Source organism: Amblyraja radiata, chromosome 38, assembly GCF_010909765.2.
Source record: "Amblyraja radiata isolate CabotCenter1 chromosome 38, sAmbRad1.1.pri, whole genome shotgun sequence".
NCBI lineage: Eukaryota > Metazoa > Chordata > Chondrichthyes > Rajiformes > Rajidae > Amblyraja > Amblyraja radiata.
The window spans coordinates 13172298-13287527 of record NC_045993.1 but is presented as its reverse complement, the minus strand read 5'-3'; the positions used below and the strand labels follow the sequence as shown (position 1 = coordinate 13287527).

General features: G+C 47.3%; 1 protein-coding gene across 3 annotated transcripts; it reads right to left on the bottom strand.

Moving 5' to 3' along the window:
- Positions 1–13351: 13351 nt before the first annotated feature.
- sun2 (Sad1 and UNC84 domain containing 2) lies at positions 13352–83646 on the bottom strand. 3 transcript variants are annotated; one of them, XM_033013548.1, is made up of 18 exons: positions 83415–83646; positions 71929–72115; positions 60189–60355; positions 58466–58615; positions 56155–56223; positions 54748–54841; positions 50642–50694; positions 43154–43239; positions 37686–37904; positions 34469–34546; positions 33492–33535; positions 32443–32599; positions 29611–29823; positions 27101–27185; positions 23198–23313; positions 21002–21169; positions 17546–17638; positions 13352–15587 (listed from the first exon to the last, which is right to left on the bottom strand). In XM_033013548.1, exons 2-18 carry the CDS (start codon positions 72048–72050, stop codon positions 15474–15476), a joined length of 2028 nt encoding a protein of 675 aa, XP_032869439.1. In that variant the 5' UTR covers positions 72051–72115; positions 83415–83646; the 3' UTR covers positions 13352–15473. The 3 variants fall into 3 exon arrangements, with proteins under 3 accessions (XP_032869439.1, XP_032869441.1, XP_032869440.1); XM_033013550.1 differs by having other exon boundaries at positions 43166–43239; XM_033013549.1 differs by having other exon boundaries at positions 58466–58612.
- Between the last annotated feature and the right edge of the window lie 31584 nt (positions 83647–115230).

Here is a 115230-nt window from a genome sequence, read left to right as displayed (position 1 = left end):
GAAAGTAGAAGAGAGAGAAAAATAAACATGCTGGAACCTTGAAGTGAAAATACAGTGGCTTCTGTAAATGCAAAAATAAATGAAGATCCTGCAAATACTCAGGTCAGGTAGCATCCATGAATTCAGAAAAAAAGTTGTTAATATTACAGGTGGATGACCTTACAGAATGTGACTCTGATACAACAGGGCAGGCTGATTATCTCAGTTGGTGGAACCTGAAAGCTGTAAAGATCCTAAACAAAAGATGAGACACTGTTCCTTCAGCCTACATTGAACTAAGGATCACAATTTTTGAATTGAAGAAATAACAATGGTTTGCACGTTCTCCCCGTGACTTGCATGGGTCTTCTCCAAGATCTCTGGATTCCTCCCACACTCCAAAGACGTACAGGTTTGTAGGTTAATTGGCTTTGGTATAATTGTAATTGTCCCTAATTTGCAAAGGTTAGTGTGCGGGGATCGCTAGTCCATGCGGACTAGGTGGGCCTAAGGGCCTGTTTCCCCGCTGTATCTCTAAACACTCTTTGGAGATTAAAGCTCGTATCAAGTCAGGACATATCATAGCGAAATGTGTATGGCACATCCAGCACCAGCCCGTGCTCTCCAATAGATGGGGAACAAGATGCTAATTTCCGAGTATGAAATTGGCCATAACTTTTTTAATACTGAAGATATGAAAGTGAATTAGGTGACAAATTAAACTTCTTTTTATGCTTTATCTGATGGGATAAATTACAGACTTAATTTTTAAAATCTCAAAATTTTGTAGCATTGCTGCTTCAGAGCGACGGGCCAACTGTATGAGGGGTTAGAACTCGGTAAGTGTACTTCCTCCAGCTTGTTGTAAACCATCTCTTCTGCAGTTCCTTCCTACACAAATATGTCACCATCCACTTTGGTACATGAAACATATTTCCCACTACCTGCTCCTTTCCCCAACCGCTGTTTTTCCCTGCTCTCCCGCTTCCTCCACACAACCCCCATCATTTCGCTCACACTCCCCTCCCTCCTCTGCTCACATTTTCCCATATTCTCCCCTTCCCGCAATATTCCTACTATCCCCCGCCTTATCATTCCGCTATCTCCTGCCTCTCCTTCTTAATCCCCCTCCTCCTTCCCCCTCCCTTTTCCCTTTCCTTCCCTCCACTCTTTTCCTTCCCCTTCCTCCATTCCCCTCATCGTCTTCCACTCCCTCCCTCCATTCCCTCCCCTTCCCCTCAGGTGCCTCCCTCCCTCCCTCTCACCTACACAATGGCGCCGAGTCCCGGAGCCGCAGCGAACGGCAGCCAGGTCGAGTCAGGTCACGTGACGGCGGCGGGCGCTCGGACAGCGGTTGCTTTTGGCGGGAGCGGCCGTCGACGGCTGAGGCGCCGGTTGTCATCCGTCATCCGTCATCCATCATCCATCCCGATTGACACCAACATCCATCATGTATTCACCTCGCTCCCAACGCTCATGCATTTTATCCTGAACCTATCCTTCACGGCAATGATTTACAGGTGAGTTTCGATGTTGATTTTCAAGTCCTGCTTTATTTTGCCCAAATTACTGGCACCTCATACCGAGAGAAATGATTGCAGAACCGGAGAAATGGGGCACGGTTCCTGGGCATTATCCTAGCGGATTGAGACGGCCCGATGAATGGAAAACCTGCCGTGTACAACCCTACTCCAGCGTCAGTTGAAGCTAAAGTAGTCTGAAGAGGGGTCCCGAACCGAAACGTCGCCTATTCCTTTTCTCCAGAGATGCTACCGGACCTGCTGAGTTACTTTAGTGTGCATTTACTCCATTTTACTAAATCATTGAAATTAGGTGCGGAATAGGCAATTCGGCCCCTCGAGCCAGCATGGCCATTCAATATGATCGTGGCTGATCATCCAAAATCAGTACCCCGTTCCTGCTTTCTCCCCATATCCCTTGACTGAGTTAGCCCTACGATCTATATTTAACACTCTTGAAAACATCCAGTGAATTGGCCTCACTGGCTTCTGTGGCAGAGAATTCCACAGATTCACAACTCTTGATGAAAAAGTTTTTCCTCATCTCAGTCCTAAATGGCCTCCCCCTTATTCTTAAGGGCCTGTTCCACTTTCACGAGGTAATTCACGAATTCTCCCGAGTTTTCCCCTGATTCAAACTCGCAGAATGTTCGTAACGAGTCCGTAGGAGTTCGTAGATATATCGTAGCTGCTCGTTATGCTAGCCGTAGGCACTCGTGGCATCAGGTAAGTCGGGACGTTTTTTCCAGCCCGATAAAAAATGTCCACAAGTAAAAAAATGGTCGGGATGAAAGAATTAAGTCGTGAAAGTGGGACAGGCCCTTTAAACTGACGTGAGGAAAGAACTGCAGATGCTGGTTTAAATCGAAGGTAGACACAAAATGCTGGAGTAACTCAGCGGGACAGGCAGCATCTCTGGAGAGAAGGAATGGGTGATGTTTTGGGTCAAGACCCTTCTTCAGACTGTGACCTCTTTAAGACGTAAGTCTTCAGAAGGGTTTCGACCCGAAACATCACCCATTCCTTCTCTCCAGAGATGCTGTCTGTCCAGCTGAGTTACACGTGACAATAAACTACACTGACCAGGTATGTTCACAACTGACCTTAGCAGGGCTGCCAACATTGGGTGAGAGTTGGGAGTGAGAAATTGCGAGAGACCAAGCCCGAGAGAGCATAGCGACCGAGGGGGTGGGGGGAGGGTGTTGGAGGGGGGGAGGGGGGAATGTGGGAGGGAGTGTCCCTCCTATTAGTATGGAGCTTTTGCATTTTTCAGCTTGAAATTGTGCAAACTGGTGCATAGTGTAGCGAGTCTTTTAACTTACACTTGAATGGAATATTTATGCTTTAAATTGGATTAGCTATGAATAAGGTTAGGCTAAATTACATTCCTAATTACATTCCACAGTAGAGCCAGGCTCTGATCAACAGGTGCAGCACATAAATGATCTTAGTGTATTCATGTATGGAAATCAGATTATAATCAAGCACTTGGCCCATGTTGACCAACCCGAGTCTCACTGCACACCTGGTACTACTGACCTTGACTCCAGTTGCATACCTTCTCATTCCTGACCCTGAGTCCAGCCTTAAACCTGGCCCCCTATTCTACGCTGATCATAGCTGCTTACCTGCTTAGGTTCCCAGTGCTGAACACTCCCATTGTCACAGCTTTGACTCCTAGTACTATTCCAGACATTGACTCTGGATGCACACTTGGCCTTGCTCCTTGCCCTCTGCACTGACAATATGTCTGGCCCACACATAAAGCCCCATATCTGACCCCCTGGACTTAACCTATTACGTTCAAGTCCACAGGTGCTTATCTAATGCAGTAATCTTTTATGGGGCACTTCACGGACCAAATTTTGTATAACAAAATTTGCTACATCCGTTGGCTTCCTTGTTATCTAACATCCTAGTTACTTTGTCAAAGTCATCAATTGGTTGAACACAATTTCTCATCCATAAAATTATACTCACTCAGCTGTATAAGTATTCTGTTGCCATTTCCTTTATTTTCCTAACAAACTGTCCTGAAGTCATTTTCACCCCCAATATTTTCAGCATTTTGCTATCTCAGCTGTGACTTTTCCGAAATGCAAAGTACAATAACTATATATTTAAGCAATAATATTCTATTTAATGTGATCTTGAGAGTACATCATATTTTCTGTGATATTCATAACACAACAATGATAAAAAGATATTTGTTTTGATTGCACCTACCAACATGCATACATTAATATATTACAATTAATATGTACAAAGGGCAAATTTTTGTTCCAATGCTCCCCATTCCCAATTACTTTTACATTGAAGTGATTGAAATCCAAGTGAAGTTTAAATGGCATCAGAAAAATAAAACCTCCGGAATGGATGATATTCATTGCATGGTTGGTTGGAGTCAGTATCAGCACAATTATTATATTAAACTTTGAATCTTCAGATGTTCTGGTTCAAGCTAAAACTAAAGACAAATAATAACCTCCTCACACATTCCCCTGCAAGTAGCTCAGTCACTCCTTTAAAATATGCCCCTTCTTTGAACAAGCTCTTAAACATCACCTCTGAATCAGTTTCCATCTGATTACACTTCTTGAGGATTTTCATCTACGTGTTTAATTAATAAAACAAGGAGATTGGGGACATTTCTATTCAAACCTGTCAAAGGAATGTGGGGGGGGGGGGGGGGGGGGTTAGAAATAGTCAGTTAGATAAACAAACATAATATTTGAGTGGTAAATAACAATAGTGATACCTTCCCAATATCTGAAGGAAATAGTGGGTTAACAGGACTGTATGTTGTGACGGACAGCCTGACACCTTGTTTGTCATTTTAATATTACACTTATCCCATCCCCCTGGATATTCCGGATTAATAAATTAAGGTTTTGTCAACTAATTACAAATCAGTCTAATTACAAATTAATAACATTAGCCAACTCCGAAACACGAAGCACTGAGCATTGGGATCCAGACATCACGGACAACTGGCCTCAGTTCCCCGCTCACATCTGATAGTGCTCTCCGTCTGAACCAGGGGCCGCGGAGCATTTTTAAAGTGGGGAGGGCTGAACAATCACTGGCCTTGGGGGCGCCCAGCGAGGGAGTGGAGCAACCGTGTGGTGGGAGGGGGGTGCCCCTCCCACGGTAGGGACTTTTTGAAATTTGATGTATTAAAATTGTGTTTTAGTGCATTGTAGAAGTACGATTTCAATGTTTTTTGTTTGAAGTATTTTTAAGGTAACTTTTTAAGAGGAAACTTTTTCCACACAAAGGGTGGTGGGTGTATGGAACAAGCTGCCAGAGGAGGTAGTTGAGGCATGGATTATCCCAACATTTAAGAAACAGTTAGACTGATACATGGATAGGACAGGTTTGGAGAGATATTGACAAAAAGCAGGTATTATAGCTGGGACATGTTGGCGGGTGTGGGCAAGTTGGGCCGAAGGGTCTGTTTTCATAGTGTATCACTATGACTACATTATACCTCCACCATGCATGAATGCTTCAAAATCAAGTGGTCGGGTTTTATTACCATATACTCAAGCATAGAAACATAGAAAATAGGTGCAGGAATAGGCCATTTGGCCCTTCGAGCCAACACTGCCATTCAATATGATCATGGGTGTTCATCTAAAATCAGTACCTATTTCCTGTTTTTTTCCCCATATCCCTTGATTTCGCTAGCCCCAAGAACTCTCTTGAAAACATCCAGTGCATTGGCCTCCACCGCCTTCTGTGGCAAAGAATTCCACAGATTCACAACTCTGGGTGAAGAAAGTGTGTCCTCATCTCAGTCCTAACTGGCCTATCCCTTATTCTTAAACTGTGACCCATAGTTCTGAAATCCCCCAACATCGGGAACATTTTTCCTGTAGTTACAGTAAGTGAAAATCTAGCAGGCAAGCAGGATGCTTTCTCCAACCACCCCCATTTGAAGGCCACTATCTTCCACCGCTTCAACCCAGTGCTTGGTACTTACTTCCAGCAGCCACTGGTTGTCCTCCAGGATGCACCAAGCCGCAGCCTGGTCCATGCCGGTCACCAGGGCAAATTCGGCACAGACTCTCACGGCAGCGACACGACGCATCCGACGGCCCAAGACTCTTGCATTGAGGCTGCTCCATGGCCGGAGCTGCAGCGAGCGACTCGCCAGCCCGGCAAACTCTTGCCAGCCACAACTCCCCGTCCGCATCTGCCCCCCCACCGCTGCTTCTGCTTCCATCCCTCCCTCCGCCCCCGGCTCTCCAACACCCATGGCCTACGCAGTTGATATTAGTTTTGAAATTCTCGTTGATCACAGAATTTCTCAAGACAGAGCGTGAGAAATTCTGTGATCAGCGCGAGAGCGTGAGAATTGGCCGAAATGCATGTGTCTCACGCTCAATGCGTGAGAGTTGGCAGCTCTGCAAGTTGACAACTAAATACATAATGTTCACTAGGCTCCCAAAGGTCATGTGTTTTTACATTAACCTACCCTTCACGGTGGCAATGATCAACAGGTGAGCCAAGATGCTGATTTTCAAGTCCAAAAGCCCTTCGTCTCCTCAGGGAGCTGTTAATGCTATTTTGGCGTTAAATGTGTGATTGTGATTATCTTCATCATTTATGGAATTCCCCTGGCATTCCGGATGAAATATTCCTCTGTCACCATTTTAAATCTTGGCAGAGATTTAAGCTGCTCCAGAGCAAAACACAAAGTGCTTGAGGAACTCAGTGGGTTAATTTTTATCCCCTTTGCCAAGAATATAGAAAAAGGGAATTTAAAAAGGGGGGGGTCTGATGGCAGTATTAGTTAAATAAACAATCACAGCTCTGAGAAGGTATGCGTTAGATGGATTGTCAAAATGAGGCAAAATAAGTCATAGACTACGTGGGACCCGTTGGGTCCCAACCGCATGGGAGGCCTGGACCCCCAACGCAACCCATTCCCCAACGCAATATTCCACCACTCACCCATTCCCCAAACGCAACCCATTCCCCAACGCAATATTCCACCACTCATCCATGGCCCCTAACTGCGCAGGCGCGACTGACGGGTTCCCGTTGTGACTCCCCCGATCTGCCCTCCTCCCCTCACCCCCCCTACCCAGCAGCCTCTTGCCCTCCCCCCCCGGCACTCACTCGATTCCCCCCTCAACCCCCCCCCCCCACTCTTAGCGGCTGCTAACATAACCTCACATTTATCCACATTAAACTGTATCTGCCATGCATCTGCCCACTCACCCAACCTGTCCAAGTCACCCTGCATTCTCATAGCATCCTCCTTACAGTTCACACTGCCACCCAGCTTTGTGTCATCTGCAAATTTGCTAATGTTACTTTGAATCCCTTCTTCTAAATCATTGATGTATATTGTAAATAGCTGCGGTCCCAGCACCGATCCTTGCGACGCCGCACTAGTCACTGTCTGCCATTCTGAAAGGGACCCATTAATCCCTACTCTTTGTTTCCTGTCTGCCAACCAATTTTCTATCCATGTAAGCACTCTACCCCCAATACCATGTGCCCTAATTTTGCCCACTAATCTCCTATGTGGGACCTTATCAAATGCGTTCTGAAAGCCCAGGTACACTACATCTGCTGGCTCTCCCTTGTCCATTTTCCTAGTTAGATCCTCAAAAAATTCCAGAAGATTAGTCAAGCATGATTTCCCCTTCATAAATCCATGCTGACTCGGACCGATCCGGTTACTGCTATACAAATGTGCCGATATTTCATGTTTAATAATTGACTCCAGCATCTTCCCCACCACCGATGTCAGGCTAACTGGTCTATAATTCCCTGTCTTCTGTCTCCCGCATTTCTTAAAAAGTGGGATAACATTAGCTACCCTCCAATCCACAGGAACTGATCCTGAATCTATAGAACATTGGAAAATTATCACCAATGTGTCCACGATTTCTAGAGCCACTTCCTTAAGTACCCTGGGATGCAGACCATCAGGCCCTGGGGATTTATCAGCCTTCAATATTTGGCAAATAAAATTCAAAGATGTTTTATATACAGAATAACTCAGTGCCACTGTGATCCTAAAAGGTTGTGTGAAAGCAAGAGGATATGGATACAGTTAATTTTGTGACACTCTACAACAGATGATGTGGTTGCTAAGAGGGAAATAAGAAGTGCGATAAACATTAAAATCTTTAATTTATAATGTACTGTTTAATCTGACACAATCGGCCTGGCTGATTGTTACAATTGTGAGACAGTGTTGTGCTAGGCTTTTGACCATTAGACACGTAGTTCATGCTAATGAGGCATGGGTCACGAAAGATCACTATTTTATAGCAGAGGCTACACGCTGGCAGTTGTCTACAGCTTCTGTCCCACTTACGTGTCCTTGGCACGCTAATTACGCGACCTCGTGGTCGCGTTGAGGCGCGACGGTCCCGCGCGACTTTATGCATCCGCACAGCCGTCTGGAGTGCGTGACCTCATTTGAAGATGGACACAAAATGCAGGAGTAACTCAGCGGGACCGGCGGCATCTCTGGAGAGAAGCAATGGGTGATGTTTCGGGTCGAGACCCTTCTTCAGTCTGAAAGAAGGGTCTTGACCCGAAACGTCATCCATTCCTTCTCTCCAGAGATGCTGCCGGTCCCGCTGAGTTACTCCAGCATTGTGTGTCTATTTTCAATTTACTTGGCCCCGCTCTGGGTGTAGTAGTGGGGGCGGATCCGGACCGCAACGGCCGTGAGCCCCAGGCCGAGCTCGGCAATCGTTTGCCTGCTTCTGCTGCTGTTGAAGGAGACGTTGCGTCGCGCCAGGGTCTTGGGCCTGTCCCACTTTGGCCGTCGGTTACGCGACAGGCCAGTGGTGGGCAAAGATTTTGTTTGCTACAAAATTTCAGAGCGCCGCGTGAGAAACCGCGCACAATACCATACACCTCCGCGCTTCTCAGTGGGACCGGCCCCGCGCGGCCACACGATGCCTGTGCGTCTCAACGCAACGACGAGGTCGCATAATTTGCGTGCCAAGGACACGTAAGTGGGACAGGGCCTTACCTAACCACCCGCAGAAATCTACCTCTCAATGTACGTAGTCAGCCTTTGGAAAAACTAAGAGTTGAAACTGACTTTTTGCCTTCAAAATATTTAAAATAACTTGGACAAGCTTATTTGGATACACTGACATCCTGCTATTGATGTTTATTCATTCTTAAATATTTAAAAAATACATCAGACCATTTCAATGCATTTGAAGCTTTAATTTTCGGCAGTGCAAACAAAACATTAAGTTAAGAGAGAAGCATAAAAAAATAAAAATTCCAGAATTCTTGTAAGTATAGAAAAAACTTGCATTGATCAAGTAGTTAAGTCGTGGTAGAACTGATAATGTAAATACATACAAACTATATTTAATTTTGATGGTAAACAATAAGCAGTAAAGGGCCGAACTAATTTTTTCCAGAATAAACAAATACCGTTACTTCTGCTTTTCAGTTTCAAGCTTTACAGTAAAATATCCTTACACATCATCAGGAATCAAACCATTGTTTTATCACAACAAAACACTAATATATCAAACACTGCATGGAATCAGTGTTGGAATGAAGTAAAACAGTAATATTAGAGATATTAGCGGCAAAATACAATGTGCAGCTCATGTATTAAGTGGTTTTGCATTTATATTCTGGTTAAAACCTACTGCCTTGTACAGCAAGGATGACTCACCAGCTTCAACAATCGCAATATTTTTTTAAATCAGGAAATAAAACACCCTTTTTAATCGTGTCCGTATATTTTTATAGATGATAGCCCTGTCAATAAATACTTTCATACAATAGTTATGTAAAAACGTTAGTTGGCAATAGTTTACATTCTTTTGCTGGTTCTCTATGAATCACTGTGACAAATCCTTTAACAAATTTTAAAAGGTGCTTGTGAGCAGTGCAACAGCATGGTAGTGCAAATATTGCCTCATGACACAGAGCAGGTTCAGTTAATACTGCAGGTCATTAAGCTAAAGTACTTGGCGACCAGCGCTTGTCTTCTGACATTTTTCCATATTAGTTAAATATGTTTTAAACACCAACTGCAGGAAATAAAAAACGTATGGGGAAGGAGAACAAAATTAAAATTCTAACCACAAACAAGCTGATACTGGATTTTATAGATTAAGACTAGACCAAGGGTTCCCAACCTGGGGTAAATTTCACCAACCGGGCGGGTAAATTTGTTGATTCTGGATTAACCAGAATCTGAGTGAATAACATGTAAAATACACCATCAATCTGAACGAAACTTGCCACAGCACATCACAGGACAATGGTGAGTAAGGGCCAAAAACTTGTGTACCGTTTTGGTGTAGTTTCGGGATCACACATTCAAACAAACAAGATTAAAGTTTTAGCTATATATATGTATATGTATATATACACATATATATATATACACACAGATGATTGTAAAATGAAATCATGGCAGCATCTATCTATATCTAAATCACAAACTCTCATCTTGTTTGCTTGCGTGTGAGCGAGTCCTGGAAACGCTGCCAAAACGGTACACGATAGTGCTACAATTTTTGGCCCACCTTACTCACCATTGTCCTGGAGTGTGCAATAGCCAAGTTTCATTCAGATTGTTGTTATATTTTACACGGTATTGACATTTTAAACTTTACAAAAATCACTTTTCCACTTGCCCTGCCCATCAACCGCATTACAATAACGTCACAATGGGATCTCGAATCACATTTACATTAAAGAATTGCCGTAACTCGCAGCATGACGGAGATCTCTGGCGTCACAACGGGAACCCCTCAGCAGTTGTGGGCAATGGGTGAGGGGTGGAATATTGCCTGGGGGGGGATGGGCCCATGGGTCCGACCTGGTCTAGTTGAAAATAAGTGTGATAAATTTGACTTTTTGAATAAAAGCAAAGTGATGGATGTTAAATCAGAAAATGAAATACTGCTTAATTTCAGGCCCGTAGATCAATAATTTCTAGATCAGCTACAGTCCAATATTGGATGCAAATCAAAGCTGGCCTATGCAGCCCCCAAAGAGCATATATCCAACTCTCGAAAGTCTTCCCCATTTCATTGCTTCCATTTCCCACTTTAATCAATGGAAACTCCTTTTGATCAGATTTCCAATTAATACGACGGCCTGAAATTGCTTCTCAGATTGTGCATGGCAGAATTCCTGTTCATGTCTTGTTTAAAACACAGTCCATGATGCTAAAAGATAGCTTCCAAAGCTGTTTTACCATCTTGTACTGTATATAGATACATTTAAGGTTGATTTCTTATGGCCAAGTTCTTAATAACCACTGAAAAGTTATTTTGGTAATTTGGAAGAGATTTGCGTACCATATAATATAACGGTTGAATATGCTTTTGATGAACAATTAATGGTGCGGGGAATGAAGAGAAGCACAATTGAAATGGAACTGGAAAGGTTAAACTGCGTTGGCAGAGGGCAAGGTCTCATCACAATCATAGGTTTCTCTGATAGTGGTAGGCCAGTGTTGTTGAGGAAGGTAATCAGATAATAGTGGAAAGGCCTAAGTGAAATGTAAAGCAGGTGGAAAGTAAATCAGAAATGCCATGTCTAGGTGCGGTATGACAGATTTTCACGAGAATGTAGTTCAGTCTGGGAACATTGTTGTAGACAGTACTAACTCCTTAAATCAACAGTATGAGGGTAGCTGGTTAGCAATGTATTTCTTACATATTCCATACATGACACTTGAGAATGAAGCATTTCCCATCTATGCACAAAATCACATGGCCAAACACAAGAAAGATTTGAAAATAATAAGTTCAACAAAATGAACAAATGGATGAAAAAATAAATTGCAACTAGCTCCTGACATACTGTTAGCCAGAATTCCTGTACCTCCAACTGTTTAGTCAAATAGCTACTTAGTTATTTAGTTAAAACTTCCATGAGGGAATTTCTGATTTCATTTTCATTCTTAACCAAATTTTGCACTGTAACTGTATAGCAGAAGGGGCCAAACTACAACTGTAACCCTGCTCTGCTCAGTGTAATGAGAAGATGCATACCACAGTCGTGTAGATGGTTTGATGATCTTGTATTCTTACTCAATGTCATACTTAATACATGCTAGAGGTAGCAATGTTACAAAATTTTAAGATTTTAAAAATCAAGTCTTTAATTTATCCCATCAGATAAAGCATAAAAAGTTTAATTTGACACCTAATTCACTTTCATATCTTCAGTATTAAAAATGTTATGGCCATTTTCATACTCGGAAATTAGCATCTTGTTCCCTATTGCTTTTTCATTGACTTAATACAAAAGCTGTGATCGAGAACAGTCAAAAGCCCATAACTTTCTTAAAAATTAAGAGAAGTGAAATAAATTTTCAGTTATTATAGATTGAAGCATTCTGAAACAAATATGAAACAATCTTACTTAGATGACTTGAAATTAAAGCATATAATTAGTTAGTTACCTAATTGTAGCTAATTACAAAATTCAATTACTAGATCTAAACATTTATCCATTTCTTAAGAATAGATGAACATTTTTAAATAGCCTAAGTGTCCAAATAACATTCACACAAGAATTCACAATATAACATAATTTTTAAATCTCATTGTCATGGGTTTATAGGCCAAATGGAAGGAATTTAATGTTTAATACCTGTAAATTAATGGTCATTTAAATCAACTTGCGAGTGGGTTTTTCTGGAACGCGACCATTTGGAACGTTGCGGTGATTTTAGTCCCCCATATCTGCAGCAAAAACACTGCCGGTTCTTCGGGGGGGAAAATCACCGTTTCGCACCTTAAAATGTGAATTAAATGCATCTTAAGAAACACTTTTATACATAAAAATAAACTACTTTCTTTTACCTGTCCCCTACATAAAATCCGTCCCTGTTGTCGGCGTTGACGGCTTCAGAAGCTGATTTTAAAATCACTCCAGCGATAACTTGTCGGGCGAATTTTAAAAAAAAACAAACAGAACAGCCGTCGGAACGATTCTTTAGCAAAATCTTGCACTCCAACAAAATATAATCCAGGACCAGGTCGGAAAAAAACCGCGTTTTAACCCCGCCCCCCCCCCCTCAAACACGCCAAAATCGCACACACGGCCAGTGGCAGAATTGCAGCGCCGCTGAAGGCAAGTATTGTAACATACCTACTAGAGGGAGCCTTTAACATTTTCAACATGTTACTTCTGCTCAATAATAAAAAATGTACTCATAAGAATTTTAAACTCCAGTGGAACTTAACATTGGAAGAGCATTTTGGGTCAATTGTATAAAGTGAACGGGTACAAAGCTGATCAAATGGTAAAAGGGGCCATGATGAAATAAGTTTATCAGAGAATATTTTTCTGAGGCTTGCTCTCATCTGGCCCGCGGCAGCCTGAAGTCGCGGTCTGCAGAGCTCCAGCTGGCGCAGCGTCCGGAGCCTGGGATCCCTCGTTGGGGACCCGGGAGAAGAGCTCCGACCGCCGGCCCGTGACCAGCTTCTACCGCGGATGCGGCGGGGATTTACCATCCGGAGCAGGATCCCTCGCCAGGGATCCCTGGAGAGGAGCTCTCACTGCTGGCCCTGTGGCCCTGCACTCTGCGGTGCTTCTGACTGAGGCGCGGCGGGGACTTTAAATCTTCGACCGCCGGCCTGCGGCCTACACCATCTTGAAGCCGCGGTCTCCGGTGGGGAGGCACTGATTCAGGACTTACTTGGACTCACCTTGTCTGAACATCTGGACGCCCGCAGTGGCGACTGCGGAGAGTGGAGGTCCCGACCACGGGGGAAAATGTAGGAGAACTGGCCAAATTTTGTGCCTTCCACCACAGTGGTGAATGTCTGTGTAAACTTTTATTGTGTATTGTGTGTTCTTTTTTTTATTGTACCGCTGCTGGCAAATTCATTTCACTTGCACTTATGTGTAAGTGACGAATAAAACTTGATTGATTGATTGAATGATGTTGTGCAACTTCAGTGCAGCAAGAATAATTCACTTCAATTAAATATATCAATCCACATGTGGGAGTCTTGACATTGTTCGCATTTATAGCCTAAAGCCATTTGTCATTGAGATGGTGATGAGCTATATTTTTGGATCACTTTCACAATTTGATACAAGTGTGTAGGCAATATCAAACAGCTAAACTGTATGCAACATTGCCATGGACCTGGAGTCACATAGAGGCCAAACAATGGTTGGAGAGATCTCTTTTCAGAATCTGTTATATTTTTAATTAATATAAACCCAGTAGCTTCACCATTGCTTGGATTTTGTCTTAGTTTCAAAATAATAGACATTGACCCTTAATTAAAAAATGTCAGAAAATTCTTTGAAATTTTGTTTATCCTTTGAAACTGTGCTTTTTTTTCTAACACCCGTACATTCAACACTCGACTAGATAATTGAGGAAATTCATTAGTTGCCAAAGATATGGACTGACTATTAATCTTGAGTGGGTGAGCCGAGCATCAATAAACCTTTTACAAATGCATAGGAATATGAATTTGGGGATTAATGCATATTCACAAATTCAAACTGCAGCAGAGGGCTTGTCATTCTGGCTTGTTTAGTGACTGAACTATCGATAAGTTTAACAGAAACTTAACACTGCTGATGCTAAGAAATGAATGCAGATTTTGCAGAAAACTTGCTGCTCATTACACTGAGCAGAGCAGGGTTACAGTTGTAGTATGGGACCAGGAACCTACAAACACAGATAGCAGCAGTGCTACACTTAAGCAACTGAATAAGCAATTAGAAATTGGCAGTACACGCAAAGCTTGCAACATCCTATTAAACACATAAATCAAAAAGATTGGACAACTTAAAATAAAATTCAATAAATATTTGTAATTTGTCACAGCCTCCTCTTGGAAAGCAACCATAAATGCAGGTGACTCAGGAAGACACCCATCCAGTCAAGATACTGTCAAAGCATGTAGCAATTGGTAATAACATATCAGCTTTGTTCTCTACCCATGTACATAAGAGACAAAAAAGTAACGTGGATTTCCAGACAGTAAGTGATCTGGACTTACCCAGGCCATCTGACTGGTGGGAATTATTATTCTTACAAAGATACCTGAATTTTCTGGAATTCTTCTATATTCCACAGCAGGCCAACAGGCCTTTGTGTGCTGTACTGCCACACTTGCATAATATTCTTGCTGGGGATCTGAGGTGGGAGCAATTCATGTCAAAGACTAGGTGCAGGAAAATTAATACTTTTAGTTAAAATAGAACCCATTTAACAACAGTCCAAATGGATAGTTGAGCAGCACAACAGTTAATTCTTGATAGATGCAATGCCTGCATTGATCTGTCTTGTATTGAAATGTGGTTGGGTGGTATTGGAATTTCAGTCGGGTGTATGATAACCATTACAAATGTTCGACCATTTGCAAACTCTATACCAAGCTGGAATTAATGGTTATGTACAAGAGGAAAAGCCCAGATGCACCTTAAAAAAAGGTGACATTGTTTGCTAGTGTGTTCTTGTATTTCATTGTTGCGGTCGACATTGTTGCGGGAGATCAACTTTCAACCAATATAATGGAATTTTGAATGTCCAGTACAAATTGTTTAAAATCAATGTGTCATGAGATCCATCATGAAAACGAGAGCTTATTTTTTTCCCACAGGGATGAACAGGTGGACACTGAATCTGAAGGGTGTACTTTGATAAGAAACAAAACTATCCAATTCCTATTATTCTTGTCCAAATTACTTATGGCTGATGATGTATGCAGTCTTGAAACTGAGAGTTTCTCTTCAATACTTTCCAGTTCTAAATACCTTTGAATTTGTTTCCTGACAAATGGTCTTCTTTTGTTTGCAACAAGGAGCACAGCAGAGCAGAGTTTGGGCGGTAGAGCTAGTTAGAACTGTTGCCGGCTCTGAAGCTTCGGATGTAGAGAAAGTAAAAACTTGGCAAAGTTTGTAAGGTAGGGCTGTAGAGCGCGGGGTAGAGGTTGGTCGGGTTGTAGAGCACGGGGTAGCCGACTTCCAGAATCACATCGCTGGTTCTCCGTGGACACGGAACCGGTAGATGCAAGTGTATTCAGGATGACCCCAATTGCTATTCACCCGCAGTTCAATTACTTTGTATGCTGCAGCATCTTTATTCTACAAAGTAAAAAAACAGATCAGGGAATCTGCTTCAGTATGAAAGTACTGCAGGCAGGAGAGAAGATGGATTAGCTACAAACCAGACTTAAAACATCCTGCTGATCATGGATTTCAGGACATTCTATTCAATTACATACAGCATTGATAACAAGCATTTTATCATGGGAAAGGTAGATGTTTTACAGAGGTATAAGAAGAACATGGAACTCAAATTACAGCAGGAAATACTAGGAGCAACAGCTTTACTCCATGTAGCATCGTGGATGGGGAGAGAACATGCTTACTTACACAGGCTTGCTTTGCGGCAACTGACAAACTGAATAAAGTGGCCATGAAAGATAAACTTCTATTCTGGAGTAACTCAGTGGGTCAGGCAGCATTCCTGGACCTGCCTGACCCGATTAGTTACTCCAGCATTTTGCATCTTTCCTTGGTAAACCAGTATCTGCAGGTTCTTGTTTCTACAATCTGTAATCTGGATTGGTTTAACAAGTTTGAAACTTGTAGATGCTTCAAGTAGATCAGTCACTGATCCAGCACTCCTTGGTTTCCCTATCTTTGCACCAGAAAACATGTTTATCCTTGACCAGATTGCATGAAAGGTCAACAAAAAAAAGTATCTCTGCACACCTGCTGTCTGACCCGAGTATTTCTAGCATTGTGTTTCAGTCCTCCATCACCTGCAGATTTGCAATTTTTAATTTTCAACTTGTCATATTTGTTCCAGTGGATAATACGAGTCTAAAGAAGGGTCTCGACCCGAAACACCTCCCATTCCTTCTCTCCAAAGATGCTGCCTGTCCCACTGAGTTACTCCTGCATTTTATGTTCAACTTCGGTATAAAGCATCTGCAGCATCAGCTTTTCCTTCTTACACATTGTGCTATTTGCAAATCACAAACTCCTGACATACTATCCAAACATATTTAATCTTCAGGGAAAGACACATGTGAGAGAACTTACTGACAGTCCATCTGATCCTTTGGGTCAGATCTTACAGCCAAGACCCATGAGCATTACTGAAGGGGGCTGCAAATCTGTTCAGTTGAGAAGGGATCAGCTACAAGCAAGATTGGGGAAAGGGGGTTGGACATGAATCTACAATAGGGCCTCCATTAGGGCCTGTCTTAGCTGATCAGTGGCACAGGAACAAGAATGATTGGGGTTTGATCTTGGGGATCAAGAGGCCAGTACAGGGCCTACCTTAGGTTCCAACCAGTGTTGCATTGTGAAGGTAGAAATAAATTGTGGAGAACAATACATCCAGAATGAAGGAGCTCGGGGAAATTAGCATTAGTAAAACAAAAAAGTAACTAAAGATGATAAATCCCCATGGCTGGACCAACTGGCTGGTTTCCCCATGGCTGGTTTCCAAATACAGGTTTGTAGGTTAATTGGCTTGGTATAAATGTAAATTGTCCCTCTTTTGTGTTTTGTGAGGCTGTGGAATTCTCTGCCTCAGAGGCCGGTTCTCTGGAAACTTTCAAGAGAGAGCTAGATAGGGCTCTTGAAGATAGCGGAGTCAGGGGATATGGGGAGAAGGCAGGAACGGGGTAATGATTGTGGATGATCAGCCATGATCACATTGAATGGCGGTGCTGGCTTGAAGGGCCGTATGGCGTACTCCTGCACCTATTGTCTATTGATAGTGTGAGTGAGCGGGGATCGCTGGTTGGTGCGGACTAAGGGCCTGTTTCAGCACTGTATCTCTGAGCTAAGCTAAAACATGGGTGAAGTCAGCACCAAAACTCAGAATCACAGTTCAAACACCAGTGAGCTAACTGTCAAATATTGGCACATGCCAGATTTTGGTTAACAGTTACTACAACAAAGCATATTTTTGTAAAAAGATAGATAAATATTTGAGGCAAAGGAAAATAAAAGTTGGAAGGAAAAGGCCAAGGTTATCGGATTGTTCCAGCAAAGAATCAATGATCCTTTATGTACTTCCATACCTGCACTTCAAACATCTGGATTGAATCCCCTTCCACGTTATACGTGTACTGTCCCAAAAGGACCCCTTCGGCTTGATTTTCATCATCCAAGCCCTGTGAACAAGTAGAAATTAGCAAGCTTTGCACACAGAAAATTACTCTCCAGTCACCCCAACAATTATACAAGCTGGTGATAGCAGGACTTTCATCCTTGCCTGGAAGAAAGCTTGGTTGAATATATAAAGTCATTTCATTTCAAACAGAACTAGTATTTCCCTAAAAGTCAATTGGGAAAATGTCATCACCTCATCTGTACACAATCAAACAGAATTAAACAATGTCCTGCATGCTTATGGTTATATGCGTAGCATCAACTCTCATCTGTGGTAGAATCACCACAGGGTCCCACCACAGGGGCCTCATCAGGCACCTCTATACCCACAGAACTATAGTGGAAGCAAGTCATCCTCAATCCTTAGAGAATACCAGTGAAGAATTGTTCACCCCCACTCAGGAAAGCACGGCATAAAAATTGTTCCTAGTATTGATAATATTGGCCAAATAAAATGTCACAAAATGGAGAATCTATGTATTTGCAAAGCCTGCTTGTCCTCTTTATATGAAAGTTGCATAGCTAAGAGTCACGGCTCCACGATGTCTGGACCCTGGGAGGAAGTTGAGGATAAGGTGAGATCCAGATGTCCTTCGTATTGTATGAGGGTTTTGCAGAAGAGCTGAGCAGGTTTGCAAATGCATGATTAGGATTGGTCATAGGATGGGGTGTTGTAAAGTATTGTTAATTTATGTTGCTGAGTGTTTGTGCTGTTATCTTGTGATTGGTTAAAGTGTGAAGCCTTGTTCAAATTATTTATACTACAGGTGCACAACCTTTTATCCGAAATTCCGGAAACCGAAAAGCTCCGAAAATCGGACATTTTCGGTCCTGGAAAAAAGGGAGGGTATATTGCCCGGGAGAGTAGGAATCCCTAGACCTAGTACAGTGAGCGTCCACCGAGGGTCGCCCGGAGAGGTTCCGCGGTCACCTCTCCGGGTGACCCTCGGTGGAAGCTCACTGAACTAGGTCTAGGGATTCACAAAAATGCTGGAGAAACTCCGCGGGTGCAGCAGCATCTATGGAGCGAAGGAAATAGGTAACGCTTCAGGCCGAAACCCTTCCTCAGACTGCGCTATCAGTCCCCCCTTTCAGTCTGAGGAAGGGTTTCGGCAAAGGGAGGGGAGAGAAGGGAAAAGAGCGAGGAAGGATCTGCCGGACATGCTGTGTGTGTGTGTGTGTTTGTTTGGGTCCGGGCGCGAGCTGAGTCCGAGGTTTGTAAACGTTGCTGCAACCCCCGGCCCGGCCCTCCGTGTATTGTTCACCGCGTCTTCCTGGAGAGAGGGGGGAGGGCGGGAGCCGGGGCTGTGTGCGTGAAGCACGGCAACTAGAGGGACGGGAGAGTTGCCCCGGGAGCGTGAGGGCACCTCCATCTTCTCCATTCCCCCTCACACCCCACTCCCCATCTACCTCTTTCTTCCCCCTCTACCTCTCTACTCTCTCTCGGCCCGCAGCGATCTGCCGGACATGCTGTGTGTGTGTGTGTGTGTGTTTGTTTGGCGGAGTCTGAGGGGAGAAACGCCGGCACTAAGAGCGAGCGAACGCGCGGACAGAACGGACAATAGCAACGATCATAGGTCGGAATAGATCAAAGATCTTTGTAGGTGACATTTCGGGTCGAGACCCCTCTCTTGACTGACTCAGGGGAAAGAGGAGCAAGAGCTATGGACGGTACTAAGGACAAGTGAATGGAAGATATGCCGATATCTCCCGTTTCCCTTTTTCTTGACTATCAGTCTGAAGAAGGGTCTCGACCCGAAATGTCTACCAACGCCGCTCTATGAACGTTGCTTTCGTCCGTCTGTCCACGCTTTAGCTCGCTCTTGGTGCCGGCGCTTCTCCCCTCATGGCAGCTATTGAAAAAGTCGACCCGAAATATCACCTATTTCCTCCTATTATCACGTATTCCTCATCAGAGATGCAGCCTGATCCGCTGATTTACTCCAGTCTTTTATGTCTGTCTTCGGTTTAATCAGCATCTGCAGTATGTGCCGTTTAAAAAGTACAAGGCATGTGCCGTTTAAAAAGGAAGTGATAAAAAACATTTAAAACATTTAACAACACCTAAACTGTTCCCCCGCAACGCTGCGAGAGGCATAACTGAAGTCGGGTCGGGGTTACTGAAATGACGGAGGGTACGCTCCGGTGCGGACTACGCATCAGTTCATTGTATTTCGCAGGAGTGGACCATCTTGCGCGCTATAAGATCTTTGCTCCAATTGATTTGATTACTCTAGCGCGGGGCCCCATTAGGCGCAGGGCCCAATTGGGAGAAATAGGTCCTATCGGCTAAAGCCGGCCCTGACCGGGTAACTGCCGGGATCGAGGCGCAAACTCACGGCCACGAGCCGAGCACTCTACCACTGAGTCACATGTTAAAATCTACGCTATAAACCTTCCGTTCGGAAAACCGAAAAATCCCGAAATCCGAGAAGTGTCTGGTCCCAAGGCTTTCGGATAAAAGGTTGTGCACCTGTACCTGGAGAAATGTTTCTATACTTTGATTAACTGTCTTCCAACTAGAAGCTTCTGTGGAAACACTGTAATAGGGTACCTTGTGATTGGGTTAGGGATCTGTCAATAATTGTATAATATGATCGATATTTGTGATTGGCTTGTAGGGGCTGACTCTCCCTCCCAATATAATTTCGCGCCACGGGTCCGATGCCCTATAAAAGAGGGGGACACCACATGGATTAGAGCCGATCTTCTGGGAGAGCACTTGGAACCGTGCTGACTTGCTGGAGGTGTCTGCTCGCACGAGGCTGGAGGGCTTGGACAAGTAAAGACAAGGATCGGACCCGCGGTGTGGTTAGGTATTGTATAGGAAGTTTGTTTGTGTGGGTGAGAATAGAATTAGTTGACCCAGTGCTTGACTCAGTGTTTTTATTGAACTAGACTAAGGAGGTAAACTGTAGAGAGCATAATTACAGTAGGTGTAGGGTAGTGTTAACTTTAATCTCATCCATTGGTTGTAAAGTTGCTTAATCACTGTATGATGCTTTTGTGGTTCGCAGTGTTGAGGATTGTGCAATAAAGTGACAAAACCCAGTGAAGACAGTGAAAACCCAGAATCACAGTTCAAACACCAGTATGAGCAACTTGTGCAGCATGAAAGATTGAAGATTAATATAATCTTCCTAATATAGGGCCTTCTATTTGAGGGATTATTGTTCTGGACTGTGAAATGGAATTTGCTCATTTTTAACAGAACTTATTAATGCTATTGACGTGGATTGTGAGACCACTCGGGACCCTGAACACGGAATCCACTGTCCAAGAAAGCCTTGCCATGTTCAGCAGCATGCTCCAGACAAGCACCATGGTTCCCAAACATACACTCATATTCTATACGTTTCACTCACATAAACAGAGAAGTCTTGAGGGGCACTTCTAATTGATTCATGCAGAGAAATTGATCTTGGAATGTGCTCTAGGGTAAAGGTAGTAGGCCTGATCTGGACAGCAAGCTCGATGACAACAAAGCCTTGGGAGCCTTTAAATGCCCAACAGTTCCCAGGATGAACCTCCGGCTGCAAGAGAGAACAAGAACAAAAAAAATTAGGAAAGATTCTCAGTTTAGTTTAGAGATACAGCGGAGAAAAAGGCCCTTCAGCCCACGCATGCCCGCATATTAACATTATCTTACACACACTCGGGACAATTTTTTAAAATATTTACCAAGCCAATTAACCTACAAATCTGTACATCTTTAGAGAGTGGGAGGAAACCGAAGATCTAGGAGAAAACTCACACAGGTCACAGGGAGAACGTACAAACTCCGTACAGACAGCACCCATAGTTGGGATCGAACCGGGGTCTCTGGCGCTACAAGCGCTGTAATGCAACAACTCTACCACTGTGCCGCCCACAATTCTCTACCCACAATTATCCCCCTTCCTTTCAACAAAACACTAATTCTTCCTAAAGGGACAGCAAAGATTTGGATTTTTAGACACGATCCACGTGAGGATACTTACAGAATAATGAAAGGCATAGAGTGGATGTGGAAAGGATGTTTCCACTGGTGGGAGAGTCTAGGACCAGTGGTCATAGCCTCAGATTTAAAGGGTGCGCTTTTAGAAAGGAGGTGAGGAGGAACTTCATTGCCACAGAGGGTTGTGGAGGCCAAGTCAGTGGATATTTTTAAGGCAGAGACACACAAATTCTTGTTTAGAACGGGTGTCAAGGGTTATTTTGAGAACAGGGATGGGTTGTTGGGATGGGGGTTACTATGGCAGGAATCTGCACTCGACCCCTCAATGTTTTCTGTCAATTTACCTCAACCCTGCACGATGAGAAATTTACCTCAACCCTGCTACAATTTTCCAGCTGAGCCCATTGCTGCTTTTGGTTCATGGTGTAACAATTATTAAGTTAATGCAGAAAACAGGAGTTACTGAGACATTTTTGACACACTGCCCCCAAGACAGATACTCTCACACCATTTACAAAGTATCAGGACAAGTACCTGAACCAGCAGGACTTTCTTTGCTTTAAAACCTCAACCCTCTGGACTTAGGCACCTCTGTAAGCTACAGGCAAATGCTGGCAAATGGGATTAGTTGATGGTTGACGTGGACGTGTTGGGCACAAAGGGCCTGTTTCTGTGCTATATGACTCCATAAGTGGATTTTAAAAATCTGAACTCAATTGAAGATTTGACAAACACACTGGCAATCTACATCCAGGTGAGAGGAATGGGAAGCATAAAGCCTTGTAGTTTGGTTAAAGCAGATGGAAGGAGCCCACTTTTCCTTAAGGAAGGATATTTTTGATGTGGAGGGAACACATCAAAAGTGTAACAGATTAACTGTAGGGATGACAGGGCTGACATATGAAGAGCAATCTGGTCAATATTCACTGGAGTTTGGAAGGAATTATAATGTTATAGAAACCTACAACATTTTGAAGTTCTACAGGACTGGAAAGATTCGAGGTAAGATGTTCCTGATGCTGGGGAGTTTCAGGACCAGGATCACAGTGCGAGGATCAGGTGAGGTCATGTAGAACTCAGAGGGGGAGAAATCGCTTCATCCAGAGTGGTGAACCAGAGGAATTCTCTATCATGAAATGCAATTGAAATCAGATCGTTGAATATACTCATGAATTAAATATTGTTCTTGTAGCTCGAGGGACCAAGAGGTATGGGGAGTCCCCCAACTGGGGACTCAATTTGGATGATCAGCCATGATCATACTGAGGGGTTGAGTGGGCTTGAAGGCCCACATTGCTTACTCCTGTTCATAATTTCCATGTTTCTATTCCATATCCCACAACTGTGGTACTGAACAAGCACGCATGGTGGGCCAATGCATGATTTTTTTTGACATATATATCAATACCTTACATTCTTCTGACAGGGAAGAACTGTTATGCAGACAGAGTATGTTTCACATAAACCTGGGGAACGCAGAAGACACACACTAGTTGTGGTGCCCCCAACAGCAAATCTTGAAGTTGTGGACCTATAGCGTCCCTGTACCTTGCTGCCTCTAGGAGAGTATTCGAAGGTCACTGCTTTCAAGACCAAAGGGAGCAGCAGTACAAGGATTATATACCTGAATGACAGCTCTGGGTGAGTGAGATTGGTACCACAGTGGAAAGCCAAACAGACTAAGAAGAGCAGTCTTGGTCTCTAACGTCTCTGAGCAGCGCGTGTGGATCACACTGCCACCTAACAAGAGAAAAAATCATCATTATCATATCACTGAATGGACAAAGTTAATCATGAATCCTTCAAGAAATATGCAGGTTTGCAGAGAACTGCAAAACTCTGGCAGAGGGATTGGAAAGTTTTTGCTTGAGTGCTGACCACTAAGAAGAACTTTCCAATTTGTCCAAGAACTCAACACATCCAGCACAAATGCAGAAATAATTTAATGTTACAATCGCAATTGTTTAAGTAAACTTAAAAGCTAATTTTCATACAATGTCCAACAGGTTGGAGCACAGAATCCAGCTGAAACTTTAAATACAGCTGAATGGCCACCAGGTGGCAGTGGTTGGATAAGTACCCTCCCAAATCTCAACCATTTACTTGCTCTCATCATTTTTCCATTCAATACAACTATAATAAACAAGGAGCTATTTTTGCAAAAAAAGTACAATGAGAAAGTTTTCTGTAACATAAAATGGAAGCAAAACTTCGACCAGCTGACCAAGGTATATAAATATTGTTATTTGTGGGCAGTTAGCTGGGAACATGTGCAACAAATGACTGCTGTCTGGATAGGTTCTTTTTCTCAATAATATAAAGCCATATAGCATTACATCTGACCTAGTTTAGAGACTAACCAGAAAGGACAATTTATATTGTAGAACATATATTTCTCATATATTGTGGAACATCTATTTACATCGCATGAAGAGGCCCTTTTGTCCCACTGTGTCTGCACCGACCATGATGTCAGCCTAACTCATCCATCTGACTGGACATAGTCTGCATCCCTCTACTCCCTGTCTGTACATGTATCTGTCCAAATGCCTTTTAAATATTACTATTGTATCTGCTTCCACCACCTCCGCTGACAACACACCTACAGCTGTGCAAGAAAAACTTGCCTCACACATCTCCTTTAAACATCCCCCCCTCTCACCTTAACTCTATGCCCTCGCGTATTTGACATTTCCACCCTGGGGAAAAGACTGCCTACTCCATCTATATATCTCTCATAATTTTATATACTTCTATCAGGTCTCGTCTCAGCCTCTGACGCTCCAGCAAAAACATTCCGTTTGTCCAACCTCCCCTTATAGCTAATATTCTATTCTAGCATTCTGTCTAATCCAGGCAACATCCTGGTGATTCTGCAGATGGCTGAAACCTAAAGTAGATCTTCAGCTTTCTACACAATTCCAATTAAGTCCAATGTTAGATTGAGAAGAACCAAGCTTCTATCCACCTTTCAAACCATGAGCTTGTCTTCTTTTCTTGCACTTCTACAGGTGTTTAAGATTTCATTCGTCTGCCACTAGTTGCATCTCCACCGATCCAGCTAGTATCGACATTCATCTCAAATGTCTCCTGGTCTCCAGTCTATCTATTTTGTTCTCACTTTCTCTGCAACTTAAACTTTGCTTCAAGGAATAAAACTGGCTAACCAACAGAAGAGGGGAGCAATTAAATCAGGGCAGCAGTGACGGATCGGTAGACCTCCTGCCTGACAGCACCAGAGACTTGGGTTTGATCCTGACTACGGGTGCTGTCTGTACATTCTCCGGGTGCTCTGGTTTCCTCCCACACGCGAAAGATGTACAGGTTTGTAGGTTAATTGCAAGTTGTAAAATTGGCCAGAGAGTTAATTATTTATCATGTACATAAATTATATTTGTAATGTGTCCAATGTCTTGAGGCTGGTTTTGTTTGCAGATGATACAAATATTTTTTGTTCTGGGGAAAATTTAAAACAGCTATTGGATAAAATAATAAAAGAAATGGGTAAATTGAAAATATGGTTTGACAGGAATAAAATGTCATTAAATCTGAGTAAAACTAAAATAATGTTATTTGGTAATTGTAGAATAAATACACTAGTAAGTATAAAGATAAATGGGGTGGAAGTTGAAAGAGTGCATGAAAATAAATTTCTTGGGGTTATAATTGACGATAAAATAAGCTGGAAATCACATATTAAACATGTAAAATTAAAATTGTCAAAAGGTATCTCTGTATTATACAAAGCCAAGCAAGCTCTGGATTACAAATCACTCCGTATTCTTTATTGTTCATTGATTTTACCCTACTTAAATTATTGTGCAGAAGTCTGGGGTAATAACTATAAAAATTCGATACACTCATTAACCATGATGCAAAAAAGAGCAATCCGTATTATCCATAATGCTAAGTATCTGGGTCATACGAATCCATTATTTTTAGAGTCAAAATTATTAAAATTAGAAGATTTGGTTACATTCAAAACAGCTCAGATAATGTTTAGGGCCAAAAATAAAAATTTACCTGGAAACATTCAAAAATTATTTAACGAGCGTGTGGGGGGTTACAATTTAAGAGGAATATTTAACTTTAAGAAACAAAAAGTCCGTACGACTAGAAAAACCTTTTGTATTTCGGTTTGTGGAGTAGGAGTGTGGAATAAATTGAAGCAATGCACAAACATGAATCATTTTAAAATGATATATAAAAAAATAATTCTCAAGGGGTACAGGGATGGAGGGGATGGTTGACAAGTGGGGGTTAGTGTTTATCTATTGCTTTACTATTGTTTACTTATGTTTGGGTACTTCAGTTATGAAGTTTGTATGTACATAATAGTTGTATGTATATATATGTCTGTAGGTATTATGGGAAATTGCCTAGGGTAGTATTATTATTAGTAATGAATTGATTTTTAAATATGGTAGAAGTGTTGGGGAAAAGGGGTGAGATTTAATAAGTTATTCTTCTCACTCCTTTTCGAGCTTGTACAGACACAGAGTTGGACATTGGAACTTTGATTTTGTTCTTCTCATTGCTTTGTAAATATTGATTGTAATGTCCAATTGTTTGATAATTTCGATTTTGTTAATATTAATGTCGTTAATGTCTTTACTTGTTCGGAATAAATAAATAAATCAATTAATTAATTAATTAATTGTGAGTTGTAAAATAAGACCCATCTTTTCTTCATACGCATTAAATGACTTGGAGTTCCAGATTTGCAGATGATACTGTGAACTGGGGATATTAATAGAATTGGAGGCAAATACAGAATAGGGTTTGAACAGGCTGGTTACATCTGTAATTCAAATGTGAAATATTTCATTTTGGGAGACAATGTAAACTAGAGGGCACAATTCTAAAAGGAGTGAAGAAACAACAGTGTCTCTGGAATGGGTGACGTTTCGGGTCGAGACCCTTCATCAAACCTTCACATCCTTCTTACACACGTGGGTGATATATGTGCCTAGTTTACTGAAAGAAGGAAGTTTAGGATGTTTAAAAACTCCTGTACTTTATAAATACTTCAGGGTACAAGAGCAAAGAAGTGATGGGGGGAAACTGTGTTTTACAAACACAGGCTTGGCCACAGCTAGAGTAGTGCATCCAGTCCTGGCTGCCTTGCCCTCAGAAAGGCATGAAGCTTCGGAGAGAGTGCACAAGAGATTAACCAATGTGTTTGCAAGGATGATGGAGCGATGAACAGAATGAAGATAGCCGATGGTACCCCAGGGCAAGGCCATCCCACCAATGGCTCGGCCTTTAAATGAGTTGTGGCTGGCGCAACTTCAAGCAGTTACAAGTTAAATTAACATTCAGCAGTGTGAACCTCAGCAGCTCTGGGGAAACCTGTACTGTGAACATAGATCTGTACTTGCCTATTCAGGACATATTGCCCAGTGTGAAAGAGCACCCCATTCCACAGGAGCAAGTCAAACATGACTAAAGTGCCAGCCCACACAACACCCTTTCAGTCTGTTACATTCAGAGTTTTACTTGGCCCGGGCTTTTGTCTGATACTTACCAGCAGATTCCAGTGCATAATCCACCAATCCAACCCTGTCAGCGCTGTACAGTTTCAAGGCTTGCTCCACAATGCTTTTCACTTCCTACCAAAGGAAAAAATAACAATAATCTGGGATAAGAAGGGGGCAGTAGAGTGCAGAGCCCACACACATACAGAAACCAGACAGCAATGCCCCCTTCAACAGTTCCCACAAAATGTACCCTCTTATCCATTCCCATAATCTGGAATTAGCAAGGTGTAATAAAAGTGAGCAATGGAGAGCCTAAGTATACTGCATAGAAGGCAGCAGGATTATGTGATCAGGTAAATAATTATTAAAGTACATTGACATGGATAGGAGAGGTTTGGAGGGATATGGGGCAAACGCAGGCAGGTGGGACGTGTGTAGCTGGGACATGTTGGCTGGTGTAGATTTATGCAATGTTCTATTCAGTTTAACATTGCCTTACTACCTGTCCTTCACAGAAAGGTTCCTGAAGAAAACTACCTTTGACCACAAGTGATCAACGTGGAACGAGCTACAGGCACTGTGGGAGAAGAACTCGATGGATCCCATCAGATGGTTCCCCAAGCAGACAGAGGAACTCGCCAACAGTAGTGTGAGGAGCCCTCCCAGTCAGACCCTGCCTGCTCGGTCAGAAAAGCACCCCACTGCATGCTGCCATTGAGATGGTTGTGGTGTGGACAACATTCACCTCCTTATAGACATAGACATAAAAACATAGAAAATAGGTGCACGAGTAGGCCATTCGGCCCTTCAAGCCTGCACCGCCATTCAATATGATCATGGCTGATCATCCAACTCAGTATCCTGTACCTGCCTTCTCCATACCCCCTGATCCCTTTAGCCACAAGGGCCACATCTAACTCCCTCTTAAATATAGCCAACGAACTGGCCTCAACCACCCTCTGTGGCAGAGAATTCCACAGATTCACCACTCTCTGTGTGAATTTTTTTCCCTCTCATCTCGGTCCTAAAAGACTTTCCCCTTATCCTCAAACTGTGACCCCTTGTTCTGGACTTCCCCAACATCGGGAACAATCTTCCTGCATCTAGCCTGTCCAACCCCTTAAGAATTTTGTAAGTTTCTATAATCTTCTAAATTCTAGTGAGTACAAGCCGAGTCTATCCAGTCTTTCTTCATATGAAAGTCCTGCAATCCCAGGAATCAGTCTGGTGAACCTTCTCTGTACTCCCTCTATGGCAAGAATGTCTTTCCTCAGATTAGGAGACCAAAACTGTACGCAATACTCCAGGTGTGGTCTCACCAAGGCCCTGTATAACTGCAGTAGAACCTCCCTGCTCCTATACTAAAATCCATTTGCTATGAATGCTAACATACCATTCGCTTTCTTCACTGGCTGCTGCACCTGCATGCCTACTTTCAATGACTGGTGAACCATGACACCCAGGTCTCGTTGCATCTCCCCTTTTCCTAATCGGCCACCATTCAGATAATAGGCTACTTTCCTGTTCTTGCCACCAAAGTGGATAACCTCACATTTATCCACATTATACTGCATCTGCCATGCATTTGCCCACTCACCCAACCTATCCAAGTCACCTTGTAGCCTCCTAGCATCCTCCTCACAGCTAACACTGCCCCCCAGCTTCATGTCATCCGCAAACTTGGAGATGTTGCATTCAATTCCCTCGTCCAAATCATTAATATATATTGTAAATAGCTGGGGTCCCAGCACTGAGCCTTGCGGTACCCCACTAGTCACTGCCTGCCATTCTGAAAAGGACCTATTTACTCCTACTCTTTGCTTCCTGTCTGCCAGCCAGTTCTCTTTCCACATCAATACTGAACCCCCAATGCCGTGTGCTTTAAGTTTGCATACTAATCTCTTATGTGGGACCTTGTCGAAAGCCTTCTGAAAGTCCAGATATAACACATCCACTGGTTCTCCCTTATCCACTCTACTTGTTACATCCGCGAAAAATTCTATAAGAATGCACTGGGTGTTTTTGACAGGAAGGTCAGAAGAAGAATACAGGAGCTCGTCATGGTTCAACCTGAGCAGTTGTGCATCAGTGATCTATGAGCTGTTCACAGGGACGCACAACAAGATAAATGTTAACTGCTGCTGGAAGATCATTATCTCAGTGGAAGACTCACTGATCTGCCAGTGGTCTGCCCAAAAGGTCTTCCTGCATAAGATGTTGGTAAATTAATTGCTGCCGACTGGCACATTCCAGGGTGCGAGTGTATGTGGTGTGAGGGACACACTGAAGCTCAGTGCAGTCACCGCAGATGCTGTGGGGGAGTGGTCTTGGTCGAAGGTCTGGCCACCACTAGACACTGAGGGACTCAGACACTTCATGGGAGCACTGTTAAGGATGTGGTGTTCATTGACACATTGCAAGCGAAAGTACTGAATTGATGGAACGTAGAGCAAGACATGCCCCAATTTCATTAACTATATATTATGAATACATTACTTTTCTGAACTACAATAGTCTGCTCCAGAGTTAGAGGCACTGGATGCTTGCATGCTTGTACCTTAATAATCCCTGCTCTGACAGCTGCCGTGTGTGCCTCCATTGTCAGACCAGGATAAAGTGAAGCATCTGAAAGGATCTTCTTCTCCAAGCCAGCAAGGAGGGCCTCGAGTTCCTTGCGCTTTACCAGCTGTGCTGTCAGTGGTTCCCCTGTGCTGTCTTCTGATGAACCAAAGAGCAGCTTGTGGACAAGTGGGAGCAACGCCGTCTCCTTCTAAACAAACAAGAGCTGGATAGTCAGTGCTCCCCCTTGTAAACATTGAAATCAATGCAAAGCAGTATCTTTGTCATCTTAAAAAACACATTATTTTACAATTGTTGATACTTTGGCGAGGGAGACAAAGCAAGTGAATACATTATAGCTGAAAGGATACTGAACCGTGGTGGGGAATAGAAAGATCTTGGAGAGCTTGTTGTATAGGAAGGAAATGAAGATGTTGGTTTACACTGAAGATAGACACAAAATGCGGGAGTTACTCAGCAGACCAGGCAGTATCTAATGCTCCAGAGATGTTGTCCGTCCCGCTGAGTTACTCCAGCATTTTGTGTCTATCTTTGGAGAGCTTGTTCATGGATCTTTGAAGGTAGTGGAACAGTCATCTTGGAAGTGGAAAATGTTAGCACAGCCATACCTGTAACATTGTGTGGATTCTGATTGCCTCCCTACAGGATTGATGGGGCATAAGAAAGGTTTACAACATTGGCAGGACTGGAGAAGAAAGGTTGCAAAGAGAGAGTCGCCAGGAACTGCAGCAGGTAGATTGTTTGAGTGGTTATAATATTATAGAAAAAAAGACAAAATGCTGGAGTAACTCAGCGGGACAGGCAGCATCTCTGGAGAGAAGGAATGGATCATGTTTCGGATTGAGACCCTTTTTCAGACGTCTCGACCTGAAATGTCATCCATTCCTCCCCCCCAGAGATGCTGCCTGTCTCGCTGATGTCTATCTGTGCAGCATCTGCAGTTTCTCCCTATGCATAAGATGATGATATTCTTACTGGCCCATTCAGAGTAAACAAGGTAACCATCTTTCCGACACAAAGTTGGGAATGTAATTCAATTGGCACAAGGGTTTGATGCAATTAGTACAGTGGGCCAAGGGTTCACTGCCTGAATGGCTGTTGGAAGCAGAACTCACATTTACTGGGCACCTGAACCAGCAGAAGAGGCTGTGAGCGAGATTCACCTGGCCTCCCAGCACGTAAAACAGAAGGTGGGAACTATAGGTCAATTGACAGGTACATGGAGAGGACAGGTTTGGAGGAATATGGACCAAACGCAGGCAGGTGGGACTAGTGTAGCTGGGACATGTTGGCGGCTGTGGGTGAGTTGGGCCGAAGGGTCTGTTTCCACACTGTATCACTATGATTCTAATTCATCCAGCAAAAGGAAATAACTAATCATTTGGTAGCCGACATGGTTTAATAAAAATCACGTGTGACAAAACTTGACAGGATGTGATAGGGAGTTGATAAGGGAAACCTGTAAATGTAGTAGGAAGGAACTGCAAATGCTGGTTTAAACCAAAGATAGACACAATAAGCTGGAGTAATTTAGCGGCTCAGATAGCATATCTGGAGAAAAGGAATTTTCTATTTGTTTTCTCCGGAGATGCTGTCTGACCCGCTGAGTTACTCCAGTTTTTTTGTGTCTATCTCTTGTAAATGTAGTCTGTATTTAGATCTCCAAAAGGCATTTGCCACATATGAGGCTGCTGCTGCAAAAAAATATAGAGCACAAGATATTGGAGGAAGTGTACTAACATGGACTGAAAGGTGGCAGTCATATAGGAAAAAAAGTTAGAATAAATGGGTGAAAACTGCAGATGGAATAAATCTGAAAAACAAAATGCTGGGAGCACTCGGGTCAGGCTGCATCTGTAGCCAGAGAAACAGAATTCATGTTTCAAGTCAAAGACCCTTTGTCAGAACTGGGGAGAAGACAAAAGCAACTTGTAAAGCTGCACAGGTGGGTGGATGACTCTGATAGTGTAAAACCAGTTGACCATGGGGATAAGCTGCACACAAAGCTATCTGGTCATGGAGTGAATAGGAGCGGTTAGGTGATAAGAAAAATAGACAAAAGATCGTAGCTGTTGCAAAATGCAAAGAAGACATGTCTAGGAAGGAACGGCAGATGCTGGTTTAAACCGAAGATAGACAACGGGACAGGCTGCATCTCTGGAGAGAAGGAATGGGTGACGTTTCAGGTGGAGACGCTTTTCAGACAAGACATAACTGGCAGGTCAGCATGGACATGCCCTCCACTTTTGGATAGAGATTTTAAAAAACAAGCCAACCCAATTATCACAAATGTGCAACTGATACCAACAGAGGAATCAAGGTACCCAAAATTATCGAATTCAGTTCAAGCCCAGAGGACTGCCATGAGCCCAAATGGAAGGTGAGATGCCATTCCTCAAGATTGCTTTGAGCCTCATTGCAACAGTGCAGGAAGTCGCAGACTGTTCAGTCACTCCCACATCCAAGAGTCAGATTGAGATAACATGAAGCTCAGGAGTGCCCCATGGAGCGAACACAGGTTCTCCACAAAGTAGAAACCCAACGGCAGTTTGGTTTCTCCGTGTAGAGGAGACCACGTCGTGAACACAGGGAAAGGAGCAGATGGGGGAAAGGAGAGACAGTGAGAGAAAGGAAAAAACGCAGTAGAGAGGGAGGGAGTGAGTGGGAGTTGAGTGTGAAAGAAGGGGAGGGAAGAGGGCAAGATACTTTCCGCACTTTCCTCTTCATCTCAATCTCTTGATCATCTTCAAGGCAGAAGAAGTGCTAAGTTTTGGCACAGTTAAATAAAAAGCTATTTTGGTAAACTTACATCAGTCATACTTTTAACTCTGCTTTCCAGAGCTTGCATGCTAGAGTCCATGTCCTTCTGTGCCGCATGTGCAGCCTGCAGCTCCAGCCGTGTCTGGCTGAGCTGCTCCTCCAGCAGCGCCAGTGCAGTCAGTAGCTGCTTCTGTTCATCTGTCAACCTGTAATAATAATAATAAATAAAATGTTATTAGCCAAGTATGTATACATACAAGGAACTTGCCTTGGTGCTTTGCTTGCAAAAACATGATATACAGTGGACAATTAAAAATAAAACATTTAAACATGTGAAAATAAAGCACCAGAGTTAAAACGAGGCTACAGACTTTTGGCCGTTGAGTAGAGCTACTGCTCGTGGAAAAATAAAGTTTTTATGTCTGGCTGTGGCCCGGACAAAGCAAGCCAGCAGAGCGCAGGAGCAGAGGCGGCATGGTGGTGCAGCATTAGACCTACGGGCTTACAGCACCAGAGTCAGGGTTCAATCCTGACTACCGGTGTAAGGGCGATCGTTGGTCTGCACGGACTCTGTGGGCTGAAGGGCCTGTTTCCACGCTGTACCTCTAAACTAAAAACGACGTTGATCCGTTTCACGCAGCCTCCCAAGGGTATGCTGCTACTCCACTCCTGGCTGGAAACACACAGCATCAGCGTTATACTGCTCACAGCTCAGCCACAGGCAAACCTGCTGCCGTGCCACACCCCAGGGGCATCTTGATGCATCTGCAGATAATGTGGCCTACAACATCAACACCCAACACCTAAAGGGCCTGTCCCACTTGACGAGTTTTTCAGCGACTGCCGGCATCATTGACGGACGTATCAGGTCACCGAAAAATTTGCAGCATGATGACGTATGACGCGCGGTGTTTTTTCAAATGTTACAACATTTTGTTTGTCGCCGCTGGATTTCGAAATGTTTTGGCGACACTGATATGACGCTGGCAATCGCCGAAAAAAAATCGCCAAGTGGGACAGGCCCTTAAATTAATTATTTATCTCTATCGTTGTGAGCAGTTGGTGCAGTCTAGAAACTGCCACAGCACAGCTCTGTACCTTTCCACAGCAGATTCCATTTCCTTCACCTTCTGCAACAGCATCTAGGAATAGAAATTTAAAAAAAAGTTTATTTTCAAGTTTGGAGACTTTAATTCTACTTGAAGCTACTTATTTCACAACATACTCGTCAAATTTACAAATATGTAATGCAGAAAAGTCACTTTTCCATACTTCATATTTCCTTATGACAGAGGCCATCAAATCAATGCCAGCTCTCAGAAAATCCCAGTCCTTCACAAATTTTCCTTGAAACTAGTTTCTCACAAATTCCCATCAATTGCCCGCAGAATCCACCATTCAATGTAAAGCAAACTTCACTGAACTGTAGCAGCTTAACACCCAGAGGATGGGAAATGCAGGGAATTCTCTGCCCAAGTGGCTACGGAGACCAGTCCTTGAGGCCAGTTCAACACCGAGGTGACTGGTCTTAATATCACGGAATCGAGAGTACGGCGTTAAATGATGCCGAGATATATGGTCTGACTGAGAGGTAGAGCAGCTGAGTGGGAGCATGGTGGTGCAGCGGTAGAGTTGCTGCCTCACAGCACCAGAGGCCCAGGTTCGATCCCGGGTTCTATCTGTACGGAGTTTGTACGTTCTCCCCGTGAATTTTCTCCAGGTGTTCTGGCTTCCACCCACACTCCAAGACGTATAGGTTTGTCGGCTAAATAGCTTAGTAAAATTGTAAATTGTCCATAGTGTGTGCAGGATAGTGGTAGTGTGTGTGGATTGCTGGTTGGCGCAGACTTTCCACGCTGTATCTCTAAAACAAAACAAAAAAAGACTAAAAGCAGCCATTTCAGGCAGAATGTGAAGGAAAGCTTGCCATGCTAGGACCAGAGGCCTTAGCCTCTGAATAAAGACATTCCTTTGAGAAGGAGATGAGGAAGAATTTCTTTAATCAGAGGGTGGTGAATCTGGAATTTACTGCCACCGTAGGCTGCGGAGCACCAGATCCCTCTCCCCGCACCCACCTTGTTATTGTAATCAACTGCCCGCAGCGCCGGCTCCGTCCGCTCCTCATGCATCTGCTGGATGGCGGCGATGTCAGCCTGGAAGCAAACACACGCAGCGTTACAGTCTCACCAGGGGCACGCACCCTCCCCACCTCTGCCCAACACAGAGCCAGTGCCTTTGCAGAGAGAGATTACCAAATGTGTGTAGATTCGTAGGTCGCAGTAAATTGCCTCTTCCATGTCGGCAAGTGGAGAATCGGGGGGGGGGGGGGGGGGGGGGGGGAGATTGAAGACAATATGGAAAGAATAAAGTTCAGTTTAGTTTATTGTCACCTGTACAGTGAAAAGCTTCTGTGGCATGCTATCCAGTCAGCAGAAAGACAATACATAGAAACATAGAAATTGGGTGCAGGAGTAGGCCATTCGGCCCTTCGAGCCTGCACCGCCATTCAATATGATCATGGCTGATCATCCAACTCAGTATCCCGTACCTGCCTTCTCTCCATACCTTCTGATCCCCTTAGCCACAAGGGCCACATCTAACTCCCTCTTAAATATAGCCAATGAACTGGCCTCAACTACCCTCTGTGGCAGAGAGTTCCAGAGATTCACCACTCTCTGTGTGAAAAAAGTTTTTCTCATCTCGGTTTTAAAGGATTTCCCCCTTATCCTTAAGCTGTGACCCCTTGTCCTGGACTTCCCCAACATCGGGAACAATCTTCCTGCATCTAGCCTGTCCAACCACTTAAGAATTTTGTAAGTTTCTATAAGATCCCCTCTCAATCTCCTAAATTCTAGAGAGTATAAACCAAGTCTGGGTCTGCGGGTCTGCGGAGCCGATTTCAACATCGGGAGCCTGGGAGCTCCAAACCGGCGCGGCCTTGTCGGCTTCGGAAGCCGCGGTCCCGTCAGGAAGCCGCCATTTCAGGTGGCGCAGCCGCTGAGTAGACTCTCCCGACGCCGGGGCAACACCACCCGGTGAGAACGGCCAGGAACATCGGGCCTCCGTAGAGGCAACTGCGGTGGCCTCAATAGCCTGACTTTGGGTGAACTTCGGGTTGGGAACTGGACATTGTGCCTTCCCCCACAGTGGTATCCATTGTGGGGAGATGATTTATTTTCTGTACGTAATCCTGTTAGTCTTTGTCCAAGATGGCGCGCTTTAGCTGCCGCTGCTCTCTCTTCACATTGTGTTTTTGATTTTTTGATTTTTGGACTGAATTCTGTTTTTAATTTGCGTTTCTGTGATGACTTTATTATTTATTTTATTCTGATTATATGTTTTTTATTCCTGTTAATCTTTGTAAGGTGTCCTTGAGATGTCTGAAAGGCGCCCAAAAATAAAATGTATTATTATTATTATTATTAAGTCTATCCAGTCTTTCTTCATAAGACAGTCCTGACATCCCAGGAATCAGTCTGGTGAACCTTCTCTGCACTCCCTCTATGGCAATAATGTCCTTCCTCAGATTTGGAGACCAAAACTGTACGCAATACTCCAGGTGTGGTCTCACCAAGACCCTGTACAACTGCAGTAGAACCTCCCTGCTCCTATACTCAAATCCTTTTGCTATGAAAGCTAACATACCATTCGCTTTCTTCACTGCCTGCTGCACCTGCATGCCTACTTTCAATGACTGGTGTACCATGACACCCAGGTCTCGCTGCATCTCCCTTTTCCTAATCGGCCACCATTTAGATAATAGTCTGCTTTCCTGTTTTTGCCACCAAAATGGATAACCTCACATTTATCCACATTATACTGCATCTGCCAAACATTTGCCCACTCACCCAGCCTATCCAAGTCACCTTGCAGTCTCCTAGCATCCTCCTCACAGCTAACACTGCCCTCCAGCTTTGTGTCATCCGCAAACTTGGAGATATTGCCTTCAATTCCCTCATCCAGATCATTAATATATATTGTAAATAGCTGGGGTCCCAGCACTGAGCCTTGCGGTACCCCACTAGTCACTGCCCGCCATTGTGAAAAGGACCCGTTTACTCCTACTCTTTGCTTCCTGTTTGCCAGCCAGTTCTCTATCCACATCAATACTGAACCCCCAATGCCGTGTGCTTTAAGTTTGTATACTAATCTCTTATGTGGGACCTTGTCGAAAGCCTTCTGGAAGTCTAGATACACCACATCCACTGGTTCTCCCCTATCCACGCTACTAGTTACATCCTAGAAAAATTCTATAAGATTCGTCAGACATGATTTACCTTTCGTAAATCCATGCTGACTTTGTCCAATGATTTCACCACTTTCCAAATATGCTGCTATCCCATCTTTAATAACTGACTCTAGCAGTTTCCCCACTACCGATGTTAGACTAACTGGTCTGTAATTCCCCGTTTTCTCTCTCCCTCCCTTCTTAAAAAGTGGGGTTACGTTTGCTACCCGCCAATCCTCAGGAACTACTCCAGAATCTAAAGAGTTTTGAAAGATTATTACTAATGCATCCACTATTTCTGGAGCTACTTCCTTAAGTACTCTGGGATGCAGCCTATCTGGCCCTGGGGATTTATCGGCCTTTAATCCATTCAATTTACCCAACACCATTTCCCGACTAACCTGGATTTCACTCAATTCCTCCAACTCCTTTGACCCGCGGTCCCCTGCTATCTCCGGCAGATTATTTATGTCTTCCTTAGTGAAGATGGAACCAAAGTAGTTATTCAATTGGTCCGCCATATCCTTGTTCCCCATGATCAACTCACCTGTTTCTGACTGCAAGGGACCTACATTTGTTTTAACTAATCTCTTTCTTCTTTCTTTTCACATATCTAACTAATCTCTTTCTTTTCACATATCGGGGTATTTACAGTATTAGAATCGGGGTATTTATAGTGTATAGATACATATGAGTAAAACATTTAGTGCAAGGTAAAGGTAGTAAAGTGCAATTAAAGATAGTCCGAGGGTTACCAATGAGGTATATAGTAGTTCAGGACTGCTCTCTAGTTGTGGTAAACTCATTCAGTTGCCAGATAACAAATGGATTTGATTAGTGCAAATGGGTGATCGATGGTCAGCGTGGACTCAGTGGGTCAAAGGGCCTGTTTCCATGTCATCTCTCTCAATGACTACCAGGCAGGTTAAGCAACAGGTTAACTAATAGATGGATTTCCTTCTGCATCAATCAAGGCTCTGCTCACCCCCCTATGGACAGACTCTACACATCACTGCCAGGCAGGGGTGGGGGAAGAGGCCAAGCTGCCAGCATTTGACACTCACCTGCACCCTCTCCAGTGACTCGAAGGGCAGCATGTTCTGAAGCTCCTCCAGTCTCTGAAGGGTTACCTTGCCCAGCTGCTCGATGTGGGCTGGTGTCAGCGGGGGAGGGAGGCGTATGGTTTCAGACGGCTCACCGCCCAGGTCCCGCCAAGCCCGGAAGTCAGCGGTCAGCAGCTCCAGCTCCTTCTCCATTCTGTGCACTCGCACCTGCAGGCCAGCCTAGGAACAGAGCAAGACGGTCAGCTTGGGCAGTATGGTGACACAGTGGTAGAGTTGCTGCCTTACAGCACCAGAGACCCATGCTTGACCCTGACTATAGGTGCTGCTTGTACGAAGTTTGTACGTTCTCCCCGTGACCTCCATGGGTTTTCTCCGAGATCTTCGGTTTCCTCCCACACTCCAATGATGTACTGGCTTGTAGATTAATAGGCTTAGTATTAATGTAAAATTGTCCCTAGTGTGTATGGGATGGTGTTAGTGTGCGGGGATCACTGGTCGGTCTGGACCTGGTGGACCAAAAGGCTTGTTCCCGCGCTGTATCTCTAAACTAAAGTCCATATCAACCCGACCCAAAATATAGCCATCGCCGCCCTTCAATGAGACCGTGCACCACACATTTATTGTCAAGGCCACGTTCCACAGCATGGAGGGGGACACCTCCAACCTAATGCAGGCCAACTGCAGCCAACACAGGCAAACTCTCCATCCTGCAACCCCATCTCAACCCCCAACTCTCCACCCCATTCACTCTGCCCCCAACCCACCCAGCAGCCCACCCCTTCTCCTACACTTATCTCACATCTCTCCTCTATTTTCCCCTCAACTACTTTCTCCCCAGGGTGGAAATGTCAAAGACCAGAGGGTACAGCTTACGATGAGAGAGATAAAGTATAAAAGGTGATAGGTTTTTTATACCAGGTGGATGCTTGGAACACGCTCTGCCAGGAGACGCGGTGGAGGCAGATACGATAGAGGCATTTGATAGTCGTATGGAGATGCAGGGAATGGCGGGATATGGATCGTGTGCAGGCAAGCAAGATTAGTCATCTTTGCATTATGTTCCACATTGACATTGTGGGCTGAAATGCTATTCCCCTGCTGCTATCTCCTCCCACCCACATTTCCAGCACTCCTCTGCCTTTCATCTCGGCTCACCCATTCCCCCACTGGCCATGGGAAAGCTTTGATCAACATTTCTCCAGTGACAGCCCCGGTGCTTGGGTTCAAGTCGTTCCAGCAACAACACTTACGGGCTGCAGGAAGGTCAAATCCTACCTCGGGCGTGTGTCTGTGTCTGTGTGTGTGTGTGTGTGTGTGTGTCTGTGTCTGTGTCTGTGTCTGTGTCTGTGTCTGTGTGTGTGTGTGTGTGTGTGTGTGTGTGTGTGTGCGCGCGACACCTCTCGGGTGTGAAATTAAACGCTGCCTTGTCCCTGGGTGGCAGCTGTGGCCAACACCTCCCAACTACAGCCACAAAGCTGCAAGTCTCACTGCACTTTCTGCCTGGGGATTGTGTGCATTTTATTTTAGTGATACAGCAAGGAAACAGGTCCTTTGGCCCACCGTGTCCGCACCGACCAGCGATCCCCATGCACTAACACTATCCCACACGGTACCCGGACGTGGTGCCGACAGACAAGAAGCCAAAGCAAAGAAGTCGAGGCCAAAGAACTGAATGGAAACGAGGCCGAAACGCCAATAAACCGAAAGAGTCCGAAGACGAAATGCCTAATAAACGAAAGGATGGGACGCCTAAATGCAAACCAACCAAAAGGGCGGGACGCCTAAAAGCCAACGAACCGAAAAGCTGCGTCGCCTAAAAGCAAACTTACCGAATGGCTGCTCTGTCGAAACGCCACCTATCCGAAAGGCGGTGTCGCCTACAGGCCAAAGGACCGACTACCAAACAGAAACGTCCAATAGCGGACATGACGTTGCCGGGCGGCAAGACTTGTCAGCGATTGGTCCAGACCCCCGCGTCCATCACATCACTGTGAAGGCATGAACATTGTCCCAAACCTCCGCTCCACCCAGCGGGTGGCCGTGGGAGTGTGGGGGCTGTCCCGAGGGATGCACACATTCGGCCGCTTTCAACTTGGTGCTTGGGTTCAGATTGCCCAGTCACCTATGGCTTGTGTGGGAAAATGAACCCCACGTCTGGGAGTGTGGGAGGAAACCGAAGATCTCAGAGAAAACCCTTGCAGTCACAGAGAGAAAGTACAAACTTCATACAGACAGAACCCGTAATCAGGATTGAACCCGGGTCTCCGGTGCTGCAAGCACTGTAAGGCAGTAACTCTACCGCTATGCCACCGTGCCGCCCTTGTTTCCACATCTACTGACCGGAGCAGACATCCATACCATGTGCGGTAACCGTCAAATGACAAAGATTACCCCGAGAATGCTTTGGATCTAAATAAGTACGAGTTGTCCCATGGACTTTTCTCACGAGGGAGGTAAGCTGGCCACACAGAAGCGTGCAGCTAATGAAGGGTGTGCAAACCACACACACGGGTGGTTAGCTCAAAGCTGCACAACACGGCTAGTGTCGAGAAACCAGCTAGCAAGCTGTCAGAATGCATAGGAGGGAACTGCAGATGTTGGTTTAAACTGAAGATAGACGCAAAAACTGGAGTAACTCAGCGGGTCAAGTAGCATCTCCAGAGAGAAAGAATGGATGACGTTTCGGGTCGAGAACTTCCAGAAATGTCACCTATTCCTTTTCTCCGGTGAATCTGCCTGACCTGCTGAGTTACTCCAGCATTTAATGTTTCGCAAGTCTGTGCAGTTGTGCACAGTGGTCGGTTCAGTGGTGTTGGGAGCGTGGACGACAGCAGTCTGGGTCCTTGTTGCTGATCTGGAAGCATAGGGCTCAGGTCTGCAGAATCATACAACACGGAGACAGGCTATTCAGCCCAACATTGAAGCTGACCAAGTTACCTCGCAGTGCCAGAGATCTGGGTTTGACCCAGACCCCGGGTGCTCTCTTGCGTACATTCTCCCTATGACCACGGGAGTTTCCTCAAGGTGCTTCGGTTTCCTCCCACATCCGAGGGGCGACACGGTGGCTCTCATCATTTTATATACGTCTATAAGGTTCAGCCTCCTACAGCGCCAGAGACCTGGGTTCGATCCTGACTACGGATGCTGTCTGTATGGAGTTTGTACGTTCTCCCCGCGACCACGTGGGTATTCCCCAGGTCCCTAGCTTTCAAGAGAGAGCTAGATACGGCTTTTAAAAATAGCGGAGTCAGGGGATATGGGGAAAAGGCAGGAACGGGGTACTGATTGGGGATGATCAGCCATGATCACGTTGAATGCTCGAAGGGCTGAATGGCCTACTCCTGCACCTATTGTCTATTGTGCTCCGGTTTCCTCCCACATTCCAAAGACGCACAGGTTTGTAGGTTAATTGGCTTCAGTAAAGATTGTAAGTTGGCCCTAGTGTGTAGACTAGTGCTAGTGTACGGGGATCGCTGGTCGGCGCAGACTCGGTGGGCCCAAGTGTCTGTTTCTACGCAGTATCTCTAAACTAATCCTAAAGATGGGTGGGTTTATAGGTCGTTTGTCCTCTATAAATTGCTCCTTGGTGTGAGGATGAGAAAGTGGGATAACATGGAACTAGTGTGAATGGGTGATCGATGGTTAGCAAGAACTTGGTGGACCGAAGCTCCTGTTACCATGCTGTATTCCTAAACATAGCAAGTCATATTTGCTAGTGTCTGGTTCATACCCCTCCAAACCTTTCCTGTCCATGCACCTGACCAAGTGTCTTTTAAATGCTGCCGTTATAATAGAGGTGGATACCTCTATTATAACTTCCTTTGACAGCTCGCTCCATTTACACACTGCCCTTTGTGCAAAAAAAGTTACACCTCAGGTCCCTTTTAAATCTTGCCCCTCTAATCTTAAACCTACACCCTCTAGTTTACCAGGGCAAAAGACTGATTTTCGTGCTCCTCATCATTTTATATACATCTATAAGGTTCAGCCTCCTACACTACATGGTAAAGACCCAGCCTCTTTGGCCTCTCTTTCTAACTCAAACCCTCCACACCCAGTAACATTACAACATTTTTTTTTTTTAATGCAGGGAAATGATACTGAGGAACTATGGGCGGCACAGTGGCGCAGCGGTAGTTGCTGCCTTACAGCGCCAGAGACCCGGGTTTGATTCTCACTACGGGTGCTGTCTGTACAGAGTTTGTGCGTTCTCCCCGTGATCTGCATAAGTTTTCTCCAAGATCTTTGGCTTCCTCCCACACTCCAAAGACGTGCAGGTTTGTTGGTTAATTGGCTTGGTATAAATGTAAACTTGTCCCTAGTGTGTGTAGTACTGTTAATGTGCGAGCATCGCTGGTCGGTGTGGACTCGGTGGGCCGAAAGGCCAGTTTCCATGCTCTATCTCTAAACTAAACTGATCCTGCAGCTTTGTCCTTGATTCAGTATTCAGTTACGGCAGGCTGGAGTGGGATTCAGAGGGTGAATTCAAGGAGGTGCACTGCCCCTGCTGTCATTCTTGGGTACTCTGTCTCTCCCACCCTTCCCTTTCAGATCTGCGAAGCACATGCCACTAGCTGCACTAGTGCTGCGGCCAATTCACATGCCATTCCCACTGCAAGCATCAGCTGCATCAGGAGGACAGGCCTCCAGTGTAAGTGAACGGGCAACCAGACAAAGGCACAGTGAGAATCCGGGAGGGATGGATGATTGAAGCCAATGCACAATAGACAAGGAGGGAGAGTCGGCCAAATGTATTCGGTATTGTGATTGGCAAGAGGGACAGTCTATTGAAGTGTATTGGCAGGGAGGACAGCCTATTCTGATCAACAGGATGGCCGATTAGGTCAGACTTGGCCACAGAAGGACGGAGAACAACTTCCAACCCACTAAAACCCACGCATGGAATTTTAAATATGCATTTTAAGCTCCTACTGCTGTGGAAGAATTTCAGTGAATGCCGAGATCCATCAGGTACTCACTGGTTTCTGACACTCTGAACAGACATTTGGACAGAAATATTGACAAAGGGTTTAGAGGACTGTGGGCCAAATGTGCCCAGTTCTCCAACTTGCTTGGCAAGGCCAACTAACAACATGTTGCATGACTACAACACCATGACCATCCTGGAGTCCCAGGGATGGACATGATTGTGTCGAGGACCTCCTGTGATTGTGCAAGTTACTGGGTCGCTGGTGGCTGTACCAGAATGTGGGAAAGGGGTGAATGGACTGCGAGGGATCCTGCAGCCAGGACAGCTCCAGGGTAATAAGGTAATAAGTGATAGGAGCAGAATTAGGCCATTCAGCCCATCTACGCCATTCAATCATGGCTGATCTATCTCTCCCTCCTAACCCCATTCTCCTGCCTTCTCCCCATAACCCGACACCTAGACTGCTCACGGGCAGCCGTGACCTGCGGAGGCGGAGGGGCCAGGAGGAAGAGCGAGAGTGCACAAGGATGGGACTCACCTGAGGGCTCACCTGAGTGCTTTCCAGCACGCCCGGCTTCTCGGCACGAGACCAGATACTTCTGGATAACATCAAGAGGCCAACACCTGCAGAGGCAGAAAGGTTGCACTGAAGCAAGAAACATAGAAATTAGGTGCAGGACTAGGCCATTCGGCCCTTCGAGCCTGCACCGCCATTCAATATGATCATGGCTGATCATCCAACTCAGTATCCCGTACCTGCCTTCTCTCCATACCCTCTGATCCCCTTAGCCACAAGGGCCACATCTAACTCCCTCTTAAATATAGCCAATGAACTGGCCTCGACTACCCTCTGTGGCAGAGAGTTCCAGAGATTCACCACTCTCTGTGTGAAAAAAGTTCTTCTCATCTCGGTTTTAAAGGATTTCCCCCTTATCCTTAAGCTGTGACCCCTTGTCCTGGACTTCCCCAACATCGGGAGCAATCTTCCTGCATCTAGCCTGTCCAACCCCTTAAGAATTTTGTAAGTTTCTATAAGATCCCCTCTCAATCTCCTAAATTCTAGAGAGTATAAACCAAGTCTATCCAGTCTTTCTTCATAAGACAGTCCTGACATCCCAGGAATCAGTCTGGTGAACCTTCTCTGCACTCCCTCTATGGCAATAATGTCCTTCCTCAGATTTGGAGACCAAAACTGTACTGCAATACTCCAGGTGTGGTCTCACCAAGACCCTGTACAACTGCAGTAGAACCTCCCTGCTCCTATACTCAAATCCTTTTGCTATGAAAGCTAACATACCATTCGCTTTCTTCACTGCCTGCTGCACCTGCATGCCTACTTTCAATGACTGGTGTACCATGACACCCAGGTCTCGCTGCATCTCCCCTTTTCCTAATCGGCCACCATTTAGATAATAGTCTGCTTTCCTGTTTTTGCCACCAAAATGGATAACCTCACATTTATCCACATTATACTGCATCAGCCAAACATTTGCCCACTCACCCAGCCTATCCAAGTCACCTTGCAGTCTCCTAGCATCCTCCTCACAGCTAACCCTGCCCCCCAGCTTAGTGTCATCCGCAAACTTGGAGATATTGCCTTCAATTCCCTCATCCAGATCATTAATATATATTGTAAATAGCTGGGGTCCCAGCACTGAGCCTTGCGGATACCCCACTAGTCACTGCCTGCCATTGTGAAAAGGACCCGTTTACTCCTACTCTTTGCTTCCTGTTTGCCAGCCAGTTCTCTATCCACATCAATACTGAACCCTCAATGCCGTGTGCTTTAAGTTTGTATACTAATCTCTTATGTGGGACCTTGTCGAAAGCCTTCTGGAAGTCCAGATACACCACATCCACTGGTTCTCCCCTATCCACGCTACTAGTTACATCCTCGAAGAATTCTATAAGATTCGTCAGACATGATTTACCTTTTGTAAATCCATGCTGACTTTGTCCAATGATTTCACCACTTTCCAAATGTGCTGCTATCCCATCTTTAATAACTGACTCTAGCAGTTTCCCCACTACCGATGTTAGACTAACTGGTCTGTAATTCCCCGTTTTCTCTCTCCCTCCCTTCTTAAAAAGTGGGGTTACGTTTGCTACCCGCCAATCCTCAGGAACTACTCCAGAATCTAAAGAGTTTTGAAAGATTATTACTAATGCATCCACTATTTCTGGAGCTACTTCCTTAAGTACTCTGGGATGCAGCCTATCTGGCCCTGGGGATTTATCGGCCTTTAATCCATTCAATTTACCCAACACCACTTCCCGGCTAACCTGGATTTCACTCAATTCCTCCAACTCCTTTGACCCACGGTCCCCTGCTATTTCCGGCAGATTATTTATGTCTTCCTTAGTGAAGACGGAACCAAAGTAGTTATTCAATTGGTCCGCCATATCCTTGTTCCCCATGATCAACTCACTTGTTTCTGACTGCAAGGGACCTACATTTGTTTTAACTAATCTCTTTCTTTTCACATATCTATAAAAACTTTTGCAGTCAGTTTTTATGTTCCCTGCCAGTTTTCTTTCATAATCTATTTTTCCTTTCCTAATTAAGCCCTTTGTCCTCCTCTGCTGGTCTCTGAATTTCTCCCAGTCCTCCGGTATGCTGCTTTTTCTGGCTAATTTGTACGCATCATCCTTCGCTTTGATACTATCCCTGATTTCCCTTGTTATCCACGGATGCACTACCTTCCCTGATTTATTCTTTTGCCAAACTGGGATGAACAATTTTTGTAGTTCATCCATGCAGTCTTTAAATGTCTTCCATTGCATATCCACCGTCAACCCTTTTAGAATTAATTGCCAGTCAATCTTGGCCAATTCACGTCTCATACCCTCAAAGTTACCTTTCTTTAAGTTCAGAACCATTGTTTCTGAATTAACAATGTCACTCTCCATCCTAATGAAGAACTCAACCATATTATGGTCACTCTTGCCCAAGGGGGCACGTACAACAAGACTGCTAACTAACCCTTCCTCATTACTCAATACCCAGTCTAAAATAGCCTGCTCTCTCGTTGGTTCCTCTACATGTTGATTTAGATAACTATCCCGCATACATTCCAAGAAATCCTCTTCCTCAGCACCCCTGCCAATTTGATTCACCCAATCTATATGTAGATTGAAGTCACCCATTATAACTGTTTTGCCTTTGTCGCACGCATTCTAATTTCCTGTTTGATACCATCTCCAACTTCACTACTACTGTTAGGTGGCCTGTACACAACACCCACCAGCGTTTTCTGCCCCTTAGTGTTTCGCAGCTCTACCCATACCGATTCCATATCCTCCAAACTAATGTCCTTCCTTTCCATTGCGTTAATCTCCTCTCTAATCAGCAATGCTACCCCACCTCCTTTTCCTTTCTCTCTATCCTTCCCTGGATGTTCAGCTCCCAGCCTTGGTCACCCTGGAGCCATGTCTCCGTGATCCCAACCATATCATAGTCATTAATAGCTATCTGCACATTCAACTCATCCACCTTATTACGAATGCTCCTTGCATTGAGACACAAAGCCTTCAGGCTTGTTTTTACAACACTCTCACCCCTTATACAATTATGTTGAAAAGTGGCCCTTTCTGATTTTTGTCCTGGTTTTGTCTGCCTGCCACCCATTGCTTCTACCCTCATTTTACACCCCTCTGTCTCTACGCTCACACATTTAAGAAACCCTTTCCCTTTAACTCCATCCGCCACTATCCCATTCGACGCCCCACCCCCCTTATTCAGTTTAAAACCACCCGTGTAGCAGTGGCAAACCTGCCTGCCAACATTCAAGGTATGCAGTCGCCTCTGTCCGCTCACTGCACTCAGTCTGCCTGGACCTACCAGATCTCCCAGTTGCCAAACACTTTAATTACCCTTCCCATTCCCACACTTAACCTTTCTGTCCTGGGCCTCCTCCACTGTCAAACACAAATTGGAGGAACAACATCTCATATTTTACTTAGGCAGCTTAAAATTCAGCAGTGTGAATATTGATTTCTATAAGTTCAAGTAAACCTTGCATTCCCTCTCTCTCCATCCCTCCCCCACCCAAGTTGTACCAGCTTCAAAGTCGTCTTGATGAGTTTCATTGTCTATAGACTTTCTCACCCAACAAACAGCTAACAACGGCCTGTTTCTTTTGTCAGTTACTTTTTTGCATATCTTTCATTCATTTGTTCTATATCTCTCTACATCACCGTCTATATCTCTCATTTCCCTTTCCCTCGACCCTCAGTCTGAAGAAGGGTCTCCACCCAAAACGTCACCTATTTCTTTTCTCCAAAGATTCTGTCTGACCTGCTGAGTTACTCCAGCATTTTGTGTTTATCTTCGGTGTAAACCAGCACCTGCAGTTCCTTCCCACACATTAACCTTTGCTTTTTACCACAAATCTAATTTTGGTTCCAATGTACCACTCACCTTTTACCTTTTGACCAGCCTGCCATGTGGGACCTTGCCAAAAACCTTAATGAAAACCATAGTCTCCATGAAACATGCTGCCCTTATCAATTCTTTGTCACCAACTCAAACATTTAAAAATCAGTCAAACAGAGCTTTCCTGCATGAACTCCATCCTGATGACCTCTCCTTAACTCAACTTTTAGACAATAGACAATAGGTGCAGGAGTAGGCCATTCGACCCAGCACCGCCATTTCATATGACCATTGCTGATCATCCACAATCAGTACCCCGTTCCTGCCTTCTCACCATATACATTGACTCCGCTATCTTTAAGAGCTCTATCTCACTCTCTTGAAAGCATCCAGAGAATTGACATGCACTAGCAAGAATGTCCTTCCTCAAATTTGGAGACCAAAACTCAGATTAGATTCAGATTCAACTTTAATTGTCATTGTCAGTGTACAATACAGAGACAATGAAATGCAGTTAGCATCTCCCTGGAAGAGCGACATAGAATATGATTTCAATAAATAAATCTATTTACATGACTGCATGTAAAACTGCACACAATACTCCAGGTGTGGTCTCACTAGGGCTCCGTACAACGGCAGAAGGAACTCAACTCCTCTTGTTATGAAAGGCCAACATGCCATTAGCTTTCTCCACTGCCTGCTTTACCTGCATGCTTACTCTCAGTTCTAAAAATCATTCATTTCTAAATTAATTTTATACCAGTTAAAATCTATTGCAATCATTTGTCCTCCACAGGTTAAGCTAACTGGCCTGTAATTTCTTGGGCTCTCCCATGCTCCCATTTTAAACAACCGTATGTTAGTAATCTAATCCTCCAGTATTACTCCTGCAGTGAGGAAGAATTAAAATGTCACGGTTGGAGCATCTATAATTTCTTCCCCTGGCTCCGTTCAACATCCTGGGATACATTTCATCCGAGCCTGGTGAGTTACCCATTGACTAAAATGACAGGACTCTTGATGCCTCCCCTTATTCTCTGCACGTCCCATACAATATTTCACATTTGTTTACTGTAACAATATTATCCCCCTCGTATGAATAGTTACAACTAATCAAGGTTCACCTCCGGGGAATTGAAATCCAACAACATTGTCCTTGCACATTTAAGTTAGACAAAAGTGCTGGAGAAACTCAGCAGGGTGCAGCAGCATCTAAGGAGCAAAGGAAATAGGCAACGTTTCGGGCCGAAACCCTTCTTCAGACTGATGTAGGGTGGGGTGGGGGGGGGGGGGATGGGGAGAAGAAAGGAAAAAGGAAGAGGAGGAACCCGAGGGCTGAGAAGGGGAGGAGACAGCAAGGGCTACCGGAAATTGGTGAATTCAATGTTTATGCCACTAGGGTGCAGACTGCCCAAGCGGAATATGAGGTGCTGTTCCTCCAATTTCTGGTGGTGCTCACTCTGGCCATGGAGGATGCCCAGGATAGAGAGGTCGGGTTCGGAATGGGAGGGGGAGTTGAAGTGCTGAGCCACCGGGAGATCAGGTTGGTTAATGCGGATCGAGCGGAGGTATTCGGCGAAACGATCGCCAAGCCTACGCTTGGTCTCACCGATGTAGATCAGCTGACATCTAGAGCAGCCTTGCACATTTACACTTGTTGGAAATATCCTTATGAACTCTCTATTTATGAATCATCACACCCTATTTGGGGTCAACAGTGCACTCACAAGCCAGCAATTGCCCATTTTGATCTTACATTCGACATTGATGACTTTCTAACATATCATTCCTTCTGAAGATAGTCGCAAATGCTGAAATAAGATCAGCAGGACAGGCAGCATCTCTGGAGAAAAGGAATGGGTGACGTTTTGGAGCAAGACCCTTCTTCGATTCAAACTAGCAGCTGCAGTTCCTGCCTACACATATCATCCCTTTCACAGTTTACAGCGTTTCATTAACTAGTACTGTCATCCCTCAGTCTCCCTTCTCCATAATGAGCTGCCCAGAACAAAATCAGAGTGAAAGCAAGTCATCCTGCAACATAGACCAGTACAGCACAGGAACAGGATCTTCGGCCCAATGTCTGTGCCGAACATGATGCCAAGTTAAACTAAGTTCAACCTGCATGTGATCCATTTCCCACCATTCCCTGTATATCCATGTGCCTATCTAAAATCTAAAATATTCTTAAACATCAACTATCGTATCTGCTTCCACCATTATCCCGGGAAGCACGTTCCAGATACCCACCACTCTTAAATAACAATTTTGGGGCCATATCTCCTTTAAACATCGTCACTCTAACCTGAAAGCTACGCCCTCTAGCCGTTGACATTTTCCCCTCGATGGAATCCTTGCATCAAGTGGGGCCACACTCCTCCATTGGATTTTTCCGCCTTTCTTTCCTCTTCCTCCCAAACACTCACTAACTTCATGCCCTTGTTCCCTGTTCTGCCCATCTTCCCCCCAAATATTGGCTCAAATTTCCTTCCATACCAAAGCATATCAACCCATCCAAACGGCGTTAGCAAACCCATCGAGGAGATTGGTCCCAGCCTCGAGGTGCCACCTGCCCTCAGAACCAGTGTCAATGCCCGAGGAATATTCAGCCCTCTCTCCTGCACCATCACTCCCCTACTCATCGCCCATCCCACACCTACACTCACTGTACCAGCTACTGGGAGTAATCTGGAGATTAGCATCTTTGCACGCGTTAGAACACCGAGATTATCAAATACAAGCACCCTGATGATAGAATATGAAGACAGGGATGTAACGCTGAGGCTTTATAAGGCACAGGCAAGACCACATTTGGAGTATTGTGAGCGGTTTTGGGCTCCACCTCTGAAGAAGGAAATGCTGGCGTTGGAGAGGGTCCAGAGGAGGTTTACGAGAATGATCCCAGGATTGAGTGGGTTGACGTGTGATGAGCATTTGTAGGCACTGGGCCTGTACTCACTGGACCTGTACTCGCTGTAGGATGAGGAGGGACTTCATTGAAACTTGCGAATAGTGAAAAGCCTGGATAGAGTGGACGTGGAGAGGATGTTCTCACTAGTGAGAGAGTATAGGACCCGAGGCCATAGCCTCAGAACAAAATCACGTACCTTTAGAAAGGAGACAAGATGGAATTTATTTAGTTAGGGGGTGGTGAATCTCTGGAGGCAAAGTCAATGGGTATTTTTAAGGTGGAGATTGATAAGATTCTTGATTAGTACGGGTGTAGAGGTTATGGGGAACAGGCAGGAGAATGGGGTTGAGAGGGAAAGATAGATAAGCCATGATTGAATAGTGGAGTAGACTTGATGGGCCAAATGGCCTAATTCTGCTCCTATAATTTATGAACAATATAACACAACCACAATTCAGCTGCTTGGACCTCACTCTCTAATTCCAATAAGAACTTTGGGCTCCGGATACTCAGTTGACACTATAAATTCACCAGTGTTGTTCTGTCAAACAGACTGCTAAATACAGCCCAGGACCCACCCCAATCCTTCCCTCCACCTTTAATCCTTTACTCTCAACATGACTGTTTCTCCTCATGCTTTGCCACAACTGCTCGAACCCTCAGTGAAGATTTTCTCTTCATATTGTCCTGCAGTCATCAATGATCGATGAAGTGAGATGTGAAATGGAGCAGGTCCTTACCCAGTAATGCCAGCAACACCAGCAGCATCCACTTCTTCACGTGAGGGACAAACCTGGAGGGGAAACACACACGTCAGCCGGCTATTGAACCCAACCCCGTCTCAAGCGAGATGGACACAAAAAACTGCCGTAACTCTGTGGGTCAGGCAGCATCTCTGGAGTCTGAAGAAGGGCGTTGTCCTGAAACGTCACCCATTCCTTCTCTCCAGAGATGCTGCCCGACCCGCTGAGTTACTCTAGCTTTTTGCGTCTATCTTCGGTTTAAAACACCATCTCCAGTTCCTTCCCACACACACGTTTCAAGCAAATCGAATCCTCCCATCAAACAGACAGAATCAGGTCAATGATTATGGTCAAGAGATGGACAGACCCCTCCATGGACCCACGCTGCTGACAGACCTTCACTCCACACACCCAAAGCTCAGAGCCACAGTGACACTGGTGCAAAGATTAGTCAACCTAGGGTACAGGATCAGAGGGCTGTTCTTTGCTGGATGTATCTGGGGTAGAGTGTGGGCAGGTTATCTTATAGTCTGTGGCTCAAAGGGTCGAATGGCCTATTCCTGCAACTATTTTTCTATGTTTCTAGTGGGTTTATCTGGGGTAGTACAAGTGGGTTGGCCTGTGGTGGGTTTATCTGGGGTACAATAAATGGGTTATCATTTTTTAAGTTTAGTTTAAAGACACAGCACAGAAACAGGCCCTTCGGCCCACCGAGTCAGCACCGAGGAACGATTCCCGCCCACTAACACTACCCTACACAGACTAGTCATAGAGTGATACAGTTTGGAAACAGGCCCTTTGGCCCAACTTGCCCATACTGACCAACAATATCCCAGCTACACTTATCCCACTTGTCGGTGCTTAGTCCATATTCCTCCAAACCTGTCCTATCCATGTACCTATCTAACTGTTTTTTCTAAATGATGGGATAGTCTCAGCCTCAACTACCTCCACTGGCAACTTGTTCGATACACCCACCACACTCTGTGTGGAAAAAGTTACCCTTTGGATTCCTATTAAATCGTTTCCCCTTCACCTTGTACATATGTCCTCTGGTCCTCGATTCCCCTACTCTGGGCAAGAAACTGTGCATCTATTGCTCTCATGATTTTGTATACCTCTATAAGATCTGCCCTCATCCTGCTGCACTCCATGGAATAGAAATCCAGCCTTCTCAACCTCTCCCTACAGCTCACACCCTCTAGTCCTGGCAACATCCTCGTAAATCTTCTCCGAACCTTTCAAGCTTGACAATATCTTTCCTATAACATGGTGCCCAGAACTGAACACAATATTCTAAATGCGGTCTCACCAACGTCTTATACAACTGCAACATGACCTCCCAACTTCTATACTCAATGCTCTGACTGATGAAGGCCAAAGTGCCAAACTGACCACCTTATCTACCTGCGACTTGACTGTCATGGAACTATTCGCTAGATCCCTCTGCTCTACAACACTACCCAGAGGCCTACCATTTACTGTGTAGGTCCTGCACTTGTTCAATGTCCCAAAACGCAACACCTCACACTTTGTTCCATCAATCATTCCTCTGCCCACCTGACCAATCGATCCAGATCCTGCTGCAATCGTTCACAACCATCTTCACTATCTGCAAAACCACTAACTTTTGTATCATCTGCAAACTTGCTAATCTTGCCCAGTATGTTCTCATCCAAATAGATGACAAACAGTAACAGGCCAAGCACCGAACCCAGAGGCACACCACTAGTCACAGGCCTCCAGTCCGAGAAGCAACCTTCCACCATCACGCTCTGCTTCCTTCTACGGAACCAAGTTCCTATCAATTCAGCTATCTCTCCTTGCATCCCATGAGATCCAACCTTCCAGAGCAGCCTACCATGCAGAACCTTGTCAAACAGCTCTGCCCTCATCGACCTTTTTGGTCACATCTTCAAAAAAATCAATCTTATTTGTGAGACACGACCTCCCACATACAAAACCATGCTGACTATCCCCATTCAGCCCTTGCCCATCCAAATGCCTGTATAACCTATCCCTCAGAATACTCTCCAGTAACTTTCCAGCTACAGATGTTAAGCGCACCGGCCTATAGTTCCCAGCATTTTCCCTGCAGCCCTTCTTGAAAAGAGGCACAACATTTGCCACCCTCCAGTCTTCCAGCACCTCTCCTGTATTTAAGGACGACTCGTAAATTTCAACCAGGGCTCCAACAATTTCCTCTTTAGTTTCCCGCAATGTCCTCGGATATATCTGATCAGGTCCCGGAGATTTGTCTACCTTCAAACACGACAGTACCTTCAGTACTTCCTCGATGGTAACACTGACAACTCTCAGGACACTTCCATTGACTGCTCCAAATTCCTCCATCCTACTGTCTCCTTGGTAAATACAGAGGAGAAATACTCATTGAGGACCTTGCCCATCTCCTGTTGCTCCACACAGATGTGACTGCTAGGATTCCTGAGAGGTCCCATTCTCTCTCTAGTTACCATTTTCCCCCCTTATGTATTTATAAAATCTTTTGGGATTGTTGCTACCCACCAGAGCTCTCTCCTGGCCCCTTTTTGCCCTTCTGATCTCCTTTTTCAGTTTACTCCTTAGTTCTCAAAACTCCTCCAGGGATGCACTTGATCCCAGCTGCCTATACCTGTCCCATGCATCCTTCTTGTTTTTGACCAATGCCTCAATTTCCCTCATCAGCCAAGCTTCCTTACATTTGCCTGCTTTGCTCAAACGGGGACGTACATATGCTGAGCTTTCGTCAGCACACTTAAAAACATCCCACTCTGCCCATGTTCCTTTCCCCTCTAATAAACCTGCTCCAGTCAACTTGAGCGAGACTTTCTCTCATGTACTCAAAGTTGGCCTTACCCCAGTTGTGCATTTTAACAAGTGGACCCCCTCCGTCCCTACCCATAACTATATTAAACCTAATCGTCCTGTAGTCACTGGACCCAAAAGGCTCCTCCACACACACTTCATTAACTTGCCTTTCCCAATTTCCCAATACTAGATCCAGCGTTGCCCTCTCACGTGTGGGGGCCTCCACATACTGTTTAAGAAAGCTCTCCTGAACACTTTTGAGGAATTGCACCACATTTAAATCCTTCACGCTATGATTTTCCCAGTCTATATTGGGAAAGTTAAAATCCCCTACTACAACAACCTTATTTGACCTGCAGCTGACTGCAATCTCCTGGTACATTTGTTCTTCTAATTCCCGTTGACTATTCGGGGGTCTGTAGTACACCCGCAACGAGGCGATCATCCCTTTCTTGTTCCTCAGCTCCACCCATATAGCTTCACTAGACGAACCGTCCGTAATGTCACCTCTGAACACAGCCGTGACATCCACCTTAACCAACAATGCAACCCCCCCCCTCCTCTTTTTCCCCTCACCCCTGTCTGTCCTGAAGCTCCTGTACCCCGGGAACATTGATCTGCCAGTCCTGCCCTTCCCTTAACCAGGTTTCAGTCATGGCTACAACGTCCCAGTCGCTCGTACCTATCCATGCCCTCAGCTCATCTGCCTTACCCGTCAGGCCCCTTTACGTGCAGTTTAAACCAACCCTCCTTCCTCGTTCTCTGCCTTTCACCTGCCTATTCTGTCCACTAACCTTCCCCACATCACCCTCCACACCAACTTCTAGCCTCTCACGTGTCTGTCCTGTATGAGATCCCCCCCCCCCCCCGCCCCCCGCCCTAGGGACAATTTACAATTAAACTAAACCAATCAACCTACAAACCTGTACGTCTTTGGAGTGTGGGAGGAAACCGGAGGTACCGGGAAAAACCCACTCAGGCCATGGGGAAACATACAAACTCTGAACAGACAGCACTCGTAGTCAGGATGGAATCTGGGTCTCTGCCGCTGTAAGCGTTGTAAGGCATTGTCGGCTACAGTGAGAATGGGCTGTTCTATGGTGAGTGTACCTGTAACAGTGAGAGTGGGCTGTTCTGTGGTGGGTTTATCGGGGGTTCAGTGTGACTGGGTGTCCTGTGGGAGGGTGTGTTCAGTACAGAGGTGGGGAGGAGATGGAGGAGGCAGCGGGGATGGGTGTATTTGCTTCAGTTGACCAGGTGGAGGAAGGGAGTCTGTGGATCCCAGGAGCACGTACCTGGACAGAGTAAAGACATCGATCAAGGAGATAGCCGTTGTTAACTGGTACCAGGCTGTGCCCAACCACCAGTACACCAGGGGCAGAGCTTTTCCTGCAAGAGACAGGAACACAACATTAGACAACGTTGGGCCCTGATGCTTCCCATCAGTGGAAGCGGAGAGAGTTCCGTCTCTGACCAGAGAGTATCAGACCCACTGATACTGTGGAACCATGTCAGGCTGAGAGACCTTCTCCCCTGCAGGGACCACCACAGAAAGTCCACCGCAAGGTGGTGGCAGGAGAACCCAGGGGAGCTATAGGGCACCCGAGAAAAAAAAATAGGTCGCAGGGATATCGATGGGACAACAGCACTCCAGAGGCCACATAGGGCCGAATGGCCTCCTTTTGTGTCCAGACTAAATAAACGGGAGATTGTCAATGACACTTCCACCGAGCAGGGATTATCACCTTTCAACACAGAGAGATTGCCTGGGTTGTGGGTGGATAGCAGCCCCCTCTGTCCCAGTCAATCTTATCCCACAACCAACATGGGCAAAGATAGACACATAAAGCTGGAGTAACTCAGCGGGAAAGGCAGCATCTCTGGAGAAAAGGAATAGGTGACGTTTCGGGTCGAGACCCTTCTTCAGACAGAGTCAGGGGAAAGGGAAACAAGCGATATAGACGGTGATGTAGAGAGATATGGAGCAAATGAATGAACGATATGCAAAAAAGTAACAAGGATGAAGGAAACAGGTCCATTGTTGGTTGGCTGTGGGCTCGGTGTTAACGAATGATACAGACAATGAAACTCACCAGGACGACAGTGATAACTAGTACAACGACTAAGGAGGGGGAGGGACGGAGAGAGGGTAGTGAAGTTAGAGAAATCTAGATTTATTGAACATGGGCGTCTGCTCATCACCACAATGCTGTGTGCGAGCTTGGCCACGGTCCACCACTGTTACACTACATTTCAAAAGCATCCTCGGTGCCACACAGCTGGGGAAATCTAAAGGAGATCCTATTCTTTCATCACCCCAGTGACCCTGGAGCACAAACCAGGCCTCCCTTAGGTGTTACAACATGACTTCAGTCGGGATCGAGTAACCGAGCATTGACAGTCAGTCGTCTCTTGACTCTATGGTCCTCTCAGCAACTCACCACTCATCTCAGTGAGTGACCCAGTCAGGCTGAGGGAACACACTGGAGGACCAAGCTGGAACCCTCCGCACTGACTGTGGTCCTAGGCTGCATGAACAACACAGCACTGGGGACCAGGCCTTCTGCAAACCCTGGTTGTTTAAGGAGGGAGCAGCGGGCTCTACCTCACCACTGGGTCCAGTATCAGCAGGGCACTGGTTGACTGGAGCAGAGTTTTGGGGACATGGACCACAGAAGAGGGAAGATTAGTAATGCAGGTACCTGGAGACAGCAGCGAGATCCAGCCCCACAGCTTGGCAAGGGGAGAGAACGATTCAGAGTAGGCCAAACCTGGGGGGTGGGAAAGAACAGCAAGATGTCAACAACGCAAACTTCTCTCTCAAGGTTTACAATGTTCAAAGGGCCACGTAGCCCAATGTTTGTACTGCTGTTCACAAAGGCACCATGAAACTGATTGGCCCACGGCTCAACTGTTAGTGTCCAGGGATCGCTGATCGGTGCCGACTCGGTGGGCCGAAGGGCCTGTTTCCATGCTGTATCTCTAAACTAAACTAAAGGAAGGAAGTCAAAAGCCTAAGATAGACACAAAGTTCTAGAGTAACTCAGCGGGTCAGGCAGCATCTCTGTCTGAAAAAGGATGGGTGACGTTTCGGGTCGGGACCCTTCTTCAGACTTCAAGCCTAAGAATTGATTTAGACAGAATTGCAGTAAAGAGTAATTTGGAAAAGTTAGGACTCCTCTCAGAACAGAGAAGGTAAAAGAGATGACCTATCAAACGTTGAAGATTGTAGCAGGGTTCTACACGAGAAAGGTTTTGCTATTGAGGGATCAATAAACAGAGGTCACAGACTCAATACTGACAGGATGCAGAATATTCTCTCCAAAACGCTGCAGGAAGTGGATTCATTCATGAATTTAAGTGGATGGATACACAGGGTGTTGCTGCTGATACCACCTGGAGATTGCAATGGAACGATGCTCTTTAGCAGAAGCTGCATCACTTTCCACACCTTGGTGAACAGGCGCTAAGCAGGGGGAGTTTGTGTCGTCAAATGGCAGCACACTATTTTTTGTGTTTGTTTTTTTGTGTGTACATATGTGTGTGTGAATGAATGGCGATTAGCTGCCCCAAACAACAGCTCTGTCCCCCTGATGTAACCCAGCATCTGGGAAATCTACAATCCTGTACAACAGGTTCAGCTCCTGCCCAGTGTCAATACAATACAATACAATACGGTTTATTTGTCACATTGCACATAAAGTGCAAGTGAAATGAATATGTCAGCAGCGGTACAATGATAAAGAACACACACAAAAACACAATAAAACTTTAACATAAACATCCACCACAGCATTCATCACTGTGGTGGAAGGCACACAATTTGGCCAGTCCTCCTCCATTTTCCCCCGTGGTCGGGACCTCAACCCTCCGCAGCCGTTGCTGCGGGCGTCCAGATGGTAAAAGGACAAGGTACAAGTCCAGGTAAGTCCAGGATCGGCTCTTCCCCACCGGAGACCGCGGCTTTAAGTTGGTGTAGGCCGCAGGCCAGCAGTCGAGATTTAAAGTTCCAGCCAGAAGCACCGCAGACCGCAGGGCCGGCGGTCGAAGCTCCCCTCCAGGGGTGATGGTAAGTCGCCACCGCACCCGCGGTAGAAGTTGGCCGCGGTAGAAGTTGGTAGAAGTCAGTCCACGGCCCACTCACCCACCCACAGCCCACCTCACTAACAGCCCCTCACCTGCCCCAGTAACGGACCCTCACACCCCCCCCCCCCCCCACCGTCAGCCCGCTTACATGTCCCTCTCCACCTTCCCAGTAACAGCACATGCACCCACCCCATGTCCCGACACCCGCGCCTTGTAATAGCCCACTCAACCTCACCCTGCCCCAGCAATGGGGTGTTCACCCCCCCCCCCTCCACACACCCCCCCCCACAACCCCCAACATCCTCCACTCACCCACCCCACCCCCCAACATCCTCCACGCACCCACCCTGTCAGAGGCGGACTGGGTCTAAAAATATTGGTTGCCAGGAGACAAAAGGGGCCCACTTCATCAGAGGCCCACTTGATATAGGGGCCCACTTGCCATCGGGCAAGCTGACATCCTGGCCAATCCGCCACTGCACCCTGTCCACATCTTAGCAACATCCCCAATTCACCCAGTGCCCACGCCCAACATCTACCACCCACCCACCTTGTCCCCACCCAGGTTACATCCTCCACTCACCAACCCACCTTGTCCATGCCCTAGTAACTGCCCCCATCCATCTGCCCCACCCTAGTAACATCTCCCACCCACCCTGTCCCCACACTTTTCATTTCATTTCACTGCACATCTCGTATGTGCATGTGACAAATAAACTTGACTTGACCTCCCACCCTCTCATCCACCAACCACAATAAGTGCCCGCTCAGCTGCCCCACTGCCCAGCTTCAATATGAAATCCCTAAAGCCTCTGTTCCAGCCCCAGCCAGTGTGTCCTCTCTGCCGACAGTGCAACGTGCCGCGCATTAGCTGTTCAGGATGAGGGACGTGGGGGGGGGGGGTGAGATGATGAACGTTCCACTTACCCTGCCGCTCATCCTCGGAGGAGTAGCCAGATGTGGACGACAAGTGGATGTCGGAGGAAGTGGAAGGCTCTGTCATAATCCCCATCCTGCCATTCGCTCTGTTGAATTTCTCTTCATACCTGTCCTCAAAGCTGGACGGCCCTGTGACTGCTGGATGCCAGATACAGATTACCGAGGCAAGTCATCACAGGAAAATATTACAGCACCCCATATTTCACTTGGACACCTTGCAACCCAACGATATGATGTTGACCTCTCTAACCAAGTAACCCTTGTTTTCCCCCTCTCTCTCTCTCCATCCCTCCACCATCCTAGCTCTCTGGCCAGTTTAACTGTCCTCCTGATTACATTTTATCTTTGTATGCTTCGTTGTCAACTTCCCCTAGCTAACAATGTTCTATTCTACATTTTCCTTCATCTTCGTCCGCTTTGATCTCTCGTTTTCGCACCTTACCCTTCCAGATCTCCCTCTCCCCTGACTAAGTCTGAAGAAGGGTCTCGATCGAAACGTCACCCATTCTTTCTCTCCAGAAATGCGTTTGACGGCACTGGGCCTGTACTCGCTGTAGTTTAGAAGAATGAAGGGGGACCTCATTGAAACTTACTGAAAAGTTTGGATAGAGTGGATGTGGAGAGGATGTTTCAACTTGTGGGAGAGTCAAGGACTAGAGTTCATAGCCTCAAAATTAAACCATGCTCCTTTAGGAAGGAGATAAGGAGGAATGTATTTAGTCAGAGGGTGGTGAATCTGTGGCATTCTTTACCACAGAAGGCTGTGGAGGCCAAGTCTGGATATTTTTAATGCAGAGATAGATTCTTAATTAGTATGGGTGTCAGGGGTTATGGGGAATAGGCAGGAGAATGGGGTTAGGAGGGAAAGATAGATCAGCCATGATTGAATGGCGGAGTAGACTTGATGGGACGTATGGACTAATTCTGCTCCTATCATTTATGACCTCATGCTGCCTGTCCCGCTGAGTTACTCCAGCATTTTGTGTTTATCTTCAGTGTAAACCAGCATCTGCAGTTCCTTCCTATAAAGGAAGGTATAATCCCTCGCCTGTCAGTAACTGCAGCTCGGTGTCGGTCACCTCCTACCACCAGGGGGCATCAGACCCCGACCCAGCGCTCCCCACAGTAACTGAACCGTGTGTGTTACCACACACAGGCCCCACAGCAGAGCGGCAGTGCGCCCCTCTCCTGTCCGCCCGCCCGCCTCCCAGCACCCGGCGGGATGGGCAAAGTCTCACAGCAGCTGTGCGATGATCGCTGGTCAGTGCGGACTCGGTGGGGCAAAGGGCTCGTTTCCAACTAAAACTGAGATACTGCAGCACGAGTCTCCGACGTGCACCAGTGATCGCGGTACTTTAAACCAAGGAGAAGCCCTTAACCAGTCTGTTGGAGGGAAGGGTTAAGGCTTTAAGAACACTGCCGTCAAAAGGTCATAAGTTATAGGAGCAGAATTAGGCCATTCGGCCCATCAAGTCTACTCCGACATTCCATCATGGCTGATCTATCTCTCCCTCCTAACCCCATTCTCCTGCCTTCTCCCCGTAACCCATGTACTAATCAAGAATCTATCTATCTCTGCCTTAAAAATATCCACTGACTTGGCCACCACAGCCTTCCGTGGCAATGAATTCCACTGATTCACCACCCTCTGACTAAAGAAATGTGCCGGTGCCCTGCTTCCACCCCCGCGCTGCCCTCCCCGGACACGTACCGACGGGCTCCTGCCAGCCGCTGCTGCTGCTGCCGCCGAGGTGCAGAGAGCGCTTGGAGGCGTTGCTGACGTTGCTACTCAGACTGTTGACCGAACTGTTGGACGCCGAACGTTTGACGCCAGGCGCAGGCCCCGGCCGCTTGCTGTTTGACCTTTTCTTGTGCAACCTGAAACGATAAAGGGCAACGATTTAGGGTGGAGGCAGACCAGGACTGCGAAAGAGAAGCAGCAACTTCTGTGAAATTGGCACAGCAATCCAAAACACATTGTGGGTATGGGTTATAAAAATAGAAAATAGATGCAGGCGTAGGCCATTCAGCCCATGGAGCCAGCCTCATTCAATATGATCATGGCTGATCATCCACAATCGGTACCCCGTTCCTGTTTTCTCCCCATATCCCTTGATTCCGCTAGCCCTAAAAGCTCCATCTAACTCTCTTTTGAATGCATCCAGTGAATCGGCCTCCACTGCCTTCTGTGGCATAGAATAGTAACGAGACCTTACCAGTTTGAAGTTTGATCTTTATTTTATGAGGAGTAACGTTGAGGGATTACGTGAAGAACCCGCCAGGACGCATGCGTGTCATTCTTCAAAGCATCGGTGTGAAATGACAGATAACAGTAATGAACTGAACATAGTAAGATTAGAGAACAGGATACCAGTTGAACTTTATGATTGAGGGTGGGAGCGGAGGGCACGTAATCCCTCAACGTTACTCCTCATAAAATAAAGATCAAACTTCAAACTGGTAAGTTCTCGTTTAATCTTACTATTTTACTTCGGAGTCACGTGAGTGACTACGTGAAGATTTCAAAGCTCTGTGATTTCATGCCGTGGAAACGAGTCCATGCCTCACATCTGCCTTAATTGACTAAGGGAGGAAATTGTGTTAACATATTCAAACATGAATCTGACATTGAAAAACCATGATGAATTTATTAACAACAAAATTATAGCCCCTGTCTTATGGGGTAAATCATGATACAGAACTTAAAATTGATTCTGCAAATGTCACAGGTTTAACCACTGGTTTATTGTAGTATTGTTGAAACGTTTTTTCCTTTGACCATCCTGCTGTCCCCAGGATTTGGTCCATAGGTACGTTCAATTCCATTGCTGCCGATGTAGCTGCAGCCCTGGTGGAATGAGATTTGAATATGTTAGTATCCACCCCAGCGGTTGTTAAAACCTGTTTCAGCCATCTGGAAATTGTTTGAACCGATACCCTATTATGGGGCTGTTTGTGGCTGATCAGTAATGCCATCTCATTGCCTCTGAGCTGTTTGGTGTTCTCTATGTATAATAATAAATGTCTCATAATGCATAGACGATCATCTATTGGGTATGCTCTAAATTCTATTTTGAGGCCTGACGATCCCGGTCTGTTCTGTTTAAATCGTGGATGTAAAAAGTTATATTTCTCGTTGAAGAGGTCATATTATCCAGCCTTAATTTATGTAATGACTGAACTCTTTGTGCTGAGACCAAAGCCATCAGCATGACTATTTTGTGTGTTAGTCTTTGCAGGGACAGAGCTGTTGCTGGAGACCAATTCCTCAGTAACGCGAGGACAACACTCCCATCCCATATATGGGAGTACCTTGTCCTTGGGGGATTAATATAAAAAATTCCCCTCATAAGTTTGGTTACCAGGGGGTGAGTCCCGACAGAATGACGCTCTGATCCTTGCCACAGATATGCTGAAAGGGCACTTCTGGCGCAGTTAATGGCACTATAACTGAGCCCCTCATCATAATGGAGGCTAGCCAGGAATTCCAGAACAGAAGTTATGTTCGTCGTACTGTAAGTGATGTTGTTTCTAGAACAATATATTTCCCACTTCCTGATGTAGACCAGATATTGTTTCTTGGTGGACTGCCTGTGAGCCGCTGAGATTATGTTCAATGTTCGGTCCGTCAGTCCCAGGTCCAGAAGTGGTTTCTTTAGATTCTACAAATCAATAAATTTGTCCTATTATGGCATGGATGGCTTTCCCCCGTTACGGGATGAACCAACAAGTCTGGTCGTTTCGGAACGGTGATGCATGGTTCTAAAACCATATTGTGAATCACGGGGAACCATGGTTGAGTAGGCCAATCGGGCACTACCAAAATACCAGACGTCGAGTCTTGTTGTATTTTGCGTAATACCCGACTGATGAGGCAGAAAGGAGGGAATGCATAGAAAAACAATTTCCCCCATTGCAGCGAAAAGGCATCCATCGCTGATGCCCCAGGGTCTGGTTCCCAAGAAACATAGTTTGGCAACTGGTGATTAAGCCGAGATGCAAATAGATCGATATCTGGTGTTCCGTACCGTGCTACAATATCAGCAAACACTTTGTGGTCCAACATCCATTCGATGTTGTCATTGAATTTGCGTGACCTGGTGTCTGCCACTGAATTGAGGTTACCTGGTAGGTAACTAGCTGATATCCAAATATTTTTCCGAATACACCATTGCCAAATTGTGTTAGCCAGATTATCACATGATACCGATTTGATTCCACCCATATAGTTAATATATGCCACCACGGTGGTGTTATCAATCTGTAGTCTAACATGCTGGTGATGCATTCCTGAACAGTATGATTTTAGACCATAGAACGCACCCAACATTTCCAAGTAGTTTATGCCAAGTGTCTGAAGTAATGATGCCTCCTGTGCATTCCATCTACCTCCACAGCTGGAGATGGAATTAGTAGCACCCCAACCATGAGCACTGGCATCAGTTTGTAGCACCACTGAAGGGTTGCTGACAATGATAGGGCTGGAACAATGCCGAATGTTATCCCTCCACCATTGTAATTCCGTAATTGCTTTGATTGGTAGCTTCATTGGCCTATCGAAATGACCAGTATTGATTTTGAGTGCTTGTACCTTTGCCCTTTGTAAATTTTGGTAATACAAAGGTCCAAACTGTGTGGCTGGAAAAGCAGCCACAATTTTGCCAATTACCCTTGCTACCAATCTAATAGATGGTTCACTGATGTCAATGAGGTTGTTGCAGGCCTCAGTTAAGACTGTAGCCTTGTCCTTTGGTAAAGTCACCGACATGTGAACTGAGTCAATTGTGAACCCCAAGTAATCCATAGTGGTGGAAGGCGTTAGCTGGATGGATAATAAACCCCAGTTTCTCAAACAATTGTTTGGTGGCTGATACAGCTAGTTTGGCTAATTCCAAAGTTTTGCCCACAATTAATATGTCATCTAGGTAAGCCATGACCATACGTTTTTGTTTCCGAAGAAACGCTAGGGCTGGTTTCAAGATTTTGGTAAATAGTCTGGGGGCGGATGTTAAACCATTGGGTAGAGCTCTATACTGCCAGACCTGCCCCATCCAGTTAAATTTTAAATAACGTCTGTGATCCGTTCGTATAGGCACCGAATAGTAAGCATCTTTTAAATCGATGCAAGCCATGAAGTAGCCTTTGGAAATCAATTGTTTGGCAGTAACAAAGGTTTCCATTTTGAAATGAATATACTGCACAAATGTATTCAATTTGGTCAAATCTATGATGATGCGGCAACCACCATCTTTTTTGTTTTTTGTAAAGATATTTGACACGAATTCCAGAGAATCGTGTTGGGTTTTTCAATAACCCCCTTAGTATAAAGTCTCACCAGTTCAGCATGCGCTTCCAGTTTTTCTTGTCGTGAAAGCACGAACGTTCGGTTCGGTACATGCTGAACTGGGGGATAGTTTTTGTGCACAAATTCAATTGTATATCCCTGAATACTATTTAGGATATAAGTGTCAGTAGTTATTGCACTCCATGCCTCCCAAAAAAAATGTAATCTACCACCAATTTGTGTATTATTTACACTTTCTGTTTTTTGGAAGGAACCAGACCCACCTACCTCCATGGTTACCAGTGGAAGGTTTGTTTCTTCCTGTGCAGTCGCCGTACAGGTTGAGGCGCCGGAGTCTGGGTTTGGGGTTAGCGCATCTTCCACGAAGGCCGGTCTGGGCTAAAAAAGACCGCTGTCGTGTATGCCCGGCCTTTGAGCTTTCACCAGCTTCTGTATGTCTTGCTCTGCTGGTGGGTGCATAAGGGTGCTGTCTTTGTATGTAGGAGGTCCTTCCTGTTGCCGCCTTTATGAGCCCCAGGGTTTTAGCCTCCTCATCGAGCTCTTTTACCTGTTTTGACAGGTTTCCCCCAAATAGTAGTATTGGTGGCTTAGTATCTCCAGGTTTGCACAGCCCTGCAAACTTTGGGTTTAAGGCTGGGCGGATGGCGTTCTTCCTGAGACTATTGATCTCATACTGCGTATTGCAGAATAATGCCAGTGCGTCTTGCTGTTGTTCTGACATCTCTTTCCCATCCACTGTGCGAGCAAATGCTGTGATCCCCGCTGTCAACAATTTTAGGATTTTCTGAAGCTTTACATCCTGGCTTCTGACTCCCGCTCCAATGTGTTTCCAGATACAACTGTTCACCACGGGAACATTGAGGGATACACAATTTGCCATTACAGCCTGTTCCTGTAGTTGTTTGAATGATAGGAAGTCAATGCTGGATGCTAGTTCTAATTGTTGTCCAGTCTGGTCTGGCTGTACAAACTTGGACACCATTTCCAGGAGATTTTCTTCTTCTTGCACCCCCTGCACACTGGTTGTCTGTTCAGCAAACCCCCCTTCAGAGCCAGCCCAGAATTGGCTCCCAGTACTCCCCTCTGTCGAGGGAGATGCACTGTGCAGCCCTGGGTAAGGTGCTGCCATGGGTGTTTTATATGACCCATGGTGACTAGCCTTCATCTCCCGGAGTCTGTCACGGTGGAGCATCTGCTCCATAAGCCGCTCCATTCGGCTCCAGCGATCACGGTCGCTGGCCGCCCGCGGCATTTCCTCAAAGTCGGACTCGTCTGAGTCAACGGCTCTGTTAGTCTTCCGTTTTGCCTTCCCGCCCGGCCGTGGTGTTGATCTGGCCGGTGCGGGGGCCAAGTCGGGCACAGCTGATCCCACTACCGGTGATTCTGGTGCCGTCAGCCGCTGCTGGCTGCCCGCAACTCCGCGGTCCTCCCCAGCCAGCTTAGATGCAGCCCTTGTAGACTTCTTTGGTTTGTCCATAGTTTCCCCTTCCTGTGAAACAGTACGGGAAACAAACAACGACCGCAGAGTAATTCACTTACCTGCAGGTCTCGGTTTTAAACTTACCGCTGCGGGGGAACGCTCCACCCCGCCTGTCGTTTCGCAATGCGTGAAGCGATATGACACGCATGCGTCCTGGCGGGTTCTTCACGTAGTCACTCACGTGACTCCGAAGTAAAATTCCACACATTCACAACTCTAACGTTTCACCCAGAGAGTTGTGACATTATTGCTATGGAGGGAGTGCAGCGCAAGTTCACCAATTTAATTCCCGGGATGGCGGGACTGACATATGATGAAAGAACAGGTCGACTGGAATTGTATTCGTTGGTATTTAGAAGGATGAGAGGGTAATATATTGAAACATAACAATTTTTGGAGGATTGGACAAGGTAGTTGCAGGAAAAATGTTCCCGATGTTGGGGGAGTCCAGAACCCGGGGTCACATGTTAAGGCAATTTAGGACTGAGATGAGGAAAAACTTTTTCACCCAAAGATTTGTGATTCTGTGGAATTCTCTGCCACAGAAGGCACTGGAGGCCAATTCACTGGATTTTCAAGAGAAGTTAGATTTAGCTCTTAGTGCTAAGGGAATCAAGTGATATGGGGATAAAGCCAGAACGGGATACTGATTTTGGATGATCAGCCATGATCCTATTGAATGACGGTGCTAGCTCGAAGGACCGAATGGCCTACTCCTGCACTGATTTTCTATGTTTCAGACTGAGAGTAGGAAGAAGGGTCTCGCCCTGAAATGTCACCCATTGCTTCTATCAGAGATGCCGCCTGACCCGCTGAGTTCCTCCAGCATTTTGTGTCTACCTGCGGTATAAACCAGCATCCACAGTTACTCCCTACACTTTAAATCAGACTAGCTGGGTCAGGGTAGAGGTTACCGGCACTGTGGTTGAGCAGTGCTCAGGTTTCCAGATACCAGGGTGTAAGACGACTTTAATCATCGATGATGCAGGAGGCCATTCAGCCCATCTGTGCCAGTCAAGCAAAAACAACCCTGTCCGACCGCCTGCCACCCTGCAGGTCACGCACTGCAATACACGGCCAAGCGTGTTGAAGTTTCGCAGCAGCATCCCCTCTGTCCATTGTGACCACATCACTAAATATTCATTCATCGTACACATAGCCACTCACAGACAACCTTTTGGGTCGGCACAGTGGCACAGCGGGAGAGTTGCTGCCTCACAGCACCAGAGACCTGGGTTCAATCCTGACTACGGGTGCTGTCTCTACGGAGTTTGTACCTTCTCCCTGTGACTGCATGGGTTTTCTCCGAGTGCTCCAGTTTCCTCACACACTCCAAAGATGTACAGGTTTGTAGGATAATTGGCTACTGATAATTATAAATTGTCACTAGTGTGTGTAGCATAATGCTAGGTAATGCTAGCATATCTGTAGCCTCCTTTTGCTCCGGTATTTTATTTAATTCACATGTTTAATCAATAATGTTTTATTATTAATGTTTAATGTGTCATTCCTAACTGTCACTGTATGTCGTTGTATGTGAATACTTGGCCAATAAAATTATTGTTATGGGGTGACGACAGGTTGGTGCGGACTTGGTGGGCCAAAGGGCTTGTTTCCGCGCTGTATCTCTAAGGTTTAGGGGTCCCCCAATGGCCCTATTCGTTTCTTGATCATTCTGTTGCTCTTCGCGTACATTAAATATCTTTTGATTTTATTTGCCAAATATTTTCAAACCCTCCTTGCTTTCTGTAATTGTCACCTTTAATTTCTCTCCTACACTTCCTAAACTCTGCTGGCGTTTCTGCCCCATTAATCCCTCAGCGCCTGTCATAAGCAAAACACTGCTGTTGTGTGGGATTGGCCCTGCTCCAGCTTATTGCCCAGTGAAGCACTACACATAACAGGTCACAGGAAAGTACATGCGGAACATGATTTAGGATTATCCGACCTGCTTCCAAGCAAGATTAAAGCACTGAACAGCTTCAGCTTTTGCATTCAGCCAATCTTACACGGGTTGTAACTCTTCGTTATGTCCAGCAACAGTGCCACGTAATTGTCTCGACCTTTGGCTGTGCACCCCAGTGTTGGCACTGTTCCCGCTGGCCACGTGGTTGGCATCATATTCCAACTAACTGCAGGCTTCCTCTATCCCTCTCCTTCCTTTCCAGCCAACCTCCTGCCAACTGCACGGCTGCCTCTCCAGCTGCACCGCTCTGCTGCAACATTCCATCTCTTTCTATAATTTGGTCCTCACCCTAAAATGTCTTCTATGCTGTCTAACTGTTTAATCTCATAGGTGATAGGAGCAGAATTAGACCATGCAGGGAAATGTGAGTTGTTGCATTTTGGGAAGACTAACAAGGGCAGGACCTGCACAGTGAATGGTGCGGCTCTGGGGAACGTTGTAGAGCAGAGGGATCGAGGTGCATGGTTCCCTGAAGGTGGACTCACAGGTAGATCGTTGTCAAAAGGCTTTTGGCACATTGGCCTTCATCAGCCACAGTATTGAGTATAGAAGTTGGGAGGTCAAGTTGCAGTTGTATAAGACATTGGTGAGACCGCATTTAGAATATTGTGTTCAGTTCTGGGCACCATGTTATAGGAAAGATATTGTCAAGCTGGAACGGGTACAGAGAAGATTTACGAGGATGTTGCCAGGACTAGAGGGTGTGAGCTACAGGGAGATGTTTAGTAGGCTGGGACTCTATTTCTTGGAGCGCAGGAGGATGAGGGGTGATCGTATAGAGGTGCATAAGATCATCAGATTAGGCAGATGCACAGAGGCCTAATTTACACGCGGGTATTTTCAGAATAAAGCGTTCAAATTTATTGTTGACGGCACAGTCGCCGATCAGTTTAATTTACGTATTTTTGAATGATGTGCTGCTTTTCAAGCACGTAACTCTCCGTAAATCGTGAGGTGCCTGTACTCGTGCATTGTATGATTTGAGTGGATATTACGCAAGCTAAGCTCGGCATGGTGGCACAGCGGTAGAGTTGCTGCCTTAAGGGCCTGTCCCACTTACACAATTTATTTCGGGGACTGCCGGCACCCGTCACGGTCACAGCAGGTCGTCGAAAATTTTCAAACGTGTTGAAAATCCAGAGGCGACCAGAAAAGGATACGACTCTTTGGGTGACTACTCACGACCATGCAGGCGTCACGTGTCGACATGTCGCGGGGTGACGCCTGTATGGTCGAAAGTAGTCGCCCAAAGAGTCGTACCTTTTTCTGGTCGCCGCTGGATTTTCAACATGTTGAAAATTTTTGGCGACCTGCTGCGACTATGACGGGTGTCGGCAGTCGCTGCAAAAATGACGTAAGTGGGACAGGCCCTTTACAGCGCCAGGGACACAGGTTCCATTCTGACTATGGATGCTTGCCTGTACACAGTTTGTAAATTCTCACCGTGACCTGCATAGGGTTTCCCTGGGTGCTCAGGTTTCCTCCCACAGTCCAAAGATTTGTAGGTTAATTGGCTTGGCATAATTGTAAATTGTCCCTAGTGTGTCTGTGTGCGGGGATCGCTGATCGGCGCGGACTCTGTTTCCACGCTGTATCACTAAACTCCAAACTAAACGGTCCCAATCAGATTCTCAAAGATAGACACAAAGTGCGGGAGTAACTCAGCGGCAAGCCATGCGTAGACTGTCCGATTGTTTCGCTAAACACTTGCGCTCAGTCCGTCTTGGCCTATGCGATCTTTTGGTTGCCAAATACTTCAACTCCCTTTCCCATTCCCACACTGACCTTTCTGTCCTCGGCCTCCTCCAGTGTCAGAGTGAGGCCACACACATATTGGAGGATCAGCACCCCACATTTCGCTTGTGCAGCTCACCTCCCCAGTGGCATGAACATTGATTTCTCCAATTTCAAGTAGCTCCTGCATTCACTCCCTCCCCCACGCTGGTCATCCTACTAGTTCCACTGTTCGCATCCTTGTATCCCTGTCATTATCACCTCTTCCCCAGCCAACAATGGGCCATTGTGGGCTCCACCCTTCCTTGGTCATCTGTTGCAAGCCCCAGTTTGTTCTGTTTTTTTCCTACCTCTCGTTCCATCCCCCCTACTCTCAGTCTGAAGACAGGTTCCATCCTTATTCCCCAGAGATGCTGCCTGACCCACTGAGTTACTCCAGCACTTTGTATCTCAGTATAGATCAGCATCTACAGTTTATTTCTACCCAACCAGGGTCTCACTCTGTCCGACAGTTATTAGGGAGTTACAATTTGCTTCCAGTTTACCTTTGACCTTTTGTATCGCTAAGCTGAACAAAATGTTGACACCACCACTAAACACCTTTCCCTCCTGACAATCTGCTACCTTCCTAAATCCATTCCCCAAACTAAAGTCAAAAATGACTTATTCCAGGGATCAAGCTAGGAGATGATCCAGTCTGAGACAACGGTGTCAAGGCTATGGAGGAAGATGGAATCAGGGCACAATGCACTTGCCCACCATTAGCATAATGCTGCACCATGAACCTCCGAGAGCAGGCATCTTAAAACTGACAACAGCGTGCCTGGGCCCCAATAACAAACACAAGTTGCCACTCGTCATTGATTATGGTGGTGGCACCACATTATGGTGTTGCCGAGGCAACGCTACACCCCACGCTGCCTTGGCAAGGCCACCAGCACATTCAAGGACCAGTCACACACTCTGGCCACTCCTCCTTCTCCCCTTACCCATCGGGCATTATGCAATTATACAATTTATTTATTGTCATTTGAATCTCAAGTATGAAGTTCAAACTAAATTTGGTTTCTGCAGTCATACAACAAGAAAAGAACCAAGACACACAACCAACACAATTTACACAGACATCCATCACAGTGAATCTCCTCCTCACTGTGATGGAAGGCAAAGTCTTGCCTCTCCCCTGTGTTCCAGTCTTCTCCCGATGTTAAAGCCCCCGGAGGGCGATGGCAAGTCCCGCGGCCGTTAAGACCGTGCTGGGCGATGTAAGGCTCGGCTCCGGGTCTTAATGGTGTAGAAATGTGAAAACGCACACCTCCAGATTCAGAGACAGTTTCTTCCCAGCTGTTATCAGGCAACTGACCCATCCTACTAATATCCAGAGAGCAGTCCTGAACTACTATCTACCTCATTGGAGACCATCGGACTATCTTTAATCGGGCTTTACTGGCTTTATCTGGCACTAAACGCTATGCACCTTATCATGTATACTGTGAGTGGTTTGATTATATTCACATATAGTCTTTCCGCAGACTGGTTAGCACACAACAAAAGCTTTTTACTGTACCTCGATACATGTGACCAACAAACTAAACTAAAAGATGGCAGCAGAAATCTCACATGTAGGTGTATTAAGGAACTGCGGATACAGGTTTGACACAAAAAGCAGCAGTAACTCAGCGGGGCAGGCAGCATCTCTGGAGGGAATGAACAGTGATGTTTCGGGTCGAGACCCTACTTCAGACCGAGAGTCGGGAGAAAGGGAAACGAGAGATAGACGGTGATGTAGTGAAATATTGAACAAATGAATGAAAGCTTTGCAAACAAGTAAGAATGATAAAGGAAACAGGCTATTGTTAGCCGTTTACAAAGTGAGAATGTGAAGTTGGTGAGACTTGGGTGAGGGAGGGATGGAGATAGTTACTTGTCAGAGCTGGGAAGGGGAAGAAATTTGCTTCACATGGGGAAGAAATATCATGACTCTCTCTCTCTTCCTCCCCCTCCGCAAGGAAATGCAGATGCTGGTTTATTAAAAAAATCACAAAGTGCTGGAGTAACTCAGCGGGTCAGGCAACCCCTGCTCACGTTCCCTCCAACATCCCTCATGAGCTCATCAACCGAATGGCTTCATCAACAACGTATTGGCCTGGCAACCCTGTCCTTGGCCTATGGAAGATATACACATTCTATCATCCTCCACCTGAGATTCCAAGCAGGAACGAAGAGGCTGTTGGTTCTTTCCTTGAGTTTTTGTCAATAGCTTTTTCCTGTAGTTGGGGGGGGGGGGGGGGGAGGGGTGGAGGGGGGGGGGGGGGAGTTGGAGTTGTGATACACGGCTCCCCAAGTGAGGAACTAGGGTGGAGGCTGCATCTTTACTGTTAGAAAGGAGCATAGCTTAGAGAGGAAAGAAGCCGTTTGGTCGAATCCAGTGGAGTGGGGTTGCTATTTACTTACAGGCAGTCGAAGGCAATCTCCTTCGCTGACCGGCCATTTTGACTGGCTCGGAGTTTTCAGCAAAGATCCTGTAGGATATTGGTTTTCAGGACCTAGAAGATCCGCCGGAAGGTAAAATGCCCGCTAACTTCATTAAACTTCTTAAAACTGTCTCCACTTCTTCTCCTCCCCCTTCTCCCCCCCCCCCCCCCCCTCTCTCCCCTGCTCTCTAAAGGACTTACCGTGCTTTGTGGCAGCCGATTATCTTTCTCTTCATCGCGCAGACAGCACTCCTCCGCAGACCCTGGCCCCCCACTGTGTGTGTGTGTGTGTGTGTGTGTGTGTGTGTGTGTGTGTGTGTGTGTGTGTGTGTGTGTGTGTGTGTGTGTGTGCGCGTGCGCAGCTCACGCTGCGGTCGAGACTTTCCAGGCAAGTGACCAAAACCTCTGGCCACTCATGGAAACCTTGGGTGGGGCGCAAGGTCACCAGAGGTTTACGTTCAGCTTTCCCAAGTGGGCATAAGAGAGACGTACCTGACAGGACTCTCCTTGTAAGAGGGAGCGCCGTTGATGGAGGAGCCGCCGCTGCTGCTGGAGGCATCGTCGTCGTCCTGGTAGTAGCCGGTGGTGACCAGGCGGAGACTGCGGCGGGACATCCTCACCGTAGCACCACCACCCCGAGCCTCAGCCCGAGCACGGCACTGCGAGTCTTCCGCACTAACTGTGAGCAAAGAGAAATACAGTGTGAGGGGTACTGGCACCCTGCCCGCTGGCCCAGAGAGGGGGAGGGGGGGAGAAAACACATTGCTGTCATTCTACAAACTCTCTCTGCACATGGCAGGGCACATGGTATTGTGGGTAGAGTGCTGACATGGATAGAAAGTTGGTTGACAGGTAGGAAACAAAGAGTAGGGATTAACGGGTCCATTTCAAAATTGCAGGCAGTGACTACTGAGGTACCGCAAGGCTCAGTGCTGGGACCGCAACTATTTACAATCTATACTATTACTAAAACTCTCATCTTGTCCTCTTCGAGTATGCGTTTTTTTTTTTTTTTAATTTGCGCAAAAGCGTTACCCTATATCGCTATGATTTTTTTGCCACCTTACTCACCGTTCTGCTCTGCTCCAAGCGCACCAGGTTTTCTACCGATCGGTAAAAAAATCATGAGATCAGCAGATTGGTCTTCTCGCCTGGCAGTCACCAGGAAGGGAACGCCCCTTCTAGCACGCGATGTGTTAATCACCAGGCTGGGCGAGGAGAATAAAGACCCGGAGGAAGGGCTGAGTCCACAAGCCGTGCTGATTAAGTGAGTGAGTCCGTGAGCCGTGCGAAGGAGAACGACCAGCGAAGTGGCCAGTGACCGCTGTGAGTCCCCAATACACCCGCAAACCCTTACAATACAATACTCAATACAATTCAATTTATTGTCATTTGGACCCCTTGAGGTCCAAACGAAATGTCGTTTCTGCAGCCATACATTACAAAACAAAAAGACCCGAGACACAACACAGTTTACACAAACATCGTTGTGATGGACGGCAAAAAAAACTTATCTCTCCACTGCACTCTCCCCCCCGATGTCAGAGTCAGAGTCAAAGTCAAAGACCCCGGCTGGCGATGGCGATTGTCCCGCGGCCATTAAAGCCACGCCGGGTGATACAAGGTCGCGCACCGGGTCTTGGTGTTAGAGCCCCCGGCGTGCGCTCGCAAAGTCCCGCGGCCACTCCAAGCCGCGCGGGGCGATGGTGTAAGGCCCCGCTCAGGTAATCTTCAACCCCGCAACTCGGGCGGGAGAAGTCGCCGTTGCGGAAGCCCCGAAAAGCGGTCACCCAGCAGGGACCCGCGGGCTCCCGGTGCCGCCGTCCGCCAAACCCGCAGTTGCAGCCTCCGGAACTCCGGAGGTCGGGTGGCAGCAGCGCTCCACCACCGCTCCACCCGCTGCGGACTCGGCCATCCCCGTGACGGTGAGTAGTCGGCAGCTCCGCAGCTGGAACCCCAGGTCGTTCCTGTTGGAGGCCGCTCCACGTTGCAGCCCCAACGACAACGGAGACCCGACAAAGAAAGGGTCGGGTCTCCCGTGCAGGGGAAAGATTTTAAAGTTACCCACACCACCCCCACCCCCCACACACATACCCCAACAAAAAAAATAACAAAAACTACATAAAAACGAGACAAAAAATAAATAAAACACAGACAGACTGCAGAGGCCGCTGCTGACGAGAGTCGCGCCGCCCACCGACTTCCCCTCTGGTCCCCTCGCAGGCTCCTGCCCCCCTCCCCCGTAATACCACACAATCTCCCATGGCTCTTCCCCCATCTTTTCTCTGAGCTCTCTCCCCCCCCCGCCCCCACACACCTCCTCCCCCACACACACCCCTCCCTTCCACACACCCCTCACAACCCTCCGCCTGCCCACACACACCCCGAGCTCCCCTCCCCCCCCCCCCCCGTGTCTTTACCGCAGCTGCAGGAGGCTCTGGATGGCCCGACCCGACCGAGCCCAGCCAGCGCGGAGTCGGAGATGGCGCCAATGTCGCCAAATGGAAAGCAGAGACTCCCGGCGGAGGAGAACCACCAGCGAAGTGGCCAGCGCCCGCTGTGAGTCCCCATCGCACCCCAACCCCTTCTCCTCTGGTCTCCCTCGCTGGCTCCTGCCCCCCTCCCCCGTAATACCTCATTCTCCCCATGGCTCTTCCCCGTCTTTTCTCCGAGCTCTCGCCCCCTGCCTCCACACACCCCTCCCTCGTCCACTCCCCTCCCCCACACCACTCCCCCATACACACCCCTCTCCCCACACCTCCATCCTCCCCACCCCCACCCCTCTTCCCCACCCCCCCTCCCCACACACACCCACCCCTCACAACCCTTCGCCTGCCCACACACACCCTGCCCACACCCCTCTCCCCCAAAACCCCCCTTGCCCACATACCCCACACACACCCCTCCCCCCACTCACCACTCCCCCACCCACAAACCCCTCCTCCACAATACCTCCTCCCCCCCCCCCGTGGTGACTGAGACCCAACGGGTCCCATTTAGTCGAGTATATGCAATGATTTAGATGAAAATATTACAAGTAACATTAGCAAATTTGCAGATGACACAAAGCTGGGTGGCAGTGTGAACTGTGAGGAGGATGCTACGAGGATGCATGGTGACTTGGACAGGTTGGGGGAGTGGGCAGATGCATGGCAGATGCAGTTTAATGTGGATAAATGTGAGGTTATCCACTTTGGTGGCAAAAACAGGAAGGCAGGTTACTATCTAAATGTGTTCAAGTTGGGAAAAGGGGAAGTACAACGGGATCTGGGGGTCCTTGTTCATCAGTCAATGAAAGTAAGCATGCAGGTACAGCAGGCAGTGAAGAAAGCGAATGGCATGTTGGCCTTCATAATAAGAGGAGTTGAGTATAGGAGCAAGGAGGTCGATCTGCAGTTGTACAGGGCCCTAGTGAGACCACACCTGGATTATTATGTGCAGTCTTGGTCCCCTAATTTGGGGAAGGACATTCTTGCTATTGAGGGAGTGCCCATGATCACATTGAATGGCGGTGCTGGTTTGAAGGGCCGAATGGCCTACTCATGCACCTATTGTCGGGGAATCTCCAACTTGGGGTCAGAGGCGTAGGTGACAGGAGAATGATGTTACGGGCAACCTGAGGGGCAACCTTTCCAACAGAGAGTGGAGGGGACATGGAACGAACTGCCAGAGGAAGTGATCTACAGGTTTAAAAGACGTTTGATGAGGGATGCGGATTGGAAAGGTTTAGAGGGATATGGGCCAAACACAGGCAAATGGAAGCAGCCCAGGAAGGCTCCCATGGACAAGGAGTGAGGCTGAAGGGCCTGTTTCTCTGTTTTATGACTCTTTCAATGGAGGGTCGGTGACCTGACACATTAATGGGGTCAGAGCTGCAAAGCCGACAACACGTCTCCCGTTTTCATTTCGGACTTCCAGCAACTGCTCGTTTTTGTTTTTCAACCGGCTGTCACCAGCCAGCACCAGCTGCAGGGCCAACACTGCTTCCACTCAACATGCGAGGCTGTGCCCAAACAGCAGATAACATCTCAGACAACACAAGCCACAGGCCACGTGACAACTGGCAAAGCTTCCCACAACACTGCACCTCAGTTTAGCTCAGTTTATTTCAGAGATACAGCGCAGAAACTAGGCCCTTCGGCTCACTAAGTCCATGCCGACCAGCGATCCACGCACATTAACACTACCCCACACAGGCTAGGGTCAATTTACATGCACGCTTTGACAGGGAGAATACTGATGTGCCTTCCCGATCCCCCATTCGCTGTGATGGCATTTCAGTCTCAGTCACAGAGGCCGATGTCAGGAAATCCTTCAGAGGGGTGAACCCCCGAAAAGCACCTGGACCTGATGGTATACCCGGCCGTGTTCTAAAAACCTGTGCGGACCAACTGGCGGGAGTTTTTACGGACATTTTCAACCTCTCACTTCTGAGGTCTGAGGTCCCCACCTGCTTTAAAAGGGCATCAATTATACCGGTGCCCAAGAAGAGTAAGGTGACCTGCCTCAATGACTATCGACCAGTGGCACTAACGCCGGTGGTGATGAAGTGCTTTGAGAGGTTGATCATGGAGCAAATCAACTCCTACATCGACAAAAACCTGGACCGACTGCAGTTCGCGTACCGCCACAACAGATCAACGGTGGATGCGATCTCGCTGGCCCTCCACTCCGCACTGGACCACTTGGACAACAAAAACTCATATGTCAGGCTGTTATTCATTGATTACAGCTCGGCATTTAACACAATCATCCCCTCCAAACTGGTTACCAAACTCGCAGAACTGGGTCTCTGCGCATCCCTCTGCAACTGGATCCTCGACTTCCTCGTCCACAGACCACAGTCTGTTCGTATTGGTGGAAATGTGTCAGCCTCAATAACAATCAGCACGGGAGCACCCCAAGGCTGCGTGCTCAGCCCCCTGCTGTACTCACTCTATACCCATGACTGCGTAGCGAACCACAGTGCGAACTCCATCATCAAGTTCGCTGACGACACCACTATTGTGGGGCGTATCACTGATGGGGATGAGTCAGAGTACAGAAGAGAGATCGAGCAACTGTCCATATGGTGCCAGCGCAATAACCTGTCCCTGAACACCAGCAAAACCAAGGAACTGATTGTGGACTTTGGAAGGAGTAGGAGGGGGACCCACAGCCCCATTTATATCAACGGGTCGATGGTTGAAAGGGTCAAGAACTTCAAATTCCTGGGGGTGCACATCTCTGAAGATCTTTCCTGGTCCGAGAACACTAACGCAATTATCAAAAAAGCTCATCAGCGCCTCTACTTCCTGAGAAGATTACGGAGAGTCGGATTGTCAAGGAGGACTCTCTCTAACTTCTACAGGTGCACAGTCGAGAGCATGCTGACCGGTTGCATCGTGGCTTGGTTCGGAAATTTGAGCGCCCTGGAGAGGAAAAGACTACAAAAAGTAGTAAACACTGCCCAGTCCATCATCGGCTCTGACCTTCCTTCCATCGAGGGGATTTATCGCAGTCGCTGCCTCAAAAAGGCTGGCAGTATCATCAAAGACCCACACCATCCTGGCCACACACTCATCTCCCTGCTACCTTCAGGTAGAAGGTACAGGAGCCTGAAGACTGCAACAACCAGGTTCAGGAATAGCTACTTCCCCTCAGCCATCAGGCTATTAAACCTGGCTCGGACAAAACTCTGATTATTAGCAACCACTTTCTGTTATTTGCACTACCAGTTTATTTATTCATGTGTGTATATATTTATATCATGGTATATGGACACATTTATCTGTTTTGTAGTAAATGCCTACTATTTTCTGTGTGCTTAAGCAAAGCAAGAATTTCATTGTCCTATACAGGGACACGACAATAAACTCACTTGAACTTGAACTTGAACTACCAAGCCAATTAACCTACAAATCTGTACGTCTTTGGAGTGTGGGAGGAAACCAAAGATCTCGGAGAAAATCCACGCGGTCACGGGGAGAACGTACAAACTCCATACAGACAGCGCCCGTAGTCGGGATGGAACCCGGGTCTCTGGCACTGTAAGGCAGCAACTCTACCGCTGTGCCACCGTTCACAGAAATATACACGGCAAAGCTTGGTTTCAGAGCACTGTTCCCTCCAGCTCACCATTCCCTGGCTTCCTGGCATCTGATGATGGGGCAGAGCATTTTGTGGGCGGCAATCATCAAAAATGGGCATCATCAGTAGGGATGGGAGAGTAACCACACACACAGCAAGTCTCTGGATACAACACGTGGCAGGCCAATTGTCTGATTAATAGAACGATGATAAACTGATGTGGAGACGATGTTTCCACTAGTGGGAGAGTCTAGGACCCGAGGTCACAGCCTCGGAATTAAAAGACGTTCCTTTAGGAAGGAGATAAGGAGGTATTTCTTCAGTCAGAGGGGGATGAATTTGTGGAATTCATTGCCACAGAAGGTTGTGGAGGCCGTCAATGGATATTTTTAAGGCAGAGAAAGGTAGATTATTGATTGGTACGGGTGTCAGGAGTTATGGGGAGGAGATGGGGTTAGGAGAAAGGGATAGATCAGCCATGATTGAATGGCGAAGTAGACTTGATGGGCCGAATGGCCCAATAATTCTCCTATCACTTATGAACTAATGAAACTAGGGTACTGTCCGATTCACCTCCACCCCATTGCACACATTGGACAGTCTCTGGAACTTATACGCTACAATGCTGAACTATATTCTGCACTCTGTATCTTCCCCTTTGCTCTACCTATTGAACTTGATTTGCCTTGATTGTATTTATGAATATATTTTATCTGATTTGATTGGATAGCTTACAAAACAAAGCTTTTCACTGTGCGCCAGCACATGTAACAAGAATAAAGCTAAACCTGAGGTACAGAAAGGATCCAGGTGCCTTGGCCCATCGAATCCATACTGACCATCAATCTCCCTTTCATACTAGTTCTATGTTCACATGCTCGAGGAGCAGAATTGCCATTCGGTCCATCATTTACTACACCATTCAATCATTGCTGATCTATCTTTCCCCATCATCTCCATTCTCCCACCTTTCCCCATAACCCCAAAGGTACCTCATTTTCACATCCACTCCCTTACACACTAGGGAAAATTTACAGAGGCATATAAACCTACAAATCCGCACGTCTTTGGGACTAGTTATAACTAGCTGTATCAAGTGTCTATAACACATGGCTGCCTGCGCCCGCTGCCTGAACGGAAGATAGTCACAAGTGCTTGAACAATCACCAATCCTCCTGCCCCTCGCTCTTCCCCCACTGGCCTGCAAACCCATTCCATTTCCATAATTTCTCCAGTTTCTTTGAGAAGTTTCACCGGATCTGCTTCCTTCTCTGTTTCAGAGCAAATCTGACCGAAAACCAGGAAACCCAGAGGCAGCGCTGGTTGTTTCCAATCACTGTAGAGTTTAGGTACAGCATGGAAACAAGCCTTCGACCCACCGAGTCCACACCGACCAACAATCCCCGCACATTAACTCTACCCTACACACACTAGGGACAATTTTACATTTATACAAAGCCAATTAACCAACAAACCTATATGTCTTTGGAGCTTGGGAGGAAACGGAAGATCTCGGAGAACCCCACGCGGTCTCGAGGAGCACGTACAAACTCTGTAAATACAGCACCTGTGGTGGGGATTGAACCCTGGTCTCTGACGCTGCAAGCGCTGTAAGGCAGCAACTCTACACTGCGCCACCGTGCCACCCTTTTAAACCTGCACTGTCAACACAATGACCTTGTCGTCCTTACTCACGACTTCTCCTCACTCACTATCCTTTGTGATTTTACACGTCAACCCCTCCTACTCACCCCCACCGGCCTGTCCACATGGCTTGTGTAGGAAGGAACTGCAGATGCTGGTTTACACCAAAGATGGACACAAAATGCTGGAGAAACTCAGCGGGACAGGCAGCATCTCTGGAGCGAAGGAATAGGTGACGTTTCCGGTCGAGATCTTTCTTCTGACTGATGTCAGGGGAGTGGGAGATATCCTTATCTATACACTTATAGATTTCCTTGTCTATACACTTCCTTACCTCCCACTCCCCTGATATCTGTCTGGAGAAGTGTCTAAACCAGAAACGTCACCCAGAGATGCTGCCTGTCCTGTTGAGTTATGCCCCTGTCCCACTTAGGAAACCTGAACGGAAACCTCTGGAGACTTTGCCTTTTTTCACCCAGTTTTATTCCACCGGGGAGGTCTTACCTTCCACTACCTGCAACCACCTTCAACTAGCATCGCAACCGGCTTCAACTAAAATATTACCGATATTTAAAACGGCAACCTATTTTTAGTCGCGGCCGGTTTCGAATGTTTTGAAATAATCGCCGGAATGTAGAAGAAGCGGAAACCACTTTCGACCATTAGGGAGAGTGACAAAAACCTCTGGGAACCGCACGGAAACCTTGGGTGGGGCGAAAAGTCTCCAGAGGTTTCCGTTCAGGTTTCCTAAGTGGGACAGGGGCATTACTCCAGCATTTTGTGTCTATCTAAGACAATACAGGGACCAGACAATCCAACTGGAACCAAGTGGAGTTTTACTGTCCCCACCTGGCTGTGAGCCCATAAACAAGGCTTCCTCAACAGTCTAAAGGACCTGTCCCACTTACGCAATTTCGGCAACTTGCCGGCACCCGTCATAGTCACAGCAGGTCGCTGAAAAATTTCACCATGTTGAAAATCCGGCGGCGACCAGAAAAACATACAACTCTTTGGGCGACTACTCACGACCATACAGGCGTCACGTGTCAAAAATCACGTAAGTGGGACAGGCCCATAGCCACCACTGTGTTCCCTGGCCCAGTGCCTCTCTGGTCTTGCCAGCACCTGAAATATGAACTTGTTGAACACTGCTTCCTCACAGTTCACTGCCTAGCCCAAACTGGGGAACAATGTGGTTAATACGCAGGTTAATAACAGGTTCCACAAAGAGCAGACACCGGGCACAGTACTGGGCCTTCCCCTCTTTGTACATAAACATCCACACACCACTTCTCCCTGCTTTCTGTCCCCCTGGATAATGCAGTATCAACACTGTCACTTCCCTTAATCCCAAGTGTTTACAAACAAGCCGATTATGTGGAAGTCTATCTCACCATATACGCATCACCTGGACACCAGAGTCACTTGCTCGAATTTATTTATTTAAACTCTATATAGAATCTTACAGCGTGGAAACAGGCCCTTCGGCCCAACTTGCCCACAACGGGCAAAATTGGTCGAATCTACACTAGTCCCACCTGCCTGCGTTTGGCCCATATCCCTCTAAACCCGTCTAGTCCATGTACCCGTCTAAATGTTTCTTAAACATTGCGATAGTCCCTGCCTCAACTACCTCCTCGGGCAACTCCTTCCATATCTCCACCGCCCTTTGTGTGAAAATGTCACCCCTCAGATTCCTATTAAATCCTCTCCCCCTCGCCTTAAACCAATGTCCTCAGGTTCTCGATTCTCCTACTCTGGGCAAGAGACTCTGTGCGTCTACCCGATCTATTCCTCTCATGATTTTATACACCTCTATAAGATCACCCCGTCCCATTCACTGTGTAGGTCCTGCCCTTGTGAGATCACCCAAAATGCAACACCTCACACTTCTCTGTATTAAATTCCATCCTAAAATTCATCATCCCACCTGGCCAACCGATCAAGATCCTGTTGTAATCTTTGCCAACCATCTTCACTATCTGCAATACCACCCACTTTTGTGTCATCTGCAGACTTGCTAACCATCCCATGTAGGTTTTCATCCAAACCATTGATATAGATGACAAACAGCAACGGGCCCAGCACTGAACCCTGAGGCACACCACAAGTCACAGGCCTCCAGTCTGAAAAGCAACCTTCCACCATCATGTATCATGATACACATGGCAATATTACACTAACACAATGCTAGACCAAGTGCGGATCCGTTGGGTCCTGTTCACCCAACGCAATATTCCACCACTCACCCATAGCCCCCAACTGCGCGGGCGCGGCTGACGTTTTTAAAGTTTTAAATGGCAATAACTTGTAAAAAAAATAAGATCAATGTGAACGCCTCACTCTCCCTCTTGTCCTCTATTCCCCTGCTCCATTATCCTCCCTCTCCCTCCACCAACCCTCCTCTACTTCCTCCCCTCACACCCTCCCCTCCTCCATTACCTCGCCATCCCCTTCCTACCCCATCCTCCTCCATTCCCCCTCTTCCCCCACACCCCCTCCTCTTCACCCTCCCTCTTCTTTCCCCTCCCCACTCCCTCCCTCACCCTTCCCTTACCCCAAGTCACTCCCTCCATTACTCCTCTCTCCTCCCTACCCATCCTCAATCCCCCTAGTTTCCCTCCTCACCTCATCAGGATTTTGATGTAAACCACCGCCGGCCCCGTTTGCTCCACCACGTCGGCGATGAAGTTGTCGGGGAGGGGGGGGGGGTGTTGAGGGGGACGGGCCGAGCGGTCTGGAGCCATGGGAGCGAAAGGACGAGGTTGCGGCCTAGTCCTTGCCCCAGGTCCCGCTCCTCTCCCTCCCCGCAGGCCCGGAGCAGCAGCCCCCGGACCGGCTCGAACCCCAGCCCAGGGCCCAGAGCCGTACTCAGGGCCCAATCCGTGTCTGTGTCCACTCCCCACTCCCCAGCGCCCAAAGCCCAGGCACAGCTACAGCCCCGGGGCTCGGCCTATGCCAGGCATCTTCACCTTCCCTCTTCTTTCCACTCTCCTCCTCCCTCAATCACCTCTCCCTCCCTCCATAACCCCTCTCCCTCCCTGCTCCCCCACTCCTCACCTCCACCCTATCCCTCCCACCCCACCCCCACGATTTTTTATGTAAATTATATTTGGATTCCTTGTGTGAATGAAAACGGAAGAATTTGAGATTCGGATTCCCTGTGTGAATGAAAACTGAAGAATTTAAATAAAACAGATATTGTTTTGTATTTTACGTAAATGAAATTCGGGATTGCATCGTGATGTCATTGGCAGGCAGGGCAAGTGGAAGCTGCTTTAAAAGTTGTTTTTGTAACTTGTAAATAATAACATCAATCTAAAGGAAACTTGGCTAACGGACTCCCCAGGACAACAGTGGGACAAAAATTGTAGCGCTATCGTGTACCGTTCTGGCAGTTTTGGAATCACGCGCACACACATACAAACAAACAAGATGATAGTTTTAGTAATATAATAGATAGATAGATAATAATACTTTTGGCAAATTCAATCATTCTGCCTTTAACATGACATTTTCTCTCAGATTTAATCACAGGTAGTTAACAGTTTCACTACCATTGACAGTTCAGTTGATTCCACGAGTCACCAGCTACCACCCCTGTCTCAGAGATAACGGAAGTTTGCAACCAGACGCCAACCATAGCACAGGATGGATATGGTTTGAACACTTCAGGACCACGACACTGCAAAAATCATCAATTCATCTATGGTCACGGAGGGCCGAGATACCGGCACCAGTTAACACACAGATACAAAAAGAAGGTAGACAAAAAGAGGCTAAAGCCCGGGATTAGTGCAGGACCTTCAAGAGAGCGTGAAGGCTCCATACTGGTTTTTTTTAACCAAAACAGCAGCCTCTCCTTGAACTGGGCACCCCAGTCTATGAAACACCAAACCCAGCGGTGGATCATATTGACAATAATAAATCTTAACTGTAAACTTGTGATCCAAAGTTAAAGTGCCAGAGAAGAAGCAGCAAATCCTCACAGCGATAATACACCTTAATCCTTTAAATACTGTCTATTATTAGCGTCTTGCACAATACAAGTGTGCGGTTAGTTAATTCAGCGGTGAAGCGCCCCTGGGCTCTGACAGCGCTGGTGTTTAAAGGGGAGGCAGACAAGGGGGTTAGGCCGGGAGCTGACCCCGTCTGTAGGGCCCCCGGCGCCGGGAGGAGCGGTCACACCTGTGCGGGGCCAGGGACCGACACGACAGACCGACAGACAGACAGGCAGACAGACAGACAGAGACAGACAGACTCACCGAGTGATTGTTCCTGCTGGGTCCAAGCGGCAGAAGCTGCCCTGCGGCGCCGAGAACAAGGAGCGGGAGCAGGAGCGTGGCCACTTCAACCACTCCCCTTCTGGTCGCCGCCTGTCCTCGCCGCACCTAGAGTGTAGATGATAGTAGATTATAGTAAATGATGCTAGATTAGGGTAGGGTCGAGTATAGCTGAGCAGACACCAGACACGACCTCCTCCGACGCCCTATCTATGTCTATGTCTGTGTCTATGTCTATGTCCCGCCCCCGGCGCCGCTGCCCATTGGTTGCAACATTCAAATTGCTACATTGTAGTGTCAGTTTGTGTCGCGGCTCCACCCCCCCGGGGGATGGGGACAGGAACCGGGACAAATGCGGCACCACCTCCACACAAACCACCCTCACCACCTATAAGATCTTTGCTCACCTCCCCTCCACACAATAGCCTCACTCTAACTATAAAAGATGAAATAGCCACACATTTGGATAGCAGTAGCAGGATCGGTCTGAGTTCTTTGAGGATGTGACTAGGAAAATGGACAAGGGAGAGCCAGTGAATGTAGTGTACCTGGACTTTCAGAAAGTATTTGATAAGGTCCCACATAGGAGATTAGTGGGCAAAATTAGAGTGCATGGTATTGGGGTAGGGTACTGACATGGATAGAAAATAGGTTGGCAGACAGGAAACAAAGAGTAGGGATAAACAGGTCCCTTTCAGAATGGCAGGCAGTGACTAGTGGGGTAACCGCAAGGCTCGGTGCTGGGACCGCAGCTATTTACAATATACATTAATGATTTAGATGAAGGGATTAAAAGTACCATTAGCAAATTTGCAGATGACACAAAGCTGGGTGGCAGTGTGAACTGTGAGGAGGATGCTATGAGAATGCAGGGTGACTTGGACAGGTTGGGTGAGTGGGCAGATGCAGTTTAATGTGGATAAATGTGAGGTTATCCACTTTGGTAGCAAAAACAGAAGGCAGATTATTATCTGCATGATGTCAAGTTGGGAAAAGGGGAAGTACAGCGAGATCTGGGGGTCCTTGTCCATCAGTCACAGAAAGTAAGCATGCAGGTACAGCAGGCAGTGAAGAAAGTGAATGGCATGTTGGCATTCATAACAAGATGAGTTGAGTATAGGAGCAAAGAGGTCCTTCTGCAGATGTACAGGGCCCTAGTGAGACCACACCTGGAGTATTTGTGCAGTTTTGGTCTCCAAATTTGAGGAAGGACATTCTTGCTATTGAGGGAGTGCAGCGTAGTTTCACCAGGTTAATTCCAGGGATGGTGGGACTGTCATATGTTGATAGAATGGAGTGTGTGGGCTTGGATACTCTGGAATTTAGAAGGATGAGAGGTGTTCTTATTGAAACATAAGATTATTAAGGGTTTGGACACGCTAGAGGCAGGAAACATGTTCCCGATGTTGGGAGAGTCCAGAACCAGGGGCCACAGTTTAAGAATAAGGGGTGAGCCATTTAGAATAGTGATGAGGAAAAACTTTATCACACAGAGTTGTGAATCTGTGGAATTCTCTGCCTCAGAAGGCAGTGGCGGCCAATTCTCTGGAGGCTTTCAAGAGAAAATTAGCTAGAGCTCTTATAGACAGCGGAAACAAGGGATATGGGGAGAAGGCAGGAATGGGGTACTGATTGTGGATGATCAGCCATGATCACAGTAAATGGCAGTGCTGGCTCAAAGGGCCGATGGGCCTACTCCTGCACCTATTGTCTCTTGACCCCTCCTGATCCCGACACAGCAGCACCACCCCCCTCCCACACCTTCACACTCCCACACCTTTACCCCTTTCACCTCCTACACCCCCACCACCCTGACCCTCACACCACCAATACCCTGACACCAGCAGCACCACCCTGACCCTGATCTCCGCCACCCTGACCTCAACATTACAGCACCACCCCCACACTCACACACCCTCACCACCCTCACCAGCACCACAGCAGCAGCACCACCCTGACCCTGATCCCGCCCCCCTGACCCCCTCACAAAACAGCACCAGCACCTCTACACCAGCACCACCCCCCTGATCCCCACCCTCACACCAGCCCCACCCTGACCCACACAACACCAGCACAACAGCACCACCCCCTCTCCTACACCCTCACCACCTGACCCTCACACCAGTACCAGCCACACCACCATGCCCCCCATCCCACCCCACTCCCCCATCACCTACCCTCCAACCCCACAAAAGCTCCTCCCACCCCTCCCCCAATATCCTGACTCCCATCTACCCCCCCCCATCCCCACCCCCACCTCCCCCACCATATCCACCCCCGCTCCCCAACCCCCACACGCCCCACTCTCGCCCACCCCCACCACTCCCCACCCACCATCCCCTCCATCCTCGCGCCACACCCCATCACTCCCCACCCACCATCCCCCCCGCCCACCCCCCCACCAACCCGAACGCCCAGCAACCCCCATCAACCTCAATCTTTCCCAACACCTCCACTGACCATCCACCACCACTCCCCTCACCCACTCCCCTCCATCCCCAACACCCCATCCCCCGCCACCACCCCCATCCCCACACCACACCTTGACCCGAAACGTCCATTCCTTCTCTCCAGACATGCTGCCTGTCCCACTGTTATTCCAGCTTTATATGTCTATCTTCGGTTTAAACCAACATCTGCAGTTCCTTCCTACACATTTTGTCTGCTATTTCAAGTGCTCGCCCCTTCATGTAAAATGTACTTCCAATGTTGGTCTTCATTTCTTCATCCGACCACCTTAAATCAATACCTTCTGGTTATCGCAATCACACCCTTCACAGCTGGGACTGCTTCCCTGGTGCGTCCAAAGGGAACTCACACGTTCAGAAGGAGAGCGTGCAAACTCCACACAGGCAGCACCCGAGGTCAGGATTGAACCGGGGTCAGAGGTGCTGTGAAAAGGTGGCTCCACAAGCTGCACCACAGTGCTGTTACTGCTCCTCTTGCCCCTCAGCTCTAAGGAAACATCCTTGGCTTCCCTTTCCCACCCACATACACCCGAAACGTCACCCATTCCTTCTCTCCAGGGATGTTGCTTGTCCCACTGAGTTACTCCAGCACTTTGTGTCTGCCACACATAATTCCTCATCTCTCGAGAGCTCCTGTAAATCCCTCTGAGCCCTCCCCAAACCTCACAATCCTTCTGTACCTGTATTTCTGGAACTGGGCACAGGACTCAAGCCAGGCTTCATATAATGCCTTATAGATGTAACTTCCTGGCTGTGTGCTTCATTAAATGCTTTGTTAACCGCCCAGACCAATTTGAATATTTGTCTCCCATATTGCAGCCTCTTTGATGGTTAAATGCCAAGGATGTCATTATGACTTCCACGGCCATGCATCATTTCACAGACCAGCACTGACCAGTGATAACAGAGGCATTGCAACAGCAGATGGTAATTGTGAGGTGATGTTTTTGGATGGAATAATAATGTTAGTGTGTACAGAGGAGGCACCTAGACACAGAGCCAGAGCTACTACCACACAGAGCCAACGCCAGTTGTATAGGGCTCGGGTGAGACCGCATCTGGAGTATTGCGTACACTTTTGGTCTCCTAATTTGAGGAAGGACATCCTTGTGATTGAGGCAGTGCAGCGTAGGCTCACGAGATTGATCCCTGGGATGGCGGGACTGTCATATGAGGAAAGATTGCAATGACTAGGCTTGTATTCACTGGAGTTTAGAAGGATGAGGGGTTATCTTATAGAAACATATAAAATTATAAAAGTGTTTAAGAAGGAACTGCAGATGCTGGAAAATCGAAGGTACACAAAAAAAAAGCTGGAGAAACTCAGCGGGTGCAGCAGCATCTATGGAGCGAAGGAAATAGGCAACGTTGCGGGCAAAACTTTGCTTTTTTCCTTCGCTCCATAGATGCTGCTGCACCTGCTGAGTTTCTCCAGCTTTTTTTTGTGTACCTAAAATTATAAAAGGACTGGACAAGCTAGATGCAGGAAAAATGTTCCCAATGTTGGGCGAGTCCAGAATCAGGGGCCACACCAGTTCCCGACCCCAGCTCCGGCTCCGACCGCACTCAGCGGCTCCAGGACCCGGCTCCGGACTCACTCAACGGCTCCCGCCCCCAGCGGCTGTTGCGCTCACAGCCCCCACCCATGAACACAGCCCGCCCCCGCCCGCGCCAGTGATTGACAGCGTGTGCCGGAAGGGGCGTCAATAACAGACCAATAACTTTTGTAATATTTCACCGATTGGAACAAAACTTGGTGCGCTTGGAGCAGAGGAGAACGGTGAGTAAGGTGGAAAAAAATCCTAGCGATATAGTGTACCGTTTTTGCACAAATTTAAAAACCAGCACACACCGGAAGAGGACAAGATGAAAGTTTTAGTAATAGTATAGGTTAAATATTTATAAAATAAATATATTATTCAGATAATGAATGAATGAATGAATTAATCTCTTTATTGTCATTACACATGGTACAACGAAATTTAAAAGTCAATCCCACGGTGCGATTCACAAGAGCAATTTTAAATATATAAGAAAAGGTAAAAATATATACATATTAAAAAAAATTACAGATAAATAACAATAGCAGCTGAGGTAGAACCATTCAGTTGAATGTGAGTGTTATTTCTTATTTTGCATTGTTAAGTTCACGTATGGCTATGGGGTAGAAGCTGTCTCTGAGTCTGTTTGTGCGAGTTTTGAAAGACCTGTACCGTCTGCCAGAGGGCAGCAGGTGGAACAGGTTGTGTCCAGGGTGGGAAGGGTCCTTCAGGATGTTGGCTGCCCTGCCAAGGAAGCGAGAGCTGGAGTGCGTGAGGCTGCAGCCACTGTTTGAATATCTAAAGGGGCTGCTCCTTGCCTTCTGGCTGCATTTTTCACCCACCATCCTCATCTTTGGACACCCTGTACGTAGGGGAGAGGGTAGGGCTGAAGATGTCCTGGTTGGGTTGCTCCTGGGCCTGGCCAAGCTGGCCATCCGCGAGTCACGACGCCAGACGGTGGAGGGCTCTACCCGAGCCAGCTACCTGCCCCTTTTCCGGGGTTACGTCCGTGCCCGGGTGGGATTAGAAAGGGAATACGCCCTGTCTGCGGGCACCCTGAGGGAGTTCCGGGACCGCTGGGCTCCGCAGGGTGTTGAATGTATCCTCAATAAGGATTGTATCATAGTTGTATAGTAGTTTATTACATGTTTGTATTGTATTATGGTGGTGGGTTCTGGCTTGTTTTATTGTAGTGTAATATTATTTTTTTAATAATTGAATAAATTTATAAAAAATAAAAAAATAAAATAAAATAAAAAATAAATAAATAAAAGGCAGCGAGAGCTGAAGATGTCCTTCAGGGAGGGCAGTGGGCAGACAGTGATTTTTTGTGCGGTGTTGATGACCCTTTGAAGGGCTCTACTGTCCGCTGCAGAGCAGCTGGCATACCATGTGGTTATACAGTACGCCAGCACACTCTCGATGGAGCAGCGGTAGAAGGATACCAGCAGCTTCTCCTCCAGGTTGTTTTTCCTGAGGATCCTCAGAAAGTAGAGTCGCTGCTGGGCCTTCTTGACTGCTGTGGTGGTGTTTGTAGTCCAGGAGAGATCCTCTGTAATTTGTGTGCCCAGGAATCTGAAGTCTGAGACCCTTTCCACACAGTCCCCATTGATGAATAGGGGTTTGGGGGCTGCACTGTTCTTACGGAAGTCTATGATAATTTCCTTTGTTTTTATGGTGTTTAGGATGAGGTTGTTGTCTGAACACCACGCTGCCAGTCTTTGGACTTCCTCCCTGTAGGATGCCTGGGAAACAGCAAGGACCCAATGGGCCGAATGGCCTCCTCGGTGTCTAATCTGGGTGATACATGTTGACAGAAGGACTATTGATAACTTGAGTGAAAGATACAACACAGAAACAGGCCCTTCAGCCCACCAAGTCCACGTCAACCATCTACCACCCATTCCCATTTTCTCATCCACTCCCTGTACACAAGGGGCAATTTACATGAGGCCAATTGAACTATAAATCCGCACATCTTTGGGATGTGGGAGGAAACCGGAGCACCCGGAGGAAACCCATGCTGTCAGAGGGAGAACGTGCAAACTCCACACAGACAGCACCCGAGGTCAGGATTGAACCTGCGCCTCCGGTGCTGTGAGGCAGCAGCTCTACCTGCTGCACCACTATGCTGCTCTAAGAACCACTATATACAATATGTGTGCGTGTATGTGTGCGCATGTGTGTCTGTGTATGTGTGTGTGTTCCTGTGTGTGTGAGTGTGTGCATGTGTGAGTGTGAGTGTGTGTGTATGTGTATGTGTGGGTGTGTGCATTAGTGTGTGTGCGTGTAAGTGCGTGTGTGCATATGTGTGTGTATGCATGTGTGTGCGTGTATGTGTGTGCGTGTGTATGTGTGTGTGTGCGTGTGTGTTTTTGTGTGTGTGTGTATGTGTGTGTGTGTGTGTGTGTGTGTGTGTATGTATGTCCGTGCGTGCGTGTGTGTGTTCCTGTGTGTGTGTGTGTGTGTGTGTGTGTTCCTGTGTGTGTGTGTGTTCCTGTGTGTGTGTGTGTGTGAGTGCATGTGTGCATTAGTGCGAGCGTGTGTGTGCATGTGTGTGTATACACACCAAATAGTATCATTCTGAGGCATGTTCAAATGAATGTTAACGGGACAGAGTATGTTGAGAGTTGGTTGGTAAAGCAAATGGGTTCCTAAAGTTCCTAACTTGAAGCCCAGAGTACAACAGCAGGGAGCTGGACAGAATCAAGAGTGTTTAATTGTCATATGTACCATAAATGGCACAATTAAATTCTTGAATGAAGTGTTCCCCAGAGATGCTGCCTGACCCGCTGAGTTACTTCAGCACTCTGTGTCGTTTGTTTAACAATGATATTCTTAATTACAGCAACACACCAGGTTTTTACACGCGGCATTCAATAGATAACACAACAAGCAAGCACTTTATGTACTCCAGCACTGTTGAGGCCACAACTGGAGGATTAGCTGCATCTTCATGCTGAGCAAGGCCGTTGGACTGAAGAGGTGGGGTTATTGATTGAGACAGAGATGTGATCAAGGCTGGGTAGCAGCTAACTGAAAGTTAAGCCCCTGTCCCACTTTCCCGAGTTAATCACGAATTCTCCCGAGTTTCCCCTTGATTCAAACTCGGGGAATGTCCGTAGCAAGGCCGTAGGAGTCTGTGGATATATCGTAGCAGCTCGTAATGCCAGCCGTAGGAACTTGGGGCATCAGGTAAGTCGGGACGTTTTTGCAACATGTTGAAAAATGTCCACGAGTAACAAAAATAGCCCCAAGTACCTACGGCTGGCATCTCCGAGTTTGAATCAAGGGGAAAACTCGGGAGAATTCGTGAGTAATTCGGGAAAGTGGGACAGGCCCTTAAGGCAGAGAAGGGGATCTGACAGAGTTGCACAAAGTGAGGAGAGGTGGAGATAGGATAGAGAGTCGGCTGGGAGGACGTGTCTTTGGTCAAGTCACATTAGATTTAGAGAGAATAGGGAAGAAAGTTTACACCCATAAAATAGTGAGAGTTGGGACACACTCTCTAAGGGAATACAGGCTGCTCACAATATTGACAACATCTTTTAATCACCCGACCCTCAGACTATCTTTGATCAGACTTTACTGGCTTTACCTTGCACTAAATGTTGTTCCCTTATCATGTAAATAGTAAATAGTAATATCATAATATCATAATACACAGTAAATAGCTCGATTGTAATCATATGCTGAGTTTCCGCTGACTGGTTAGCACGTAACAAAAGCTTTTCACTGTACCTCGGTAAACTGAACTGCACTGAAAGTCAATTTAACAGCATCTTTCCTATAACTTAATGATATCATTCCCATACCGTAGCTGGGTGACCAGAACTGCACACAGGAGGATGTGTAGGAAGGAACTGCAGGTGCTGGTTTAAACCGAAGATAGACACGAAAAGCTGGAGTAACTCAGCGGGTCAGGCAGCATCTCTGGAGAGAAGGAATGGGTGACGTTTCAGGTCGAGACCCTTCTACAGGTCTGAAGAACGTTAGGCCTTGTGAGGCTCTTGATCATGCCATGATCACATTGAATGGCGGTGCTGGCTCGAAGGGCCAAATGACCTACTCCTGCACCTATTGTCTATTGCTCTGCACTGGTAGAAAAAGCAGAAGTCCAGAGTGTGTTGAACTGGTAGAGAGATTGGGCAATGCTGATATACAAATGTTTCTCTGAAAGCTAACGTAGGTGCTGCAAGCAATAAATGTGAGTCAGCACTTCTTTGCTGCCTGCCACCTCAAGTCTCCCACTCTCACTCCACCCTCTTTATCTTTGCCCTCCACTGCCATTGTAATGAACCCCAACACCAGCTGAGGTGCCAGCCTCACCCTCCTCTGACGGGTCACACCCCGGCCATTCCCTCTTCTCCCCTCTCCCATCGGGCAAAAGGTATAGAAGTATGAAAACGCAAACCTCCAGATTCAGGGACAGTTTCTTCCCAGCTGTTATCAGGTAACTGAACCATCCTACCACAACCAGAGAGCGGTCCTGAACCACTATCTACCTCATTGGAGACCCGCGGACTATCCTTGATCGGACTTTGCTGGCTTTACCTTGCACTAAACGTTATTCCCTTATCATGTACAGAATCTATACACTGTAAATGGCTCGATTGTAATCATGTATTGTCTTTCCACTAACTGGATAGCACGCAACAAAAGTTTTTCACTGTACCTCGGTACACGTGACAATAAACTAAACTGTGACTGTAACACATCTCAGCTCAGGATTCAACAGAGCTCCGCAACTTAAGATAACCAGCCTTTCCTGTTTGTGCCCGTTCTGGTTTAGAGTTTGGAGTTCACAGATACAGCGCGGAAACAGGCCCTTCGGCCCACTGAGTCTGCGTCGACCAGCGATCACCCCGTACACTAGCATCATCCTACACACTAGGGACAATCTACAATGTTACCGAGGCTAATTAACCTACAAACCTGCACGTCTTTGGAGTGTGGGAGGAAATTTGGATCACCTGGAGAAAACCCACGCAGATCACGGGGAGAACGTACAAGCTCCTTACAGACAGCACCCGTCGTCGGATTGTGTAATCTGGTGTGGGGTTATCCACTTTAACTCTCTCCACACATGCTGCCTGACCTGCTGAGTGTTCCCAGCTTTCTATTTTATTTCAGGGGTCAACAATTCAATGATCCAATCACACTTTATTGTCACAAGAAATGCAACACCTGTCCCTTCACCTCCCCCCTCGACTCCATTCAAGGTCCCAAGCAGTCGTTCCAGGTGCGACAAAGGTTCACCTGTATCTCCTCCAACCTCATCTACTGCATCCGCTGCTCTAGATGTCAGCTAATTTACATCGGTGAGACCAAGCGTAGGTTGGGCGACCGTTTCGCCGAACACCTCCGCTCAGTCCGCCTTAACCTACATGACCTCCCGGTGGCTCAGCACTTCAACTTCCCCTCCCATTCCCAATCCGACCTCTCTGTCCTGGGTCTCCTCCATTGCCAGAGTGAGCAACAGCGGAAATTGGAGGAACAGCACCTCATATTCCGTCTGGGGTCATTGCGCCCTTATGGCATCAACATTGAATTCCCCCAATTTGGCTAGCCTGTGCTGTCCCCTCCCCTTCCTTCACCCTCTAGCTGTCTCCTCCCACCCTCCCATCCGCCCGCCCTCGGGCTCCTCCTCCTCCCTTTTTCCTTCTTTCTTTCCCCACCCCCCATCAGTCTGAAGAAGGGTTTCGGCCCGAAACGTCGCCTATTTCCTTCGCTCCATAGATGCTGCTGCACCCGCTGAGTTCCTCCAGCAATTTTGTGTACCTTCACACTTTATTGTCACATGTACCAAGGAACATTCAAATGCTTTATTTTGCATACAATGGTCAAATTATACAGCTGACATCACCTAGGCAGTACACGTGTCACCACAAAGATTTGCATTAACTGCTGCGTTCGGTCTCTCACAGTTCCAGAACATTCTTTTGTGTATTTATTATTCTCTTTCTCTCACACTTCCCCTTTTCATCTCTAACCTAGACAACACTGAAAGTGTTCTGTCACCGGAGAGAAGATTTAAAAGGAGGTGTGTAAAGTAAGGCCTTATTTCATTTTAGTCCGAGGCCTAGTGAGAGGGTCTCGGAGAGAGGGCCTGAGCTGCAGGGAGCGGCCATTTTGGATCAGACGGTGAAAAGGTGTTGTGGAGGCGGTCGTCGAGGGCACCAACGGTCGAGGTTGGCGCTGGTCGAGGTTGGCGCTGGTCGAGGTTGGCGCTGGTCGAGGTTGGCGCTGGTCGAGGTTGGCGCTGGTCGAGGTTGGCGCTGGTCGAGGTCGTCGAGGTTGGCGCTGGTCGAGGTTGGCGCTGGTCGAGGTTGACGGTCGTCGAGGTTGGCGCTGGTCGAGGTCGTCGAGGTTGGCGCTGGTCGAGGTTGGCGCTGGTCGAGGTCGTCGAGGTTGGCGCTGGTCGAGGTTGGCGCTGGTCGAGGTCGTCGAGGTTGGCGCTGGTCGAGGTTGGCGGTTGTCGAGGTTGGCGCTGGTCGAGTTTGACGCTGGTCGAGGTTGGCGCTGGTCGAGGATGGCGGTTGTCGAGGTTGGCGCTGGTCGAGTTTGACGCTGGTCGAGGTTGGCGGTCGTTGAGGTTGACGCTGGTCGAGTTTGACGCTGGTCGAGTTTGACGCTGGTCGAGTTTGACGCTGGTCGAGGTTGGCGGTCGTCGAGGTCGTCGAGGTTGGCGCTGGTCGAGGTTGATGCTGGTCGAGTTTGACGCTGGTCGAGGTTGGCGGTCGTCGAGGTCGTCGAGGTTGGCGCTGGTCGAGGTTGGCGCTGGTCGAGGTTGGCGCTGGTCGAGGTTGGTGCTGGTCGAGGTTGGCGGTCGTCGAGTTTGGCGCTGGTCGAGGTTGGCGCCGGTCGAGGATGGCGCTGGTCGAGGATGGTGGTTGTCGAGGTTGGCGCTGGTCGAGGTTGGCGCTGGTCGAGGTTGGCGCTGGTCGAGGTTGGTGCTGGTCGAGGTTGGCGGTCGTCGAGTTTGGCGCTGGTCGAGGTTGGCGCCGGTCGAGGATGGCGCTGGTCGAGGATGGTGGTTGTCGAGGTTGGCGCTGGTCGAGGTTGGCGCTGGTCGAGGTTGGCGCTGGTCGAGGTTGGCGCTGGTCGAGGATGGTGGTTGTCGAGGTTGGCGCTGGTCGAGGTTGGCGCTGGTCGAGGTTGACGCTGGTCGAGGTTGGCGCTGGTCGAGGTTGAAGCTGGTCGAGGTTGGCGGTCGACGAGGGCAGCGACGGTCTAGGTCGGGCCGGCGGCTGAGGTAGAGCATGTGCCAGTGGTTGAAGACGTTCCACGTGGGAGCCAGAGGACAGACACACCGCCGAAAACATAGGAGGACCCGGGGTGTGGGGGCTGCCATGAGGGGGAGGGGGAGGGTAGGGGGGGGGGGGGGGAGATGGGTGGGAAGAGGGGGGGGGAGAGGGGGAGGGGGGAGAACTAAGATGGACTCGGCATGGGATAAGCTGTTGATGCCCTTTATGTGGCCATTCTTATGACAATAAAGTATTCAGTCATTCAAGTGCGGAATTTGAGGTGTAGGTGAAGCTGAGACGTAGGGCAAGGTAACATTTTTTTACTTTATATTTACTTATTGGTTTCAGGTGAAGGGGAAAAGATTTCATAAAAACCTGAGGGGGTAAATTTTTCATACAAAGGGTGGTGGGTGTATGGAAGAAGCTGCCAGAGGATGTAGTTGAGGCAGGGACTATCCCAACGATTAAGAAACAGTTAGACAGGTACACGGATAGGACAAGTTTGGAGGGATATGGACCAAACACAGGCAGATGGGACTTGTGTAGCTGGGACATGTTGGCCGTTTTGGCAGGGCTGCCAACATTGGGTGAGAGTTGAGAGCGAGGGAGCGTGGTGACCAAGAGGGGGAGGGTGTGGGAGGGGGAGGGGGGGGGGTCCTCCCTCCCATTGGTACAGAGCTTTTGCATTTTTCAGCTTGAAATTGTGCAATCTGGTGCATACTGTAGCGAGTCTTTTAACTTACACTTGAATGCAACATTTACGTTTTAAATTGGATTAGGTATGAATAAGGTTAGGCTAAATTACATTCCACAGTAGAGCCAGGCTCTCATCAACAGGTGCAGCCTTAGTATATTCATGTATGGAAATCAGATTATAATTCATGCTGTTATGCATATATATCGAGAAACAAAAACATAGAAACAAGGCAAGAGGAGTCAGACTTCCATCACTGTTCTGCACAAATAAATAAATCAACCTTACGCATTGACTATAGAAACAAGACGAAAAAAATGCCACATATTCAATCGTATATGTCAAGTCAAGTCACATTTATTTATATAGCACATTTAAAAAACAACCCTCGTTGGCCAAAATGCTTAACATTTGTTATAAGAATAGCACAACAAAACAAACTACATACATATATACATATAGCCCTCGCTCAGTTCAATGAAATTAAGATATATATGTAAAACATATATATGGAAACAGGTCCTTGGGCCCACCAAGTCCACACCGACCAGCAATCTACCATACACCAGTTCTATCCTACACGCCAGGGACAATTTACAGAAGCCAATTAACCTACAAACCTGCTCTTCTTTCGGATGTGGGAGAAACTGGAATATCCAGAGAAAGCCTATGTGGTCATAAGGAGAATGTACAAATACAGTATAGACAACACCCGTAGTCAGGATCATAGAAACATAGAAAATAGGTGCAGGAGTAGGCCATTCGGCCCTTCGAGCCTGCACCGCCATTCAATATGATCATGGCTGATCATCCAACTCAGTATCCTGTACCTGCCTTCTCTCCATACCCCCTGATCCCTTTAGCCACAAGGGCCACATCTAACTCCCTCTTAAATATAGCCAATGAACTGGCCTCAACTACCTTCTGTGGCAGAGAATTCCACAGATTCACCACTCTCTGTGTAAAAAATGTTTTTCTCATCGCGGTCCTAAAAGATTTCCCCCTTATCCTTAAACTGTGACCCCTTGTTCTGGACTTCCCCAACATCGGGAACAATCTTCCTGCATCTAGCCTGTCCAACCCCTTAAGAATTTTGTAAGTTTCCATAAGATCCCCCCTCAATCTTCTAAATTCTAGCGAGTACAAGCCGAGTCTATCCAGTCTTTCTTCATATGAAAGTCCTGACATCCCAGGAATCAGTCTGGTGAACCTTCTCTGTACTCCCTCTATGGCAAGAATGTCTTTCCTCAGATTAGGGGACCAAAACTGTAACCAATACTCCAGGTGTGGTCTGCAACTGCAGTAGAACCTCCCTGCTCCTATACTCAAATCCTTTTGCTATGAATGCTAACATACCATTCGCCTTCTTCACTGCCTGCTGCACCTGCATGCCTACTTTCAATGACTGGTGTACCATGACACCCAGGTCTCGCTGCGACTCCCAAATCTGGGTCTGTGGTGCTGCGCCACCGTGCCACCCCATTAAATTATTTTTTCTGTATTATATTTATTATGGTGTCACGTCAATAAAGATGACACATGAATCTGATTTCTGCCCTTAGTTGGATAAACACACATCTCCAGTTATTGTGTTTTATGGCTGGTTTTCAACCTCTTCAGTCTGAAGGTCTCGACCCGAAACATCACCTATTTTTCTCTCCAGAGATGCTGCCTGTCCTGCTGAGTTATTCCAGCTTTAATGTCTATCTTCGGTTTTAACCAGCATCTGCAGTTCCTTCCTACACTCTTTGTTAAGCGAAACAGGTCCTATTCTCATAATATTATTCACCTCAACTAAGTCTTTTCATCACCTCTGTGTTTAAGAAGGAACTGCAGATGTTGGAAAATCTGAAGAAGGGTTTCAGCCCGAAACGTCGCCTATTTCCTTCGCTCCATAGATGCTGCTGCACCCGCTGAGTTTCTCCAGCATTTTTGTCTACCTTTTCATCACCTCTGTTGCTGCAGAGAATACAATCCCAGTTATCAAACCTTTCTTCAAAGTGAAAAAAAAATTCCAGCCCTGCCAATATGTTCATAAATCGCCCCTTGATCCTCTCCACAGCAATTGCACCCTTTCTACAATGTGTCATAGTCTTACAGCATGGAAACAGGCCCTTCATCCCAACTTGTCCATGCAGATCAAGATGCCCCATCGAAACTAGTCCCATTTATCTGCATTTGGCTTATATCCCTTTAAACCTTATGTGTGTGTGCCAGTGGGTGGCCGACTAGGAAAAGGGGAGATGCAGCGAGACCTGGGTGTCATGGTACACCAGTCATTGAAAGTGGGCATGCAGGTGCAGCAGGCAGTGAAGAAAGCGAATGGTATGTTAGCTTTCATAGCAAAAGGATTTGAGTATAGGAGCAGGGAGGTTCTACTGCAGTTGTACAGGGTCTTGGTGAGACCACACCTGGAGTATTGCGTACAGTTTTGGTCTCCAAATCTGAGGAAGGACATTATTGCCATAGAGGGAGTGCAGAGAAGGTTCACCAGACTGATTCCTGGGATGTCAGGACTGTCTTATGAAGAAAGACTGGATAGACTTGGTTTATACTCTCTAGAATTTAGGAGATTGAGAGGGGATCTTATAGAAACTTACAAAATTCTTAAGGGGTTGGACAGGCTAGATGCAGGAAGATTGCTCCCGATGTTGGGGAAGTCCAGGACAAGGGGTCACAGCTTAAGGATAAGGGGGAAATCCTTTAAAACCGAGATGAGAAGAACTTTTTTCACACAGAGAGTGGAGAATCTCTGGAACTCCCTGCCACAGAGGGTAGTCGAGGCCAGTTCATTGGCTATATTTAAGAGGGAGTTAGATGTGGCCCTTGTGGCTAAGGGGATCAGAGGGTATGGAGAGAAGGCAGGTACGGGATACTGAGTTGGATGATCAGCCATGATCATATTGAATGGCGGTGCAGGCTCGAAGGGCCGAATGGCCTACTCCTGCACCTAATTTCTATGTTTCTATGTCTATGTTTCTATATCTGCATTTGGCTTATATCCCTTTAAACCTTATGTGTGTGTGCCAGTGTGTGTGTAAAGCCCCTGTCCCACTTAGGAAACCCGAACGGAAACCTCTGGAGACCTTGCGCCCCACCCAAAGTTTCAGTGAGGTTCCCGGAGGTTTTTGTCACTCTCCCTAATGGTTGAGTGGTTTCCGCGTAGTCGAGCTTCTTCTATGTTCCGGCGATTATTTCAAAACCGGCCTCGACTAAAAATAGGTTGCCGTTTTAAATATGGGTAATTTTTTAGTGGAAGACGGTTGCGATGCTAGTTGAAGTTGGTTGCCGGAGGTTGCAGGTAGTGGGGGGTAAGACCTTTTTTTCCGCCCAATTTTATTCCACCAGGGAGGCAGCATCTATGGAGGGAAGGAAATAGGCGACGTTTCGGGTCTGAAGAGGGGTCTTGACCCAAAACGCGCCTATTTCTTCGTTCCATAGATGCTGCCTCACCCGCTGAGTTTCTTCAGCACTTTTGTCTACCGTTAGTTTGCTTTAGACATAAAGTGTGGAAACAGGCCCTTCGGCCCACCGAGTCCAGGCCAACCAGCCATCACCCATACACTAGTTCTATCCTACACGCTGTGGAAATTTACAGAAGCCAATTAACCTTCAAACCTGCACGTCGCCAGAACGTGGGAGGAAACCGGTGCACCCGGGAAAAACCACGTGGTCACAGGGAGAACGTACAAACTCCGTACAGTCATTGCCTGTAGTCAGGATCGAACCTGGGTCAATGGTGCTGTAAGGCAGCAACTCTACCGTTGCACCACTGCGCTGCCCCTTTCTCTCAGAGGTTGGTGAGTCTTTGGAAGTCTCTTCCTCAGCGTGGAAACAGGCCCTTCGGCCCATCGAGTCCACGCCGACCAGTGATCACCCCTTACTATCCTGCACATCGGGGACAATTTTATAATTTGACCAAAGCCTAGTAACCTACAAACCGGCACGGCTTTGGAGTGTGGGAGGAAACCGGAGCACCCGGAGAAAACCCACGCAGGTCACGGGGAGAACGTGCAAACTCCGTACAGACAGCACCCGTGGTCAGGATCGAACCCGGGTCCCTGGCGCTGTGAGGCAGCAACTCTACCGCCGTGCCACCTCTGACTGCTGCCCTCTTGTGGCTGAATTGGAGGGAACAAGCAAAGATACTAGAGGAGCTCCTCCTCTAGTATATTTGGGAACAAGTATCCTGGAGCAGAAATGCCACTAGTTTGGGAACGTTTAACTTGGCTGGTGGAGGGGTGGCGAGTAGTTTTGTTACAGAGGAGAACGTTGGGGCAAATATTTAAGCTGAGGCTCAGTAGGAAGAACAGGTAGGAACAGGACAAGGAGCAGGGCGACTGCATTATTGTAATGCACGAAAGCTGACTGGTGAGGCAGACAAGCTCAGAGCTTGATAGAACGTTTTGTTTAGTTTAGTTTAGTTTATGGTCACATGTAACAAGGTACAATGAAAAGCTTTAGTTGCATGCTAACCAGTCAGCGGAAAGACTATACATGATTACAATCGAGCCGTCCACAGTGTACAGATACATGATAAAGGGGATAATGCAATATAAAGTGCATTAAAGTCCGATTTAGAACAGTACCGCACAAACAGGCCCTTTGGCCACAATGTCTGTGCCCAACATGATGCCAAGACCAACTCTTATCCACCTGCACATATTGCACATCCCTCCATTCCATGCATATCCATGGCATGAAATCCCGGGGGGTGGGGCGTATGTCCCCCATGTTTTAAGAGGTGGGGGACAATCCCCCCCATGTTTTCTTGTATGTTGAAATGTAACTTAGGCTTGTTGACCGGCCTCTTTACCCCCCTAAGTGCTCCCACCCACCCACTGCGGAAGGAAATTAGCGTTATACTCTTCCCAGTTAAGCCAGTGCTCTGTAATTACCATATCATGCGTACGTCAGGGGCCTCCAAACTATGGCCCGTGGGCCACATCCGGCCCGCCACACGATTTTAACCGGCCCGCAGCAAGCTCAGCATAGGACGGAGCGTGTGTTCGTTAGGCGTCGAGTCGGGGAGCGGGACGGCCCGGAGCTGCTCTCAGTATTGTTACCGGGTAGGTCCCTCGAATTGTCAGAGTCGAGACATCACAGGGCAGCCGTGAAGAAGGGTGCAATGTTGGGATGGTCAGCGGCGGCGGCGGCGGTCAGAATGGGTCGGCGGTACGTTATAACTTGTGATCGTTCCTCTCTCCCCCCTCACCCTCTCTCTCTCCCCCCTTCTCCCCCCCCTTCCCCCCTCCCCCTCTCCCTCCCTATCAGGCAGTTCAGGCCAGTGCCATCAACACCAACCCTGTACCGGAGATGGTCAATTATGATGGTGTGGTCGACTGTATCAAATGCTGCGCTGAGGCCGAGAAGGAGCAGGATTGTTCAGTCGCCGGAGTCAATGGCGAGAAGCAGGTTGTTATGTACCTTCAACAAGGCAGACTCTGTGCTGGGCCCTGAAACCTGATTGGAAACTTTCCAGGATTGGTGTAGATAAGGCATTAGTTGACTTAAAATTACCTTTTCAAGGACTTTTGAGATGAAAGGCAGTTTGGAAATAGGTCTGTAGTTGCTAGGCAATGTGGGGTCTAGATTAGGTTTTTTCAGGACGGGCTGGGCCACCGTGTGCTTGAAGCAGGTTGGAACAGTGCCAGTGGCCAGAGAACTGTTGATGATAGAGAGGATACTGGGACCTGCTATTGCAATGACATCCTTCAGAAGGGCAGTGGGAACAACGTCAAGGGGGCAGGTTGCAGGTTTCATAGTGGAGACCAGCTTTACAAGGGAGGATAGAGTAATGGGTTGGAAACAGTCTAATTTAGAAGAACAGACCAATGAGACAGCTAGGTCACGGAAGGGAGGGGAAATATTCGTTCTAATGTTCTCAACTTTACTGGTGAAAAATGTAGTCAATTCTTCGCACTTAGCAACTAAGCTGGTTCTGGGGGCAGGACATATGACAGAGGTAATAGTACTAAATAGGACCTTGGAAATTTCAGCGTTTTTGGAAATAATGTCGCAAGAGTATTGTGTTCACGCAGACTTTACTACTTCCTGGTATTTGAGAAGATTGTTTCTCAGAAATTCGTACGAAATTTGAAGCTTATCACATTTATACTTCCGTTCTGATTTTCCGCATTCTCTTCTTAGGGCTCTGGTGGTGTCATTGAGCTAGGGCCAGCCTTTAGGCTTAGGCTTTTCCATTTTAAGAGGAGCAACAGAATCCAGGATGGAAGAGCAAGTGGTATTGAATAAAGAAATGAGGTCGTTAGTGTTGAGATGGAGGGGAGACGCCTCGAGGTCAGGGATAGTTTGTTCCTGTCAGTGTGAAGGGTGAGTTGGACAGGATTAGGAAACCTTGGACAATGAGCGATGTTCATGTCCGTAAGTGCTAGGAGCAGAATTAGGCCATTTGGCCCATCAAGTCTACTCCGCCATTCAACCATGGCTGATCTATCTCTCCCTCCTAACCCCATTCTCCTGCCTTCTCCCCATAACCCTTGACACCCGTACTGATCAAGAATCTATCTATCTCTGCCTTAAAAATGTCCATTGACTTGGCCTCCACAGCCGTCTGTGGCAGAGAATTCCACAGATCCACCACCCTCTGAGTAAAGGGTATTGGGCGTAGGAAAAAGAAAGAGCCTCGTGTCAGATGAAGGTAGCTGGGATGAAGCAACTCTCTTGAGCAGCATAAGGATGTAGAGTACACAAGAGGGAAATCAGAAGGGCACTAAGAGGTCAGGTGATAATCTTTGGCTGATAATGTAATGGATAATGCCAAGAGATTTAATGTATATTAAAACAAAAGGAAAACTAGGGGAAGGTCCCCTGATTTGAGGAAGGACATTCTTGCTATTGAGGGAGTGCAGCGTAGGTTTACAAGGTTAATTCCCGGGATGGCGGGACTGTCATATGCTGAGAGAATGGAGCAGCTGTGCTTGTACACTCTGGAGTTTAGAAGGATGATAGGGGATCTCATTGAAACATATAAGATTGTTAAGGGTTTGGACACGCTAGAGGCAGGAAACATGTTCCCGATGTTGGGGGAGTCCAGAACCAGGGGCCACAGTTTAAGAATAAGGAGTAAGCCATTTAGAACGGAGACAAGGAAACACTTTTTCTCACAGAGAGTTGTGAGTCAGTGGAATTCTCTGCCTCAGAGGCTGGTTCTCTGGATACTTTCAAGAGAGAGCTAGATAGGGCTCTTAAAGATAGTGGAGTCGGGGGATATGGGGAGAAGGCAGGAACGGGATACTGATTGGGGATGATCAGCCATGATCACATTGAATGGTGGCTCGAAGGGCCAAATGGCCTACTCCTGCACCTATTGTCTATTGTCTATAGGGAGAAAATATGTTTCTCTAAGGATCAATCTGGTCATCCATGAGCAGAGCCACATGAGGTGGGGGAGATATTAAATTAATATTTCTCGTCTGTATTTACCATGGAGAAGGTCATGGAAGCTAATAATTTCGGGGAAGAGAATAGCGATGTGTTAGAAACTTATCCACGTTACAAAAGTGTAGATGTTGATGGTCTTAACGTGCACAATGGTGGATAAACCCTGATGGTTCCATTCAATTATACTATAATTCACCTGTATCAAGGTACAGTGAAATGCTTTGTTTTTGCAAACAATATACAAAGTACGCACAGAGTCACCACGTATTTGGCGCAGACTAAATATATTAGTATATTTTACTTCGGAGTCACGTGAGTGACTACGTGAAGACCCCGCCAGCACGCGTGCGCAACATATCGTCTCACGCAGTGCAACAGCGACGGGCGGGGATGGAGCGCTCCGGCGGCAAAATTGAAACGGACCTACACAGGTAAGGGAAATTATATTGAAGTTGTATTCTTCCCCTTGCTGTGCTTTATGTTACAGCACGTTGGACAAGGGGAAGAAAAAATGGAGGTCCCGGCAGCCGACAGCCACGGACGCCCAGGCTGCGGGGAACTAGGGAAAGTTCCGGCAGCCGACAGCCATGAGTGACCAGCGGCTCCAGGACCGCAGGCTGCGGGGAACCAGGAAGGTTCCGGCAGCCGACAGCCATGAGTGACCAGCGGCTCCAGGACCGCAGGCTGCGGGGAACCAGGAAGGTTCCGACAGTACGACCGGCGCAGGCTGAGCCCAGCACCGTGAGCTGTACACCTGGAAACAACACAGCGGGCTGCAGGCAGGCAGAACAGGAGTCGGTCCGGCCGATAGACTCAGGGAGTCCGGCCAGGGGGACGCACTGCCCAAGGGCAGTGAAAGTGACCGTTGGAATGGTTACTAAGGTCCACTTACCGACTCCAAACTGAATCCAGCGCCATGAGTCGTACAGCTCAAATCAGCGCAGCTGGCTGGAGGCAACGCCCAGCAGGAATCAGCCCGGCCGATCATATTCATCTGAGTCCGGCCAAAGGGGCTTGCTGCCCGAGTGCGGCAGACGTCCGCCCGTGACTTGCTCCGGGAGATGGAGCAAGCTCACTATGGGAGTCTTCGCACTCCCACAACAGCACCTTATCGAGGGCTGTAAAATAATGCATCTCTCTCGATAGAGGAATGTGTTTTGGACCAGGGCTGGGCTGGTCCGGAAGAAGGGGACGTGGCTGAAGAAAACGGCAGTGTGCAGGGGGTGCAGAATCCTAAGGAGCTACTGGGAGTGATCACCAAAATTACGGATCAACGAAAAGTACCATTACAGACCAGGCTGGCGGCCAGCATCGACTACCTGTACTTCCATCCTCTGCAGGAACAGGCAACAAAATTACGCAGAAGTATAGGCCTCCTGTGAACTTTACTTCGTTAAAAATGCCTGCAGCAAACAATGTGATCTGGGGGTACAGTGGGACTGGCATAAAAACCCAGGAGGTCAAACTACAGAAGATTTTTAATACTTCTGACAGCGGGCATATCATTGGTTGCTCGCCCAGACGATGTACAGAGATGACAGCAGGATTGACATTGCTCCGCAATACCCACTATGAGATCAATTGCTTGCGAGAGCACAGTAAACCTGCACTAAACCCCAAATTTGCAAGGTTGTGCGAAATAGCTGCAACACAACCAGGGGGGAAACTTGTTTAAACAAGTAAAAAAGCTCGACGAAGAGATTAAAGCCGTCGGGCTCATAACAGCGTCATCAGCAACGACAGCACCCCTATGCATCCACCAGCAGGTATCAACACCAGGACGCTGGTGAAAGCATGAGGGCCGCGCAGCACCACAAAGGACCTTTTTTAGGCCAAGGCCCAGAGCGACCCTCATGGAAAACGTGCCAACCCCGCACTCCGGCGCCTCTTCCGCAGAAGAGGCAGAAGTTGAAGAAAGGGACGTACCACCGGCAACCAGGGAGGTAGGTGGATCTGGTTCCTTCCAGAACACAAAGGTGTATGACCTGTACTAACAGGGGGAATATTACACTTGTTTTGGGAGACATGGAGGGATCATTGTCGATACCTAAAATTTAACTGGATGGGGCAACTATGGCAGAGTATAGCGTTGCCTAATGGTCTAACTTCAGCCCCAAGACTTTTCACCAAGATACTAAAACGGGCCTTGGCAATATTAGAAACAAAAACATATTGTCATGGCATATCTTGATGATATATCAATTGTGGGGGAAAAACCCTGGATCTAGCTAAATCAGCAGTTTTAGCTACCAAACATTGGGTGAAACTGGGGTCATCTCCATCCAGATAAATCTAAGTTGACGGCATCCACAACTGGACTTTCTGGGATTTACAATTAACGTTATCCATATGTCTGTAACATTGCCAAAGAGTAAAGCAGACTTGGTGGAAGCCTACAACAAAATTAATTATTACAAAATAAACCATCTATTAGATAGAAGACAAGGGTAATTGGAAAACCAGGAGCAGCATTTCCAGCTACTCAGTTTGGGCCTTGCATCATTAAAGCTCAAAAAGGGCAAAGTGCAAGAGCAAAAACACCTTGCAGGTCACTGTGATCAGGAATACTTGGCATAGTTCCAGCCCATCATTAGTAATCATCATTACTAAAAACACTGGTGTTGGGTGCGTTTTATGGGCTAAAAGCCTACTGCTCACAATGCACCATCTGCATGTCCGCCTATGAATTGATAATATCACAGTGGTGGCATATATTAATCATATGGGAGAAAAGATCGATATCATGTGTCAATCTGGCCAATATATTGGCTATGGTGTGTTAACATACATATTTGGCTATCAGCAAACTTACCTACCAGGTAAGCTCAATACTGTGGCACACACCAGGTCATGAAAATTCAATGACAGCACCGAATGGCTGTTGGACCACAAAAAAGTTGCTGATATTACCAAAAGAGGGACACCAGATATCGATCCATTTGCATCTAGACCCAATCACCAGTTACCAACATATGCCGCTTGTGAACCACACTTGGGGCAGCAGCAATGGACGTTACTCACTGAATGGGGAATAATTGTTTACAATGTTTTTCCCTCCTGCCTCATCAGTCGGATCCTAAGCAAAAACACATATGGACTCAGCATCAAGTGTCTTGAAAGTACCTGATTGGCCTACACAGCCATGGATCCCTGTGGTCTCGGACATAGTCTCTGAACCATAGTCCACCATGCTAGATCCGGGCTGGCGGACAGGACCATGAGCATGCTCACGGCAGCCTATCAAGAATCAACAAGGACTGGTGTAGCGTATAATACAGCTACAACCACCAACGTCCTGGGAATCCCTGTCCAGCCTTCATGTAGATGAAGGACTGAGCTGCAGTACTATAATTATGCAGGAGTGCCCTGTCAGCTTGCTGGTGGCAGGCGCCACGACAACTCTCCATGGGATCTCACCCTCTAGTTGTCAAATTTATGAGGATTATTTATAACACCAACCCTCCTAGAGGGAAGTACTCCCAGATCTGGGACGTCAATGTTGTACTAACATTGCTAGGGGCACCAGCAATGTCCCTGTCCCTGGGGGGGGGGACTGACATTTAAAAACAGTATGCTGATAGTACTGGTCTCAGCTCTAGGGGTCCAGTTTCTACATAAACTGAGACTGGGATAAATGATGGCATCTCCAGAAAAGATAACTTTGCATATTTGAGCTTGTTAAACAAGATAGACCAGGAACATCAGGACAAAATTTGGAATTCCAGATATACCCAACTGACACCCGACTATGTGTAATGACACACCTTCTATTATACCTTAAAACTACTAAAACTTAAGAGGAAGTAAATTAGCACTATGGGCAGCCATAAACAGCCTAATGGCCGGGTATCAGCACTAACCATCGCTAGATGGCTCAGACAGGTTTGGGAGCTGCTGGGGTGGATACTGACATCTTAAGTTTCTATCCACAAGGGCAACAGCAACACCGGCAGCTAGAGACAAGGAAGTGCCTATGGACCATATCCTGGCAACAGCAGGATGGTCTAGAGAAAGACCTTCCAATTCTTTATAATAAGCCAATAACCAAACCTGCGGTATTGCAGAATCAAGTTTGAATTCTGTAATATATTTAGCCCTAGGGAGGATTATTTTGTTAAAATAAATTGTTATTGCCTGAATTGGATGCATGTCTGAATACAATAACATACTTCCTCCCTTGAATGACTTCGGCAGTGAGTGAAGCATGGACTGTTCCACGGCTTAAAAACACAGAGCTTTAAAATCTTCACGTAGTCACTCACGTGACTCCGAAGTAAAATAGTAAGATTAAACGAGAATTTACCAGTTTGAAGTTTGATCTTTATTTTATGAGGAGTTACGATGAGGGATTACGTGCCCTCCGCTCCCACCCTCTATTGTAAAGGTCAACTGGCATATTAGTTCTTCTTATCTTACTATGTTTATTTCAATTACTATTACTGTGATTCCACACCGCTGCTTTGAAGAATGTCGCGCACGCGTGCTGGCGGGATCTTCACGTAATCCCTCATCGTAACTCCTCATAAAATAAAGATCAAACTTCAAACTGGTAAGTTCTCGTTTAATCTTACTAATTTAGAGATACAGCGTGGAAACAGGCCCTTCGGCCCACCGAGTCCATTCCGACCAGCGAACCCCGCACACTAACACTATCCTACACACACACTAGGGACAATTTACACTTATACCAAAGCCAATTAACCTACAAACATGTACGTCTTTGTAGTGTGGGAGGACATCGAAGATCTTGGAGAAACTCACACATGTGGGCGGCGCGACTCTCGTCAGCTGCGGACTCTGCAGTCCGTCTGCGTTTTTTATTATTTTATGTCTTATGTTTTTATGTAGTTTTTGTTATTTTTGTTGGGGTATGTGTGTGGGAGGGTGGGGGTGGTGTGGGGGTGGGGGTGGTGTGGGGGGGGGGGGTGGGGGTAACTTTTAAATCTCTCCCTGCACGGGAGACCCGACCTTTTCTTTGTCGGGTCTCTGTTGTCGTTGGGGCTGCAACGAGGAGCGGCCTCCAACAGGAAGACCGGGGGCTGTGGTGCCGACTACTCACCTCACCGTCGCGGAGCTGGCCGAGTCCAGAGCGGGTGGAGCTGTGGTGGACGCTGCTGCGACCCGACCCCCGGAGTTCGGTGGCTGCAACTGCGGGTCTGGCGGGCGGCGGCACCGGGAGCCCGCGGGTCCCTGGAGGGAGACCGCTTTTCAGGGTTCCCGCAACGGCGACTTCTCCCGCCCGAGTTGCGGGGTTGAAGAGCTCCTGGAGCGGGGCCTTACATCACCGCCCCGCGCGGCTTGGAATGGCCGCGGGAGTTTGCGAGCGCACGCCGGGGGCTCTAACACCAAGACCCGGTGTGCGACCTTGCATCACCCGGCGTGGCTTTAATGGCCACGGGACAATCGCCATCGCCCGCCGGGGGCTTTGACTTTGACTCTGACATCGGGGGGGAGAGTGCAGTGGAGAGATAAGTTTTTTTGGCCTTCCATCACAGCAATGTGATGGATGTTTATGTAAATTATGTTGTGTCTTGGGTCTATTTGTTTGTAATGTATGGCTGCAGAAACGACATTTCGTTTGGACCTCAAGGGGTCCAAATGACAATAAATTGAATTGTATTGTATTGTATTGTAATTGTATATTGTATTGTATGTCACAGGGAGAACGTACAAACTCCGTACAGATAAGCACCCGTGGTCAGGGTCTCTGGCGCTGTAAGGCTGTTGCTCTACCCCCGCGCCACCGTGTTTGAAGGACATTTGAACAGGTACATGGATAGGAAAGGTTTAGAGGAATATCGGCCAAACACAGGCAGTTGGGACAAGTATAGATGTGGGCATCTTGTACATGCATGGAATAGCAGATGCTGGTATAGACCAAAGGAAGACACAATGAAAGACACAGGTTTCAGAGGTTATGGGGAGAAGGCAGGAGAATGGGGTTAGGAGAGAGAGATAGATCAGCCATGATTTACATCGGAGCTGATCCCTTGCCTGGGATCGCTCCAAATGGTGGCCTGCAGACTTACCATCAAGAGCTCGCAGTCTCGGGACAGGCCGAGTCGGGAAGCTCCAATGATGCGGAGGCTCGACCAGCGCCGAGGCGGAGTCTGATTGCCGGCTACAGGAGTCTAGATCGTCCCGTCAACGGGGGGCTCGAGGTTCCCGACCGTGGGAGAGCTAAGGGAAGAGATTGAACTATTTTTCACCTTCCATCACAGTGAGGAATGTGGAGGAGTCACTGTGGTGGATGTTTATGTTCAAATGTATTTTGTGTGTTCCGTTGCTTTTTATTGTATGACTGACGACAAATGAAATTCCTCGTATGTTGCAAAACATACTTGGCCAATAAAGTATTATTGTGATTGTGATTGATGGAATGGTGGAATAGGCTTGATGGGCTGAATGGCCTAAATCTACTCCTATCACTTATGATCTTATGATCTAATTGCTGGAGTAACTCAGTGGGTCAGGCAGCATCTCTGGAGAAAAAGAATGGGTGACGTTTCGTGTCGGCGCCCTTCTTCAGACTCATCGGCATCTTCAGGTCGGTACGGGCAAGTTGGGCCGAAGGGCCTGTTTCTGTGCTGTGTGACTATGACTGTCATCATGCAACTCAATGATGAAGCGCTTGTAGCGAGAGGGCAGAACAGGAGGAGAGGGCAGTTCTGTTGGAGAGGATAAGAGGGCAGCAACTCCCAGTCTCGGCACTAGGTGGCAGAGCAGATTGCAAACCACACTCAGCCTCAGTGAGTGGATCACGGCAGGGTCTGCACTTTAGTGTAGTTTAGTTTAGACACACAGGCCCTTCGGCCCACCTTGTGGGAGGAAATCATAGATCTCATACGGTCATTTAATGATAGGAGCAGAATTAGGCCGTTCGGCCCATCAAGTCTACTCCGCCATTCAATCATGGCTGATCTATCTCTCCCTCCTAAACCCCATTCTCCTGCCTTCTCCCCATAAGCCTTGACATCACAAATTTGTCTATCTCTGCCTTAAAAATATCCACTGACTTGGCCTCCACAGCCCTCTGTGTCAATGACTCTGACTAAAGAAGTTCTTTCTAAAAGAGCGCTCTTTAATTCTGAGGCTGTGACCTCTGGTCCTAGACTCTCCCTCCTGTGGAAACATCCTTTCCACATCTATCCAGGCCTTTCATTATTCTGTAAATTTCAATGAGGTCCCCCCCTCATCCTTCTCAATTCCAGCGAGAACAGGCCCAATGCTGTCAAAGGCTCATCATATGCTCACCCGCTCATTCCTGGGATCGTTCTTGTAAACCTCCTCTGGACCCTCTCCAGAGCCAGCACATCCTTCCACAGAAATGAGACCCAAAGTTGCTCACAGTACTCCAAATGCGGCCTGACCAACGCCTTATAAAACCTCAAGGGCCTGTCCCACTTGGCAATTTTTTTCGGCGACTGCCGGTGTCATATCAGTGTTGCCAAAACATTTCAAAATCCAGCGGCGACAATAAAAATGTTGCGACACTCAGGGCTGCCAACTCTCAGGCTTTGAGCGTGGGAATCACGCATTTGAACAAATTCTCACGCCCTCACGCTGATCACAAATTTCTCACGCTCTGTCGTGAGAAATTCTGTGATCAACGAAAATGTCAAAACTCAGATAAACTACATGGGCCGCGGGTGTTGGAGAGCCGGGGCTGAGGGAGAGAGGGAAGCAGAATCAGCGGCGGGGACAGATGCGGGGAGCCGGGGCTGGCGAGTGTTTGCCGGGGCTGGTGAGTGTTTGCCGGGCTGGCGAGTGTTTGCCGGGGCTGGTGAGTGTTTGCCGGGCTGGCGAGTCGCTCACTGCAGCTCCGGCCATGGAGCAGCCTCAGTGCAAGAGTCCCAGGCCGTCGGAGGCGTCAGAAGCGTTGCGCCGCAGCCATGAGAGTCTCTGCGCCGAAACTACGCTCCCTCGGGCTTGGTCTCTCACAATTTCTCACTCCCAACTCTCACCCAATGTTGGCAGCCCTGCGACTCTTGAAAAAACACCGCGCGTCATATGTCATCACGCCTCGAATTTTCTGGTGACCTGATACGTCAGTCAATGATGCCGTCAGTCGCCGAAAAAATCGCCAAGTGGGACAGGCCCTTAAGTTATTCCTCCCTCCGCCGCGACATCTCACTCCTTTCATCTCCATATCTGCTGCATTTTGTCTCCTTCACACGGCTAGTCTTTGTCATCTGTAAACTGTCTCCAGTGTGTAGAGAGTGGATGAGCAAGTGGGATAACATAGAAGCAGTGGGAAGAGGTGAGTGATGATTGACCTGGACACAGATGTACAGGGCCCTAGTGAGACCACACCTGGAGTATTGTGTGCAGTTTTGGTCCCCTAATTTGAGGAAGGACATTCTTGCTATTGAGGGAGTGCAGCGTAGGTTCACCAGGTTAATTCCCGGGATGGTGGGACTGTCATATGCTGAGAGAATGGAGCGGCTGGGCTTGTACACTCTGGAGTTTAGAAGGATGAGAGGGCATCTCATTGAAACATATAAGATTGTTAAGGGTTTGGACACGTTAGAGGCAGGAAACATGTTCCTGATGTTGGGGGAGTCCAGAACCAGGGGCCACAGTTTAGGAATAAGGGGTAAGCCATTTAGAACGGAGATGAGGAAACACTTTTTCTCACAGAGAGTTGTGAGTGTGGAATTCTCTGCCTCAGAGGGCAGGTTCTCTGGATACATTCAAGAGAGAGCTAGATAGGGCTCTTAAAGATAGCGGAGTCAGGGTATATGGGGAGAAGGCAGGAACGGGGTACTGATTGGGGATGATCAGCCATGATCACATTGAATGGCGGTGCTGGCTCAAAGGGCTGTATGGCCTACTCCTGCACATATTGTCTATTGTCTATTGTCAGTGGGCTTAAGGGCGTGTTTCAGTGCTGCATCTTTAATAAATAAGTAAACGGTAACCAATATATTACTATTATAGCTAACAGATAGTTGTTTATTGATCAGATACTGGGTAGGGTGACATGATGGTGCAGCAGTAGAGTTGCTGCTTTACTGCGCCAGAGATTCTGACCAAGGGCGCTGATCTTGGAGTTTGTACGTTCCCCCCGTGACCTGCGCGGGTTTTCTCCGGGATCTCCGGTTTCCTCCCACACCCCAAAGACGTACAGGTTTTGTAGGTTAATTGGCGGGGTAAAATTGTTAAATGATTGAGAGGGGATCTTATAGAAACTTAGGGGTTGGACAGGAAGATTGTTCCCAATGTTGGGGAAGTCCAGAACTAGGGGTCACGGTTTAAGGATAAGGGGAAAATCTTTTAGGACCGAGATGAGAAAAACATTTTTCACACAGAGAGTGGTGAATCTGTGGAATTCTCTGCCACAGAAGGTAGTTGAGGCCAGTTCATTGGCTATATTTAAGAGGGAATTAGAAGTGGCCCTTGTGGCTAAAGGGATCAGGGGATATGGAGAGAAGGCAGGCACAGGATACTGAGTTGGATGATCAGCCATGATCATATTGAATGGTGGTGCAGGCACGAAGGGCCAAATGGCCTACTCCTGCACCTATTTTCTATGTTTCTATGTTTCTATGTCCCTAGTGCGTGTAGGATAGTGTTAGTGTACGGGGATCGCAGGTCGGTGTGGACTTGATGGGCCGAAGGGCCTGTTTCCGCGCTGTATCTCTAAACTAAACTAAACTGAATACAAAAATTGAGAGGTTCTGCTTCGAAAAAGGACACAGAGTGCTGGAGTAACTCAGCGGGTCAGGCAGCATCTCCGGAGAACGTGGATAGGTGACGTTTTGGGTCGGGCCCCTTCTTCAGTGATTGTGGTTAAAGAAAGCTGGAGGAGAGGAGAGGCAGCAGAAAGCATGGCAAGCAATACAGACGAGGGAGAGTCGATAGGCAGATGGTTGAACAACGGCCAGAGGTGAATAAACAGGTGTGAGACAAAAGGATGGAATTGTGAAGCCAGAGGAAGGAATGTGGGTGGCGGGGGGGAATAGGTGCGAGTCCAGATGGGGCACAGGGGGAGGGACAGAAAGGGGGTGTGGGGGAGAAAGGGGAGGGGGGTTTGTTATGTTTCAGTTGATCGAGGCATTAGTGAAGGAGGGAGAATGCTGGGGGATGGGGAAAAATGAGCCGTGCCTGCGCAGTTGGGGGCTATGCGTGAGTGGTGGAATCCTGCGTCGGGGGAACGGGTGAGTGGCGGAATATTGCGTTGGGGGAGCAGACGGGTCTACACTTGGTCTAGTCACATCTGAAGAGCTGGGTACAACACGATCTACTTGTGTAAGGAGGGATGACGGAGATGATTTCTCAGATGTAAACCTGGAATGGGCAGGTTGTCTCTTGAGGAGACTGTCTAATGATGTATCATTGGAGCTTTAAAGAACTTGCAAGAACCTGGAAGGCTTTAACATGGTGGCTAGTGTGGGGATGTTCCCTCTTGTGCAAGAATCCAGAACATGAGGTATCTGCTTAATAAACCAAGGGTTGTCCATTTAAGACGGAGATGGGGGTCAAATCTCTTTCTTTAGACTTTAGAGATACAGCCTGGAAACAAGCCCTGCGGCCCACGCTGACCAGCGGTCAACTCCACACTAACACCATCCTACACACTGGGGACAATTTACAATTTTACAAAAGCCAATTAACTTACAAAGATCTGAAGAAGGGTCTCGACCTGAAACATCACCTATTCCCTTCGCTCCATAGATGCTGCCTCACTCGCTGAGTTTCTCCAGCATTTTTGTCTACCTTCGATTTTCCAGCATCTTCCAGTTCCTTCTTAAACTTACAAAGCTGGGTGTTTTTGGAGTGTGGGAGGAACTGGAGCACCCGGAGAAAACCCTCGTGGCCACAGGGAGATCGTGCAAACTCTGTATAGACAGCACCCGAGGTCAGGATCGAACCCAGGACTCCGGCGCTTGTGTTACACATCAGTCTAGCTGTGCAGATTCCTAGTGCTTCACACTGTCCTGATATGTTGGAGGGGCAGGGAGGGACAGAGCGAGGGAGGGAGGGAGGGAGGGAGAGTGTGAGGGACAGACAGAGGGAGCCCCTAATGTTACACCCCCCCAGTCTGGTTGTGTAGTTCCCTTGTGATGTATGTGCTCCCTGTTGCACATTCCCAGTCTCACCGCCCCCCCCCCCCCCCCCAGACATCTTTACGCCAAGCATTACATTCTGTCCCTCTCACCCTCTTTATCTCTTTCCCTCCCTCTCTCCCTCTCTCCCTCTCCCCTTTCCTCCCTCCTTCTCTGTCCCTCTCTCCCTCTCGTTCTGTTCCTTCCTCCTTTCTCTCTCTCTTCCTCTCCCTCCCTCCCTCTCTCTGTCCCTCTCTCCCTCCCTCTCTCCTTCCCTCCCGCTCTCCCTCTCTCTCTCCCTCCGTCCCTCTTTCTCCCCTCCCTCCCTCTCTCCTTCCCTCCCTCTGTCCCTCTCATTCTGTTCCTCCCTCCCTCCCTCTCTCCCTCTCTCCCTGACCCTCTCCCTCTCTCCCTCCCTCTCTCCCTCCCTCCCTCTCTCCCTCCCTCCCTCCCTCCCTCTCTCCTTCCCTCCTTCCCTCGCTCCCTCCCTCTCTCCCTCCTCTCTCCCTCCCTCCCTCTCTCCCTCCCTCCCTCTCTCCCTCCCTCCCTCTCTCCCTCCCTCCCTCTCTCCCTCCCTCCCTCTCTCCCTCCCTCTCTCCCTCCCTCCCTCCCTCCCTCTCTCCCTCCCTCTCTCCCTCTGCCCGGGTCCAGGTGGTGAATTGTAGTGTATATTGGGCCATCTATTTGTACTGAGCAATGGTGAGATGATGTCAGTGTGTATTCTGGGCCTGAGCTAACTCATATCAGGCCAGTGATTCATTAATAGCCCCTTGATTGCCACAGCCACTATTTATAATGGAGGAAAGGGTCGGCCAGGCCATTCTCCTGTGCGGGGAAGTGGCTCTTGGCAGTCAGAGAGTCCATGCAGGCTGGAATGGTGTATTGTTCACCAGGACACAGGATCCATGATCTCTCACTCTCCCACGATGAGGAGCAGCGTTGACAGGTGTTGCCCAGACCCATGGTGACTCACACCTTGGCTCCTCACCAACGACACAGTATGTGACTCAAGCCAAAGCCACGATCATTGTCCCCACACCCCGTCCCCACACAACCCGGCCACTGGGTGGCAGTACTGAGACCCTGTGAGACATGGCCAGTCACACCATAGAGTGATACAGTGTGGAAACAGGCCCTTCGGCCCAACATGCCCACGCCAACCAACATGTCCCATCTGCGCTAGTCCCACCTGCCTGACTTTGGCCCATATCCCTGTAAAGCGAATGGCATGTTGGCCATTATAACAAGAGGAGACGAGTATAGGAGCAAAGATGTCCTTCTGCAGTTGTACAGGGCCTTAGTGAGACCACACCTGGAGTATTGTGTACAGTTTTGGTCCCCTAATTTGAGGAAGGACATTCTTGCTATTGAGGGAGTGCAGTGTAGGTTTACAAGG

Coding starts and splice junctions, on each gene's coding strand:
- sun2 (XM_033013548.1), bottom strand. CDS start 72,050: ATGTCCCGCCGCAGTCTCCGCCTGGTCACCACCGGCTACTACCAGGAC. Junction 27,186..29,610: donor TCAGAGCAGGGATTATTAAG/GTACAAGCATGC, acceptor TTCCTTTGGTAG/GAAGTGAAAAGCATTGTGGA. Junction 21,170..23,197: donor CACCCAGAGCTGTCATTCAG/GTATATAATCCT, acceptor TCTCTCTTGCAG/CCGGAGGTTCATCCTGGGAA.